The sequence below is a fragment of the Globicephala melas genome, chromosome 7 (assembly GCF_963455315.2).
Source record: "Globicephala melas chromosome 7, mGloMel1.2, whole genome shotgun sequence".
In the NCBI taxonomy this organism is placed as follows: Eukaryota; Metazoa; Chordata; class Mammalia; order Artiodactyla; family Delphinidae; genus Globicephala; species Globicephala melas.
The window spans coordinates 93093316-93202593 of NC_083320.1; the positions used below are offsets into that span (position 1 = coordinate 93093316).

The 109278-nt window shown below is 42.4% G+C and overlaps 2 protein-coding genes across 3 annotated transcripts; one reads left to right on the forward strand and one right to left on the reverse strand.

Annotated features, from left to right (window-relative positions):
- Positions 1–9081: 9081 nt before the first annotated feature.
- Positions 9082–63206, forward strand: LCT (lactase). The gene is made up of 17 exons (XM_030883056.2): positions 9082–9917; positions 18127–18206; positions 20892–20975; positions 22668–22770; positions 24193–24271; positions 27630–28356; positions 39365–40010; positions 42503–44053; positions 44700–44968; positions 47713–48003; positions 50158–50356; positions 51803–52005; positions 53855–53964; positions 56431–56565; positions 58089–58312; positions 59174–59398; positions 60030–63206. The coding sequence occupies exons 1-17, from the start codon at positions 9278–9280 to the stop codon at positions 60248–60250; spliced, it is 5787 nt and encodes a 1928-aa protein (XP_030738916.2). The 5' UTR covers positions 9082–9277; the 3' UTR covers positions 60251–63206.
- Positions 62005–96397, reverse strand: UBXN4 (UBX domain protein 4). 2 transcript variants are annotated; one of them, XM_060302489.2, is made up of 13 exons: positions 96092–96397; positions 88382–88484; positions 85824–85852; positions 85035–85153; positions 84215–84389; positions 79930–80023; positions 76790–76844; positions 75865–76029; positions 74701–74828; positions 70402–70501; positions 68059–68190; positions 66405–66607; positions 62005–64715 (listed from the first exon to the last, which is right to left on the reverse strand). In XM_060302489.2, the coding sequence occupies exons 1-13, from the start codon at positions 96171–96173 to the stop codon at positions 64577–64579; spliced, it is 1524 nt and encodes a 507-aa protein (XP_060158472.1). In that variant the 5' UTR covers positions 96174–96397; the 3' UTR covers positions 62005–64576. The 2 variants fall into 2 exon arrangements, with proteins under 2 accessions (XP_060158472.1, XP_030738918.1); XM_030883058.3 differs by having other exon boundaries at positions 62008–64715; positions 70402–70504; positions 96092–96371.
- Positions 96398–109278: the final 12881 nt, after the last annotated feature.

Sequence of the window (109278 nt, forward strand, 5' to 3'; positions counted from 1 at the left end):
ATTATACTTTTTGCATTACTCTTTAATAACTTTTTTAACTTATATATCCTAAGAGTAAGGTCTCAGAATTATTTTCTAACTGCTTTTTTAAGGGAAATACATTTTTTTTTAAGATTTTTTTTGATGTGGACGACTTTTAAAGTCTTTATTGAATTTGTTACAATATTGCTTCTGTTTTTTCCTTTGGTTTTTTGGCCACGAGGTATGTGGGGTCCTAGCTCCCCAACCAGGGATCAAACCCACACCCCCTGCATTGGAAGGTGAAGTCTTAACCACTGGGCCGCCAGGGGAGTCCCCAATATGTCATTTTCTATATTACAGACCACCCTTAAATTTTATGGCATTTTTCCAGGAAAAGAGTTATTGCTGTTTATGATATTAATAGTCCCTGAGGCTTAGCTTTGATCAGTATGTACATGATGTAGCATTTCCTTTTGCTGCAGCTTTTGACAACAGATGATTCTGGGGCCTGCGGGGCCAGTTGGGGAATGTTTATATGTGGCATTTGAGTTCACTAATACAAACCTCTCTCCACTGGTTTGCGTACAATAGGGTAAGGGAGACTAGAAATGGATAGAGAAGTTGCAGTTAGCAGCTGCAGGGTATAAGCTCCTGTGAAAACTATGTTCCTAATTAATGGAGGTAGGAGAGCCTGTTGGAATAAGGAAACTTCAGTGTACAGGATCTCAGACTTCCTGTTGAGACAGGAGAGTCTAGGATAAGGCATGGACCAAGGCAGGGACGTTCAGTAACAGGTGATAGGAAGAACAACGAGTAAAAACTCAGAAGACAGCAAGAAAGAGTTCCTTCCATGCACTGATTCCCAACTTGATAAAGAAAATGGGGTGAGGAGGTTCCGAAAAGAGAAACAGCCTGACAGAAATTTGAACTTCAATTTGATCAAATACTGAACCCCAAAGCAAAGTGTGAAGCCCAGGGAAGATGAGTTCCTTAATGGTGAATCTGTCTTCTCCTCCCCAATTCTGTCGTTAGTGAAAGTAGGGGCTCTAACGCAAAGTGAGGCCATTAATACAACTAAAATCAGTTTTTACCCATCTGAATAAGTGTGCTTACTTTTTCACACACCCCCTTTCTCTACATGTTACTTGTCAGGGAAACGAAGTGGCTAATGGATGATGGAGCATGTATAAGATCTTTATGAAGAAAATTAGATGAGTATTTAGTAAGCAGATGTAACTTCTTTCTGAATAGGACGTCTTAAATATTGTAAGTTGTCAACTGATCCATAAATTTAATGTATTTTCAACCAAATGCCGACAGATGTCCATCAATAAGCAAATGACTACATAAATTGTGATATAGCAATGCTCTGAGTTATGCAAACTAAAATGAGGGAAATGAAGATGTTTGAAATGGAAATATCTCTAGGACACATGGAAAAGAAAATGTGCAAATAAAGCTTTGTAGCACCTAAATATATAAAGCAAGTATTAACAGACATAGACAGCAAATATTAACAGGATAGACAGCAAAACAATAATAGCAGGGAACTTTAGTACCCCACTTTCATCAAAAGGATAGATCATCCAGTCAGATTATCAATAAGGAAGCACTGACCTTAAATAACATGTTTAGACCAGATGGATGTAACAGACATGCAGAACATTCCATCCAAAAGCAACAGAATATAGACTCTTTACAAGCACACATGGAAAATTCTTCAGGACAGATCATATGTTAGGACACAAAACAAGTCAATATGTTTAAGAAGACTGAAATCAATATCAGGCATCTTTTCTGACCATAATGGTATAAAACTAGAAATCAACTACAAGAAGCCTAAAAATTTCACAAATATGTGGAAATTAAGCAACCTACTGAACAACCAATGGGTCAAAGAAGAAATTTAAAAATAATGAGAAATGAAAATGGAAACAACATACCAAAACTTACGGGATACAGCAAAAACAGTCTAAGAGGGAAGTATATAGGGATAAAAGCCTACATCAAGAAACAAAGATCGCAACCTAACTTGCTATCTCGGGGGGAAAAAAATGAAGCCCAAAGTTAGTAGAAGAAAGGAAAGAGCAATGAAACTTAAGAGCTGGTTTTTTTCTTTTTAAGATAAAATTGATAAAACTTTAGCTAGACTCACAAAAAAAGCCCTCAAAATCAGAAAGGAAAGAGGAGGTGTTACAAGTTGTACCATGGAAATACAAAGAATCAGATGTTACTGTGAATGATTGTTGGCCAACAAATTGGATAGCCTAGAAGTGGACTGCTAGAAACATACCTACCAAGATTGAATCATGATGAAATGTGAAATGTGAGTAGTCTGGTTAGTAGTGAGGAGATTGAATCAATAATCAAAAACCTCCCAACAAAAGTCCAGGACCATATGGCTTCACTGATGACTTCTACCAAACATTTAAAGAATTAATACCAGTCCTTCTCAAACACTTCCAAAAAATCAAAGAGGAGGAACCACTTCCAAATTCATTTTATGAAACCAGCATTACCCTGATACCAAAGCCAGACAAGGACACCTAAAGAAAAGAAAATTATAGGCCAATATCCCTGATGTACAAAATAGATGCAAAAATCCTTAACAAAACTTCAACAGTATGTTAAAATGACCATACAACATGATCAAGTGGGATTATTCCAGGATGCAAGGATGATTCAACATCTGAAAATCAGTGTATTACACCAGTTTAACAAAAAAGGATAAAAATCATGGTCCTCTCCGTAGATGGGGAAAAAAAAGCATTTGGTAAAATTCAACATCCATTTATGATTTTAAAAAACTGTCAACAAATTGAATATAGAGAGAAAGTACCTCAACATAATAAAGGCCATAGAGACTTTCCTGGTGGTCCCCTGGTTAAGACTCTGTGCTCCCATTGCAGGGGGCCCGGGTTCGATCCCTGGTCGGGGAACTAGATCCTGCATGCCACAACTAAAAATGGATCCTGCACACGGCAACAAAGATTCCATGTGCCACAACTAAGACCCAGCATGGCCAAATATTAAAAATAAAGGCCATAAATGGCAAGCCCACAGCTAATCATACTCTTGGGGATGAGACAAGGGTGCCTGCTCTCACCTCTTATTCAATATAGTATTGGAATCCTAGCCAGAGCTAGGAAAGAAAGGCATCGAAATTAAGGAGAAGTAAAATTGTCACTATTTGCAGATGACATGATGTTGCATATAGAAAACCCTAAAGACTCCACCAAAAAACTTAGAATTGATCAATGAATTCAGCAAAATTGCAGCATACTAAATCAATATGCAAAAATCTGCATTTCTATACACTAATAAAAACTACCAGAAAAAGAAATTAAGGAAATAATCCCATTTACAGTTGCATAGTAAGAAAAAACATACCTAGGGATAAATTTAACCAAGGAGGTAAAAGACCTGTACACTGAAAACTATAAGCGTGGTGAAAGAAATTGAAGAAGACACAGATAAATGGAAAGATATTCCGTGCTTACAGATTGGAAGAATTAATATTGTTAAAATGCCCATACTATCCAGAGGAACCTACACATTCAGTGCAATCTCTATCAAAATTTCCATGGCATTTTTCACAGAAATAGAACAGACAATCCTAAGACTTGTATGGAACCACAAAAGACCCAGAATAGCCAAAGCAGTGTTGAGAAAGAATAAAGCTAGAGGTATCATGCTTCCTGATTTCAAGCTGTATTACAAAGGTATAGTAATTAAAACATTATGGTATTGACATTAAAACATACGTATAGATCAGTAGGACAGAATAGAGAACCTAGAAATAAACCCATGTATATATAGTCAGTTAATTTACAACAAAGGAACCAAAAATATACGATAGGGAAAGACGGTCTCTTAAATAAATGGTGTTGGGAAAACTAGATCACTACCTTACACCATACACAAAAGTTAATATGGATTAAAGAGTTGGAGATTAAACCTGAAATCATAAACTTCCTAGAAGAAAACACAGGTGGTAGGTTCCTTGATATCAATCTTGGCAATGATTTTTTGGATTTGACGCTAAAGCAAAGGCAACAAAAGCAAAAATAAATAAATAGGGCTACAACAAACTAAAAAGCTTCTGCACAGCAAAGAAAACCATCAGTCAAATGAAAAAGAATGGGAGAAGATATTTGCAAATACTGTATCTGATAAGGGCTTAATATCCAAAGTATGTAAAGAATTTATACAAGATAACCATCTAAAATGGGCAGACAATCTGAATAGGCATTTTTCCAAAGAAGATATTCAGATTGCCAACATACATGAAAAGGTGCTCAACATAACTAATCATCAGGGAAATGAAAGTCAAAACCACAATGAGCTATTACATTACACCCATGAGAAAGGCTATTATGAAAAAGGCAAAAAATAACAAGCGTTGGCAAGGATGTGGAGAAAAGAGAACTCTTGTATAATATTGGTGAGAGCCTCTATGGAAAACATAGAGGTTTCCCAAAAAACTAAAAATACAACTACCATATAAATCCAGTAATTCCACTTCTAGGTATTTATCTGAAGAAAATGAAAAAGCTAACTCAAAAAGATTGATGCACCCTCATGTTCATTGCCACATTATTTACAATAGCCAAGACATGGAAGCAACCTAAGTGTTCACTGATGGAAGAATGCATAAAATGTATATATATGTACAATCAAGTATTATTCAGCCCTAAAAAGAAGGAAATCTTGTCATTTGTGACAACATGGATGAAACTGGAGGGCATTATGCTAAATGAAATAAGACAGAAAGACAAATAGTGTATAATCTGTGTGGAATCTAAAACATTTTTAGAGTAACTTTAATTTATTCATTTTATTTTTTTGGCTATGTTGGGTCTTAGCTGCAGCATGCGGGATCTTTTCGTTGTGACACATGGGCTTCTCTAGTTGTAGTGCACAGGCTTCTCTCTAGTTGTGGTGTGCGGGTTTTCTCTGTCTAATTGTGGCGTGAAGGCTCCAGGGTGTATGGGCTGTGTAGTTTGCGGCATGCAGGCTCTCATGTTGAGGTGCGTGAGCTCAGTAGTTGTGGCATGTGGGCTTAGTTCCCCTGCAGCATGTGAGATCTTAGTTCCCCGACCAGGGATCAAACCCGTGTCCCTTCATTGGAAGGTGTATTCTTTACCACTGGACTACCAGGGAAGTCCCTAAAAAAATATTTTTAATAAAATAAAAAATGAACTCATAGGTACAAAGGCTAGATTGGTGGTTGCCAGAGGTGGAGGTGGTAGGTGGGTGAAATGGGTGAAAGTGGTCAAAAGGTACAAACTTACAGTTACAAAATAAATGTCATGGAGATGTAATGTACACCATGGTGACTATAGTTAATAACACTCTATTTGAAAGTTGCTAAGAGAGTAGATCTTAAACGTTCTCACCACACACAAGAAAAAAATTTGTATCTATGTGTGGTGATGGATATGTTAACTAGATTTATTGTGGTGATATGTGTGCAGTGTATACAATCATGTTGTACACCTGGAACAAATATAATGTTATATGTCAATTGTATCAATTTTTAAAAATTAATTTTAAAAAGGAAAAATACAAGCTTTTCTTACAACTTTGTAGAAGAGGCTTTTTAAAACTATGTATAAGCAGAGATGCCATAAGGAAAAAAATTAATAAATTTGACTACACCAAAGTTTAAAAATTAAAAACCAGAGCTACAGATTGGGAAAATGTTTTCTCAACCTATATACGAGAGAAAGGATTAATGTCCAGGAAAAATAAGCTGCAGATGAGAAGAATATACTATATATATGTTTCAATAGCTATATATTTTCTCAGTTTATAATGGGAAAAAGATTATTTCCCAAAATGGATACAGAGCTGATACAAATCAATTTTAAAAATCATTCAAAATTATAAACACACTAATAATTTGATAATATTGTAATAGCATTGGTGGGTTTGTCTGGAATTTGATGTTGTAATGCACTACTGGTAGGAGTATAAATCGGGACACTCCTTTTAGGGAAAAATTTGTCAGTACCATTAGAAGTTAAAATATAACTGACTACCCTATTACCCAGCAATTGTACTCTTCAATATTTTCCCTGAAGAAATAACCTATATATGTATAGAAAAAGGCATATACAATGACATTCATTGTGACATTGTGACACTGAAAATGGAAAATAACCTAAAACCTAATCAACAAATTAATGATTATGCAAGGTCACAAAGTGCAGCTTTCAAAAAGAATAAGATATATCAATATTTGCACAATGTGAAGATCTCCAAGTTGTGCTATATGGTAAAAATACCAGTTGTAGATCAATACTCACATTATAGTACCTCTTATTTTGTAAACTTGTTAGGTAAAAGTATATTCTTTATGTACATACACATGTAATAAATGGTGAATACTTTTTAGGAAGTAGCTGGGATTAGGTATAAGGCAAATGGAACTATTATCTAAATTTTGGGGATATTTATGAGAATGCATTTATTTAATATTTCTATAATTAATATAATATGCTTTTAGAGAGATAACAATGATTATAAACACAGGAATCTGAAAAATGATACATTTATATGAAGCTGTCAGGGCCACCTTGAAAATTCCACTAAGTGAAATAAAACTTTCTATTAAAATGAATATATATATACATTAACAAGACAATTCTAGGAAAAAGAATGATAGAAGAGGCCATGTCCTATCATAAAGTGAAAAGTACTACGCTACACAGGTATAAAAATTGAAATACTGTGGTACTGGCACAGGAATAGATAGACAAGGAGTAGAAAGTCTAGAAACACATATGTCTAGATAGATATTTCATTTCTGATAGTTGGCATTTCAAATAGTGGGGAGAGAATGGCCTATTCAATAACCCATTAGAAATTGATAAACCTACCACACAGCACAAACAAAGTTAAAATTCAAGATGGGCTAAAGATCTAAAGATTAGAAACAAGAATATTAAATAATACATTTCACACAAGCTTTCAAAAATATGGTACCAAGTAATGTACTTTGAAGGACACTATAAACCAAATTTTAAAACTAACACTAGAGAGAAATTTTTTTTCTATCACATTTTAATACATGATATCCAAACTCTATTAAGAGTTCTTATATCAATAATAAGTTAATAAAAATGTACAAAGGATATAAAGAAGAAAAACAAGTAGCCAATTAACCTGAAAAGCTACCCCTCTAAACAGAAACAAGTGTCCAAAATATGGAGTTTTATAACAGGTGTGAGCAAACCAGAGAGATTTAGACACACTTCTAACTGTAGGTAGGATTTAAATTTGAAGAAGCCTGTTTTAGAAGACTTTGGATTACAATAAAAATTCCAAATGGGCATGCCATTGAGTCAGCAACTTAATTTCTAAGAATCTATCTTAAAGAAAAGAAATGTGGACAAAGATGTATAACTAAAGATACAGATATTAATTTGCAACATATTAAAATTAAGAACCAACCAGTGTTCAATACGCAAGAGGTTAAACTATGGTACAACCTTACTGTGGAATGCTATGCATCTGTTAAAAAGAAGTGGGTCTACATATTCTGGTATAAACAGAGCTCCAAGCACTATTAAGTGAAGGAAAATAAAAAACAACTGAGGAATGCTACATAAGACATAATTCCATATATGTTAAATTATATATTTTAAATGTTATACACATGTATGTTTGCATTATATATATGTAATAATAGCTATCATTCAGTTGCATTGTTCTTAATATGCTAATGAATGACCTCATTTAAATCTCACAACCTATCTGTCACCATTATACAGGTGAGGAAGCAGGCACAGAGAAATTTAGTAACTTTCGCCAGATGAGATTTAAACACTGGCATTCCAACTCCTGAACAGCCATTAATACGTACAGAGAAAGGAAACTGGAAGGAAGCACAGTGTTGAAAGTGATTACCCTATGAAGGGAAGGGAAGAGGGGAATTAGTAAGTTTTCATATATATTTCTGTATTGTTTGAATCTTTTACAAAATGTGTTCATCATTTACTTACATATTTTTATTTTATTTTGTTTATTTTTAAGATTTTTTATTTATTTATTTTTGGCTGCGTGGGGTCTTAGTTGCGGCACTTGGGATCTTCACTGAGGCATGCAGGATCTTCTGTTGTGGCACGTGGTGTCTTCATTGCGGCTCCCAGGCTTCTCTCTAGTTGTGGCATGCAGGTTTTTTCTCTTCTCTAGTTGTGGTGCACAGGCTCCACGGCACGTGGGCTCTGTAGTTTGTGGCACACGGGCTCTAGACGGGGCGCAAGAGCTCAGTAGTTGTGGCGTGCAGGCTTAGTTGCCCTGTGGCATGTGGGATCATAGTTCCCTGACAAGGGATCAAACCCGTGTCCCCTGCCTTGTAAAGTGGATTCTTTACCACTGAACCACCAGGAAGTCCCTACTTTTTTTTTTTTTTTTTATTGGCTGCGTTGGGTCTTTGTTGCTGTGCGCAGGCTTTCTCTACTTGCAGCGAGTGGGGGCTACTGTTCATTGTGGTGTGCAGGCTTCTTATTGTGGTGGCTTCTCTTTTGCGGAGCAAGGGCTCCAGGCGCGGACTCCAGTAGTTGTGTCACGCAGGCTCAGTAGTTGTGGCTCACGGGCTCTAGAGCACAGGCTCAGTAGTTGTGGCGCACGGGCTCAGTTGCTCCACTGTGTGTGGGATCTTCCCGGACCAGGGCTCGCACCCATGTCCCCTGCATTGGCAGGCGGATTCTTAACCACTGCGCCACCAGGGAAGTCCCTCTACATGTTTTTTTTTGTGTGTTTTTTTTTCGGTATGTGGGCCTCTCACTGTTGTGGCCTCTCCCGTTGCAGAGCAGAGATTCCAGATGCGCAGGCTCAGCGGCCATGGCGCATGGGCCCAGCCGCTCCGCGGCATGTGGGATCTTCCCGGACCAGGGCACGAACCCGTGTCCCCTGTATTGGCAGGCGGACTCTCAACCACTGCGCCACCAGGGAAGCCCCCCCGCTACATGTTTTTAAAGGAGAAAAAAAGTTTGGCGAGGAACTCACTTTTGTTCTGCTATGTAAATAAGTTTTAAAATAATTTGTAAGTAAGAAAAAATGTGGAGAACTTTTTTTCTGCAGACACTTCCCAGGTTCCTTGGCATAAATTGTGTGAGAAGTTTGAGGTTTTTGTGTTATCTCTTATAGTTTTAAATTTTTTTGATGTTACATAGGTGAATCACATACTGATTTTATTATCGTAGATAACCCAGTTACATAGTAAGTGTTTACAGTCACTTAATATTTTACAACCTCAACTGTAGTTATAAAGTAAGTATTCCACATACCTCCTAACAGTTCCTTGAAGATGGAGCTAGTCTGGCATTTAGTCCTTATTGTCCTCCTAAGTTTTTCTTGTTGGGGGTTAGACTGGGAATCTGATAGAAACTTCATTTCAGCTGCTGGTCCTCTAACCAGCGACTTGCTACACAACCTGAGGGGTCCACTGGGAAACCAGGATGCTCCCTTTGTAACAGGAGACAAAGAAATTTATGTTTGTCACCAGCCACTGCCCTCTTTCCTGCCAGAGTACTTTAGCAGTGTTCGTGCCATTATGATCACTCATTACAAAGTATTTCTGCCGTGGGCACAGCTACTCCCAGAAGGAACCTCCAAGAACCCAGACAAGGAAACAGTGCAGTGCTACCGGCAACTCCTTGAGGCCCTCAAGAGTGCTCAGCTTCAGCCCCTGGTGGTCCTGCACCACCAGACCCTTCCTGCCAGCACCGTCCAGAGAACTGAGGCCTTTGCTGATCTCTTTGCTGACTATGCCTCCTTCATCTTCCACTCCTTTGGGGACCTAGTTGAGATCTGGTTCACTTTTAGTGACTTGGAGGAAGTGATAATGGAGCTTCCCCACCAGGAATCAAGATCTTCACGTCTCCAGATCCTCACTGATGCCCACAGAAAAGCCTATGAGATTTTCCATGAAAAATATGCTTCTCAAGGTGAGTACACATGACCCAGGTGGCTGACCCACCGGCAGCCTTCATTACCCACCTTCCTCCACCCTCCTTAAAGCAGGACTCAGCATTTCTTTCCACTTACCTCCAATAGTCCCTTTGGGACTTCCCTGGCAGTCCAGTGGTTAAGACTCCGAGCTTCCACCGCAGGGGGTATGGGTTCAAGCATCCCTGGTCGGGGAAGTAAGATTCCGCATGCCACAAAGCACAGCCTAAAAAAAGTCCCCCATATCTATTTATTAGTGAGAAATTAATACCGTACTGAAGATTTCCCGGTGGAGGTAGGTAGGGGTGGTTTACATTGTACAGTGCCCAGCATTCCCTTTGAAAAATATCTTTTGAGCCCCCTTGCCCAATCTTTTTTTTTTTTTTAATAAATTTATTTATTTATTTTTGGCTGTGTTGGGTCTTTGTTGCTGTGCACAAGCTTTCTTTAGTTGTGGTGAGTGGGGGCTGCTCTTCGTTGTGGTGCGCGGGCTTCTCATTGTCGTGGCTTCTCGTTGTGGAGCACGGGCTCTAGGCGCGCAGGCTTCAGTAGTTGTGGCACGCGGGCTCAGTAGTTGTGGCTTGTGGGCTCTAGAGCGCAGGCTCAGTAGTTGTAGCGCATGGGCTGAGTTGCTCTGCGGCATGTGGGATCTTCCCAGGCCAGGGCTCGAACCCATGTCCCTTGCATTGGCAGGCAGATTCTTAACCACTGCGCCGCCAGGGAAGTCCCCTTGCTCAATCTTGAGTCTGCACTATCACCGATTATCTTTCTGTCCTCCTTTCTCCAGTCCTGCATCCCTGACTCTTCCTACCATTTCAAGATTGCCCATCCTCTCATCCACCCCGTTTTCTTTTATTTATTTATTTATTTTTATTTTATGTGTGTGTGTGTGTGTGTGTGTGTGTGTGTTTCGGTCATGCCCCTCAGCTTGGGGGATCTCAGTTCCCCGACCAGGGATCAAACCCATGCCCCCTGCAGTGGAAGCCCAGAGTCCTAACCACTGGACCTCCAGGGAATTCCTGAGCCTCCCCTTTTTCTTATGCAAAGCGAGTTACATGTTCTAGTTGAAGCCTATATTCCAGCAGGGGAGACAAATACAAAGATAAAATAATAATATGCTGACAGATAGTGAGAAGAGCATGCTTACAATTGTCCGTATTCCTGCTTCATGGCTAGTTTAAGGTTCCAATTCAGTAGGCCCGGATGGAATCAGGACATTGATTTTAATAAATTCCGTAGGTGAATCTAGGCTAGGTACACCAAAAAATTGGTACACCAATTTTGAGAACCAATTTTGGATTATATATGCTTCCTGGTTTTTATTATATACTGTATGTATATTTTTATACATAGTATATAATACATCTGCATACTTGTATACTCTGCCTTTGAAACTTAACATATTTAATGAATATATTCTCATTTTATTAAAAGCTCTTTGAAAGCATGATTTTCAGTGTTGTTACAGGTTCCCATTATATTAATGGATCATAGAGTTTAAAATATTCTTTCATTTTTGTATATAAGTTTATTTAATTTTCACTATTAAAAATTATGTTGGGCTTCCCTGGTGGCGCAGTGGTTGAGAGTCCACCTGCCAATGCAGGGGACACGGGTTCGTGCCCTGCTCCGGGAAGATCCCGCATGCCGCCGAGCGGCTGGGCCCGTGAGCCATGGCCGCTTTTAACCAACATATGTTGGTTAAAAGCAAAATAACTTTTTGAAGGTGGGGATATTGAATAATATCCCCCAAACTGAAAAGGAACTTTGAGACCAAAAAGTGAAGCAGGCAACTTCATAAAATGCAATTATGGAGTTTATTGTGGGTAATTTACATATGGGTAAGATCGGGTGAACAGTGATCTGGAAGCATTTGCAGCTGCATTCCTTACTGCCAAAAGGGGCACAAGGGAATTTAAAGGGGCCAAAGCTAAAAATGCAGTCTGATTATTAAGGGAGAAGCACATCTGCACCAGTGGGACTGGAAGTTTTTCCATCCCCTTGGGGGTCTCATGACCATTATTCCTTGAGGACCATTAACCATCTGTGTCAGCTAAAGAGCATTCTTCCAGTTCTTGTATCTGATGAAGACAAGGGTAAAAGTTGATAGGAAACTTATCTGGCTTGGGTGCATTACTTGTGAGTAGGCTAAAGCTCAGTCACACAGGAAGGGAGGGGTTAGGACTGTGGGCCTAAGGTGGAGCTGACAAAATAGAGTCAGTGTGGTTCAGCCACACAATAACTAACACCCATGGAGTGACCACTCAGTCCAGCAATTAAAATATAACAATACTGTGGTGATTTTGTAACACGGAATTATTGAATCACTATGTTGTGCACATGGAACTAACATAGTGTTGTAGGTCAATTATGCTTCAATTTTTTAAAGAGTAAGAAAACAGCAAAAAATTATATATAATATATAATACATATATATAATATATATATTACACCACTTCACATCAATTAGGATGGCTGTAATAAAAAAGACAGACAGGGACTTCCCTGGTGGCGCAGTGGTTCAGAATCTGCCTGCCAATGCAGGGGACACAAGTTCCAGCCCTGGCCCAGGAAGATCTCACATGCTGGAGAGCAACTAAGCCTGTGTGCCACAACTACTGAGCCTGTGCTCTAGAGCTCAAGAGCCACAAGTACTGAGCCTACGTGCCACAACTACTGAAACCCATGCACCTAGAGCCCGTGCTCCACACCAAGAGAAGCCACCACAATGAGAAGCCTGTGCACCGCAACGAAGAGTAGCCCCCACTTGCTGCAACCAGAGAAAGCCCGTGCACAGCAATGAAGACCCAATGCAGCCAAAAATAAATAAGTAAATAAATTTATTTTTTAAAAAAAAGACACAATAACAAGTGTTGGCAATGATGCTGAGAAATTGGAACACTCATACTTTGCTGGTGGGAATGAATTATGGTGCAGCCACTTTGGAAATCAGTTTGGCAGTTCCTCAAGTTAAATTTTAGAGTTACCATATGACTCAACAATTCCTCTCCTAGGTATATATCCAAGAGAAATAAAAGCAAATGTCCAGACAAAAACGCATCACAAATGTTCATAGCAGTATTATTCGTAATAACCAAAAGTGGAAACAACCCTAATGTCCATCAATTGATGGATAAACAAAAAGTGGCATATCAGTACAATGGAGTATTACTCAGCCCTTGAAAGGAATGATGTACTGATTCGTACTACAACATGATAATCCTTGAAGACATTATGCTAAGTGAAAGCAGCCAGTCTCAGACCACATATTATATGATTTCATTTATATTAAATATCCAGAGTAGACAAATCTATAGAGACACTAAAGTAGAGTAGCTATATCTGGGGCTAGAAGAGAGAATGGGAAGTGACTGCTAATGGTTATATAATTTCTTCCTGGGTTACTAAAATGTTCTGGAATTAGTGGAGATGGTTGCACAGCTTTGTAAATGTACTAAAGACCACTGAATTGTATACTTTAAAGCGATGAATTTTATGGTATATGAATTATATCTCAGTTTTTTAATGTTAAAAAATTAATTGGAAGGTTGAGGGTTTACAAAACAAAACAAACCATACCACAACTTATGTCTACTTGTATATTCTTCCCTATCTCATCTCCCATTCTCCCCCACCCCATCCCAGGTTACCACTGTGCTAAATATTCCATCCATTTTTATTAGTCTATGGCTTTCCCCTCTTCCCCATTTGGTGTCCGTAATGGAGGTACAAGGTCAAACGTTTTGAATAAAAATATTTAATTACAGAAAAATTGGGATTTTACTAAATATATTGTAGCCCCCCAAAATTCACCATGTTTTAAAAATATGTTTAAAAATTAAATTCCCGAGCTTCCCTGGTGGCGCAGTGGTTGAGAGTCCGCCTGCTGATGCAGGGGACACAGGTTCGTGCCCCGGTCCGGGAGGATCCCACATGCCGCGGAGCGGCTGGGCCCGTGAGCCATGGACGCTGGGCCTGTTTGTCCGGAGCCTGTGCTCCGCGATGGGAGAGGCCACAGCAGTGAGAGGCCCACGTACCACAAAAAAAAAAAAAAAAAAAAAAAAATTAAACTCCCATTTACTGCTGATTAGAAAATAAACAAGGTGAAATGCAGTTCTGATTTTTTCCTAAGAATTTTTTTATCAGGGTATGATTTACACACAGTGAAGTGCATAGATCTTAATTTTACACTTTGATTAGTTTTGACAAACCCATACATCCATGTAACCCATACCTTTATCAAGATATAAGACATTAACCAACACCTCCAAAAATCCCATTCCTGATCAATTTTATCCCTTCCTAATCAATCTCTACCCAAGGAACAACCACTGATCTGACTTCTATCAGCATAGTTACGAATGGAATCATAAGTATGTACTTTTTTGTTTGTCTTTTTTCATTTGGCATGTTTGTGAGATTATTTTGTTGCTGTATTAGTAATTTGCTCCTTGTTTCTTCTAAGTGGTGTTCTATCATGGATGTATCACAATTGAGGGGCATTGGTGCAATTTCCAGTTTTTATCTCCTATAAATAAGTTGCTATGAACGTTCTTGTACAAGTTTTTGCATGGACATATGTTTTCATTTCTCTTGGATAAATACCTAGGAGTGGAATTGCTGGATTTCAGGGGAGAGATGTATTTGACTTTCTAAGAAACTGCCAGTTTCCCAAAGCAATTGTTCCATTTTATACTCCCACTAGCCGTGTGTGAGAATATCAGTGGCCTCACATCCTCACCAACGTTTGGCATTTTCATCCTTTCTGTTTTAGCCATTCTGATGGTATCTCATTGAGATTCCATTACTTTTTAAAAAATATAGTTTCTATCCCAACTGCATGTGTGCTTAAACAATATAGTTTTCAATTTTGATTGGTTTGGTTTTGAGCATCATGAAAGAGTATTATACTTTTTGTAGTCCTCTAGGACTTCTTTTTTCTCCAACAAAACTGTTTCAAAAACTTATTCATATTGTTGAATATAGCTATAATATCTTCTTTTCACTGCTATCTGATATTCCATTGTGGGACTAAGCCACATTTTATTGATTAATTCTCCTGCTTATGTGCATCAGCCACCAGAATGGCTACTATTTTTAAAAAGCAGAAGATCCCAAGTGTTGGTGAGGATAGAGAGAAATTATAACCCTGTGCATTGCTGGCCAGTATGTAAACGGTGTAGCCACTATGGAAAACTCTGTGGCAGTTCCTCAAGAAATTAAACATAAAATTACCATATGATCTAGCACTTGTGGGTATATACCCAAAAGAATTGAAAGCAGGGACTTGAACAGATATTTGCACACCCATTTTCATAGCAGCATTATTCACAATAGCCAAAAGATGGAAATAATCCAAATGCCGAGACAAGGATGAATGGATAAAGAAAATATGCTAGATACATACAATTGAATATTATTCAGCGTTAAAAAGAAATGAAATTCTGACACATGCTACAGCATGGATGAACCTTGAAGACATTATGCTAAGTGAAATAAGCCAGACACAAAAGGACAAATATTGTATGGTTCCACCTATGTGAGGGACCTAGAATGATCAAATTCACAGAGACAGAAAGTAGAATAATGATTACCAGAGGCTGGGAGGAGGGGGAAATGGGGGAGATACTGATCATGGACACAGAGTTTCAGCTTGAGATGATGGAAAAGTTTGGGAGGTAGATGGTGGTGACAGTTGCACAGCAATGTGTATGTATTTAAAGCCACTTAAAAAAATTTTAATGGTAAATTTTATGTTATGTATTTTTACCACAATTCTGAAAAGTTCTTTTCTAATCTTTCTATATGTGTTATTATAAACCTCCTATTGATGTTTTTAATGTGCACCATGGGAAGGATACAAAAGAAGGTTCTTAGCAGAGAGTCAGAGGGAGAGCAGGAGAGTGAACATCCCTCTCACATAAGAGTAGAGTTGCACATAGCACCCACCTCTTGTACAACACTGGGACACAATCTACAGCAACACTTGAGTCCCTACCCACCTCTTGAAGCATTGATACTGGCAGTTCAATACTGTCCGTATTACTTTTATTGAAGCATTTAGGGCAAAAGAGAAAGGAGCAAACGGAAAGGGACTATTTTTTAATGGACAACGGCAATGGTTTTTGGAGGAAGAACTTCCCTTTGTGGTGGAAACAGAATTGAGCTTATCCTTAGTGAAATCTACTAATGCCTGTGAGGGACATGAACTTACACAGTGCTGTGCAGTGATTTTTCTACATGGCCTTGAAACAGTTAATTCTCAACCCACAGCAAATACTGACTTTGAGTTCTGTAGACAAGAATACCGACTTTTAACCATCTCCAGCAAAAATTACAAGATAAATTATCTTAAGCCAGAGCAATTACCCCCCATTTCATTCCCAAGAAAACATGAAACTGCAAGCTTAGAATGAGAATCTAGTTTTGAGTAATCTGCATTTTACATTATTTTAAGAAGTATAGTTTGTGCTTGCACTGGGAACAGGTTGGGAACCATATCGGGAAGTTTATTTTGTATGATATGAGAATTTCTGGGACTTCAGGTACATTAGTTCACTCTGATTCTAAAAACAGCTTGTAAAGTCAAATAGAAGTGATTTGTGGGTCAATTGTGCTTAGGGATTAACTGTACTCTTGTGTCATGTCATTGATCCAGAGATAATACTAAATTGTACATTTTAAAGTGTTCAGCACAGTCTGAGAACATGTGTTCTATGTGAGCTGATGTGATGATAGACTGAAGCATGGAAATCTGTGGAATATGAAATGGCTCCATCGGGCACAATCACTGAATAACTGGCAAATATCTTTATCTTATCAGAATGAGGACTAAATGTCTCTGAGTGATATTCCCTTCTCAGGGGATTTCAAAGTTCCATTATGTTTATCAAAATAAGAACTTTGATAGTTGGCAGCGGTTGTTAATAGTGGTTTCATTGACTGGGGAGATCTTTCTCCTGTACAGAATTTGGATGCAGGAGAGAAGTCAGACATATAGTCTTATAGTTTAAGTCTCAAACTCTGGTTTCATTCAATTTTTGTTTACTGTTTCCAAAGCACAGGTCTGAGCACCTGCCTATGCACCCAGTCCTAAGCTTGCTGTTTGGAGGGCCTAGAGAAATGTTTAAGTTTGCCCCTCAAGGAGCACACAATCCAGCAGGAGATAAAGACTTATGCACATCAAAGAGTTAGATGGCACTGCTAACAACTGAGGAATCCCAAGTCCACAGCAGCGTGTTTCGAGTTGTGGTCTGAGCATCACTGCCTCAGAAGCACCCAGGAAGCTTGTTAAAAGGCACTTGCTCCTGGGCCCACCCCAGTGGGCTGACGAGAAGGACAGGTGATTCTGATGCACATAAGCTTAAGCACCACTGTTAGGTGATCAAATGTCAAAGCAAGTGGGTACAAGCTGCACAGATTTATATTTCCTTCATGCGCAGTAAGTGTCGAATGGACATTTGCACAGCAAAAAAGGACAGGTAACAGCAGTCCCCTGAGAACGCCCTGCCTTTCAAAAGTCCCTCCCCACTTGGAACTCTTAGCTGTTTGGAACCAATGGTTCCCAAGCTTTACTGTGTATCAGAATCACCTGGAGAGCTTGTAAAGCACGCAGAGACCAAGGTTTATTAGGAACTTAGGACGCAGTTCTCTCCTTTCCGCCTTTTACATTGCTCAGGGTTGGGGGAAGGAACTGCTTTTATTCTTACAAAAGACTTTACGAGTGTCCTGCACTTCACCATCCTGATTTACATGAAACACTCTTTTAAAGGACATTTTTAATTTTTTTTTTAAATTTATTTTATTTATTGTTTTTGCGTTACGCGGGCCTCTCACTGTTGTGGCCTCTCCCGTTGCGGAGCACAGGCTCCAGACGCGCAGGCTCAGCGGCCATGGCCCACGGGCCCAGCCGCTCCGCGGCATGTGGGATCCTCCCGGACCGGGGCGTGAACCCGTGTCCCCTGCATCGGCAGGCGGACTCTCAACCACTGCGCCACCAGGGAAGCCCAGGACATTTTTTAAAAAGCTACCTTGTTTTCTAAAATCTTTCAGCTAGGGTAAAATCATGTGAGTGATTTCTTAAGAAATCCTTTTTAAAGTCAGTGAACATGGAATAGAAAGGTCAAGAGGAAATGAGTTCGCCAGGGGCTTCTGGGTTCACAGGCTCCTTCCTCTCTCACCTTCAGCCCTTCCTCTGGTTGGTTTCAGGCCAAAAGCTCTCTGTCGTCCTGCGAGCCCAGGTGGTCTCCGAGCTCCTGCTAGAACCGTCTACGTCTGCACTTGCCAAGGTAATGACAGCCCAAAGAAATAGTATCTGTAACTTCTCAGGAAAGTTGCTATTTTAATTTTAAAAAACCAAGAGAAATTTTTGTCTGTTGGCTTGACATTCTTTTTTTTAATCTATTTTATTGAAGTATAGTTGACTTACAATGTTGTGTTAATTTCTGCTGTACAGCAAAGTGATTCAGTTATACATATATATATATGTATTCTTTTTCATATTCTTTTCCATTATGGTTTATCACAGGGTATTGAATATAGTTCCCTGTGCTATACAGTAGGACCTTGTTGTTTATCCATCCTCTGTATAATAGTTTGCTTGACATTCTTACAAATGCCTCTTATGAGTGTTATGCATTCTCTAGATTCATAATTACTTTAAAACAAAATCCTATTTGTTGTAGCCCCAGCTCTCACTTGGTCAAGTGTCAGATTTTGCCTGCACAAAGAAGTCAAATGCCTCTGCTCTTGCTCTGACTTTTTATTAAAAGAGCTTCTTAGAAGAGCGGTCAGTGTTTTTAGCAAAACAGATACTAGGGTAAAGGTTTTTTTTTTTTTAAAGTAATGTCCCCCTAGAGTGCCCATCCTGGTTTTGACCTCGTCTAAATACACCTTTTAAATATAATTTTAATAAGAAAAGTTAAAACATCTGAGAATTTAACAGCTTTGGCCCTTGTAATGTTGGCTGCTGGGCGGTATGGAACGCCTTCAGAGAAAACAACTGATTTCTGTAGTTGTGCAGCACTGGTGTCTGTGTTATGATGGAGGCCCCATATGCCAAGGTCCAATTTCAGATTTACCAGCTCAGGGATTTAAAAACCAGACATGATAAGGTTCTGAAATGGCCAGGTCCAAGACTGATTGTATGGCCATATTACCATCTAAATTCTTTTACGAGGGGCGATAATTGCTATCAGTTATGAGCTCAGGAGACCAAAGTGCTGATTGAAAAGTGTTTGTCAAGCAGCAGTCTTTGAACTGGTCTCTCTGCCCCCACTCCTGCCACGCATCTGGGCCACCTTCCGAAAGCACAGTTTTGTTCATTTCCCTACTGAGAAGCTACACTCCCCTGAATTGGTGAAATTCCTCAGGGCCTTCCAGAATATGGCTCACTCAGGCCTTCTTGCTCTCTGGCCTCACCTTTTTGTCCCAGCGTGTATGCTATTTTTCCTGCCGACTCTCCTGCATTCCCTACCTCAAGTCCTATCCTCCTGGCCTTCCTCAAATCTCTTCCAACAAAATTCTATCTATTTTTAACATCTGTGTGGATGTGCCCTCCATCAGGAGGCCTCTGTTAATAATACTCCCTCACTCAACCTGATGTGATCTCTCCCAGCTTGGAACCCTTAGCCACTTGTTTAGATCAGCGGTTCCCAAGCTTTGGTATGTACCAGAATCACCTGGAGAGCTAGTAAAGAACACAGAGGCCAAGGCTTAATGTGGAGGGTTGCCGTGGGCCTTCATAGGCTTCCCAAGTTCCCAGGTGAGTCTAATCCCCACCAAGATTTGAGGACCACTGATGTGGATTTTTCATATAGCACTTAGAACTTTCTGCCTGTTCTTCATATAGTCAGTGCATCTGTTAACACTCTGTATCAAGTTGGAAGCTTCTGTGGATCTCACTCATCTTTAAACCCAGCACAGTGACTTGCAAGGGTATGAACTCAATGATCATGTGCTGTATGGAATTGACAAACAAAGCAAGCGCTGATAGGGCAGAGGGGAAGGTTCGAGTGGAGCTCACCAGCGGGGAGCAAGCCTGTGGAATGTTGAGTAAACACCAGTGATAACTTGACTGGGAAAGCCATAGGGAGCCAGAGGAGAGTCAGTTATCAAATGTCACAGTGCACTGGGTTGTCAGCAGATACCATTATTGACGGTCTTTGTCCCAAGGGAAGAGAAGGGGAGAAGACAGGCAATGATCTGGTCATGGCCAGGATAGAAATGGCTCGCTGAAAAGGGTAGGGAGGGGATCACCGTGGTATCTGCGTATGTTTAGACTCTGAATCTGTAGTTCTTAAAGTATATGTAGGCCAGAGACAGGGCAGAGGGGTATGTCCTTAACTGGAGCACAGACGGGGGTGTCCATGGACCATGAGAGTTCTGTTCTCCAATAATAATGTGGACCAGGCTAAGGCCAGCTGGGATGGACTTTAAACTGTGTCCTGAATGTAGCCAGTGACTATAGCCTACAATTAAAACAAAACCCCAAACCCCAGTAGGGTCTGCCGAAATTACTAAGGGGCCTGTGAGTGGGTGAGGGCTGCACTGCCTCCGTCCTGCAAAGTGGAAGGCCATGAGGAGGGTGCTGCTCAGGGCAGCTCTGGCCTCTGACTCCCTTCCTTCGTGCTCATCCACTTGGTGGAAACCCACCCTTTCTGGCATATGGTGCTTCTTTCATTCACTCACTCATTCAATTGTGCGCATTTATTGAGAGCTTCCTGTGTGCCAGGCACTTTGCTGAGTGCACACGTGATGTATTCCCCACAGCACGTAGGCACACCCCACACACATTCTCAGGACACAGGAAAAGCTGTGTCCCCAGCTTTTCCTCATGCTGCTTTTCCCTTGGAAAATCCCACTTTGGAGTATTCCATTTAGTAATAAGGGGAGAAACAAAAAAAGAATACTTCTGAGCAGTTCTTTGTCTTGAAATTCCTTGTGCTCTGATGATCCTATTTACTTATTTCCAGGACGCAGTTGACTTCCTCTCTCTAGATTTATCTTATGGATGCCAAAGCGAGGCAGGTTTCCGGCAGAAGCTGAGTCAATTGCAGGTAATTTGAGCTGTTTTCCATATTGATGATGAATGGCAAAGTTTCCTGAGAGCATATTAGACATTTAATGCTTCAGCTGATGTGTAAACTGAACTTCCTCCAAGAGTCCATATACTTGCAGGGAATTCCCCAGCGGTCCAGTGGTTGGGACTCTGTGCTTTCATCACTGCCAAGGGCCCGAGTTCAATCCCTGGTCAGGGAACTAAGATCCCACAAGCTTCTCAGTGCAGCCAAAAATAAGTAAACAAAAGAGTCCACATACTTGCAGAGTTGCATCTGGAGAGATTCCTATAGAGAACATCTGGAGGTTAGATAGTCTTCCCTGGAAAGGATAATGAGGGTTGGCTTGTTAAGGTAAATATTTACATGGATCCTCTGCTCTCTTGTGTAGAAAACTACTGAGAATCCAAATTCCAGTGTTCATTCTGAGATTAAAACAGACATTTCATGGATGTGGTCATGTAGATATTTATCCTGACAAGCCAACCCTCACTATCCCTCCACTCTCCTCAGAGCACCTGCACCCCCTCTCTGAGCCTCAGCTGCTGCTCCCCACTGGCACACAGGTGTCTTAGGGCCTGAGGACCCACAGGTTCTGAATTCTTCAGGAGGTACATGTAGGAGTCCCACGTTCCCTTCTCAGAAGAGGCTTTGCTCACCAGAGGCTTCCCCACTCAGCAGAGGGCTCCTGCAGCTCTCCAGTCCTGTGATACCACAGGCTGCCTCACTGCATATGGATCTTCCAGGGAGGGGAAAACCCTCGGTTCCCTTAGGAGTTTGGCTTTGCGCACTGACCTGGCCCAGGGAAAGAACAAGACTACGTGGGTCACAGCTCCACTCACTGGTTCTGAGCGACTTACTTGGTTTCTCGGAGATTAAGGCTTGAGGCTCATTGTTACTGGCTTCTCTGAGAAAATAAAGAACCCGCCTGGCTTCTTTTTAAGTAGTTGCTATTGGTATTTCTCAGTGGCTGTTAACGACTAGAGGAGGAAAACTCAGTGTGGGAAAAATGACAAAACCCAACCTCCCCCAAAAAAGGTAACCTAAAGTGAGGTCAAACAACATGTCAGCCTAAAGATGTTTCTTTTGACACTGAAATGGCTAGAAATGGGAGAGAAATTATACCTGCTCCAATTCTAATGAAGATAGCTTCTTTTAAATTTCTTTATGGAGTATGTCAGATATATCCAAAGGTAGAAGGAAAAGTAAACTGAAGCCATCCCCAGCTTCAAAAGCTATCAACTTGTGGCTGATCTTGTTTCATCTATACCCTACCTTCCCCCTCTCAAACCAGATTGTTTTGAAGCAAACCCTAGACATCCATAAACATCTTGACAGTGGCACCTGATTGAGCTTCTTGTAGCAGCACAGGCCCCTGACATGAGCAGACTGCCTTGTTCCTGGTCCTAACACAGTGACTGGTTCTAGGAGGTACCTTGTAGCCTGAGGTGATGGCAGAAATTAGCCTGTCTCTTTGGTGGGGGTCAGTGTAGAGAATGGTCTGTGTTATTGAAAAGTGTAGATTTTTCTCCCTCAAGTCTAGAGTCGGCTCTCTTTATTGACTGAGATGGCTAGCGGTCATTTCCAAAACCAAATTGAGTGTCGTGACTTCTCATCTTTAAAATCTGTCCCTGTTAACAAAAAACTTACTCTAGGCAGCTTCAGTTCACTTGCTGGCCTATATCATTTCAGACTATTGAGCCAAAAGTGGAAGTTTTCATCTTCAATCTGAAACTCCAGGACTGCCTCTCCATGAGGAAGAACCCAGCTGATCAGTTCTTCAGCCTTCTCACAGGTGAGTGGACCATCACTGGAGAGGTTTGGAGTGATATTTGGTGCACTGGCTTGTGGGGTAGGTATTTTAAAAGTCTGGGGTTCCAATGGGAGGAGCGACCAGAGGAGGGGTGGTCTGAGAGCCCATCCCAGATGAGTTTAGTGTCCCTTGTCTTCTTGTTGTTGGTCTTGATCCCTTAGCTCCCACTGACCCAAGAAAGGAGAGAGGTTCTGTACGAGGATGGTAAGGATGCCTTGGTCTCATGGAAATAAAGACCATCAGGCCTCAGATGTCAGGTGAAAGCATGGCAACTGCCCTGTGTCCATCTGTCCACTTCCATTACCCCTCCCTCTAAGGTCTCTCATCTCTGCCCCCCTTGGCAGGGCTGCCTCTCTCCCCTCAGCCACCTTACTTTTGTTCATTTCCCCATTACCTAATCAAAATCTTCAGGTATAGGACCCACAGCTCATGGAGCATCTCCTTGGTGTCTCTTAGTTCAAATTCTTGAGTGTGAATCTGATGGGTGGGCCATGTAATCAGAAGATTGCTCCTGGGACTTCCCTGGTGGTCAAGTGGTTAAGTCTCTGTGCTACCACTGCAGGGGGCACGGGTTCCATCCCTGGTTGGGGAACTAAGATCCCACATGCCACATGGTGTGGCTATTAAAAGAAGGAGAAGAAGAAGGTTGCTCCTGGTCCAATCCGGCCAAGGGAAAGTAGGAGGTCCACTAAGGCCTCAGGGGCTGAGGACCACTAGACACTCTGCAGGAAGGGCCAAGGGGCACGCTCCTGCATGCCTGGATATCCAGTTCAGTCTCCCTGTAAGGTCAGAATATGGGAGAAGTTGGTAGTGCCCTTTCTACTACCTGTAACCAGTGCTGAGCTGGCTTCACAGACCTCTTGAACTGCATCCATGGATACCACTTAATAACTCTTGCCCTAACTCATCTTTGATGGTATAATGATTTCCGTTCTTAAATCCCATCACTTTCTAAATGGTTAAAATGGTCAATTTTATGTTTATGTATAGTTTCTTACAAAAAAAATAAAATTCCGCCCCTTTCTGATATTTGAGTTTTGAGTCAGTTGTTCTCCTTGTTTGGTCTCCAGACAAGCAGCATTAGCATCACTTGGGAACTTGTTAGACATTCACATTCTAGAGCCCACCTCAGATCAGAAACTGTGATCAGAAACTTTGGAGTGGGCCCAGCAATCTGTGTTGAACAAGCTCTGCAGGTGATGCTGATGCACATGGAAGTTTGAGAACCACTGTTCTATCACTTTTGAGTTCTATAAATCTTTAGCCTGTGGAATTTTCCAGAGGGGTTTGGAGCCATTGCTTGGGGTTTGGGTGTGGTGTATAAGTGAGGAAAACTGTTGATAGTAGTCATGCATATTGTTGGTTGGGCTTCAGGTGGAGTGAATTAAATGTCTTCTCTTACAGCCATAAGGGAAGAACAAGTGCTCACCATTGGGTTTGATCTTAGTACATTCCTGAGCTGTTCATCAAGTTCCAAGAAAAGGTAATGTTAGATTTCCTGTGGGACTACCAATAACTGATATTTGCAGAATACTCTGTTGTTCTTTCACATGTGTAAACACAGGGGACTGTTGTCATCTGCCTCTTGGACCAGTGAGTCCTTCATGGCCATTCTAGAGACAAGAGATGAAGGCTCAGAGGGGAAAGCAGGGAGCAGTGTCTCTGGCCACCACATGGTTCTCCTCTAGTTCACCCAAGTGCACACAGCTAGCAGAGCTGGTGTTTAAACCCCTGCCTTCTAGTTTAGATCTTGTTGGAGGCATTGTGAGGTTGTGGACGAGCAGGCTGGGTTAATGATAGATCTGCCCATCCCTGAAGTTATGTGATCTGAGTAAGTAAGGTGAGTTCTCTGCACCATTTCCTCACACAAAATGTGAAACATCTTACCCGTGAGGAGATGGCATAGATAGGAAAGCCAGCTGTGCAGCAGGGCAGAAGCCTAAATCAGCAGTTTCTCAGGACAAAGGTTTTAAATTATTGTGGGATTGCAAATAATTTCTTTGCACATGACTAAAGTACCAAAATTTGTAAGTGACATACTGAAAAAAATTAGAGTAGATTTGAGGTTATCTCCATAATTATATCATTCTCATGCACTTATATTCCAATGCGCTTCTCGAGAAAAGTTTGGTGTGGAAGCCAGTGCAGGGAACTTCTCAGAACCGTGGGGGTATGTTACACACCTGAGCATCATATACCGTGTGTCAAGGAAGGACCAAGGCCCGGAGGCAATCATTGGCTTCCCAGACCTTCAGCTAGAGCTCACCTCAGACATTTCTAGCACAGCTCTGTCCAAGATCATAAACTTCAGTTGCCACCACCTCTTTGCACTTTTTCTCTTGCAGCATTTGGCTGTCCTCAGCTGTGTCTCCTTCCATTGTTCAGTCCTCTCAACTCACTTCAAATCAGCAGTTCAGATCACCAGACCCTAAGCAGCTGCACATGTCAGGCTTTGTGCCGGGAGTATGAACAGTATGATGAGCAAGTAGATCAGAACTGCTCTCTGTTCACACGTGGAGTCAGCTGAGGAGTGCTGGGCTATCTTTTCAGAAAATAAAACTCAAGAGGTCATAATAAACGTGGTACCCTGGGGACTTCCCTGGCGGACCAGTGGTTAGGACTCTATGCTTCCACTGCAGGGGCCACGGGTTCCATCTCGGCTTGGGGAACTAAGATCCCACATGTCACGCATGACATGGCAAAAGAAAAAGAAAGGGGGCACCCTGAGATCACAATGATTGCAAAACCACAAGATGACATGAGACACCGGCTCCAGGATTCTCTAACACCTTGATCTCTCAGTACCTTGCATGCAGGGAAGATCCAACATTGGCTAACGTTAAACCGAGAGTGGGGGCGGGGGGTTCTCACTCAGGTGGATGTTGATGGAGAACCTGCAGGGGCAGGTGGCAGCACGTCCTGAGAGGACGGGCATCATTTTCTTGTCGGAGTGTTTTAGGCCTCAGAAGTGAGACAGAGAGGCCCGCCAGTGATTCTAGCACAGAGTATGGCAGGAGATACAGACTGCTCCCCAGAGGAGGGAAAAAGAGCATTACCTGGGATGCTCTGAGGTGGCTTAGAGTGCGGGGTGAGGGGTGGCTGAAGGAGGACACTTGGAGGGCTGGGCATAGAGACTTTCTGTGCTAAATCTCTTCCCAAGTTAGGCAAACCCAGGACTCCCAGCTCCAAGGCCTGTATGGCAAGTTCTGTGTTATCCAGGGGCAGTTTGTTTCTTTAAGACCTCTTCTCACCCAAGCCAGAAGGACGGTCATAGTCAGAAGGGTTGGGTCAGAACAGCTGAGTGGGCACCCCTCCATGCCCCTGGTGTGCTCCAGAGTCATGCATCTGTTTTGGGTAATCCACAACTATAGGCTATCATTTCCCCTCACCACTTTTCTACCAAATGCGGATGAGTTGATGCTTAATAAAATAGGAGGAGCTTAAGTTTGGAAGGTCCAGGCTCCACTCCACGGGAGGGAGGTCTTTTCTGCAGTGTCTCCGTCACTTCTACCGGTTCTGTGCTCTGGGCCAACCTTGTATAAGTGTCAGCCCCTCGATGGCCCAAGGACAGGGAGATGCTCTTGTACTCCATTTCCTCTCTTCATGTGTGTTCTCTTCTCCAGGCCAAACACACCCACCTCCACCAATCCTTCCTCAAGTTTGCCCTCTGCTGGTGTAACTGCTGCATGTTATCACGCACTGCTTTCCAGCCTGCAGGACAGGACTCAGATAGAGAAAACAATAAAGAAAGAAGGGACGGAGGGAAGGAGGAAGGAAGGAGAGAGAAGGAAAACAGATTAGAAGTAAATAGAATATATCAGACTTCATTGTGTATGAGAATAGCATTTTTATGTTATGCTTTATTTCAGCTATGTTTATTTCTGATGTTTATTTCAGATACATTTATTTCTGAAATAAAACATAACATGCACATAAATGTCTACACGTCTACACACATACATAGTGATATGTGGTTAAAAGCACAGATTCTGTGCTGTACCATTTGCAAGCTGTGTAATCTAGGAGGAGTTCTCATTTTTTAAAAAAAACAAGATGTAAGTTTATTGATATAAATAAAGCCTGAAGATGGACAGTCTAGAGTGGGTAAAAATCATCAGGAATCCAGGCTCCTATCTTGTTGCTTTGTTATTCTTAACAAAACTTCTACCTCATGGTGCAGGATGGATGCTTGAGCTCCTGCCATTATGACCATAATCCAGGCAGCATGAAGAAGAAAGGAGGTTATAGTCAGGGTTGACATTTGAGTGGTACACATCAGTAGAGATGTACCAGTCATTCAATTATTGAAATATTTCTGTACCAGCTGGTAAGTAGCTGCTGACCCCCTGATGCCCGAAGTTACTCATTTCTTTAAGTCTCAGTTTCCTCCTCTGTAGGAAGAAGATAAATAATGTAGTACTTATCTTGTACACTTATTTTGAAAATTAAATGAGATAATGTACATACATTTTTATCATAGTGGTCACCATAGAATCAAAAGTCTCAGTAAATTGAAGTCATTATTATTAGCTATGTTTTATAAATATACACTATAAGAAGAAAAACTTTCATCAGAACTGAAGACTGTATTCAAGGGTGATCTAATATAGCAAACAGTAGCATTGGTACAGTATTTTCACTCATGCAGGAGCAATGATAACTCACCAAGAAGAGACAATAATAATAATTTTCCCATCTACTTGCTGCCCACGACTTTGGGTCGGTGTTTCCGGAATCTTTACTGATTACACACATTGTCACTGTTCATCGGTCTGGGGGCATTTGTAACTTACAGAGTCATTACTTATACTATGTCCCTTTATGTCACTTCACTCCTACAGCTGGTCTTGTTCTCTGACTGACAACCTGACCCTCCAGACTCTCCTGCAGCTGGACCCGGAGACAGCAGTAGACTCCTCTCTGCCCCACTCAGCCTATCAGAGAGTCTGGGAAATGTTTGCCAACCAGTCCAGGGCAGAAAGGGATGCTTTCCTGCAGGATGTTTTTCCTGAGGGTTTCCTCTGGGGCGTCTCCACAGGGGCTTTTAATGTGGAAGGAGGCTGGGCCGAGGACGGAAGAGGGGCGAGCATCTGGGACAGAGTTGGGCACCAGAACACCGGCAAGGGCCAAGCAACGCCAGAGGTGGCCAGTGACAGTTACCACAAGGTGGACACTGATGTCGCCCTGCTTCGTGGCCTCCGGGCCCAGGTCTACAAGTTCTCCATCTCCTGGTCCCGCATCTTCCCCACTGGGCAGGGGCAGAGCCCCAACCTCCGGGGCGTCGCCTACTACAACATGCTGATCGACAGGCTGCTGGACTCGCATATCGAGCCCATGGCCACGCTGTCCCACTGGGACCTGCCTCAGGCCCTGCAGGATCGCGGCGGGTGGCAGAATGAGAGCATGGTGGATATCTTCCTGGACTATGCGGCCTTCTGCTTCTCCACGTTTGGGGACCGTGTGAAGCTGTGGGTGACCTTCCACGAGCCGTGGGTGATGAGCTACGCGGGCTACGGCACCGGCCAACACGCACCAGGCATCTCCAACCCAGGGATGGCCTCTTTTAAGGTACTTCCCATCCTTGCAATGCCTACTTGTTAGAAGAGAAAGGACATTGGGTTGGAAAAATGTTTATTTTACCTTCCCATCAGCAAGTCTTTCCTTTCTTGTTCCTTTAAAGGAAATCAGAGGGAGGGAGGGAAGGAACCATAAATTCTTAATCACCTTATTTGTCCAAACACTATTCTGGCACTTTAAAAATTGTTGCCACCTCCTCAGAACGGCTCTGATGGATGAGGGAATCGGGGCTTAGGAGGAGAAGCAATTGGTTGTGATGACATTGCTAGTGGGTTAGCAGTGTGAAGCCAACATTTGAGCCCAAGTCCCTTGACTCCAAAGCAAGTTTTCCATGTCAGCCAGGACTCTTAATTGCAAGTGACAGAAAACCCAACCCAAACTGACTTAAACAAGGAGGGAATTTCTGAGTTCTGGAAACTGAAGAGTCTTAGTTTTAGCTGATCAGAGTGGAGCTTGATTAGACCACAGATGATGTTACCAGGACTCGATTTTTCTTCTTCTCTTGCTCCCCTCACTGGCTTTATTCTTGGGCTGGCTGGTAGCCAGATGGCCACAATCCTTCTCTCATATTTCAAGATCAGCAGAAAACAGAAAAGACAGCTTGCCTCTGTTCTGGCGTTCCCAGGAAAGTTCTCCCCGTGCTCATTGTCTCTGCATGGGTCGCGTGCCCATCCCTGAACCAGTCACTGGGTCTAGGCTAGGGGACTGTGTGGCATTGATTGGTTTTGACCCAGGTCCCAGCTCTACCCCTCAACACACTGGCTGAGAGACAGGGAAGTGGCGGTGGGGAGGGTGGTCTTTCCAGAGGGCAATCAGGGTATCATTTCAACAAGAAGGTGATGTGTATCCTTGAGACAAAATTTAAAATGGCTTAACATGGGTCCCATCCATCATTTCCCTTTTTCTTCAAAAGCTCCCAGGAAACCTACCAGCTTCCCTGGCTGCATTCTTCAGGACAATTAGTCTAGCTTTCCCCCAGCACCTTTTGGGTTCTCTTCTCTTCTGAAAGAGGAGCATTCACTGGGCCCCAGGCTAGATGTTAAGTGCCATCAAGACACTTAACTGTCAATTAGAGAACAATTCAAAATACCCACAACGAGAGTGAGCTGGAATACTGTGAATAAATGCCAAAATATAGCACTTAAGTCAAGGCTTCCATTCTGCTCTTGTTCAGCAAGTGACCGTACCCACGGAGACAGAGAACACTTCTGAAAGGGGAAAGCTTGAACCTTTCTGTTTGTCTTTGTTGTAAAACTCATCCCAGCCTTTACACCTTAGGCTTCTTATCCCTACAGCCGTGGCTCCTGAGACTTTTCTACAGAGACTTTTATGAGAAAGTCCACCTCACTTTTTTTTTTTTTTTTTTTTGTGGCTGCGTTGAGTCTTCGTTGCTGCGTGCGGGCTTTCTCTACTTGCAGCGAGTGAGGGCTACTCCTCGTTGTGCGTGAGCTTCTCATTGCGGTGGCTTCTCTTATTGCGGAGCACGAGCTCTAGGCGCGCAGGCTTCAGTAGTTGTGGCACGCAGGCTCAGTAGTTGTGGCTCGCAGGCTCTAGAGCACAGGCTCAGTAGTTGTGACACACGGGCTTCGTTGCTCCGCGGCATGAGGGATCTTCCCGGGCCAGGGCACTAACCCGTGTCCCCTGCATTGGCAGGCGGATTCTTAACCACTGCACCACCAGGGAAGCCCCACCTCACTTTTCTCTTTCAATTCTTCCTTTTATTTATAAAACATTATGACACCATTAAGGAAAAATTTCCAAGAAATTTTTCATAGTTCTACTAGTATTTCCTTCCAGTCATGGCTTCCTTACATTCATAGTGTAGTCACAGTGTGCACTCAGCTTAGTGCCCTTGTTTTCTTTTTGTTGTTGTTGTTTTTATTGAAGTATAGTTGATTTACAACGTTGTATCAATCTCTGCTGTACAGCAAAGTGACTCACTTATACACATATAGACTTTTTTTTTAGGTATTTAGTCTTTATTCTGAATCTGATAGACAACAGTTATTTTTTTAATTTTTAAATTTCATTTAATTAATTTTTTTATACAGCAGGTTCTTATTAGTCATCAATTTTATACACATCAGTGTATACATGTCAATCCCAATCTCCCAATTCATCACACCACCACCACCCCCGCCACTGCTTTCCCCCCTTGGTGTCCATACGTTTGTTCTCTACCTCTGTTTCTCATTTTCTGCCCTGCAAACCAGTTCATCTGTACCATTTTTCTAGGTTCCACATATATGCATTAATATACGATATTTGTTTTTCCCTTTCTGACTTCACTCTGTGTGACTGTCTCTAGATCCATCCACGTCTCAACAAATGACCCAATTTTATTCCTTTTTATGAAAAGGAATTGTATTCCATTTTATATATATATACCACATATTCTTTATCCATTCATCTGTCGATGGACATTTAGGTTGCTTCCATGACCTGGCTATTGTAAATAGTGCTGCAATGAACATTGGGGTACATGTGTCTTTTTGAATTATAGTTTTCTCTGGGTATTTGCCCAGTAGTGGGATTGCTGGATCATATGGTATTTCTAATTTTAGTTTTGTGTGTGTGTGTGTGTGTGTGTGTGTGTGGTACCCGGGCCTCTCACTGTTGTGGCCTCTCCCGTTGCAGAGCGCAGGCTCAGTGGCCATGGCTCACGGGCCCAGCCGCTCCGCGGCATGTGGGATCTTCCCGGACCGGGGCACGAACCCGTGTCCCCTGCATCGGCAGGCGGACTCTCAACAACTGTGCCACCAGGGAAGCCCTATTTTTAGTTTTTATAAGGAACCTCCATACTGTTCTCCATAGTGGCTGTATCAATTTACATTCCCACCAACAGTGCAAGAGGATTCCCTTATCTCCACACCCTCTCCAGCATTTGTTGTCTGTAGACTTTCTGATGATGCCCATTCTAACTGGTGTGAGGTGATACCTCATTGTAGTTTTGATTTGCATTTCTCTAATAATTAGTGATGTTGAGCAGCTTTTCATGTGCTTCTTGGCCATCTGTATGTCTTCTTTGGAGAAATGTCTATTTAGGTCTTCTGCCCATTTTTGGATTGGGTTGTTTGTATTTTTAATATTGAGCTGCATGAGCTGTTTATATATTTTGGAGAATAATTCTTTGTCCGTTGATTCGTTTGCAAATATTTTCTCCCATTCTGAGGGTTGTCTTTTCGTCTTGTTTATGGTTTCCTTTGCTGTGCAAAAGCTTTGAAGTTTCATTAGGTCCCATTTGTTTATTTTTGTTTTTATTAACATTACTCTAGGAGGTGGATCAAAAAAGACCTTCCTGTGATTTATGTCAAAGAATTTTCTTCCTATGTTTTCCTCTAACAGTTTTATAGTGTCTGGTCTTACATTTATGTCTCTAATCCATTTTGAGTTTATTTTTGTGTATGGTGTTAGGGAGTGTTCTAATTTCATTCTTTTACATATAGCGGTCCAGTTTTCCCAGCACCACTTATTGAAGAGACTGTCTTTTCTCCATTGTATATCCTTGCCTCCTTTGTCATAGATTAGTTGACCATAGGTGCGTGGGTTTATCTCTGGGCTTTCTATCTTGTTCCATGGATCTATATTTCTGTTTTTGTGCCAGTACCTTATAGTCTTGATGACTGTAGCTTTGTAATATAGTCTGAAGTCAGGGAGTCTGATTCCTCCAGCTCCGTTTTTTTCCCTCAAGACTGCTTTGGCTATTTGGGGTCTTTTGTGTCTCCATACAAATTTTAAGATTTTTTGTTCTAGTTCCGTAAAAAATGCCATTGGTAATTTGATAGGGATTGCACTGAATCTGTAGATTGCTTTGGGTAGTATAGTCATTTTCACAATATTGATTCTTCTAATCCAGGAACATGATATATCTCTCCATCTGTTGGTATCATCTTTAATTTCTTTCATCAGTGTCTTATAATTTTCTGCATACAGGTCTTTTGTCCCCCTAGGTAGGTTTATTCCTAGGTATTTTATTCTTTTTGTTGCAGTGGCAAATGGGAGTGTTTCCTTAATTTCTCTTTCAGATTTTTCATCATTAGTGTATAAGAATGCAAGAGATTTCTGTGCATTAATTTTGTATCCTGCAACTTTACAAAATTCATTGATCAGCTCTAGTAGTTTTCTGGTGGCATCTTTAGGATTCCCTATGTATAGCATCATGTCATCTGCAAACAGTGACAGTTTTACTTCTTGTTTTCCAATTTGTATCCCTTTTATTTTTTTTCTTCTCTGATTGCCGTGCCAGGACTTCCAAAACTATGTTGAATAATAGTGCTGAGAGTGGACATCCTTGTCTTGTTCCTGATCTTAGAGGAAATGCTTTCAGTTTTCCACCATTGAGAATAATGTTTGCTGTGGGTTTGTCATATATGGCCTTTATTATGTTGAGGTAGTTTCCCTCTATGCCCACTTTCTGGAGAGTTTTTATCATAAATGGGTGTTGAATTTTGTCAAAAGCTCTTTCTGCATCTATTGAGATGATCATATGGTTTTTACTTTCAATTTGATAATATGGTGTATCACATTGATTGGTTTGCATATATTGAAGAATCCTTGCATTCCTAGGGTAAACTCCACTTGATTATGGTGTATCATCCTTTTAATGTGTTGTTGGATTCTGTTTGCTAGTATTTTGTTGAGGATTTTTGCATCTATATTCATCAGTGATATTGGTCTGTAATTTTCTTTTTTTGTAGTATCTTTGTCTGGTTTTGGTATCAGGGTGATGGTGGACTCATAGAATGAGCTTGGGAGTGTTCCTTCCTCTGCAATTTTTTGGAAGAGTTTGAGAAGGATGGGTGTTAGCTCTTCTCTGTTTGATAGAATTCACCTGTGAAGCCATCTGGTCCTGGACTTTTTTTTTTTTTTTTTGGCGGTACACAGGCCTCTCACTGTTGTAGCCTCTCCTGTTGTGGATCACAGGCTTCGGACGCACAGGCTTAGCGGCCATGGCTCACGGGCCCAGCCGCTCCACGGCATGTGGGATCTTCCCAGACCAGGGCACGAACCCGCGTTCCCTGCATCGGCAGGCGGGCTCTCAAGCACTGCGCCACCAGGGAAGCCCGGTTGGAAGATTTTTAATCACAGTTTGAATTTCATTACTTGTGATTGGTCTGTTCATATTTTATATTTCCTCCTGGTTCAGTCTTGGAAGGTTATAGTTTTCTAAGAATTTGTCCATTTCTTCCAGGTTGTCCCTTTTATTGGCATAGAGTTCCTTGTAGTAGTCTCTTAGAATGCTTTGTATTTCTGTGGTGTCTGTTGTAACTTCTCCCTTTTCATTTCTAATTTTATTAATTTGAGTCCTCTCCCTCTTTTTTTTTTTTTTTTTTTGCGGTACGCCGGCCTCTCACTGTTGTGGCCTCTCCCGTTGCGGAGCCCAGGCTCCAGGCACACAGGCTCAGCGGCCATGGCTCACGGGCCCAGCCGCTCCGCGGCATGTGGGATCTTCCCGGACTGGGGCACGAACCTGTGTCCGCTGCATCGGCAGGTGGACTCTCAACCACCGCACCACGAGGGAAGCCCTCTCTCTTTTTCTTGATGAGTCTGGCAAATGGTTTATCAATTTTGTTTATCTTCTCAAAGAAGCAGCTTTTAGTTTTATTGATCTTTGCTATTGTTTTCTTTGTTTCTATTTCATTTATTTCTGCTCTGATCTTTATGATTTCTTTCCTTTTGCTAACTTTGGGTTTTGTTTGTTCTTCTTTCTCTGGTTCCTTTAGGTGTAAGGTTAGATTGTTTATTTGCGATTTTGTTTGTTTCTTGAGATAGGCTTGTATAGCTATAAACTTCCCTCTTAGAAGTGCTTTTGCTACATCCCATAGGTTTTGGATCATCGTGTTTTCATTGTCATTTGTCTCTAGGTATTATTTGATCTCCTCTTTGATTTCTTTAGTGATCTCTTGGTTATTTAGTAATGTATTGTTTAGCCTCCATGTGTTTGTGTTTTTTATGTTTTTTTCCCTGTAATTCATTTTTTTTAATTGATTTTTTTTTAATATTTATTTATTTATTGATTGATTGATTGATGGCTGTGTTGGGTCTTCATTTCTGTGCGAGGACTTTCTCTAGTTGCGGCAAGTGGGGGCCACTCTTCATCGCGGTGCACGGGCCTCTCACTATCGTGGCCTCTCTTGTTGTGGAGCACAGGCTCCAGACGCGCAGGCTCAGTAATTGTGGCTCACGGGCCCAGTTGCTCTGCAGCATGTGGGATCTTCCCAGACCAGGGCTTGAACCCGTGTCCCCTGCACTGGCAGGCAGGCTCTCAACCACTGCGCCACCAGGGAAGCCCTCCCTGTAATTCATTTTTAATCTCATAGCATTGTGGTCAGAAAAGATGCTTGATATGATTTCAGTTTTCTTAAATTTACTGAGGCTTGATTTGTGACCCAGGATCCTGGAGAATGTTCCATGCGCACTTGAGAAGAAAGTGTAATCTGCTGTTTTTGGATGGAATGTCCTATAAATATCAATTAAATCTATCTGGTCTATTGTGTCATTTAAAGCTTCTGTTCCCTTATTTTCATTTTGGATGATCTGTCCATTGGTGTAAGTGAGGTGTTAAAGTCCCCCACTATTATTGTGTTACTGTCGATTTCCTCTTTTATAGCTGTTAGCAGTTGCCTTATGTATTGAGGTGCTCCTATGTTTGGTGCATATATATTTATAATTCTTATTGTTATATCTTCTTCTTGGATTCATCCCTTGATCATTGTGTAGTGTCCTTCCTTGTCTCTTGTAACAGTCTTTATTTTAAAGTCTATTTTATCTGGTATGAGTATTGCTACTCCAGCTTTCTATTGATTTCCATTTGCACGGAATAACTTTTTCCATCCCCTCACTTTCAGTCTGTATGTGTCCCTAGGTCTGAAGTGGGTCTCTTGTAGACAGCATATATATGGGTCTTGTTTTTGTATCCATTCAGCAAGGCTGTTTCTTTTGGTTGGAGCATTTAATCCATTTACATTTAAGGTAATTATCGATATGTATGTTCCTATGACCATTTTCTTAATTGTTTCGGGTTTGTTTATGTAGGTCCTTTTCTTCTCTTGTGCTTTCCACTTAGAGAAGTTCCTTTAGCATTTGTTGTAGAGCTGGTTTGGCGGTGCTGAATTCTCTTAGCTTTTGCTTGTCTGTAAAGCTCTTGATTTCTTCATCGAATCTGAATGAGATCCTTGCCGGGTAGAGTAATCTTGGTTGTAGGTTCTTCCCTTTCATCACTTTAAGTATATCATGCCACTCCCTTCTGGCTTGTAGAATTTCTGCTGAGAAATCAGCTGTTAACCTTATGGGAGTTCCCTTGTATGTTATTTGTCGTTTTTCCCTTGCTGCTTTCAATAATTTTTCTTTGTCTTTAATTTTTGCCAATTTGATTACTATGTGTCTCGACATGTTTCTCCTTGGGTTTATCCTGTATGGGACTCTCTGCGCTTCCTGGCCTTGGGTGACTATTTCCGTTCCCATGGTAGGGATGTTTTCTACTATAATCAAATATTTTCTCTGATCCTTTCTCTCTCTCTTCTCCTTCTGGGATCCCTATAATGTGAATGTTGTTGTGTTTAATGTTGTCCCAGAGGTCTCTTAGGCTATCTTCATTTCTTTTCATTATTTTTTTCCTTATTCTGTTCCACAGCAGTGAATTCCACCATTCTGTCTTCCAGGTAACTTATACGTTCTTCTGCCTCAGTTATTCTGCTATTGATTCCTTCTAGTGTAGTTTTCATTTCAGTTATTGTATTGTTCATCTCTGATTGTTTGTTCTTTAATTCTTCTAGGTCTTTGTTAAACATTTCTTGCATCTTCTCGATCTTTGCCTCCATTCTTTTTCTGAGGTCCTGGATCATCTTCACTATCATTATTCTGAATTCTTTTTCTGGAAGGTTGCCTATCTCCACTTCATTTAGTTGTTTTTCTGGGGTTTTATCTTGTTCCTTCATCTGGTACATAGCCCTCTGCCTTTTCATCTTGTCTTTCTGTGAAAGTGGTTTTTGTTCCACAGGCTGCAGGATTGTAGTTCTTGCTTCTGCTGTCTGCCCTCTGGTGGATGAGGCTATCTAAGAGGCTTGTGCAAGTTTCCTGATGGGAGGGACTGGTGGTGGGTAGAGCTGGGTGTTGCTCTGGTGGGCAGAGCTCAGTAAAACTGTAATCTGCTTGACTGCTGATGGATGGGGCTGGGTTCCCTCCCTGTTGGTTGTTTGGCCTGAGGCAACCCAACACTGAAGCCTACCTGGGCTCTTCGGTGGGGCTAATGGCAGACTCTGGGAGGGCTCATGCCAAGGAGTCCTTCCCAGAACTTCTGTTGCCAGTGTCCTTGTCCCCATGGTGAGCCACAGCCCCCCCACCCCCGCCTCTGCAGGAGACCCTCCAACACTAGCAGGTAGGTCTGGTTCAGTCTCCTATGGGGTCACTGTTCCTTCCCCTGGGTCCCGATGTGCACACTACTTTGTGTGTACCCTCCAAGAGTGGAGTCTCTGTTTCCCCCAGCCCTGTCGAAGTCCTGCAATCAAATCCCACTAGCCTTCAAAGTCTGATTCTCTATGAATTCCTCCTCCCGTTGCCGGACCCCCAGGTTGGGAAGCCTGATGTGGGGCTCAGAACCTTCACTCCAGTGGGTGGACTTCTGTGGTATAAGTGTTCTACAGTTTGTGAGTCACCCACCCAGCAGTTATGGGATTTGATTTTATTGTGATAGCACTCCTTCTACCATCTCATTGTGGCTTCTCCTTTGTCTTTGCATGTACGGTATCTTGGTGAGTTCTAGTGTCTTCCTGTTGATGACTGTCCAGCAGCTAGTTGTGATTCTGGTGTTCTCACAAGAGGGAGTGAGAGCACGTCCTTCTACTCCGCCATCTTGGTTCAGGCTCCCTAGACATTCTTTTTTAAGTATTCTTTTTTCATTATGATTTATCCCAAGAGATTGGATATAGTTCCCTGTGCTCTACAGTAGGACCTTGTTGTTTATCCATTCTAAATGTAATAGTTTGCATCTACCAACCCCAAACTCCCTGTCCATTCCTCTCCCTCCCCACCTCCCCCTTGGCAACCGCAAGTCTGATCTCGATGTCTGTGGGTCTGTTTCTGTTTTGTAGATAGGTTCTTTTGAGCATATTTTAGATTCCACATATAATATTATATGGTATTTGTCTTTCTCTTTCTGACTTATTTCACTTAGTATGATAATCTCTAGTTGCATCCATGCTGCTGCAAATGGCATTATTTTGTTCTTTTTTATGGCTGAGTAGTATTCCATTGTATATATGTACCACATCTTCATTATCTGTTCGTCTGTTGATGGGCATTTAGGTTGCTTCCATATCTTGGCTATTGTGAATAGTGCTGCTGTGAACATAGGGGTGCATGTGTCTTTTTATTTTTTAGAGTAGTTTCAGGTTCACAGCAAAACTGAGTGGAAGACACAGAGACTTCCCATTTACTCCCTGCCCCCACACATGTATAGCGTCCCCCGTTATCGACATCCCCCACCTGCACGGCAGATTTGTTACAATCAAAGACATATACAATGATCTATACACCGACACATTATCATTCTAGTGCCCATTTTTTACTTGAAATGTCATTAAACCTTTTCCATGTCATTACATGATCACAGTGATTGTTTCTGATGGTTGCCTAGTATTCCACTGAGCACCCTGCCCCAATACCAGCAAGCTTAGAAGGGAAGCCTTCCTGCCTTTTAGAAAGGAGCACACTTTGCTGTTGGAGATTAGGACCCACCCAGTTAAGAACTAACATTTGGGACATTAGAAGCAGTCAGGAGCTTCTCTTCCTAGAGCACGTTTTGGGTGTAAAATTCTTCAAACATAGGTGTCATCATCTTCACATGATAAAAAGGAAAAGAAAAAGGTGCTAAGCTGTAGCAAACCTCCTCCTGCACTCCAGGTTTCTGCTCTGTGCTGTATGTACACAGTTGCATTGAATCCTCCTGGATGGATCCATAATTACCCACTTCCTGCAGACAAGGAAGCTGAAGTCGAGGGAGAAGATGGTTTGAGTTTACTGAGCATGTTAGTGATAGAGTCAATATTCAGATGTAGGCTTGTTATACTCCAGGTACCCCACCTTTAACGTTTCTCCTGGTGCTCCACCAAGGAAAGATGTTGACATTTGTAAGACCATGAGTTAAGTCTACAGCAGATCCTGGTTGTGGTTTCTCTTCCTAGACTTCATTAAGTAGAAAGGAGAACAGGAAGGCTAGAAATAATTTCCCCCTCTTTTGTGTGTTAACTAAAGTGATTGCCCCTGCCAATTAGTTGTGGACTAGTCAATAAGCCCTTCCTGGGACTTCCCTGGTGGCGCAGTGGTTAAGAGTCCGCCTGCCAATGCAGGGGACACGGGTTCGAGCCCTGGTCCGGGAAGATCCCACATGCCGCGGAGCAACTAAGCCCGCGTGCCACAACTACTGAAGCCCGCATGCCTAGAACCCGTACTCTGAAACAAGAGAAGCCACCGCAATGAGAAGCCCACGCACCGCAACAAAGAGTAGCTCCCGCTCAACACAACTAGAGAAAATCCACACACAGTAACGAAGACCCAATGCAACCAAAGATTTAAAAAATTAAAAAAAAAAAAAAAAAGCACTTACTGAGGACAGAGGCAGAGGAACTGGGTGATGATCCAGGCCTGGGGTCAGACTGCCTGTGCTCTCCCCTTCTCTGGATCCTGTGTTCCTCACCTGTATCATAGTAATAGTATTTGTACTTGCCACATAAGTGAGGATCACACAAGATAAGCCATTGACACCTGTTATTGTTAATGTGGTTGTGGTGCTGTCGCTATCGACCTGGTGATGGTGGTGATGGTGGTATTGACTTGTTGACACAGTTGTGGATGTTGCTGACATTGTTGCTGTTGACTTTATTAACTTGCTACCGTTACTGTCTTTGGTGTCAACTTGCTGACGTTGTTGTTGACTTGTTATTGGCTTGTGGGTGCTGTTGTTGTCACTAAGACCTGTATTTCCTTCTTTCTTCCTCACAAGGTGGCTCACGTGGTGCTCAAGGCTCATGCCAGGGCTTGGCACCACTACAACAGCCAACATCGCCCACAGCAGCAGGGGCGAGTAGGCATTGTACTGAACTCAGACTGGGCAGAGCCCCTGTCCCCAGGGAGGCCTGAGGACCGGAGAGCCTCTGAACGCTTCCTGCACTTCATGCTGGGCTGGTTTGCACACCCCATCTTTGTGGATGGAGACTACCCGGCTGCCCTGAGAGCCCAAATCCAACAGACAAACAAACAGTGCCCCAGTCCTGTGGCCCAGCTCCCTAAGTTCACCGAAGCAGAGAAGCAGCTCCTGAAGGGCTCCGCTGACTTTCTGGGTCTGTCCCATTACACTTCCCGCCTCATCAGCAAGGCCCAAGGAGATACCTGCGTCCCCAGCTATGATACCATTGGAGGCTTCTCCCAACACGTGGACCCTGCGTGGCCCCAGACCGAATCCCCTTGGATCCGTGTGGTACCCTGGGGTATAAGGAGGCTGTTGCAGTTTGTATCCTTGGAATACACAAGAGGCAAAGTTCCAATCTACCTGGCTGGGAATGGCATGCCCATAGGGGAAAGTGAAGATCTCATCAATGATTCCTTGAGAATTGACTACTTCAATCAATATATCAATGAGGTGCTCAAGGGTAAGAATGTGGATATGCTGGTGATTGGAACGTGGGTGGTACTTCATCAAGTCTTCAGAGTTTTGTTTTGAGGGACAAAGACAGTCTCCCAAGAAAATGAAGCCAAAAAGTAGTATTTGTAGTAATAGTGTGAGTCCTTCATATCAGCCTCCTAACTCTCTCCCTCAAAGGCCTCAAGCCTTTACTTTTATATTGCTAGTGCCTACAGCGCTCCCTTCTACACTCTGCCTATCTGAGTCCTATCTATCCATCAAACCTCATCATCTTTTAACACATTTAGTTAACAAATATTTATTGAGTGCCCATTACATGCCAGACATTGTGTAAGACAGTAGGGGTACCATATTGAACCAACACCTTCTTTTCCCAGAGGGGACTCAGAGTCTACAGAGGGACGCAGACAGAAAAGTGCAATATATGGTGATGATGGCATTACAGGGTGACATGAGGACACTCAGGGTGGGACTCCAGCCCATTAAATCTTCCCCCATCGCTCCAGCCTGGCCTGATCTTCATTTCCTTCGACGGGGTATAAAATCTACATTCCACATCATTCACTTTGGTCCACTTAACCTATATCTACAGTCTCATTTTTACCTTATATGTCTTTTTATTTCAAGTAAAAAGGAGAGGCAAATAGGTTTCATCTCAGTACGTCAGTCCTAATCAACTGATAGTGGCTAGCTGTCTGCCTAGAGGGCTGTGTTGAGAAGATTTCGAGGCCTTGTCTAGAATCAAAGAGAAAGAGTTTAGAAGTGACCCCTGCCCTGGGCACTGCAGTAAGGAATGGAGACCTACATCCCACTGTTAGTGAGGTCAGACTTCACCTGTACTCTCCTCAGTATCAAGGAATCCCTTTAAGACATTATCTCAAGTGATCCTTGAAACAGCCTTGTTCAGTAAATAGGGGCAGATATTATCTTCATGGGACAACTATGAAAACCGATGCTCTGAGAGATTAAATGATATGCCCAGACATCCAGTGAGTGGAGCCATAGGCCCTTCTGTTTCTGGCTCAGCAATTCCTTCTGCCCACTAACCTATGAGGCTTTTATTCATCTTTATGTTCCCAGAGCCTAGCACAGCGTGGGATAAAGTAGGTGCCTACTAAATTATTTATTGAGTGAATGAGCACGTTACCTACCTCTTACACAGTCATCCACAGCTATTGCTCTGACTCCTGGTTGACTCACTAGAACATTTTTAATTCTTTCACAGTTCTGGAGGCCAGAAGTCCAAAATCAAGACGTCACTAGGAACACTTTCCATCCAAAGCCTCTGAGGGAGAATCCTTCCTTGCCTCTTCCAGCTTCTGGGGGATCTAGGCCTTCCTTGGCTGTGGCTGCATGACTCCAATCTCTGCCTTCACCTTCACATGGCCTTCTCCCCTATGTCACTTATGATGATGCTTGTCACTGAATTTAGGACCCACCTTGATTAATCCAGGATGGTCTCATTTTGAGATCCTTAACTTAGTGAATTATATTTGCAAAACCCCTTTTGCCAAATAAGGTTACATCAGTAGTACCAGGGGTCAGCACTTGGATATACCTTTTTGGGGACCACAATTCAAGCCACTGAATCAGAGAATACATTTTTTTAGGCTTTATTTCTCCTTTTAAAAACGGAATGCGTGATTATTTCATGTCAATATTACTAAACATAAAGAAGAAAAAACAAAAGCATATTTTTTAAAGATTAAATGATTTATGTATTCTGTATTAAACCAAGGAGTCCTGACACTAGCAGATGGGGCACTTTTTCTTTTTCTTTTTTTTTTTTTTTTTTTGCAGTACGCGGGCCTCTCACTGCTGTGGCCTCTCCCGTTGCGGAGCACAGGCTCCGGACGCGCAGGGTCAGCGGCCATGGCTCACGGGCCCAGCCGCTCCGCGGCATGTGGGATCTTCCCGGACCGGGGCACGAACCCGTGTCCCCTGCATCGGCAGGCGGACTCTCAACCACTGCGCCACCAGGGAAGCCCGGGGCACTTTTTCTTTATTACTCATTTTAAGGTAGGGACACACCTTTCGATTGAGACTTATGGCCACAGATGTGGCCTGTTTTGTGTGGGTCTTACGGATTTTCCTTTTACTTGTTATGAGGAGGAAAAAGGGTTAATATCTTGGGGGTAACCCAAGTCACCTCCCGAACTTTCATGTTAAAAGGAAAACCTTTTAAAAGTAACATCAGCCCTTTGCAACTCTGTCATCATTTCAGACCCCAACCAATCCTTGCTTAACACACACCCTTACTTCTTGCCAGCTCCAATCCTAATTCTCGACAAACAATTTATGTAACCTTGCAGTTTTTGCCTTTGTAAGCGTCCCCCATTTTATAGTGGAACACAATTCAAGTGCTTCCTGACTCTGTGTCTCCCGGGCTGCAGTGCTAACAAACCCCAAAATAGACACCTCTATTTTAAAAATAATAAAAATAAAAGGCAACATCAGTAACAGACTTTAAAACAATCCCAATTTTGGTTTTCTCCACAGCTGTCAAGGAGGACTCAGTGGATGTTCAATCTTACATTGCTCGTTCCCTCATCGACGGCTTCGAAGGCCCCTCTGGGTACAGCCAGAGGTTTGGGCTGTACCATGTCAACTTCAACGACAGCAGCAGGCCAAGGACTCCCAGGAAATCTGCCTACTTTTTCACCAGCATGATTGAAAAGAATGGTTTCCTCACCAAGGTAGTAAAAAGACTGCCACCATCCAGTAAAGCAAACGTCCCCAGGAAAATCAGAGCCTTCACGTTTCCATCCGAGGTACCCTCCAAGGCTAAAGTAGTCTGGGAAAAGTTCTCCAACCAACCCAAGTTTGAAAGAGATTTGTTCTACCACGGCACGTTCCGGGATGACTTCCTGTGGGGCGTGTCCTCGTCAGCCTATCAGATTGAAGGAGCTTGGGATGCTGACGGCAAAGGCCCCAGCATCTGGGATAATTTTACCCACACACCAGGGAGCAACGTGAAAAACAGTGCTACTGGAGACATAGCCTGTGACAGCTATAACCATCTGGATGCTGATCTGAACATGCTTCGAGCTCTGAAGGTGAAGGCCTATCGCTTCTCCATCTCCTGGTCTCGGATTTTCCCGACTGGAAGAAACACTTCTGTCAACATACGTGGTGTTGATTATTACAACAGGCTGATTGATGGCTTGGTGGCAAGCAGCATCTCTCCCATGGTGACACTGTTCCACTGGGACCTGCCCCAGGCCCTCCAGGATATTGGAGGCTGGGAGAATCCTTCCTTGATTGAGTTGTTTAACAGCTATGCAGACTTTTGTTTCCAGACCTTTGGTGACAGAGTCAAGTTCTGGATGACTTTTAACGACCCCACATCCCAGGCATGGTTGGGGTATGGCTCAGGGAAATTTCCCCCAAATGTGAACGACCCAGGCTGGGGACCTTACAGAATTGGCCATGCAATCATCAAAGCTCATGCCAGAGTCTATCACACTTACGATGAGAAGTACAGGCAAGAGCAGAAGGGGGTCATCTCTTTGAGCCTCGGTGCACACTGGGCAGAGCCCCAGTCGCCGGGGGTCCCCAGGGATGTGGAGGCAGCTGACCGAATGCTGCAGTTCTCACTGGGCTGGTTCGCCCACCCCATCTTCCGAAACGGAGACTATCCCGATGCCATGAAGTGGAAAGTGGGGAACAGGAGTGAACTACAGCACTTAGCCACCTCCCGCCTGCCCAGCTTCACTGAGGAAGAGAAGAGGTACATCTCAGCTACGGCCGACGTGTTCTGCCTCAACACCTACTCCTCCAGAATCGTGCGGCATGCAACACCCAGGTTAAACCCGCCCTCCTATGAAGATGATCGGGAGCTGACCGAGAGGGAAGACTCTTCCTGGCCCTCCACGGCAGTGAACAGAGCTGCATCCTGGGGGATGCGAAGACTGCTCAACTGGATCAAGGAAGAGTATGGGGACGTCCCCATTTACATCACTGAAAACGGAGCAGGGCTGACAGATCCGAAAGTGGAAGATACCAATAGGATATTTTACCACAAAACCTATATCAATGAAGCTTTGAAAGGTACGTGAGTGTTCATGTCCCCCTTACAAAATCTCCCAACGTCCACATGTCATGTGCCTGAAATGGTTTGGCAGAGTGGATTACACACCATCAACAGGTCTCCCTTTTATACCCTAATTCCATAATTCTTTCCCGGTCTGGGGTTACATATCCCTTTGGGAATCTGAAAAAAGCAATGGCCATCTCCCCAAATGTACACACAGGGTCCCACAGGAGTATTCTCATGGGTCCATTCATTCATTATTGAGCAACTACTATGTGACAAGTTCTATTCTAAGTGCTGGGGACACAGCAGTGAACAAAATAAACAACTTTCTGCTGACACGGAGCTTATATTCTGGTGGGTTCCATGCACCCTAGAGCAATAAACTCTTCTCTAATTCACATTTCTGTATTTAACTTCTAAAGTAGGCTGAGACTCTTGAATTTCAGACATGTCCCTTTACCCCAACAAAAGAATTTGATTTTGCAAAGATCAGTCATTAATACTTGCTATGGGGGCATCAGTGTTGACAAAAAGAAAGAGACAAGATGATCTATCAGGGCACACATTACTTGTGTGCACAAGTTGGTGGTTTAGGACTACCTGCAGTGAGGAGTCCTCCTGGTGTAAAGCTCTCCTCTGCTGTCTGTGGAACGTTCCCAGCCTACAGGCTCGACGGTGTCGACCTTCGAGGATATGCTGCATGGTCCCTGATGGACAGTTTTGAGTGGCTAAATGGCTACACGGTCAAGTTCGGACTGTACCATGTTGATTTCAATAACGTGAACAGGCCTCGCACAGCAAGAGCCTCTGCCAGGTACTACACGGAGGTCATCATCAGTAACGGCATGCCGCTGCCCAAGGAAGACGAGTTTCTCTATGGACAGTTTCCCAAGGGCTTCAGCTGGAGTGTGGCTACCGCTTCATATCAGGTGAGGAGTTCAGGACAATTCACCATCTACAGCAAACCTACTATGTGCCAGGCTCTGGGGTCAGGGCTGGAGAGGGCAGGTGGGAGCAGTGGATTTTTATAGACCTGTGGGAGGGAAGTACGGCTACCTTGCGGGGGGAGTCTGGGAAGCCCTTTTCCCAGACAGCTTGGCTTCTTCACATCCCCAAATTCAGATGGGCCATCACAGTTACAAGGGCTGTGCTGAGATGGGTGTTAGCAGGCCAGATGGAGCAGGTGGAGCCTGGAAGAAATACTTAGGCAAAGACATGCAAATATGAAGATTCTCAGCTGGATGCCTTTATTTCTCACCTAGTCTCTTCCCAGCAGACAGTTCGATCAAAATGGCTATCACATGGGCCTGGGCGTTTTCTGATGTCCTAATAACATCATACCTCTACTTTATTCATGCTAAATGAAGCTCACTAATACAGAAAATATGAGGATTTACTTTTCCTCAGAAAAAAAAGAAAGATAAAAAACGAAGAGTGACTTGCCCAGGCAGTTAGGGGTGTGACCCTGCCTTACATCTTCTTCCTCCATTTATTTTCTTTGATACAGGAGTAGGGGTTTGTATTCTCAGTGTGGAACCTGGGTGGGGTCAGTGGTCTGAGCTGACTTGACTCTGGGTTGCTCAGCCCTTGGATTTTTTCTAGGTGACCATAGCTGCTGAAAATGTTTCTGAGGAAGGTGAGGGTAGCTACCCCCAGACGACCAGACTACCAAGGTATAATGAAGTCTCAGACCAAATTCTGCCATATCCAGACATATGTTAACTAAGCACACTAACACAGGAACTATTCATGTATCCTATTCCATGGCCTGGAGAAAACCTCAGCTCTTGGTCCTCTTCGGTGCTCTGGTCAACACTGTGCATGAAAGGTGCACTTGAGGAAATGCCAAGATTTCAGAGACAGGATCCTGTTGCTCCAGGGAGACAGAATCTTCTGTAGCAGGGTTTCTCCAGCTGGGTCTGATTGACATTTGGGGCTGGATAGTTCTTTGTTGTGGGCCCGTCCTGTGCACATGTAGGATGTTTAGCAGCAAACCTGGCCTTTACCCACTAGATGCCAGTAGACTCCTCCCCCAGCTGTAACAACTAAAAAAATGTCTGCAGACATTGCTAAGTGTCTCCTCAGAGACAAAATAGTCCCTGGGTGAGAACCACTGCCCCACAGGTTTATAGCTGGACTTACTTATTCTAGGGCTAGGGTTAGGGACTTATTCTAGGGCACAGGTTGCAGGCCTGAATCATTTATTACTATGAGAGTTGACAAATGGTGATTTTCTGAGTTCATCATTGCTTTTATATTTATTAGGTGGCATTCAAAAGAAAGGTCAAGCTTTGTCTTTTCTCCTACTTATTTACATTTTACTTATATGTAAATATATATTGATATATATCATCAGTATGGCCTTGTGAAGTCCTATTTTTTTTCCAATGGGTTATACTTTTGCTATTATTATGTATGCAGATGCTTAAATCGTCCACCTTTTGCCTGGTGGATTGTCCTTTAGCTGGATCCTGTGTCCTTTTGACATGGCCCATCATTCTTTGAGCACTCTGTTAATTCTTTCTGGTGCAACAAGATGTTCCAGGCTCATCTTGTATCTTTTCTGCTCCGGCCCTGTAATCAGCCATTTCTCTAATGAGCCCTGGTTCCTTTTATTGGATAAGGGCATTTAGAAACCAAGACCTGGGTGCTAGGTGTGCTCACTGCTACTGGGGTGTCATTACTTCTAGGCCCGCTCAGTGGACAGAGCTAGGAAATGCATGTGTGTGTACACACCACACATACACACACACACACACATACACGTGCGTATATATCTAGTTCTACATCCACCCAAATCTTTATGTTAAAAAACACAGATACCTCCATTGCAATCCAACTCTACAGGGTTAATGCTGGCCTTCCCACTTTTCATATTTGTATCTCTTTTCTCCAATGATGAGAAATCTAGTTCCTAATATCTTCAACATAGTCACTTATTTTCTTAGTCCCCCTGCATTAACTAGTCTCCCAACCACCAAGCCATCTCCTGCACCCAGATGGGCCACACGGGGTGCACTCCCGCTGACCTAGGGCCTGCCACTCTCAGAGGGGCTGTGCAGGCCAAGCCTGGACATGTCTTCTTGCTGAGAATGCCAGCACTACCTTAGCTGCAGCCAATCACACAGTATCACACTATATATGCTTAAGTGTTTTAAAGTAAATTATGGAAATTACACCTCTCAGACTACCTAAGCCCATAGGTAGGCATTTGCCCAGTGGCTTGTGGTCAGTTTATAGGTTAGGTGGGAGGAGGAAAAGGAGGCACAGAAACAGTGATACACATCCTGATTAGAAACTCTGCCTCTACATCTGGCATCATTGGGATTTGTTTGGCTGTGATTGGGGTTGAGGCATGTGGAATTGTTCATTCAAACTTTTAGTGAGCACCCACCATACTCCAGACACTGCTGCATTGACTGCTGGGCCACCAAGATGAAAGACGCAATGCCTAGACCTCAGTCTTGTAGGAAGAAAGCCAGTCAGCAAGCGGATAATTGTGCCGTGCAGCATGACAGTGCTGTGATGTTCAGAAAGTATGTACAGGAAGCTGTAGGAGTTCAGAAATCGAGGGGTGGCAGAGAAGGTGATGCTGACTTATGTCAGGACTCACCCACTGACTGGGAAGGGCTTGACTACATGACTTGCTTAGACCATGTCTTGTCATCTTGAGATCGAAGGTGCGTGGAGAGCAGATGGCAAAGGGCTCAGTATTTGGGACACGTTTTCTCACACACCACTGAAAGTTGGCAATGATGACACTGGAGACGTGGCCTGTGACAGTTATCACAAGATTGCCGAGGATGTGGTCGCCCTGCAGAACCTGGGTGTGACCCACTATCGCTTTTCCATCTCTTGGACTCGCATCCTCCCTGACGGAACTACCAAATACATCAATGAAGCGGGCCTGAACTACTACATGCGGCTCATCGACGCGCTGCAGGCTGCCAGCATCCAGCCCCAGGTGAGATGGGGCCCTGACCTGGCCTGGCCAAGTCCCCTGGGAGCCAGTTGGGCTGGAGAGAACATTTCTTTTGTGAAAAAAATGCTGTTTTCAAATTTAATTTTTGAATGATCAGTAAAGATTTTCCTTCTGCCCCTGACCTCTAGCCATGTTTCCCTCATAGGTGACCAAGTTTGCTGGGTTCTCATGTCCTTTTGTGTATGTGACCAGTAGGCATGTGTATATGTGTATGTATATGCCTTTTCCCCTCTTTTTTCCTAATGGTATGATACATACAGTTTGATACTTGCTTTTTAAAAAATTTTTTATTTATTATTTATTTGGTTGTGCCAGGTCTTAGTTGTGGCAGGCGGGCTCCTTAGTTGTGGTGTGTGGGCTTCTTAGTTGCAGCTCACAGGCTATTTAGTTGTGGCACGTGGGCTCCTTAGTTGTGGCTGGCGGGCTCTTACAGATATTTCCATATCCATACATAGTTTCCTCATTTGTTGCTTTTTTGCTTTGTTTTAGTTATGTGGTAATCGTTTGTACCTTACTTCTCTAATCACTTCCCTATTAATGGACACTCTTCCCTGTGATGTTTCCACTCTTGCCATTATAACCAGCACTACAATGAGTAACCATAGATGCATAATTACACTAGGGTGGAAGTTTATCTGTAGGATATGGTTCTAGGAGCAGAACTGCTGAGGCAAAAGTGCACGTGTTTTTAAGCCATGAGTTATTATGAATAATAATACAGAAGCTCACTTGTGGGCTTCTTTACTGTCACCAAATCTTTTACATTTTACTTGGGAGCATAAGAATACTTCTCCTTTTCCCCTGGGCCATTTATGATAAACAGCTGGAGGGCACTAGTTCTATGATACTGTGTGTTTCCTCTGCTGTATTGATTGGAGATTATGCACTGCAGCCAGAGCATAATCTCCGCATTAACCCCTCCCCCCCACCCCCACCCCAAAAGCAGAGATTTTTACAAATAAAAGTGCTACCTGGACTTCTCACACTGCTAACACTGCAGGAACAAATCATCCATGCGGCGTTTATTACAGTGTGTGTGACCACTAGCTGTGATGGAGAGGGGATGGCCAGTGGCTGCCCTGCAGGAGCCCAAGATCTGGGGGGAAACGAGCTCCATTACACATAACAATTCACAACATCAGAAAGAACAGAACTCAGGGCTTAATGATTTTGTAGTTCTTATTTTTTTAAATAGATTTTAAAATATTTATTTATTTTTGGCTGTGCCACGTGTCATGCAGGATCTTAGTTTCCCGACCAGGGATCGAACCCAGGGTCTTGGCAGCGAGAGCATGGAGTCCTAACCACTGGACCTCCAGGGAATTCCCTGTAGTTCTTAAGGGCATTGAGACACCGCAGAAAAGAAAAGTGCTGTGGCCGGAAAAAGCTTCAAGGAGGTGTGGGTCTTGAAGAAAGAGGACAGTCTGGGTGGGTGGGTGGGCAGGGGAAGGGCATTTCAGGCAAAGGGAGAGACTGGGCCTGAGCTGAAGATGGTTGGCAGCCCAGTGGAGACTGCGGACAGTGGAGACCCCCGGCGTGGCCAAGAGGGGGTGTGTCAGGAGCATCAAGGGAAGACCCGGAGAGAGGAAAGGCTACCACACGGACATGGCCATAGGGGCCCCTCTCCAGCAAAGGGTTCCCAGGTCCTCAGAAAGAACCTCCAGACAGATGTCCATGGGGATGCCCCTTTACAAGCAAAATGCCTCAGAGCCTCAGACTCTCAGTGCAGTCTATCCCGGCGGTTCTGAAGCTCTAGCATTTCTGATCCTTGACTACAACCATAGCTAACATTTGCTGAAGAGATGGCAGGATGTCAGCCACTTTTTGTGTCCTCTGCCATGTGATTTCGGCCTCACAACGATTCCGGGACATGGAGGTCTCAGGGCCTGAGCCTGGGGTCAGATGGCTGGTAGGTGGCAGAGCTGAGACTCAAACCCAGGCTTCTCTGAGCCAGAGGTATGAATTTCTCACACTTCAACACTGCTGTCCTACCCTTCCGGCCAGAGAACCCTGAGGCTTATTTGTCACATCATTCATCCTCAGCTTTAGCAGTAGACATTTACGCTGGTGCATACAGCATCGCTGGCTTCCCATGAAAAGGAGGTTGATGGAAATGCTGATCTTGCTTTTTCACAGGTGACCATTTACCACTGGGACCTGCCGCAGGCACTCCAGGACATCGGAGGCTGGGAGAATGAGACGGTTGTACAGCGGTTTAAGGAGTATGCAGATGTGCTCTTCCAGAGGCTGGGGGACAAGGTGAAGTTCTGGATCACACTGAACGAGCCCTTTGTCATTGCTAACCAGGGCTATGGCTATGGGACAGCAGCTCCAGGTAAAGGTCCCAGACCCCCCCTTGTCAGCTCTTTGGAGTGTGGCATTCTCAGCACCACAAAGACATGAAATCCAGGTGGCCCTGGAGGAGGAGGCTACGAAAGCCCGAAGGCAGTGCTTCATAATCCCTGCCTTCTGCTCAGGGCTGCCTGGCAGGCAGCAGAGCTTCCCCCTTCTGACACCACTTTTGCTGAACATGAACTTCACGTCTCAATACATCCAAATGGCTTCATTGCTCTCTCTCTACCTCTGATCTGCCTCAGATAGGAAGCTGCCTGAGATCAAGGGTGTGGACTAATCAATATAGGAAAGGACAATACATCAGACTGTACAGATCCACAGTGGTTTTTGCAACTCCAAAAATGCAAAAGTTTCCAATATATGATTTGGCTGACCTGGGCTTAACCTGACTTGAACCAATGTGAGGTGACATCCCACTTAGAGTGAACATTCAGAAGTTCTGCACGAGCAGTGCTCGTTTCGGCAGCACATATGCTAAAATTGGAAAAGTTCAGCAGCAGACGTATTAATGTCCTTAATCGTGGAGAGCTGTCCTGGGCCCTGCTGGGGTCATATGTAACTATGTTATATGCAACTTATTACTTTTCCAAGACACAGAAACCTTTTAATCCCAAAATACATCAAACCCTGGGTTTTTTGTTTTTTTTTAATTGAAGTATATAGTTGATTTACAGTGCTGTGTTCCTAAGAGTTTTTAATAAGGAATTGTGGACCTCTCCTTGTCCCTTGAGAACCCTCCAATTTTCCTTTTCTTGAGTTCTGAGCCTTAGAGAGTAAATTCGTGTTCATTTATGTGATTCCTTGGGATTACATGTAAAAGCTGGAAAGAGCCACGGGGAGATCTGCTTTGACCCATTACCAGATGTATCTCCCATTGGTCCTTGGTTGACACTTTGGTTTATCATTCCTTCAACATATGAGAGGCAGCCTCTCTCATAACATTTGCTCTCAAGGAATCTCTGTGTCAGATGCTTCCATCAGCTATACTCTCCAACTCTTACTTTCACTGTGGGTCCCCGCAGAGTGCCAGGATGTCACCTCCTGAGGCACACACTCTTCTGGGTACTTTGCCTGTTACATATGAGCCACTCTTTGGGCGAGGGGTACAGAAACCAACACCTGTCAATCAAGTGCCTTCTCTTTGCCAGACACAGTACTTCTGGGTGCTTTGCACACACACTGTTTCATTTCCTTCTCATAAGAACTCTCTATTGCTCATTTTGCAGAGGAAGGAACTGAAAGACTGAATTACTCAACCCAAAGTTACCTGGCCAGCTTTAAAAAGTGGAGACAGGATTTGAATTCCATTCTTCCTCAAGCCAAAATCTTCAGCCTTTCTCCCAAACACGAAGAGGCCATCTATAGGCAGAAAGTGATATTCTTGGCCACATTTATTCTTCACTGACATCTCTGTGTATATTTCCAGGAATCTCCTCCAGGCCTGGCACTGGTCCCTACATTGCTGGCCACAACCTAATAAAGGCTCACGCTGAGGCCTGGCATCTGTACAACGATGTGTACCGCGCCCGTCAAGGTGGCATGATTTCCATCACCATCAGCAGCGACTGGGCTGAGCCTAGAGACCCCTCCAACCAGGAAGACGTGGAGGCCGCCAGGAGATACGTTCAGGTCTGTTCTTCCTCTGGGCATTGTTCTTACTCTTGCTCTTTTCCCCTCCTGTCACGATCTAATGGAAACAGAATTAGACTGCGAAACAAAGATTTAGGAACTAGGCCCTGCGTTGCTATTACCTTATTCTGTGCCCTTGGGAAAATCATCTAAACTTTTTGTACTGTAGTCTTCTCATCTTTGAAATGGAGGTGACCTAACTACCTCATAGGTTTGCTGTGATGAAAGTTCTTTGGGGTTGTTTTCTTTCAAGTCTTAAAAAAATAATTTATACACATAGCTCTTACTGGATGCAACACTGGCTTGAAGATAAATAACAAAGAAATTCTGCCTTTTCAATCTGGTTTGACTATAGGAGCTAATAGAACTGGGCTGCAATGTCACATTTCGCCTCTAGGTGTCACCATCTGATTTTACTTACTCTGCCTAAGAATTACCTTAAGTTGGGGGCTTTAGGTTATGTGAAACTCATTAGCGCCCCGAATTTTCCATGAGCTTCACATAAGGATATGCATCTTTTGGTCATGGAATTTTGCTCCTGGGAAGTGGAAGCACAAGTAAGCAGGTCCCAACAACACGGCCCACCCTTATTTCAGCCTGGGCCCCTGCAAGACGAGAGAGAGAACGGTGCTCTTCATGCCATAGCTTTTCCCTGGCTCCTGCTACTGTCTCTGAAGAGGTCTGAAGGCACCCTCTCCCATGTTTCAGCATCAGGAAAAAAAAGCAAGCTTCTCTCTCTCTCCAGATTGCTCCCCACTTTTAAAGGCTCTGAGGAGGAGTCCGGAAACTGTGGCATTTCTGAAAGGACACCAATGGCCTTGGTTTGCCAAATTCTTCACAAACGAACTTGACAAAGGTGGTCAAATTAAAAAGTGCAAACAAGAACTTAATGTCCCATTTGCTAGCCAGCTAGGGGGAAGGCCTTGGAACAAAATTAATTCATTACCTCATTTCAGACTCACAGAACTGGTGAGTTAGAGCAATAATTTGTTTTCTGAAATCAAAACAAACCTCAGGAAATGTTAGGCTGTAGTCTCATTATCACAGCTCGTCCATGAACTGTGATCCTGCAGCTCAGGACTATGATATGTATGTCCCCTAATAAAATCAGCTTCCACAGAAACAATTTCTCACCTCAGAGTGAACTGAAGCTTCTTTTACCAGAGTGAGTATGTTCCAAGCCTCATCTCTGACTGGGAATGGAAGGCTGTCCTCAACCCACATTTCAGGGAGTAGCCAGCAGGTGAGGGGAGGATGTCGAGACAGAAGAAGCCTCTCAGGACCCACAGCGTCATAGCACTTGGTTGCCACATACACCCCCTAAGGGTAAGGATGGCCTGGACCTCATTCAAGAAAACAGACTGAAAAGTTCCTCACTTTGCGAGTCCAAAACCCATGAAGAATCATCCTTTGCCTGGGCAACCAGCCTTGCACCTGGTTCCTCCCAGAGGTTCTGGTGGGTCCTTAGGCGTGAGGACGGGGAAGGACCTGCTCTGTGGTAAGAGAGGAAATCAGGGCCTGGAGGCTTGGGGTCTCTCCCCCTCTTCTGCAGGACCCTCCTAAGGGCAGCCAGCCGCATTTGTCAAGTCCAGGGCCAAATCGGTTCACATCCCTCAAGCTACAGTGGGTGAGAACATTGCCCTTCCCACAGTGAGCTCCCAGCGGGGTGACAAGACCTGTGGGCATTTGAGCTGCAATATGGGAACAGCCGCAGAAGAGAGGCACGCTTCATACTGGGTTGGGGAGAAGGGGCCCTGGGGTCAGCGACGCCTGAGCCGGGAGCTCCGGTCTCCTGTGGGCCCGCCTGTTAATGCCGGTACTGACTGTTCCCCCTTAACCCCACCCGCAGTTCATGGGAGGCTGGTTCGCACATCCGATTTTCAAGAATGGGGATTACCCCGAGGTGATGAAGACACGGGTCCGTGACAGGAGCTTGGCGGCAGGCCTCAACAAGTCTCGGTAGGTCCTGGCGCTGCCACGCACTCAGCCATGAGAGCTGGGAGGATGTCTGCTCTGTGGTGCCCAACTGAGGCTCCTGGGTGTACGGCACAGTGACGAGAGCATGGCTGTTGGGGTCAGAGAGGCGTGTCTTAGGCGTGTCTGAGCTTCCTTGCTTGCCGGGAAGATTACACGCGAATGTGTATGTGAATTGCTTAGCCCAGGACCTGGCATGGCTGTGACAGGCAGTTAAGACAAAAGGCAGTTGCCCTTATTATTATTCTTCAGAATAGCCAGGAAATCCGTCCCCAGGGCACCTACTTCTTAGCGACCCACCATCTCACTCCGAGGACAAATTCCCCAGCTCATCTTATCCTATTTCATCACCTTAGGAGTGAATGTGGGTAGCAATGGGTGACTCTTAGCCGAGTGCTTTTTGTCCTTTGGCCAGTGGGTGGCAATGGTTTGCACCGAGGCAGTCCTACTTCCGTTAAGGAAGTAACAGCAACGTCAGCAACAGCTAACATTGATCCATCTTCTGTGGGCACTTTCACTCCTATTTAAAGATGAGTAAGCTGAAGCACAGAGATTATGGCAAGACTGCCCAGCTGTTCAGTGATGGAGCTGGGATTTGAAAGCAGGCTGACTGCAGGGCCCGTGCTCGGTTTAAGAGTCGTCCGGCTGGGGATTTAGAGGTGTGGCGTGGGGAAGGGGACGCAGTGCCCTGGCCTTCTGGGAACATACCCACAAGCTCTAAGGTAGCTCATGTGACCATAAGAAGGGGAGGCTAGGGTAAAACTTCAAAAGGCAAGCATTCCTAACACAGCCTTTGAGTCTTATACCTGTGAGGATGAAATAATCCATCCTGGCCCTTAAAACGCACGTGTGTGCTGGCCTGGTTAGGGTTAAGTCCTGCTGAGCCAAAAGGTCTGATCTGTCAACCCTGGTCTCCAACAAGCAAGTGAGTGCTCCAGTCCATTAACACAACCTTGCTGAGCACCTACTGTGTACCCAGGCCAGGGCCAGGCCCGGCAAGGTCCACACAAAGAGGGGGTTCCAAATATGGTTCCTCAAGTGCTGACACACTGGCTGGGAAGACAGTGACCTTCATCACTCCAAGGAATTCTATTCCCCAATTTCTTCATGCAAGGAAAACTCAGAGGAGATCAGGGCAGGCTGGGTAGACCCAGGAGACTTCACGGACAAGACAGGACATCAGCTGAGCCTGGGCCTTGAGAAGGAACAGCATTTGCGAGAGCAGAGGCCCTTCCATCCAATGGGGAGGCGTGTGAGCACCAGCCTAGAGGTCGGAATGAGTGGGACACCTGCAGCTGGAATTCGGGAGACTTGGCCCAGTAGCGGTGGGAGGGCCAAGGCCACATGGTGCCGGGCCTGGAGGCCGAGCACAGGGGCTCAGCCTTGACGCCACGGGACCTGAGGAACCCCTGCTGGCTCCTGAGCGGGGAAATAAAGGCGTGGGCACGGGGGCTTAGTTTTGCCCCAGTATTTCAGAAACCCCAGGGAGGGAAGGTTCTTCCCCAGGTTAATGGTAGCAGAAAGGTCAAGGTGAGGTGTCAGGCACCTAAGCAGGGCATTCTCTAGGCAACCCTAAACCTGCAGCATGTAGTCAGGATTTGGCTGAGATGAACCTCTAAGTGTTGCACACAAGTGCATGTTGATTGAATTGTATAGAAAAGTCTCACTAAGAATACATGGAAAGAATGTCTACATGTGTATAACTGAGTCACTTTGCAGTACGGCAGAAATTGGCACTACACTGTACATCAACTATACTTCAATTAAAAAAAAAAAGAATACAAGGAAAATGTTCCACCAGATGTTTAAAAAGAAAGTGCAGGGCTTCCCTGGTGGTGCAGTTGTTAAGAATCCGCCTGCCAATGCAGGGGACACGGGTTCGAGCCCTGGTCCGGAAAGATCCCACATGCCGCGGAGCAACTAGGCCCGTGTGCCACAACTACTGAGCCCGCGAACCACAACTACTGAAGCCTGTGCGCCCAGAGCCCGTGCTCCGCAACAAGAGAAGCCACCGCAATGAGAAGCCCGCACACCGCAACCAGAGAAAGCCCGCTTGCATTAACGAAGACCCAACACAGTCAAAAATAAGTTAACTAATTTTTTAAAAAGTGCAGTGAAATCATGTGAGCAGAAAAGTCCAAATCTCAAAAGTTCAGTCAATTCAATTTGTAAAAGTATTTCCCCTACTAATGAGGATGACTTTGGAGAAAAATAGCACGCCTAAACAAACCACAGTAAAAACTTGCAACAGGAAGAGAGAGAGGGAGGCGAGGTCTGTGGTCTGGTAGAAGGAGGCTCAGGTGCCTTCAGCAGCAGCTGGGAGGGCCTCTCCTTGCTCCCGGCCAGAGGCCCATAGTCACCTCCAGGTACCTGAGTTTAGAGCCCTCCACCAACACCCCACAGCACGTTCTCTTCCCAAACCCCACGTCCTTAATGGCCCTTTCCTTCCAGGCTCCCTGAGTTCACAGAGAGTGAGAAGAGGAGGATCAACGGCACCTATGACTTTTTTGGGTTCAATCACTACACCACTGTCCTGGCCTACGATCTCAACTATGCCTCTTGGATCTCTTCCTTCGATGCAGACAGGTAAGGAAGGGTGCCTGGAACAATTTTTGGAAAAGACAGCAAAGTGCTCCTCTTCTCTCACTTAGAGGCCTGTACAGCCTCTGAAACTGCCTCCTCATGCTGTGTATCCTGGGGTTTTTGCAAGATGAGCCCCATCTCCTGAGATACCTAAAAGAACCTCTATCAGTCAGATAGTAATTCAGGCTAGGGTTTCCAAGATGCTTTCCATTTAAAAAGCAGACAGGCTTAAGAGTTTTTAAAAACACGAAAAAAAGGTTTTTTTTTCTTTCGGTTTTCTTTTTTCATCAGATTTGTTTCACTTACCAGATGTTATTTCAGTCAAAATAACAAGCTTCTTTTTTCCTTTTGAGGGTAAAGGTTAAACTATTATTTCTGTATTACAAATAATATATGTTCACAGTAGAAACACTGGAAAGCAAGAACAGGAAATTCTTGTGTCATTTCAGAAGTATGTGTGTGTGTGTATGGGTGTACTACCTCTCTATATATTTATATTATATACAGTTTATATAGTATATAGTTATACAGAAATGTTTATTACAAAAAATCAGGATTATTATGTGTGCACACTGTTTTGTCCCTCTTCTGACAAAGCATCTTTCCCCATCAGTAGCTGTGACTCTGTCCGGGTTCTTTCTTTGGAAACAAGCGCTGACATCCCCACTGCATCCTGCAACCACCAGAGTCAGGCTTGCTGAGCAGGGCTGAGAGGCCTCCCTGCTGGTCCCCGTTCACGCACCCACTCGACTCTTGCTGCCTCATGGGTCCTGGGACTGTCTCCCCAGGCACCTGTGCTCAAGCTTATGAAACGCCCCACATGCAGTTCAGGTGAACAATAAATCCAGCTCCTGATAAAACGCAACGGTTTTTTTTCCTGAAGGATTTGGACGTTAAGAAATATCTAAATGGCTGTTCCTCCTAATGAAATGCATGAGCTTCTGTGCACCCCCGCAGAGCTCCCTCTGGCACAACCTGATGCCCTCTCCTTGCCCATCGCTGGAGAGAGAGGAAGGGTCTTGGGCACTTGAGGCAGGTCCCAGCATATCTACCCCATCATCACATGAATGGAGGCCCTAATACTGGTGCCTGTGGCTGTGCCTGTGGCCTGCGGGTGGCGTCGACCAGACGTAGGTGACTCAAGGGCGCCTCTTCTCTGAAGACAGCACTCGCATCCCATGGGAGATTACGGTAAGGGAAGCTCAGAGCCCTTTCACATCTAGTGTGAGGTGTGGCCTGTTAACAGAGCCGTGGAGGGTTAGATCCATGAGTAAGACCATTCCTCTGTACAGGTAGAAAGCAGAACAGAGAGCTTAGGTGGCCTGTCCAAAGTTACACCAGCACTGACTGATGCCACTACAACTAGTGAAAAGAGAATCCGAGGCCTTTTGACCCTTCTAGGTGTAGCTACGACTCTCGAGTCTAGGCAAAAATCTAGGTTTTCTTCCAGTGTAAATCCTGTTTTGTGCAGAGGGCCTCTTGGGATTTACAAATCGAGACCTAAACCTTAGCGTTTTAACTCGTAGGGGAGTTGCCTCCGTCACAGATCGCTCTTGGCCAGACTCTGGCTCCTTCTGGCTGAAGATGACACCTTTCGGCTTCAGGAGGATCCTGAACTGGTTAAAGGAGGAGTACAACAACCCCCCGATCTACGTAACAGAAAATGGAGTGTCCCAGCGGGAAGAATCAGACCTCAACGACACTGCTAGGATCTACTACCTCCGCAGTTACATCAACGAGGCGCTCAAAGGTATGCCAGGCCCCCGCCCTTCCTCCAAGTGCACCTTTCACTGCTGGAAACATATGCTAACGTCTGCAGTCAGGGCAGTACTACATCCACAAGCCCGAGATGAGAAAGATGAGGTTTCTAGCTCGTTTTGGGTGTAAGCCTTTGGGGCTGCACACTAAGAGTCTTCCTTCCTAGATATAAGCTCAGCAAGCAAACCCTGTTGCCTGATACAGCTAAGACCCGAGTTCTTGGCCTGTCATTTGCTCTGCTTGATCCTCTGGTGTCAATGCCCCTGAACAGCAGTGCCCTCCTGAGGACAGTCTGGGTGGGGGCCACATGGAATGGGCTGGAGGGGTTGTCTGTATGATCTTTTGTTCCCCAAGCAAAAGTTTGAGGCCCTTAGCTCAGCAGAACAACGTGGGATGGGACTATGACACAGAAACGGTAAGTAATGCTGAGTAAAAGAAAATGAGCAATGCAGCAGCAAAAAGAAACGATTAGAAAATCTTATTCCAGACAAAATATTTTTCTATAGGGAAGAGCATTAACACTCTAAGGCTCTGTCCAAGACCAATAACCCATGATGTGAAGACAAGGGGGATTACACATGACCCAGGAGGATTAATTTAGTCTCTACCCATGTTCCTGACTCCCATTCAGGGCTGAGCCTTTCTAGAAAATGCAGGAGCACCCATGGAGGACCAGCTAACGATTCCTGCATGCAAAGGGTGGGCAGCTCTCTTAAAGAGCTGAAAAAAGCTCACCTTGACCTGCATGCAGGGACCGTAGGAAAGCTGTGGGCAGGCACGGCCTCAGTAGGCCTGGTGGAAAGGTGTCTTGGGAAGACCAGGGAAGCTCAAGCTGGGGCCTGTCTTTGGGCAGCTGTGCAGGATAAGGTGGACCTTCGAGGATACACGGTTTGGACTCTGATGGACAACTTTGAGTGGGCCACAGGCTTCGCAGAGAAGTTCGGTGTGCATTTCGTGAACTATACTGACACTTCTCTGCCAAGGATCCCCAAAGCGTCGGCCAAGTTCTACGCCTCCATAGTCCGGTGCAACGGCTTCCCTGACCCCGCTGCAGGGCCACACCCTTGTCTGCAGCAAGGTGAGACGTGGCTCTGGGAGGGACAAAAGCCAGAGGGTGAGGGGCGAGGGGGCCTGTTTCTATTTTCTTCTAGTTTACTACCCTCCTCTCTGCCTCTCCATCCCCTTCATTCATTCAACCAACATTTCTGTTCTTTGAATGCTCCAGACATTCTTAGGATGGAACAAAGGAATTAGGGTTAAAGTTACATTGAGAAACTAGGCCCTGGTCTGGGAACAGCAGGTCTAGATTCTTGTCCCAGCCCTACCACTAACTTGCTGTGCAGCCTTAGGCAAGAAACTAGGCGAACGCTGGGCCGATGCAAGGATCAAACACCGTGCCTGGCACAATGTAAGGTGGCCAATGTTTGCTGAGTGACTGAAAAAGTATAAAGTACTATACAAATTAAGAGACAATTATCCAGTATAGATTATATTCTAATCACTCAGAGGGATGCTTCAAAACTAAAATGACGTGACTTCCTTCAGAGGCTCATAACTCAGTGTGAAGGATTCGTATCGTCACCTCCGCAACATGCTCACCCTGTAGCTTCTCTACCGCAAGGATCTGGCTCGGGCTTAATCTAGGTTAACATACATCTGATAACTCCGTCTGTACCAATGCACACACTGCCTCTGTTGTCCTCTCCTAGATGCTGAGCCCACCGCCAGCCCCATGAGAGAAGAGGACGTTCAGTTCCTGGGGCTCAGGCTGGGTACAACAGAGGCCCAGACAGCACTGTATGTACTCTTTGCTCTAATGCTTCTTGGAGTCTCTGGTGTGGCATTTCTGTCCTACAAGTACTGTAAGCACTCCAAGCAAAAGCAAACACAACCAGGTGAACAGGAATTGAGCCATAGTTCTTCACTCTGACCTCAAGTTACCACCTCCTCCAGTTCTGCAAAATAGGCCTAGTTTCTTTGAAGCCTTTGCCACCTCCAGGACCACTGAGGATCTTATAATTTACCCATAACAGAGTTTGTAAAAGTCTCTGCACTATTAGATACTAATTAAACTTGAAGGATTTCAAGTCTCTGATTAAAATGGAAATATCTCCACCTTGCTCCAGTATCAGGAATTCACGTGCGCATTAGATGACCCTGCGAGTGGCTCTTGTGGAAATAAGTAGATACTGAATGCGTCTACTGGTTCTGTGAGCCACTGAACTGGGCTGTTTTAATTTTCAGAGATTTTAAAGGCAAAAACATTAGTAAGAACCATATCAATCCTTTTCATAAAAATTCAACTGCAATGTCACCTCCTGCCCTCTCTTCAGGCTCTCTCCCAGACGCTTACCTTGTGTTCCTCAGAAACTAAAAAAGGTGCTATTAACTGTGTCCTGTCTATCTTCTATGGGTGCTTCTCCTTGAGAAGGCAGGTTCCACAGAAGTTATGACTGTCCGCTTGTATAGCTTCACCACAGTAATCCTCTGCTGTTAGCTTTTGGAGGCCAGAGGGCCACGTCTCAGTGTCCCTGGCAGGCACATTTTGGAGACAGGGCAGAGGAAACACACCCGCTGCATTTGTGTGCTCATTCACAAAACATATGCTGAGTAGCAGCGAGTCTTTATCAATGCCCCTTGGAGGTGCTAATCAGACAGTCACAGTATGGAACACTCAAACTTGTTTAGTCTATATATTCTTCCTAGATATCTGGGAGAAAGTTTTTTTTTAAAATAGAGCAGTTTTCAATTGGTTTTAAAAGGCCAATCACACTCGAAATTTTGCTTCTTATAAGTGTTCCTTACCTGAATTGTATCTATAGAAAATTCCTATCAAAATGTTCCACTGCCGTGGGCCCCAACCTGACAGTCAGAATTGCAGGGCACAAGCATTTTTCTCCTACCAATAGACAGAAAAAGTTTATCAGATGGGGTGAAGATGGTTCTAAAAGTGATATCAGAGACATTCGTATAAGCTTTCAATTATACCTAAAGTCAATATAACTTTTTTTTTGGTGGGGGGGCCAGGACATGAAAAAGAATAATATAAAGTTTCACATGAAACAAACTTGAGAAAAGATCCAGGATAAATCTGGGGGGAAAAAGAATATAAAATATATTATAAAACTAGTTATAAAAAGTAGTTTTGAAACAGAGAGAATAGAAAGATCAACAAAGGAAAAGAGAGCCGAGACAAACCAGCCATGCGTGGGAACAGGGTGCATGACAGAGGCGGCCTGCCAAATCAGGGGCGGGGGGCAGGTGGATGATGGACCACTCCATACATGGAGGTGGCTCACAGGTTAGCTCTTGAGGATGTTAGCCACAGGCAGGGAAAGGGAGCCACATCCCTTACTCGGATACAAGATGTAAATGTAAAAAAATGAAACCACGAGAATGCTAGAATAGATGGGTAAATTTTTTTTAAATTACTTTCTGAAATGGGAAAAGTATTTTATAATCAAGACTTAAGACCCAGAGGCCATAAAGAAAAACGCTGATACAGGACCACATAAAAATTCTGGCAAGAAATTACCATCAACATACTCATCAAAAGATGAACATGGAGAAGATATGTATAGCATATGCTAGACAAAGGGCTAACTTTCTTAATATACGTGAAATTGTTATAAATCAGTAAGAAAAAGATGATAAACACAAAATGAAAACACAGGCAGTTCTCAGAAAATAAATCAAAATAACCAATAATATTAAAAGATGCTCACCTTCATTCAAAATCAACACAATGCATATAAAATGCATACAGTTTTTCATTTATCATGTTGACAAAGATGCAAAAGTATAATACAGTGCTGCCAAGGATGTGGGGAAATCAACAACATCCTCCTGTTAGCTGCTGTAAATTCACAGAGCCTTTACAGGAGGCAATTCCCCAGCATTTTTTATAATCCAAACTGCAAACACCCTTTGACTCAGTGACGTTCAAGTATACTTCCACAGCTAAGAAGACACCTTCCCAAAGATGTTCACTGTAGCAATGTTTGTAATAGAAAAACAAACACAAGCACAAAAACTGTAATAACCAATGAACGCAACCAGAGAATGGGTAAGTTTATCAAGTGAAATGCTTTGCAGCCATTAATGAGAATGAGGTAGCTATGTGTTGATGGGGAAAGATCTTCAAGACTGTGTACGTAAAAAAGCAAGATGCAGAGTAGTATATATATAATATGATCCCATTTATTTAAAAAATAAAGATTACATATTTGCTTATGTATGCATAAAATTTTTCTGAAAACTACAAAAGAAACTGTTAATAGAGGTTACTTCTGGGGACTAGAACTGGGGATAGGATACAAAGAGGAAGATGTCATTTTATAGCCTTCCATACGGTTTTGAATTTACCATGCACACTTTTTAAAATATAAAATTGATGAAGGATCCTCTTACTCAAAGACTGAATCATTCTTTTATGTACGTTTCTCTAAGAATCTCTATTTGATTTTTTTCAAGGCAAACTTGGTTTTTTATTCACATATTGCTATGTTTTTAAAGACGACAAACCTTTACTGAAATGGGATGCTTGCTGGAGATGTTTCTTTTTCAAGCTTACTTTTTAAATTATGGAAGTAATTTCATTACAGAAAATTGAGAAACATATAAGGATGCAAAAAAGAACTAAAATTATATATAATCACTCTTACCACCATTAACGTTTGGTGCGTTTTCTTTACATTATGTTAATACATAGTACTACCTCTATATAAAATGTGTTTATAAAGCTGAGATCATACTGTACCTACAGCTCTGTATCCTGCTTTTTTCCCGGAATGCATAACAGGTACTCAATAAATACGTTAAACTGAATTGTTCAATTAGTATTGTGCCATTTCTCCTCAGCAAAAGTTAATTCTGCAGAAGGCATTTAGCTGGTTTCTAATTCTGAAGTAAAATAAATAAAACTTAACATGTTTATACCTAACTTTTGCCTGCATTTATGGTCATTCCTTCAAAAAACGTATTAGATCAAAGAGCATGAAATATTTAAGGTTTCTGACAATGTTTTTCAGAAAGATTATCCCAGTTTTCATTCCTACTAACAACGTACCTGGTCTCAGTTTCCTTGCCAACACTATTACCATTTTTTAAAGTCACTGTTACTTCACTGGTGAAAAACGAAGTTTGCTCTGGGAAAATTTCTTCCTCCCATTACAAAATAAAGTCAGAGTCCTTCTATCCCAATCTAAACACAAAAGATTAGAAGAGGAACAGTCAAACTTACTCCCTCTTTCAAGCATTCTTAGTGTCTCCACCACCATAAACATATAGTAGCACATTAGTCAGATTAAGAACCTAAAATTCTTAAGAATAACCAAATGAGCAAGAGGCAGATCTTAATTCCCTACTTCTTGTCCTACAATACAGGTACTTCAATTCTTTGAAGAGTGATTATCATTATTGAGAGCAAAACTTCAGTATAAAGGTGACAGAGAACTAGTTGTAGACCAGCAGTTGTTTTGTCCGATGAGAACAAAGACCATAACATTATGCAAACAAAGCGATGCCTCCCTGAATTAGGAGAGACAGTAACATAGCATCGGTGGTGTCAGAAAATTTCTTCCTGCAGTGATGTTTAAGATAAGGTGGTCACCTCCTTTCCTGGGATAGTTCCAGGGCAGTACAGTGGGGCAGGGGGGTATCAGAGACACATGACCTCCACACAGCCCTGTGCAACAAAAAGATGCTAGGATAACAAAACTTAAAGGAAAGATAAGATCATTCTGATTTTTGGAAAAGATTTTTTTATTCAGTGTTTAAGATTAAAAACTACAAGATTTTGCTTGCAGCTGATGAGCAAGAAGAGAAAAGTTAAACCCAAATTATCATCTGATTGGCTAGTTAAAACGCTCTGACTCAAAATCAAATTATTCAGTTACTTTGTGTGGGCTGAGGAGTTCTGGAGCAAAACAGCCCTAAACAAAACATATCATCTGAGAGCACAGGGCTAATGGGCATATGAAATACTAAACAAGAAAGCTGATAAAGGGAGGCTGTCGCAGACCTTTTGTTATTTTAGGCTTCTAGCAGTTGGTTACCATATACAAGGACCTAGCAGCCAGTTATTTTATCTCTTGACTTGTCTGAGGTTAAACAACTTTAACCCACTAAGCAGGAATAAAGAGACATTTTGTAGATGAGTTGGAAAACATAAAGCAGTCCCACTTCTCCAGCAGAATTTTAGTTGAATTAAATCGTAAGAGAAACAATGATTACTGCACATATTGTACTTGTCACACTACATCTGTTGAGTAGAATTTCCATTCCAAGTGTTGTTTTCATCTTCACCATCATCTTGAGTCCTCAATCTGTATATCTTGCCCTCCTTTTTAAAGTCTTCCCCCCGTTTCTCCAGCACTCTTTTTCTGACTGGTTCCCTGAAATAACAAAAGAGGGAGGAAAGAAGAAGATGATATAAAATGAAAACAGCAGTAACACAAAGCCATTTCTTTTAAACTGCCATTAGTATAGTTTAAGAAAAGTCCACAGAGATCATTATATCTACTAATGCAGTACTAGACTTTATACATTTTTGGTGGTGTAACTTCATCTGTTCTCTAAGCCAAACTAGTCACATCATGTTGTCCATGTATTTCTTGGTGACTCACTAAGTTTTAGAAGACTGGGACCACTTGCCAACTAAATCTTTCCTTTATTATTTATGCAAGCTGATGTATCTACTAAAATATTTATTTATAACTTACACAACCCCTAGAGGCTATCCCAAACTCCAATCATAGCTTAATATACAGAAATGGTCAGTTAGCAATTTTCAATCCTGTCAGAATCTTTTAAGAGTGATTTATTTCTGCATGGACAATTTAGAACAAACAGTTCTTCATCTGAAAATGGAAAGGAAACAGGTGAAATTTACACTAATACATTCTCCAACACTGGAGGGGAAGAGAGAGAGAAAAACAAAAACCAGTGGTGGAACACGAAGCTTCACCTGCTCGGATATACATTCATCCCATCCTTTGCCCCAACCCAAGACCTTTTCCCTTACCTGAAATAAATTTTTGAAACCCACACAGCAAGCTCTTCTATATGACAGTAATTCAGGATGAAATGTTTCCATTCATTGCTCAGTAAGAGCTCTGAAATTCAGACCTAACAAGACCTAGTTTGAATGCTGTTCTAAAACTAGATAGAGAACAATTTCTCTGTCCCCACTTGAGTAATGTACTTGTCTTCCTGCTTAATAGTTAAGAAAGAAATAAAGGCTGCATCAGCCCAGTCACAATGTTAATACAAATTGTCATCTAGAGAGTCAACAGCACACAAGATGAGGGATCTCCTTACAGCAGACAAAGGCAAGGATTTTCATTACTTACCACATATGATTGGTGTGAGGATTTGCTATTAATGGCCCAATAAAGTATTGAACAATACTAGGTATATATTGTAATAAACTGTGCTATTAATTATTAGAAGGGGGTATAATCTCGAATTCTAAGAAAATAATTCCTGTAAACCTCTTTCAAATATGTAGAATTTTAACAGAGGTATGAGCTAAGATCATTAGTGTTGTCTATCAGTATTACCATTCAAACCTTGGCCATCTCCAACAAAAGTAAGGCCTCTTGGTTAAGGAACTAGTCCAAAATAACTCTCTGAAGAGTTACTTCATTTTCAAGTGAACATCCAGTTTGGTCCTTCTCTGAATGACCCAGAGGAGGCAGTTAAATTATCTACAGCACAATGATCCCTCTAAAGTAATCATACAAGATGACTGTAAGAAATTAATGAAGTATCTTGTCAGACAAAACATGGGTAACAAGAAAAGATATTACTGTTTAGACCTGAAAAAAATATGCCTTTTGTTATGGGATAAAGAGAATTCAATAAATGAAATAATAAAATCAGTAGCAGTGAAAGTTGCTTTCCATGGAATAGGTTTTAGAAAGATGGCTGAGAAAACTCAGGTATTGAGCTTCCCAGAACATGTTGGGTTTTCCCCCTTATACAGAGAAAAGGCAAAGTATCCATAACAAAATTTTTCATTTTGAATAAGGCATTGGGCATTACTAACATATTTTGCAAATGGGGAAAATACAAACAAATACCTTTTTTCTGAGTTGCCAGACGATGCAAGGTTTGAGGATTCCAATGACGCTGCTCTCACCGAGGTCTGTGCAGGAGGAGGATTACTGAATAAGAAGTTGCTAATCAATCTCCAGATGGCAAGGAATGGGTAAAGTACTGTCCCCAAGAATGTCCAAAAGTCGCCACTGGAAGAATGTACCATGGATGTAGTTGGTCTTCCTGCCTAAAAATTAAGAAAGAACCTAGATAAAGACAACATCGGCCCAACCACATCACACTCAAGGTTCCAGATAAACTTTTTTACCTGGAAAAGTCCTGTGGATTTTAGTTTACTGCAAGAAGGTAAAATTGCCATCTTTTGCTGTTTTTCAAGTGTGTAAACTTCTAGGAACTCCTGGAGCTCTTTTTCTTTAAAGGAGTAATTACAACACAGAAACTGGAAAGTAGTTTCTCAGTGAAATGAACCAATTATTTTGAAGAGAACTAAACTTTTGTAATGAAATTAACAAGTTTGATTTTAAAAGTCTTTCTTAATGATTTTTAAAAAGGGAAAGGTTTCAGATCTCAATGAATACAACTAATCCTGATTACTGGAGGACTGTTTTAGGTGTGGGGCTAAAGCTCAGATCTGGGTAAGCTACAGTAGTCCCCCTGCTTACCTGCAGGGGATACTTTCCAAGACCCCCAGTGGATGCCTGAAACCATGGATAGTACCAAACACTAAAGATACTATGTTTTTCCCTATACATACATACCTGTGATAAAGTTTAATTTATAAATTAGGCACAATAAGGGACTAGCAAAATTGCCAGCATCATCAGTCTTGAGCTTTGGAGCCATTATTAAATAAAATTAGGGTTCCTTGAACACAAGCACTGCAATATTTCGACAGTCTATCCAATAACCAAGAGGGCCAGAAAGCGACTAATGAGCAGGTAACATACAGAGCATGGATACGCTGAACAAAGGGATGATTCATGTTCCAGATGGGACAACACACCATTTCATCACACTACTCACAACGGCCCGCAATTTAAAGCTTATGAATTGTTTATTTCTGGAATTTTCCATGTAATGTTTTCAAAGTGCGGTTGGCCACGAGTAACTGAAAGCACGGAAGGAGAAACTGCAGGTTAGGGGGCACTACCATATACTAACCAAGATATGGAAGACCCAAGCTCTCATCCCAGCTCTGGCACTTAAGGTGGCACCTTGGCAAAATTATTTAAGGTTCTGAGCCTTTTTTTTAATCAGAGATTAAAATATTGTTAGGATCAGATGGGATTAATATGTTTAAAAATGAATGTTATTTTTAGATTAAAATGTTTTTTTAAAAATTGGTAAACAGTACTCATATACTCATACATAAATAAATGACACCAAGTCAGTAGATTAGGCAGATATTCTACATTTCTTTTCCTCTCCTACTGGTCGTTTTTTGTACATGAAAATAGGTGAGGGAAAAAGCTGAAAATTTATATTGTGTCTCACTAGCAATACAAATATAAAGCCCAGGATAATGGAACAATAAACTGATCTAACATTTTTTGATAATTTGGACTTTAATTACCCACAGTACACTTTTCACCTTCCCTTCCTCTAATTGTAAGAAAAGATCAAGAGCAGAACAAACAGGACTATAAGAATAGAAAAAATATATATGCATATACATACTGGCAACAGTACCACTGAAGCACTTGGGGCAAGTTCCAAATCCAGTAATTTCTTTTTATAATCTTCTTTGGTAAATTCCCTCCTGGGAAACATTGTTGCTAATGAAAAATTACCGTAAGTGTTGCCAACAGTCTGTAACATAACAATAAGTTTTAAAACCTTACAGTGGAGCCTTTTTAAAGTAAGATATTACAAACGCATATGCATCCAAAATGACTGCTTTAATTTTAAAAGTTCACTTAAATGTAAAATCAAAAAACATTTATAAAAACTTTGTGCTTCAAAAAATAGCTGAAGGCTATCAAATCCAAAGAGTACCTAAAAGCTTTTAAAACTCAAAAATGACCATGAGTGTTTCCCTGGTGGCACAGTGGTTGAGAGTCCGCCTGCCGATGCAGGGGACGTGGGTTCGTGCCCCGGTCCGGGAAGATCCCACATGCCGCGGAGTGGCTGGGCCCGTGAGCCATGGCCACTGAGCCTGCGCGTCCAGAGCCTGTGCTCCGCAACGGGAGAGGCCACAACAGTGAGAAGCCCGTGTACTGCAAAAAAAAAAAAAAAAAAAAAGACCACGAAATAGCAAGAATATGTTTCCCAAGACTATATAAATATACTAAATAAAAATGAACAATTAGATATCTTAAGTATGACTGCAGTTTGCAATTAGAGTTTTCACTGTCCTTTGGCAAACTTACATTAATATCTCACAAATACCCATTTGGATTTTAGGTATTTTGTATTAAAAATCTGGAATAGACCAGAATTTCCCTCATATTATACATACGACAGGAGTTTTTGCCTCCTCCTTGTCTCAGTAAATGGTCCATAATCAACCCATATCACACACATAATCCCAGGTCCAGGAATTTACAGTGGGCAAGCATCACAGTCACTTTCACAATGTTAAATCACCTATACTTATAAAATCTTCCAAAGGAAGAGTCTAATTTCTGTTTTTTGTAATTTTTTTAAATTTTTATTTATTTATTTATGGCTGTGTTGTGTCTTCGTTTCTGTGCGAGGGCTTTCTCTAGTTGCGGCGAGCGGGGTCCACTCTTCATCACAGTGCGTGGGCCTCTCACTATCACGGCCTCTCTTGTTGCGGAGCATAGGCTCCAGATGCGCAGGCTCAGCAGTTGTGGCTCACAGGCCTAGTTGCTCTGCGGCATGTGGGATATTCCCAGACCAGGGCTCGAACCCGTGTCCCCTGCATTGGCAGGCAGACTCTCAACCACTGCGCCACCAGGGAAGCCCTGTTTTTTGTAATTTTTTACTCTAGGTCATACTACCTCTCTCACTGTTCTCACTCAACATAAGGTCACAAAATTAGGTCACTGTACTGAGATGAAGTTCTAATAGGACTGATGCAATTAAAGATCTTTCTTTTTTACACATGTGATTCCCTCTTCACTTACCTGTGGCAGAAGCACCCCATTTGGGGAGGCCCTAAGTGGGGCTCCAAGACAAAAGAAGGATGAAAGAGGCTATCTGGAGTTGATTCTACTATAAAGCTTGGGGAAAGGGGTTATTAAAATAACTTTTTATACTGTCCAGCCAAGCTCACCAGTGGAAGAAGGCATATAACTTTTTAGGCATCCTTTTCTTGGGACCTATAAGTGAGATGGCAGACTAAATGCAGAAGAGGTCTAGCAGAAAGTCTGAATCCCAATTTTAATCTTGAAGTGATATGTAAAACAAATACCGGTGCGTGTAATAAGCCTAGATCCTAAAGGACATCTGATGCCTCATTTTGAAAAAGTAATCAATCAGAGAATAAAAACTAACTGGAAAGTACTCATATCTTCTCTTCTAAGATGTCAGTTTCACCACCATTCAGATCTTGAACAAGGCCATGTTCTGGAAGTAAATTCCTGAAGAAGATACTTGTTGCCAAATAAAGATTATTGATCTTTAGGTTTGATCAACTGGCAGATGGTGGGAAAACTGCCAGCCCTAAAGCATTCTAAGCAACTTGCAGAAAATTCAGAGAGAGGACTAAGAAAAAATGCATCTTTTACAGAGGACAACTCCTTCAGATTAGACTTCTGGAAAATCACTCGCTTTTCATTCCTCCAACTGAATGTACTAAGCACTGAGAAAAGTTTCCAGAGTCTATTTTACAATAGCAGCAAATTCATCTTTTTACAGAACAAGCAGATATGCTGTTCCCATATGGCACTCATACATGACGGAAGCTCCACAACATCCCAGAGGCATCTTGTGCCTCGCTCCTGGGGATAAGTCATAACTTATTCATACTCTTCAAATCCTGCCTGGAAAACTTCCCCTCCTACATTCTAATAACCCATTCACCTACCTTCATTACAACTCAAGACATAAATTTACCTGTGCAGCAAACTGCCTTGCTTCTTCTAGAGGAGCATCAGAAGGGAACTGATTTGTAAAGGAAGAACCATCAGGAAGACGGAATTGAATTCTCGCAACACTGCTATGAGAAAATGAAAATTTAAGTCAGCATCTTTACTTATACACATTCTCAAACGACATCATTAAAACTAAGAGAAAATGGAAGTGGTAATGTGTAATGAAAACAGGTTTTTACGGAGAGTTGGGGAGGGAGGATTGGAGGAAGGTGGTCAAAAGGTATAAAATTCTAATTTAAGGTAAATAAGTACTAGGGATGTAACGTACAAGACGACTATAGCTAACACTGCTGTTATGATATATAGGAAAGCTGTTGAGAGTAAATCCTAAGAATTTTCATCGTAAGAAAAGAGGTTTTTTAACTGTATCTCTATTTAGCCCATGAACAACAGGGGTCTGAGCTGCACGGGTCCACGTAGAGGTGGATTTTTTGCAATAAACACATACTACAGCACTGCACTATCCACGGCTGACTGAATCCATGGATGCAGAACCGTGGACACGGAGTCATACATGGAATTTTGACTACGCGGGGGTGGCACGCCAACTGCAACCCCGCACTGTCCAAGGGCCAAATGTGTATGAGAAGATGGATGTTAGCTGAACGCGCCGTGGTAATCATTTCAAAATATATGTAAATCAAACCATCAGGCTGTATTCCTTAAACTTATAGAGAAATGTATGTCAAATATTTCTCCAATTAGAGAAAATAAAAAGAAAATTGGCTTTTTTCACAGTCAAATCTCATTTATTATTTTTAACAACAGTTTTGAGATAAAATTCACCTTTAAAATGTACAATTCAGTGGTTTTTAATACAGTCAGAGCTGTGCAACCATCACTACTATCTAATTCCAGAACATTCTCATCACCCCAAAAAGAAACCAAGCGCTTTAGCAGTCAGTCCCCATCCCTCCCTCTCCCTTTTCCTGGCAACCACTCATCTACTTTCTGTCTTTGTGAATTTGTCTGTTTCTGGCACTTCCTATAACGGAATCATAAGATGTGTGACTTGTTGGTAACTGGCTTTTTTCATGTAGCATTATATGTTCCAGGTTCATCCAAGTTGTAGCAAGGGTCAGTACTTCCTTCCTTTTTATTGCTGAAAAATATTCCATCGTATGCTATATACTATATTTTGTTTATCCCCTCTTCAGTTGATGGACATTTTGGTTATTAGCACATTTTGGCTATTATGAAGAACACTGCTATGAATATTCATGTACAGGTTTCTGTGTGGACATTGTTTTCAACTCTCTTGGATATATACATAAGAGTAGAATTGCTTAGCATTTTGAGGAACTGCCAAGTTGTTTTTCCAAAGCGGTTGTACCATTTTATAACCCCATCAGCAATGTAGGAAGGTTCCAAATTCTCCACATCCTTGCCAAGACCTGGCGGTTACTTACTTACATTACTTACTTACTTATTTTTTTTCGGCCATGAGGCATTCAGGGTCTTAGTTCCCTGACCAGGGATCGAACCTGTGCCCCCTACATTGGGAGCATGGACTCCCAATCACTGAACCGCCAGGGAAGTCCTGGTGGTCACTTTAAATTTAGCCTTCCTAGAAGGTGTGGTTTTGATTTGATTTTCCTAATGACTAATAATGTGGAGCATCTTTTCATGTGCTTATTAATCACTTGTATATCTTCTCTGAAAAAATATCTATTCAAATTCTTTCCCCATATTTAAATTGGCTTGTTTGCTTCCTTGTTGTTGACTTTTTATATTCCAGTTACAAGTCCGTTATCAGATATATGGTTTGCAAATATTTTCTCCAATTTTTTTTTTTTGGCCGCACTGTGTGGCATGCAGGATCTTAGTTCCCTGACCAGGGATCAAACCCATGCCCCCTGCAGTGGAAGCGCGGAGTCTTAACCACTGGACCGCCAGGGAAGTCCCTCCAATTTTGTGGGTTGTCTTTTCACTATCCTGATGATATATGATATCCTTTGAAGCATAAAAGTTTTTAATTTCGATGAAGTCCAACTTATCTGTTGCTTTCTTTTGTCACTTGTGCTTTTGGTGTCATGTCTAAGAATCCACTGCCTATTCCAAGATCACAAGATTTCCTCATTTCTTTTCCTCCCAAGAGTTTATACTTCTAGCTTTCACGCTTAGGTAGATGATCCATATGGTGTGAGATAATGGTCCAAATTTATTATTTTGCACATGGATATCCACTTGTCCAAGCAGCGTCTGTTGAAGACACCATTTTCTCCCCCATTGAATAGTCTCAGTAAACTTTTCAAAAATCAGTTGATCATAAACGCATAGGTTTATTTCTAGAGACTCAATTCCTACTACAGGCATACCTCAGAGATATTGTGGGTTTGGTTCCACACCACCACAATTATCACAGTAAAGCGAGTCACATGAAATTTTTGGTTTCCCAGTGCATGTAAGTTATGTTTATACTATACTCCAGTCTAATAAGTGTGCAGTAGCATATGTCTAGAAAAACCATGTACATGCCTTAATTAAAAAATATTTTATTGCTAAAAATGCTAACTATCAACTGACAACAGAGTTGCCACAAAACTTCAATCTGTAAAAAACTGCAATAAAGCATTAGCGCAATAAACGAGGTATGCCTATACATCAACCCATCTGTCCATCCTTATGCCAATACCACCCTGTCTTGGTTACCGTAGTTTCATAGTTAAGTTTTAAAATCAGAAAGTTTGAGTCCTCCAACTTTGTTCTTTTTCCAGATTGTTTTGACTATTCTGGGTCCCTTGCATTTCCATATAAATTTTAGAATCAGATTCCTGCATAAATTTTGGCAAAAAAAAACAGCTAGAATTTTGATAGGGATTATGTTGCATCTGTAAACCAGCTTGAGGATTACTGCCATCTTAACAATATAGACTTCTGATCTATGAAAACAAAATATCTTTCCATGTATTTAGTTAGGTCTTCTTTAATTATTTCGATAATGTTTTCTAGTTTTCAGTGTACAAATTTTACACTTCTGTTAAATATATTCTTAAGTATTTTATGACTTTCGGAAAATAGTTTTTATTTATTTTATTTATTTATTTTTGGCTGCACTGGGTCTTCATTGCTGCGCACGGGCTTTCTCTAGTTGCAGTGAGTGGGGGGCTACTCTTCATTGCAGTTCGCGTGCTTCTCATTGCACTGGCTTCTCTTGTTACAGAGCATGGGCTCTAGGTGCACAGGCTTCAGTAGTTGTGGTGCGCGGGCTCAGTAGTTGTGGCTTGCAGGCTCTAGAGCACAGGCTCAGTAGTTGTGGCACACAGGCTTAGCTGCTCCGCAGCATGTGGGATCTTCCCAGACCAGGGCTCGAACCCATGTCCCCTGTATTGGCAGGCGGATTCTTAACCACTGCGCCACCAGGGAAATCCCACTTGTTAATCTTCTAATATAGAAAATACAGAAAAGTACAAAGAACAAAACAAACATTAACCGTAATCCTACTAGCAGTATGTACTGGAAATCTGAATTTTTGTCTTTGCAACACATTTTTGTTTGGGGAACTGCCTTATCCTTCCAATTCATTCATTCATTCGGGTATGATTATCAGTAATATTTCCTTATCTCCTTCAGCACAGGGGTGGGCATGTCTACTACCCCAACCAGCTGGCCTATACAAGTGGACATAGTGATTGGTATTAAGATGGCCACATGACCCAAGCAGGGCCAATCAGAATTCTCAGTGAATGAGAAAAAGGATTAGTCTTTCCTCTCTAGGATCAGAAGCTCAAGATCCTGGAAGGTGCCAGGAGGCCCTAGGCTCTCCTGACACTATCTAAAGAGTTTCTCTGAGAATAAAGCGAAGACAGAAACCAAGAGATTAAAAGGAGACAGAAAAAATCCTAATAATATCCTTCAGATCCCTGGATCTGGTGATGCCTAACCAATTCTATCACTGTAACTCCCAGCTGCAGAGCCAACAGATTCCCTCTTTTGCTTAATCCTGTTTGACTTGATACTCTAACAAGTGAAGAATTCCAGTACACATGAGATAATCACTATAATCATTTTGATGTATGTGCTTTCTGTCTTTTGAAAAGAGATTTCTTCAGCCTTCTTTTAAACATCATGTATTTAGTACCATTACGTTGTACATTCACATTCAATGACAAATAGCACTGGCAGCTGCCAAACTGATCAATATGTTCTTGCAGAACGATTTATTAATCCACAGAACACATCAGTGTTAAAAAGCAGCCCACAACTGCTTTTCTCCTCAGCTGCCATGTACACACATACATTTTAGCAGGAAATAAAGTACCTTCTTTCTCTTGTGGAAGAGTCTCTCTTGACTTCCATTTCTGCCTGTTTGGCTAGCAGGGCAGCAGCTTTAGCAGCTTCTACTTCTTCCTTTGTCTTTGCAAAACGAGCAGCTCTCTCTGCACGGTCCTTTAAAACAGTTGTTAGATACTAATTATATTTCACTGCCAGAAAGATCTAGTTACACATTTCCAAACATAAGGAACATAAATATGCATGAAATTCCTTAAGGCCATACATGAACTTCATCACTCTGATTCTGGTATTTTTTAGTTTTATCAACTTTCAGGGACCAGAGTTATTAGTAAACAAACAAGGACTTGATTTTGGTCACTATTCTCTCTCTAAAGTCTGGAACAAGGTCTGGCAAATAACAGATAATCAATAAATATTTACTGAATGAATAAATAAACGAACAATATTAAGTAGGGTGTAATATGTATTACAAGTGCTTAATTCTAAAAGCAATTGTTGGGACTTCCCTGGTGGCGCAGTGGTTAAGAATCCGCCTGCCAATTCAGGGGACATGGGTTCGATCCCCAGTCCGGGAAGGTCCCACATGCCACGGAGCAACTGAGCCCGTGCGCACAACTACTAAAGCCTGTGCGCCTAGAGCCTGTGCTGCACAACAAGAGAAGTCGCTGCAATGAGAAGCATGCACGCTGCAACAAAGAGTAACTCCCACTCTCCACAACTAGAGAAAGCCTGCGCACAGCAACAAAGACCCAATGCAGCCAAAAATAAATTAATTTTTAAAAAATAAATAAATAAAAGCAATTGTTGCAAAACTATCCTAAAGCTTGATGTGTCTAAATCCTTTGAATGTCCTAAAAAAGATGCTTATGACTAGCGGAGCCTGTGACGTTGCAAATTCTTAGCTTCTTTCCTGGGGAATCTTTGAAAACTACCTTTTCACTACTGATAAAATTCATAATATAACACTGAGAAAAACTACTTACAAAAAATCATCTCAAGTTTAATCTTAACTGTATTTTAATTCAATACACAATTTCTAGGAAAAGAAAACAGAATTGGTATGCTCTGAGTCCCTAAAATCTACTATTTTCGTGTGCCCTGTCTGGTAGTAAGCCAAAACCATTGTGCATGAAAAAACAATTTCACTAATGTTCTAGAGTCAAGCATTAAAAATAAACTTAATACTCACCAGTGCAATCTGCTGTTTTATACGCTCTCGAGCTGCCCTATCTTCTGCCTTTTCTCTGTTTCTTTCCTCTAACATTCTTTTTGTTAATTCTTCTTCTTGCTTTCTTTTATAATCCAACATTTCTTTTCCAGTTTTCCTCCTCTCAATTTCCTTCTTAATCTCTCTCTGAATTAAAGAAAAAGTAAGTTTTATGAGTCAAAAACAAAATTTAATAATCTTCCCTTAATATTATTTTGTATGCAGGGAAAGCCAGTTGTAGGGTACAGCTAAAGGAACAGAACAACTTCACAAAATCTAGGGGTCTAGTAGAATATATTAACAGCATGGGTTAATGGTCAAATGTCTATCAATTTATAAGTCTTTGCCAGTGGTTCTGTTAAGATTATGATGTGGTCAGTGTCATTTGAAAAAAAAAAACATTACAGGTCTTTGGTTTCTGAGGTGCCCTCTAAGGACATGGTAGTCATTTATTTAGCTTGAAGACCTGATAACCTTCGTATATTAGAGCCCCAAAGAGATGACGGAGTTCAGGTGCACGAGGTGAGAAAAACGAATGGTGCACTAGAATGCAGCAACACCAAAGGAAAAATTCAGCAAAATATCTACGCATTTCTTTTTCACAAAAAGGAACTAAAACTCTGAACTGCATCAAACCAATTTTAGTTCAAGTCCCTTTATTCTTAGCATAAAGGATTTATTGCAGAGGAAGAAAAGATGGTCCAACCTATTCCTAGCAATTTATAAAATGAACACAAAAAAGTGTACACTATGACCTTACTACAGAAGACAGATAATTCCCCTCACTGTGCTGCAACACTGAACTATATAACCAGGAAGCCATTCCAGGTTTGCCAAACTGAATAGGGAATCAAATGCTCCCTCACTTAAGGGAAGAGGAAAACAATGCCAGGCACATGCACTTTACCTGTTCTTCCTCTTTCCTTTTCTCTTCTCTCCTTTCTTCAAGTTTTTTGGTTAGTCTGTATTTTAAAAGTTTAAAAAATACATTAACTGAGATACATCATATTAATATAAATTACATTTAGAAGATTTCTTTAGCTAAAAACTGGGGAAATGTGGAGACAGACAAAAAACCTCCTGAAGGCAAAGCAACAACTTACCTACCTGGTCCCTGCCCCTAGGGAAATCCATGAGGAGTCAGTGGGACCATCAGAAGCCTCACTCCAGCTCTAAGTGCCTTACCTCCTACTTAACATTAGTTCCCATTCCTCCCAATTTATCAGATCTTGATTTTTTTTGTTTTGGCTGCACCATGTGGCTTGTGGGATCTTAGTTCCCCGACCAGGGATTGAACCTGGGGCCTTGGCAGTGAGAGCTCAGAGTCCCAACCACTGGACTGCCAGGGAATTCCCTGAATATTTATTTGAAAATATGCATCTTCAAATACGTATGTATAAATCAATGACTTATAAATGCTTTACTTCTTACAAAGACGTAAACAGTATTATGGCACAAAACTGTTAAAAAATAAAAGCAAAAAGCTGAAGGCTAACATTTATACAAACCAGTAATTCCGAAATTGATTCTGAACTGTGAGAAACTCAGCAATTAAAAACTAATGATTCTGAAAGCAGACAGTGGTAATGGCTGCACAACCTTGTGAATATATAAAAACCCACTGAATTGCATACTTTGAATTTTATGGTATGTGAATTATATCTCAATTTTAAAAAACTAATGGCACTTTCTCTCAGAGGGATTTAGGTTACACAGGTATATGCATTTGTTAAAACTCAGTTGAACAACTTGTGCCAGAAATCAAGGGATGCTCAAAGAACGATGGTTTAGAACCCCAAAGAGATGATGAAGTTTAGGTGCACACAGTGAGAAAAATGAATGATGCGCTAGAACACAGCAACACCAGAGGAAAAATTTAGCAAAATGTCTACAGATTTCTTTTTTACAAAAAGGATGTCAAAAGGACATAAGGCCCAGGATGAAGAGGTTCCACTAACCAAATGTGAAGCAATCTGTGCATCAAAAAAAAATTGTAAGAGAAATTAATTGTAACACATTAGGGTTAAAAAAAGGACCCATGAAATATCTTACTGCTGACGGAAGTTATGAATTGGTATAACCACTCTGGAAAACTGTTCAGCCAGTATCTATGACCCAGAAATTCAGACTCCTGAAAATACACCCAAAAAATATGTTCACCAAGACATGTAATAAAAGAATGTTCATAGCAATTCTTTCTTAACTGACCCAAACTGAAAATAATTCAACAGTAGAATGGATAAATAAATTGTGGTACAGTCAATACACAGTCAATATAGCTATACAGTAACAAGCAACAATTTGAAGTGCTTACACAATTTTAATTATATGATCATATGACCCGGATTTTTGAAATGCTGTCTAAGCAGCTAATAGTTACTTCCCAATGAAAACTGTTTTGTTATTAAGAGCTTGTCAACATTTTATCTAATCTCAACATTAGTATCCCTTTTCAAAAGCTTAACAAATTTTGTGTATATGTATCTTCTAAGAGTGCTTTATAGTTTTTTTCAATTTAAGAAATCTCAAACAGCTGTAGACCCACTCTGTCCTGACAGGCTAACTATAAAAGTAATAATGCTCAATGAAGAAAACTTGGCAACCCCAGAACAAAGCAAAGAAAAAAATCTCGAATTCCCATTTCATAGATACCAGTATAAACACTTTGGTGCATATCTTAACATAACTTTTTTGGACTCATTATACTATATAACACATATACACCAATATGTGTACATATTTTTTAATTAAAAATGTCATATTATATTCTATTTACAGAACCGTCAGGCAGACACAAGCAGACACCCCTTTACGTAAGAATGGAAACTATTGGGGGGAATTCCCTGGCTGTCCAGTGGTTAGGACTCTGAGCTCTCATTGCCAAGGGCCCGGGTTCGATCCCTAGTTGGGGAACTAAGATCCCACAAGCCATGCAGCGTGGCCAAAAAAAAAAAAGGACTATTAAGTAATAACAGAAACTCCCCTTTCCCACAGGAATTAAATAGCACTTGATCTCACCCCACAATAAAGGGCTACCTGCCATGTTTCTTCACATCCCCCCCCACAACTCTCGAAATCTTTTCCTGATTTTTCATTTTCACTTCACCCCAGGATCCCAGGGTGATGCAAGTAAGGGTGCACAGTGGTGGGCTTGGTGTTAGCAAAGCAGAAAGAAACAGAAGAGGATGAGCCCCTGGGACTCTGGTTCCCTACTGCTTTTCTTCCAGACACACACCATTTCTCATTGCTGTGAGAGATCTACCTTGCTTTGCACCTCCAGATTCTGGCCCTGCCCCAACTCCCATAAAGAACAATCAGAATCTAGGTTTTGCTAAAATGAAGCACATTTTTACTGAATCATAAGCTAACCCAAATACCCAATGTCAGCAATCATTTTGAACTCTGGTTCCCCATAACATCTATGTGAACAAGAAAATATCAAGTCTAAGTAATTTTTCTTAACTTCCACATTACACTGAATGATTTTTAAGTCAAGATTTTAAAATATTCCTGCTTATCCATTCACCATTAACTCAGTTATCTTTTAAGAATCATAGTATAAGACTATGATTTGATAATCACTACAAAATTAAAAATACTAAACTAGAAACCACAAGAAGTCAGAAATTTGATTATGAGACCAACTAATAACACATGACACTTAATAGACACCCACTTATGCAGAACCCAGGCTCAGTACATAGTCATAAAATTAGCTGAAGTTCTTGCCCATCTGGAACTTATCCTATGACACAGAGAGATAAAAGCAGAAGTAACAGATGGAAACACATGTACCAAAATACTAGTGAAAAAGGGATTCTTAAAATTATCAGACCTGAAGCTGACTGACGACTTCAGAGATACAGAAGTTTTTACTTCTAGAATGTAGTTTTTATGGATACAAATAAGTTGGTCAGGTAATAAAAAAACTTCAACCTAGAATTCTGAAATTTCATTTGTGTAATTTTAGCTCTTATTCAAATCAATGAAATAACTGAAAACCACTGTCTTTCTAACAAAATACTATTTCCAAAAACAAAACCAAACCTTTCCACTCTGATGGTGAGCTCCTCTGTAGGTCTCTGATTTGAACATCCACCAGGCTCTTGAGACACAGTGGCCTGGCCTGAAATTTCTCCTCCTTAATTATTTAAAAAAAAAAAAAAAGAAAGAAAGAAAGAAAAGAAATAAGAAGAATATTGCATTCAATGCCAATTTTTAAAAAGGTATATATCTTTTGGGTTACAACGTCTGTTAACAATCTTGTTTCTTAAACAATACATTTTTTCCCTAAGAATGGAGTAGGAGATAAGAAATGAGCTATTACTAGTGATAATTCTTACGACTGGATCTGGATACAAAAGTATATAAATGGGAAATAAGGCAGCTACCCAGCTGAAAGCCACTGAGCTAAAACATGAAATATTAATCTGGCAGTGACAGATATAACAAAAGTAGACTAAGCATGCCTGGCCAGGGGTAGGCTCTACTCTAAAGAAGCATGGTGCAATATCTTTGGTATCCCATAGGATAGCCACTAGTCAGGGACAAGTGGCTACTCAGCACTAGTAATAAGGCCAGTGCAGGTGAGAGACTAAATTTTTAATTGTATTTAATTTTAATTTAATTTAATTTAATTTGTGGCTGCGGTTATGGTATCCAATAGTGAAGCTCTAGGGACTTCCCCGGCTGTCCAGTGGTTAGGACCCTGCACTTCCACTGCAGGCGGCACGGGTTTGATACCTGGTTGGCGAACTAAGATCCGGCATGCTGTGCATCACAGTCAAAAAAAAAAAAAAAAAGGTGGAGGGGGGAATTCTAGAGGCCAAGTTTGATACTGAGTATCACTCTAGACTTATGATGATCCAAGGGATCTGCTTCTGCACACCACAATGATTCCTTAGAAAAGCTTTTTACATCTACACTAGTATTCTTTTAAGGATCTCCTGAAGGACAGAATTTTGTCCTGGCCTGCTGTAGAGGATAGCTATGGTCTGGTACTCCCTTTCAGAACCTCTGCTATTTCCTTCCTTACCACTCACCATCAACTTAATTCTTCTTTACCTTTTTGATCCCTGGAAGAGCATGGACTGCGGAGCAACAGAGTCTGGGCTGAATCCTGTTCTGTCACTTTAGTAAGTTACTTACTCTCACTGTACCTCTTCCGTAAAATGGGGATAGTAACCTCATAGAAATGTCATGAGAAGTATGTGTTAATAGAAGTAAAACGCTGAGACTTCTACTAGGACTAGCACATAGTAAGTGCTTCAGTTATTACAGCAGTAGTAGAAATATTAGAATTATTAAGCAGAACCAAAGGTACACATCTCTTCTTACCTCTGCATTCAGTGCATCACCTATGTAACTTGAAATCAGCCACAGTAGGAATATTTACACTTTGGAAATTAGCAAACACTACAAATAAGGGCTTTTTATCTCCCCCCGAAAAATAACGTTTTGTTAAATATTTACCAGCATACCACTGAATGAAACCCTTGGATAAGAAGTGGTAACCTCTGGCAGCCAGTGTGTGTTCAGTAGGAAATTAATCACTTTTCTTTAGTAAATAAAATGAATGCCAAGGACATTTGTATCTTTTTTATTTTTTATTTTTTTGCGGTACGCAGGCCTCTCACTGCTGTGGCCTCTCCCGTTACAGAGCACAGGCTCCGGACGCGCAGGCTCAGCGGCCATGGCTCACGGGCCCAGCCGCTCCGCGGCATGTGGGATCCTCCCAGACCGGGGCACGAACCCGTGTCCCCTGCATCGGCAGGCAGACTCTCAACCACTGCGTCACCAGGGAAGCCCGACATTTATATCTTGATATCAGAAAAAAAATTTGAAAACTTCTGAAGATAATTTGTGGACAAGCTGAAAAGAAAAGTGCTGTGTGTAACTTAGGTGGATCTATGACTCATAAACAAAGAAAAATGGATGGCAATAAGCTAAAACAACTGATAAAAATCCAAACACAGGGACTTCCCTGGTGGCACAATGGTTAGGAATCTGCCTGCCAATGCAGGGGACACAGGTTCAATACCTGGTCCAAGAAGATCCCACATGCCACAGAGCAACTAAGCCCGTGCACCACAACTACTGAACCTGTGCTCTAGCGCCCGCGAGCCACAACTACTGAAAGCCCGCGTGCCTAGAGCCTGTGCTCTGCAACAAGAGGCGCCACCGAAATGCAATGAGAAGCCCGCGCACCACAACGAAGAGTAGCGCCCGCTCACCACAGCTAGAGAAAAGCCCGCACGCAGCAACAAAGACCCAATGCAGCCAAAAATAAATAAATAAATAAATGTATTTTTTTAAAAAAAATCCAAAAACAATAAAAATTTACTAGAGGAGGTTCTGTCTTTAGGTTTAAGAAGACAACTGGAGGGCTTTCCTGGTGGTGCAGTGGTTAAGAATCTGCCTGCCAATGCAGGGGATGGGGCTTCAAGCCCTGATCCAGGAAGATCCCACATGCCGTGGAGCAACTAAGTCCGTGCGACACAACTACTGAGCCTGTGCTCTAGACCCTGGGAGCCACACCTACTGAGCCTGCACGCCACAACTACTGAAGCCCACGTGCCTAGAGCACGTGCTCTACAACAAGAGAAGCCACCGCAATGAGAAGCCCGCGCACGGCAACAAAGAGTAGCCCCCGCTCACCGCAACTAGAGAAAGCCCACGCACAGCAACGAAGATCCAACACAGCCAAAATTAAAAAGATAAATTAATTTTAAAAAAATGATATATTGGACTCCAACTCAAACAAACTGAAAAACTTAGCGTAATATAAATATTGCCTAGATAATTAATGATAAAAAGGAATTACTGTTAAACTTTCTAGGTTTCATAAGGGATAATGGTATTGTGGTTATTTTTTTAAAGTGCTTATCTTTTAGATACCAACATTTTTTGTTTTGTTTTTGCTGTGCCATGTGGCTTATGGGATTTTTAGTTCCCTGACCAGGGACTGAACTCGGGCCCTAGGCAGTGACAGCGCGGACTCCTAACCACTGGACCACCAGGAAATTCCCAGTACCAACATTTTTAAAGATGAAATGATATAATGCCTAAGTGTGTTCTAAATAATAAATGGCAAGGAGATGAGGAAAGGGGGCATAGATGAAACAATATGGGCCATGAATCAAAAATAGTTGGGGGACTTGTCTGGCGGTCCAGTGGTTAAGACTCCGCACTTCCACTGTAATGGGTGCAGTTTGATCCCTGGTCAGGGAACTAAGATCCTACAAGGCACGGGGTGCAGCCAAAAAAAAAAAAAAAAAAAAAGTTGGAAGATAGGCAATGGGTTCACGGGATGGGATTTCTTATACTATTTTCTCTACTTCTGTATATGTTTGAAATTTTCCATAATGAAGCTAAAAAAAAAAAAAAAGCTACAAAGAACTAAGATTAGAGTTGTTACTCACCTCGGATAAGACAGAGTCTAACAGTTTGAGTCTAACCAAATTAACTGCCTACTAAAACAAAAACATCAACACTCTTTGTGGGAATATAACAGAATCCAGAGTGTTATGTGTAACTCTTTAAGTAGCACTAAATCACTCAAGTTAATGGGAAATTACAGAGCATCAAATTTCAGTTCAATAAAGGAAGAACTTTTCTAAAAACTAGGGCTTTGACAATAGAATAGGCTTCCTAGCAAGGTACTGAGCTTCCTGTCATTAAATGTATTCAAATAGAGGCTTGATGATTATCTATCCAGGATGCTGGAGCACGATCACCTTTTAGGATACTAATATTCTAACTTCTTAACTTATCTAACCCTACATTGCCTAATACAAAGCTATATTACACAGAACAACTCTGACTGTGCATGATCCCTAATATACAGTATAAAATTTCTCCTCTGCCTTTTCTATCAACCCCTCTGCAGTCACACCTCCTACTGCTACAAGCTCTATTTTACAATTAACTTTTAATTCTAATTTTAAAAGTGCAAATACTATTCTCTTAAAAGTAAATAGTATTTTATGTTATAAAAACAATTTCAAACACATCAGTTCACTTGGTCCTTTCAATATCCTCTGGCTGAGAAGAGATTTACAAAACTCATGAGTATCATAATGACAGTCCCTGAACCATAGCACAGTAGCAGAAATTACTACTATCAGCTGTTCTGGACTGTTGCCTATTTGGGTTTGAAGGACAGAGTCACTGACTTGATCCCCTTCTACCACTAAATGACAAACATTAAATTTAAAGTTAAATGAACGTGCAGAGGGAAAATACAGTATTCTTATTTTTAAGGATATTAATCCACGGCCTTTATAGTGAAGTGGAGTGTTTAGTGTAACCAAAAGGGTACATTAAAAATTACCTGTTGCAGAATCTGACTTTGTATCAGAAGTGGGTGGTGTCTCACAGAGCTCTACATTTCTGGACTGACAGTTTTCAGAAGTGTTGTTATGTTCAGATGAGGTGGATGAAGTAGAGACTGAACTTTCTGACTGGCCTCTATCTGCCACTGATATTTCACCTTTTAACGAGTGCATCTAGGGAGAAAAAACATTGGAATTTAATTACAGATAAGAATCTAAGTTTACCATGGTATATGAGACCAAAACATGAGCAAGTCAATTTGTACTCCACAGAAGGGAGAAGTACTAAACTTTCCAAGTAAATCAATCTAAAATGTATAATCCTAAATATGACATAATCACATTATAGAATTCAACTGCAAGGTGACAAGAGCACAAAAAGATATTTAAAGCACACTGTTGACTTTTCTTACAATTAGAATTCAAGGAAAAAAGTTACAAGCTATATTAGCCATCTGCCCAAAATGGATGCAAGTGAGAAATTGAGTAAGGTCCTTAAAACAAGTCAAGCAATATACTGTTAGGGATTTTAATGTGACAGCAACTCCCTTTTGCAACAAAATAATAGTGACTGCATTATGTGGCTGGCTGAGGGAGAGAAAGGGAAAGGAGAATAAGAAGTCACTCGTGTATTAGGTATAGGCACCTCGAACTGCATAATGTTATTTTCAAAACCAGTCCAGAAAGACAGTATTTACTACCTTTTAATAGCATGGTTAGTTCCTGAATATTCAGAGTGGCTCCAAAAATATTCCAATGTCAAGTTCCTGACAAACCATTTACCCATGTTTATACAAAGAACATTCTGTTTCTTCTCACCTGCCGGACTTTGTGGATTCTGGTAACAAGTTCATCTGCAGGAACACTTCCTGCTATTACTTCCAAGGGAATTCCACTGTCTCCAATAAAGAAACTGGATGGAACACACACTACAGGATCTGTAGTTTAATTAAGTCTAACAATTCATGGGAAACAAGAGAATAATTTTATGAAACACTATTGGTAACAAAGCAAAAGAAATCATCTTTGTGAATTTCACAATATAATCAGCTAACATGTTCACAAAATAATTTCAACTACCCTGTCACTATGCCTGTAGTGCAGGTGATATGTGAATTATGATTTATCTATATCACATATATAAGTGGAAAACATCCACTACATTCCCCTCTATCATAACTTTTACATCTATCTTACCTCTTGCTAGCTACTTCTAACATTCCAACCAAACTGCATCATATTGGTCTCCAGCTATTCACAATTTACAAAAACTCCCCAAGGGGACTTCCCTGGCGGTCCACTGGGTAAGACTCTGCACTCCCACTGCAGGAAGCAGGGGTTCCATCCCTGGTCGTGGAACTAGGATCCTGCATGCTGCACGGTGCAGCCAAAAAAAAAAAAAAAAAAACCAACAAACTCCCCACGATTCCATTTGCTACAAGGTACTTACTGTCTCAAAGGACACTTAGCAATATAAAGTTTCCATAAACAAGAATGCATGAGTTCCTAAATAAAAACGAATAATTTCTAATTGTCATGAATCAACCAAAAGAAAGGAAACTCCTCAAGCAAAATATATATAAAACCAATTCTTCATGGAAAGGATACAGATCTGTGAAAATTGTAGGCAGGCTTCACTGTAAAACAAAATCAAACAGAAAATCACTAGATGAATACAAGTATTTCCCAAATATTGAGTTGTTTTTATAAAAATTTACTGTAGCAATTACAAGTATTTTTCTTAAACTATTAGTTCCTTTCATAGCCAGCAACTGAAAGGGGAAAAACGTAATCCTTATCTCACAGACCTTTTTTGGTTTGTTTTATAATTTTCAGATTAAAGAGCACTTGTTCTTGCAGCCCACACACTGGTGGCCAGATCTGGCACCTAAAAATCAACTTAGCATCTGCCCCATGTGGCTTCCTCAGCAGCAAGTATTTCTGAATACAGTATCTTAACTTGTAATAAGAAGATATTAATACCTGTGACTTACTTGTGCAAGTGATAATACTTTTATAATAACAAAGGATTCAAAAAAACCTAAATATCCACCAATAAAAACTAATGAATCATGCAATTGCAAAAAGGATAAAAGTATAAAAAGGTATGTCAAACTACTACCATTTTTGTAAAAAAGGGGAGGAAAACAAATATATTTTCTTGATTTGGTTGCCTCCAGAGAAGAGAACTGGGTGGTCAGGGACAGGGATGGGAGAGAGACTTTACACTATAATACAAATAAAAGACACTGATCAATGTAGAGGAATAATACCAAGAATCAAATTAATGCTTCTAAGAACCAGAAATTTGCTTCATTTTCTCTGAATATAAGGCATGATTATCATAAAAACATCTAAAAATACAAAAGTATAAAGAAAAAAATTACCAAGAATCCTACCTTTTCAGAAATAACCACTGTAAACTTTTGATGCATTTCCAATCTATTTTCAATGCAGGACATAACATAAACTAACATGTTCCTAGAACATTAGGTAGCTTTGTTACTATTATATAATAAATAAAATTTACTTTTCATAATTTAAAAGACACACTAGATTCTATTAGTAGACTGTCCAAAATGAAACAACTATCAACCATCACTATACACAGGTATCCCTGCATCTGCTAATAGAAATTTGTTTTAAAAAATACTGGATATATCAGTCTGTATATAAATCTCAACAATTCTGAAATTCTCATTTCTTCCACATTCCCAATAAACCTCTACATTCCTCCTGCCATTACTGACTCTAAAAGGTGCTTCTGGAAGAAAATGAACAATATCAATGACACAGTAGACTCTTTTAAAAAACAATTACAGCTCAAATGTATAGTTCAGTAACTGCTGCTGTTGTGAGGCAGACTATACTATGATTTGCTTTGTGATGTTTTGTTAATAAAGAAAATTTTTAAATAAAAAGTTTACAAACTTATAGGTAAATTTCTGAATATTTTAATCTTGACAGTAATTTTCATTTTGATATTACCGATATCAAAAGGACAGAACTACCACTTTAAAACTGCTAATGAATTAATGTTTCCAGGCATTTATCATTGATGGCTGCTGCTAACATAAAGAGAAACAACAGAGCATTATGTACCCTCTAATGGGAGAATGGAAGACTTACCACCATCTATGAAGTAGTCAAGGGGGAAAAAAACCTAACCTGAATCCAACTGTCAATTTACAGAAAATAGAGGACAGAGTAATAAACTAAATGACACTAACAGAGCTGCAATACTGTAGTAGTACTGTAGGAAACTACATAACGAATGACCTGGTTTCCCAAGAAAATAAACTGCAAAGAAAAAGACAGAGAGACACAGAAGCAAAGCCTACAGAGTAAAAGAGACTTGAGAGAGATCAATGCATCACAATGCGTGGACCTTGATGGATCCTGAACCAAACTGTAATAAATTAAATAATAAAACCATGACTGATGAGAGAACTGAAAATTTGAACACTGAGTAGATATTTCAAGTTAAGAAATTAGATTCATTTTTGAAGTATTACAGTTATGTTAAAAAAATTAAGAATCCTTATCTTTCAGAGACATATAAAAATATTTATAGATGAAGTGATTTGATGACTGAGATTTATTTCAAAATTATATGGGATGAGTTGAAGTGGGTGAGGGAATAGATGAACAAGACTGACCATGAGCTGATAACTGTCAAAGTAGTTGACAGTACAAGGGGGTTCATTACACTACTCAAGCACTTTTGTGTGTGTCTGAAATTCTCTATCCCCCCACAAAAAAAAAAAAATTTAACGAGGGGCAGAGGGATGTATTAACAAAATAAAACAGACTTGTGGTTATCAGGTCCTACAATGGACCTGTAAATGTCCTTATTCTTATTGAATAAAATGGTTCCATTTTCAAAAATAGGATCCAAAAGAGTGGTCAACCTTTCAGAGATATTTCAGGACCACAGTTCCTTTGCATTACTGGTGCATGTCACATAGCTACTTGGTAGACCAAGAATTCATAAGTTTTTCAGTATGATATAATGATGAACTTGAAAAATGGCAATCAGAATTTAAGTCCCTAAAATGTCTTAGACAAAAATCAACATTCTTATAGTCTAAGACTATCACCATAAATCACAACCAAAGACAATGGTTAAAAAAATTTTTAATTACAAGATTAAAACATAAGCAAACCTTTTGGTATCGATTTTAATAGCAACAAAACTGTTTGAAGATGCTTCTGTCACTTTCTCATCTTCCCAACTTGCAGCCATCTGTGTAGACTGCTCATCATCACCTGTAAAACATTTCAAGCATTCTTAAAACATAAGGCCAGTATCTGCTGATTCTTTTCCCTGGAAATCTGGAACTGCAAATAAAATGTAATCTCACAAATAATATTTTCTACCAAATCTGAATTTTCCATAAATGAGAAGTGTGACTTATATGCATTGTTAACATTAATGAGGGCTTCCCTGGTGGCGCAGTGGTTGAGAGTCCGCCTGCTGATGCAGGGGACGCGGGTTCGTGCCCCGGTCCGGGAAGATCCTACATGCCACGGAGCGGCTGGGCCCATGCGCCATGGCTGCTGAGCCTGCACGTCCGGAGCCTGTGCTCCGTAATGGGAGAGGCCCCAACAGTGAGAGGCGCGCGTACCACAAAAAAAAAAAAAAAAGTAATGAAAAACAAAATACTGCTATTTAGATTATACAAAGTGTTTTCTAAATGAAGACATCCGAATTATGATGCAAATATTATCACAATAATTAGAAGTCATGGGCAGAAATGTGACTACTTTGGCTTTTCTACATATGATTTTAGAAAATAAATGTACAATACTTTTCCTTTATGCAGCACCTTTCTGTTGAGTTCAGTGTCCTCCACACACACCCCACTTATTTTCCAGAATTCCTCCAAGGTAGACAGAAGCAGGTGCAATCCTGTCTGCAGTTTTGGACCTGTCTTTTGTTATAGGCATACTAATTATAAAAGTTACACTGATCCAAAACTAATTATGCTGACAGAATTCAGCACGGTGGCTACTTTGGTAGAGCTACTATTGACCGGGAAGGAGGATGAAGGAGGCTCTGGGGTCTTGGAAATATTTATATCTTTTTTTAAAAATTTTTATTTTATATTAGAGCATAGTTGATTAACAATGTTGTGTTAGTTTCAGGTCTACAGCAAAGTGATTCAGTTATACATATACATGGATCTATTCTTTTTCAAATTCTTTCCTCATTTAGGTTATTACAGAATATTGAGCAGAGTTCCCTGCGCTATACCATAGGTCCTTGTTGATTATCCATTTTAAATACAGTAGTGTGTACATGTCAATCCCAAACTCCCAATCTATCCCTACCCCCCAGTTCCCCCTGGTAACCATAAATTCATTCTCTGTGAATCTGTTTCTATTTTGTAAATAAGTTCATTTGCATCATTTGTTTTCAGATTCCACATATAAGTAATATCATATGATAGGAAATGTTTATACCTTATCTGATAGTTACACAAGTGTATTCATCTACAAAAATTCATCTAGTTGTTCACTGAATATATTTCATTTAATATACTGTATGCCATACCTCAGGGACAAAATGTTTTAGAAGTTATACCTATCTAGAGATTATTTCCATTTTAGACTTGTAATATCCAGATTTTGGCATAACCACTTATTGGTGGGCAAAGGGAAACTTACCTGAGTTAAGTCACTGAAAAATATTTCTGAGGTTAGCAGAGCTAAGTGCTTTTTCAAAGGTGAGCAACCTTTGCCAATTTATGCTTAAAAAGGCTTCAGGTCACATTTTTTGCTTTACAAAAATGAGATCTTTCTATACCTACTCTTTTGTAGGCCACTTTCTTCCCATGTGTCTTCCCGCCTTCCCCAATTTAATCCACCCTTAGCCTTCCCCATTTCAGTTATCTGTTAATGGGTAACACCATCCTTTCAGTTCCCAGGCCAAAAAGTTTAGTTATTCTTGCCTTCAACTGACAGTATCTCCAAAATATATCCAGGGACTTCCCCGGCAGTCCAGTGGTTAAGACTCTGCACTTCCAGTGCAACGAGTGCGGGTTCGATCCCTGGTAGGGGAACTAATATCCCGCATGCTGTGTGGCACGGCCAAAAAATTTAATAATAATAATAATAATAAATATATATATATATATTTTTAAAGCACCTTTCTTTAAAAAGTCAGATCAGGGACTTCCCTGGCGGTCCAGTGGTTAGGACTCCACACTCTCACTGCCGAGGGCCAGGGTTCAATTTCAATCCCTGGTGGGGGAGCTGAGATCCCACCACAAACTGTACGGCACAGCCAAAAATAAAATAAAATAAAAAGTCAGATTACGTCAACCCTCTGATCAAAATTCTACAATAGCTCCCTATTTCCCTCAGAGTAAAAGCAAAAAGTCCTTACAAATGACCTCAGGCCTTCAGTTACCTCTCTGACCTCATTTCCTTTTATTTTTTTGCTGTCCCTTTCCTTCCTATCCCTTTCCTTTCTATTCCTCAAATATTAAAGACATTCTTTCCATAGGTCTGTGTACTAGCTGTTTCCTCAGCCTGCAATATTCTTCCCCCAGATACCTACATGGTTAACTCTCAACTCCCGTAAGTCCTTGCTCAAATATTATCTTCTCAATACAAACTTTCCCTAATCACTACTTTAAAATTAAACACTTCAGGGAGTTCCCTGGTGGTCCAGTGGTTAGGACTTGATGCTTTCACTGAGGGGACCCAGGTTCAATCCCTGGTGGGGGAACTACGATCCCACAAGTCGCACAGCATGGCAAAAAAATAAAATAAAATAAAATTACACACTTCAGATATTCCCAAAGCTCCCTCATTTCCCGCTTTTTTTTCTGTAATGCTTATCACCTTCTAATAGACTATGCGTTTTACTTATTATGTTTACTGTTTATTGTCTGTCTCCCTGCACTAGAATGCATGTTCCATGAGAGCAAGGATTGTTTTCCTTTTTATTTACTGATATAACTCAAATGCCTACAACAGAACCTGGCCTACAGTAAAATACCTGGAATATAGCAGGCTCTCAATAAGTATTTTGTGGAATGAATAGCTAAATTTCTGGTATAGTATCTTGGCATGCCTACAAAAACTTGACTAATGCTGCACAGTTAAAAACATTTTTTGTGAAATGAGATACAGGAATATTCAGTAATAAGGGGCTTGAGAAATCTGGCCACGGAAAAGTAGACAGGGACTAGAATGCACCCACAGACCAAGACCAAAAGAATGCCCATTAGCAGACCCCTAGATGTTGAAGCAGCAAACGGGAAAACTTTTATTTACAGTGAGATCATTCTGAGCACATCTTCAGACACTATGGGGTGAGGAGAGATGTAAAATTCCAAGTAAATGACAGGACTTTCAACCTAGAAAATAGCTATATAGGAACATTTTTACTAAACTTAGAGAAGGCTGTGAGGTGATAGGGATCTTTTTCCTTCAGTCTTTCTTTCATACGTTCACTATTTTATTCCACATTTACGTTGTGCTAGGCACTGAGCTACAAACTAAATATAAAACAAGTGAGATACTGTATGCCCTCAGTGGAGCTTAAAATCTAAAGATACAAAAAAAAGTATTTGTTTGGTCACCCTCTCTGAGGTGATATTTAAGGTAAGACCTAAAGGATGCAAGAGCTGAGCCATGCCACAAGCCAGAAGAGTTCACTACACAGAAGGAATTTCCATGTAGGGAAAGGTCTGTGTAATTATGAGTCTTGTGAACAACAGGGCGCAGGAGACAAGACGAGACTGAAGAGTTAAGGGTCCAGAGATGACGCCCACACTTAGGTTTCTCCAACTGGATGTAAGGTGGTGCCATTTACTTAGAACACTGGGGGAAAACAAAACAGGTTCAAGCAGTAATACTTTTAGTCTTGAGAATCCTGTGAGGCATCCAAGTGGGGATGTCAAGTTGGTGCCTGGAAGGATGGATCTGCCACTTCTCAGGCCGATGTCCTTCACTCCCTCACCCATGCTGTACGACGTAGATAGGGTCTCAAGTGTTCCAACCCCACTAGCAATATCTGTCCATGAGTCAGGCTACTGCAGCAGCAGCTGCTTGACCAAAAGTGATGGAAGACTGAATGGAATTACATTAACTCAGCAAGAGTTATCTTAACACTGCTGGGTGGGATTATTAATTGCCAACTTCAGTACCTTTAGTTTCTTATTTTTAATCAAATTATGAACTATGCTGTGGAGTTAGGTGGGCCAAAGATTTTAGGAGAAAACATTACATCCTTGGTGGTATGAGCAGTATCCAAAAGAAAAGCCACTTAAAAGAATAGCACAGGGCTTCCCTGGTGGCGCAGTGGTTGAGAGTCCACCTGCCGATGCAGGGGACAAGGGTTCATGCCCCGGTCCGGGAAGATCCCACATGCCGCGGAGCGGCTGGGCCCGTGAGCCATGGCCGCTGAGCCTGCGTGTCCAGAGCCTGTGCTCTGCAACAGGAGAGGCCACAGCAGTGAGAGGCCCGCGTACTGCAAAAAAAAAAAAAAAAAAAAGAATAGTACAAACTCTGAAGCAAAGAGCTGCAGACCCGACAATCAGTAACTCCAACCTAGAAAAACTCAACTGGTCAAAACCTAAAGGGTTTTTTAGTCTATTTTAACCAAAAAATGAGGCATGAAATAGTGTCTGTCAGTCACGGAGATTTTAGCCAACTAGCAACACTAGTCAGTGAACCCACACCTCTACTTCAGAATCCTTATCAGATTATTCTGTCTTCCCAAGAATAGAATCAAAATCTTCAGTTTGATTTCTTTCAACTTACACAGCTATAATACTTTGAAAATCCTTGTTAACTCGTTGACTTAACTAGTAGTAATCTCTCTAATCTCTTAACATCAATCCTACATATTCTTTAATTCATCCATGAAAATTTCAGTAAAATATAAACAATCTACCTAAAATGCTTCCCACTTGAGTGGTTATATGAAGCAAAGATTACCCTTAAGACCACTCCTTCCAACTATAAACACTCCTTCCAACTATTATATCTTTTTAATTTTCAGTGAGTTGGTACATTACTATCGAGGTCTCAGACCTAAGAAAATCATGAGTTCTGGATGTATTCTTCAAAGTCAAGAACAGAGGTCTAAGCAATCTATAAGTGTTGCAGTTTCATGACTCCACTGTCTACATACTCCTGGAGGGACACTAATCCTACCTAATCTTGGAGATTAACTTCCTAAAACTCTAGAAAAACCAACAGTATTTTCAATGAGTCAAAGGACTGACTCCTTCGGCAGATTGCTAACAGTCCTCCTGCAAACACTCAACAGTCACTGATACCCTAAAAGCATACGACAGGGCTTCCCTGGTGGCGCAGTGGTTAAGAATCCGCCTGCCAATGCAGGGGACACGGGTTCAAGCCGTGGTCGGGGAAGATGCCACATGCCGCGGAGCAACTAAGCCCGTGCGCCACAACTACTCAGCCTGCACTCTAGAGCCCTCAAGCCACAACTACTGAAGCTCCTGTGCCTAGAGCCCGTGCTCCACAACAAGAGAAGCCACCACAATGAGAAGCCCGTGCACTGCAACGAAGAGTAGTCCCAGCTCACCACAACTAGAGAAGGCCTGAGCACAGCAACGAAGACCCAATGCAGCCAAAGATAAATAAAATAAATAAATGTATAAAAGAAAAAAATAAATAAAAGCATAAGATACATGCTCATCAGTAAAAAGTTAATTGAAGAATGTATGTATTATATATACACACAAAGCCCCAAAAATCTATAACTTTATTTTTCTATTGTAATAATTAGCACTACTGTTTCCAAATGGGTTTCCAAATATGTGTTAATTAAATCTAGCATTTCTTCTTTCAAATTAACTGGTTAGACCAGGAGTGCCTTCTAGGAACCTTTGGACACCATCAAATGTGTTTTCTGTTTACAAATATGACTACCATAATCCTAGATTTCCTGATTTCTACACCAATTTCAATAACTACCTAAATTCTACAACTGTTCAGCTTTTTTCTTGAGAAATAAAGAAGACACTCTTTTTTTTGGAAGCTGCTAAAAAAAAATCTGTCAAGACAAGATATAAATCCTTTTTGTGACACTGGTGTATGTCATTTAACCACCGTGGATGTAAGTTCCCTCGTCTATAAAATGGGCATAATAAGCCCTGTTCTACCAACTGCCAGGATCAATTGAGATTATATATGAAAAACACAACTTAAAATGTCATTAAAACTATTACTGTACTCTTAATAAGCATACTAAGTATCATTAATTTTCCTTTCCCTTTTTTTTTAAATAAATCAGGACTACTTTTTTTAAATAAATGTATTTATTTATTTTTGGCTGCGCTGCATCTTCATTGCTGCGCGCGGGCTTTCTCCAGTTACAAAGAGCGGGGACTACTCTTCTTTGCGGTGCAAGGGCTTCTCATTGCGGTGGCTTCTCGTTGCATACCATAGGCCCTAGGCGTGTGGGCTTCAGTAGTTGTGGCACATGGGCTCAGTAGTTGTGGCTTGCGGGCTCTAGAGCACAGGCTCAGTAGTTGTGGCACACGGACTTAGCTGCTCCGCGGCATGTGACATCTTCCCAGACTAGGGATGGAGCCTGTGTCCCCTGCACTGGCAGGCAGATTCCTAACGACTGTGCCACCAGGGAAGCCCTCCTTTCCCTTTTAATCCACTTATTTCCTTACAGGTTTACCGCAGTTACTTATTTATGTGACATATAACTCTAAAAAAGCATAAGAGAATGTAAACTACTCCAGCTCTTCTAATTAACAACACTGGGCTTACATCTTACATTTTAGCATAATTTAAAACAATTCAAAATTCCAAATTTAATGTTAAATGAAACTCATATTCCAGCAACTTGCTCTTCACCGCAATGCATAAAGTTATAGGGCTATTATTACCTAGCCTTCCAAGTCATGAGTTAATGATGAATAAACCGTTACTAAACACAAATAGTTGAAATAATACACCTCAAATTAACGTAGTCACAAACACTGATTTGGTTCATGTAATGAAGACCAACAAAACCTCACAGAAGCAAAAGTTTACGGTAAATCTAGAAGATTTCAGTAATAAAATACGGAGCAAAATAACCCAGAGCAACACGGCATAAATGAGTTAGTACACCTTCTGAAACTGTAGCTATGAGACTAGGAAGACAACAAAAAGAACCAAGGCTGGTGTGTCTACTTCTTCTAAACAAATGGTTTTTTAAAAAAAATCAACTTGCAAGAAAGTAATTATTCCACATTAGATTCACCACTCCCATATCACTGTAAAAAAAAAAAAATCAAACCTATATAGACCTCAAAAGTTTGCGTTTCAGGAACATACGAAAGCCAGTAACCGTAAACATCAGGTGCTTTCTCTTTGTTGATTACCGATGACACAGCTTTCTTCCTGACAGCCCACAACTAATTACAAGTAAAACTGCCTGCCTAATGGCCCGGCTCTCTTCCCACCTACACACTAACTACACGGGCGTTAAAGCCTCCCCAAGTGGATCCTCGGGGACAGAGCGCCCTACCAGGGGAGCCCGGGAGGCGGCGGTGGCGTCAGTGTACGCGCGGGGTCAGGCTCGGCGGGGCGCTGCGGGCTGAGCGGCGAGGGCCTGCTCCACCCGTCCCCTCGCCCCGCGCAGTGAGATGACCGTGGGGCTCGGCGCGCTTTGGCAGCGAGGCCGGGGCCGTGCCTCCCGCCGGGGGCCGGGAGAAGCGGGCGGTGAGGGGCCAGGCCCGGTGCGCTCCAAACGGACGGGGGAGGAGCTGAGACGCCAGGGAGACGGGCAGCCCGGGCCTCTCGGCGTCCGGAGGAAAGGCTGGGGGCCCCTGGGATTAGAAGTAGGCCGGAGGGGGTGTCCCGGCCACGTCTCGCGCCCTCGCCTCCTTCACCTGCCACGAACACCACGAAGACCGCGCCGCTCCTCTTGGCCGACGCGATGGCGGCCGGAATGGCGCCCTGGAACCACAGCATCGCTGCCCTCGGGCACAGGCGCTCGCTCGGTGTGTAGTCGCCTCGGTCCCGGAGCTGGCCCCGCCCTCTCCGTCGTTGGGCCCCGCGGCCCGCCTCCGGCTCCGCACCGGCGCGCAAGCCCGTCAGCGGCCCCCAGGACGCGCGCAAGCGCGCAGGCCGAGGCGCGCCCCGCGACACATGACGCCACGCGTCGCCGTCGGCACCGCGCCCCCGTGCCTTGTCTCGTTGGCAAGTCGGTGCGTGCGGGCGCCCGCGAGGCCGCAGGCCCTGCAGTCGCGGAAGTGGAAGGAGGCAGCGGAAAGGATGACTAATCGCTAAGTGGCGGCGGCGGCGGCGCCTTCCTGAGGCATGACGGGAATTGTAGTCTTCTTAGGCTTGGCTCCTTTAATGTGGGAAATGTCACTGTGGTTTCCCGGGCACGGCTAAGGGGGCAGCAGTGAGAACCACTTCACAATCTATAAAGAGGAGAAGTGGCGCTAGTCACCGGGAGATGCCATTCTCGGCATTACTGAGACCTTAAATGTGGAGGAAATCATCCCCGCCCCGGGTGGAACCCTGCGTAGTGGGACCATGTAATTGTGTATTATGATTAATGGTCATTGTGCGATAGGGTGGGTGTCTCTCGGTATAGAACTATACGGGCTTTGTAGGGATTTACTGCAAGGCTTTGATTTCTATTGGACTTAATTTATCAGCTCAACCTTGAAGAAAAGAACCACAGCAGTCACCTTCTGTAATACCGTACAGCCCGTGTACCTGAGGGGAGGTATTGGTTGAACGCAGACCTTGAGTAATTTCATTGTGGTTGGTTAGAGATCATTCCAAACCTCAAAACGCTTAGCTACGCTGTTGCCACAGCTGCTTTCAAAAGTCAAAAGCAGAGAATAGATAATGATGTATTTTCCAGCTACTTTTTAAGGTAATACAAAAGAGAAGAATAGATAATTTTGTTTACGATGACAGAGTACTGTGATCAAGATAGGGCACTTTGTGGTTGGTTGCCATTAAAATGAAAACTGTTCATACTTAATACTTTCTTGAAATTACATGGTCTCTATTAACTATTGGCTAAAGCCTTGTATGGTTTATTTAAAGTTGCATACGCTATTATATTAGACATCCTACATCATTTAAATTTCTCTTACAGCAGTACAGTCATTTAACAATCCTTGCAGGGTTAAGGAGGAGCTACATCTGAAAATATACCTTTCCTACAAATATTTAACCTAAAAATAGCTAACATTCTTTCCGATTTTTTTTTTTTTTTTTTTTTTTTTTTTTTGGCTGCATTGGGTCTTCGTTGCTCCGCACGGGCTTTCTCTAGTTGCGGTGAACGGGGGCTACTCTTCGTTGCGCTGCGCGGGCTTCTCACTGTAGTGGTTTCCTCGTTGCGGAGCACGAGCTCTAGGCACGCCGGGCTTCAGTAGTTGCAGCACACAGGTTCAGTAGTTGCAGCACTCGGGCTCTAGATGTGCAGGCTTCAGTAGTTGTGGCACGCAGGCTCAGTAGTTGTGGCGCATGGACTTAGTTGCTCCGCGGCCTGTGGGATCTTTCCGGATCAGGGATCGAACTCTTGTTCCCTGCATTGGCAGGCGGATTCTTAACCACTGCGCCACCAGGGAAGTCCCTCTTTCTGATTTTTATTTACACTTTTCCAACCAGGCCTCTCATACAGTGTTATTATAAACCGAAATATAATGCTGATTACAGACAGTTGCTGCTTACATAGGACACCATGCCTCAGGAAGAATTAGAGTTGATCTTCAACGTCAACTTTAAATGGATTCCTTGTGATTCCATCAACATATATATCCTTTTGGTAGAGCAATGTCTTTATTTCTAACGTTAGAATTAATATTAGAAGAATCATTCATAGCCTTTCACTCATTCATCAACTATTTATTGCTCATCTGCTATGAACTAGGCATTGTATCTGGCATTGATAAGAAGGTGAGGCAGTCAGACAAAGGCCCTGCCTTTGTGACTGCACAGTCTAAAGAGGAAGACAAGTGATGATGCATGCCACAAGAGGGGAAATTCTGAGTGCTTCAGAAATGTGATGATGTGACCCGACGTGGATAGCAGGGTTAGAAAAGACGTTTCTGAGGAGATGGCATGTGAGGGGAAATCTAGCTAGGTGAAGGAGAAGACCATTCGAGATAGAGGAAACAGCAGTGTGAAGGCTCCGAACGAAGCAAATGAGAAAGTACCCTTGAAGAACTGAAAAATGTCCAGTGTGACTAGAACATACAAAGAGTTGTATGGTGTAAATGAGGCTGGAAAGATAGCAAGGTTAGCTCATCCAGGGCCTTGGAAGTCATGTTAAGGATTGCAGACATTTTTCTAAGAATTGTAGAAAACCATTGAAGAATTTTAAACTGAGGAGTTACACATAAGATGTGTGTTTTTAATATGCAGCTATGCTGCAGTTTTAGTGGATTGTATTGGAAGTGGAAAGGGTGAAAGTGAAGAGACTGGTTAAGAACCCAGAAGTGGGTGCTTCTGAGAATTCTGGAAGTGGACCCAATAGGTTTTATTGATCAATTAGCTATGGAATTTGAGGAAGGAGGAGTCAAGAAGAGATCTTGGGTTTCTGTTTTGAGAAACTGTATAGAAGATGGTAGTGTGATAGGGACCACTGAAGGAAGAGCAGGTAGGTGGGGACGTGGGCATGAAGATGTGAGTTCAATATTATTAGCCATGTGTTTGGAGTGCTGGAGAGACAGCAGGAGGAGATGTTAAGTAGGCAGATAGATGTCAGGTTGGGAGCTCAGAAAACTGTTCTTACCTCGAGATAGGAATGTGAGATTTCTCTACATACAGGGGATAATTGAAGCTCTGGAGGATGTTCTCACTTACGGTGTGTGCAAAATGAGGTAAGACAAGAGTTATGACGGAGGTCTTAAGACCTCCGACATCTATAGCGTTGTGTAGGAAAGTACAAACCAGTAACAGAGACTTAGGAAAGGTATGGGGGTATGTTGAGGGGGGAGGGGGAGAATGGGAGCTTGTGATACCAAAGAAGCCAAGGGTAGAGAGATTTTTGAGAAGGGAGTGGGAAGCCGCTGTGTTGAATGCTGCTCTCAGGTCAAGTTAAATAAGATTTTTGAATGTCCATTGTTTCTAGCAATATGAAGGTGATTATCAACTTAGCAAGAGGGGTTTTGATGGGTTCTTCTGTGTGGAAGCCAGATGGCAATGGGTTGAAGAGTAAAGGGAGATAGGGAGGGCTTTTTTAAAGATTGGAGAAACTTGTACCCTATCAAGTATTGATGGAAAGGAGCTAGTCTTGGAGAGATTGAATACACAGGAAACAGGGAGGCCCCTAGGAAGATGAGAGGGAATATGTGATATATGGCAAATTCTGCTAATAGCCCACCCAACAATCATGCTTCTACCACGCCCCCCATTTTTCTTTGCTGGCAGAGTTTCCCCACTGAGAGGGAAACTGCTAGATACCTGTTTTTTTTTGTTTGTTTTTTTTGTGGTACGCAGTCCTGTCACTGTTGTGGCCTCTCCTGTTGTAGAGCACAGGCCCCGGACACGCAGGCTCAGCGGCCATGGCTCACGGGCCCAGCCACTCTGCGGCATGTGGGATCTTCCCGGACCGGGGCATGAACCCGTGTCCCCTGCATCGGCAGGCGGACTCTCAAGCACTGCGCCACCAGGGAAGCCCCTAGATACCTGTTTTTTTCAACCTCCTCTTAGAGCCAGTAGGACTTCGTGGGAAGTGGGGATTGGGGTGGAGGCAGTTCTAGGAGAAGTTTTCCTTAAAAAAGAGACACATGGAAGAAAGCACAACCCTTCTCCGTGTGCCTATGCTGCCTGGTACTGCTATGGCTAGAGGAACGACATTGCCAACTCTCTGAGAATGGTAGAATGGAATATGGAAAGCACCCGTGTCTGTGATGACTCAAGTCCTGTCTTGTGGGAGAACAACTGTCCTCATAAGTTAGGCTATTCTGTAAGTTGGATATTGCTTCTTGTAATCACCACCATTCTAAACAAACTGGGATGGGATCCAGAACACAGGCAGACAGAAGAGATACCCTTTCCATATTAACAGGAAGAAGAGTGGAAAAATAACTTTGGACATAAAGAAGCTTATAAGTTTCAGGACAGTAAGTTGAGGAAGTTTTCATCCGAATGCTGGACCCTATGAAGGAGAGGTCATTTGCTGAGAGTGATGGGGAAGGTAAGGAAATTGGCGCCTTGAAGTTCGGAGCAACGTCTGAAATAATATTGAGGAGTGTTGAAAGGCAAGGGCCGAGGGAGACAGTGTGCCAAGCAGTGCTGAGGGCCTGGTGAGATTGGTGGCCCCGCCTTTTCCCAGTTGTGTGATTTTCTTCAGTGATCACTCAGTTCCTGGGGTACAAGTGCTGATGATGTGGAGACTTGGATTTACATAGGGCCTAGACAGCACGAGAAAGGACAAAGGAACAAGGGAATTGAGGAGATTAGCAAGAGTGAGTGATGTGATGGACCAGGGAATCTAAGCTTAGTGGGAAGGCAAGTGAGTGCAGAAAGGAGACCATGGATACCAAAAATAAATCAGGTTGGGGGCAGGCAATGGCCTGGAGGGCAAGGAGTAGGCAAGGGACTCGTCAGCAATATGGGATTTTATTTTAATTCTATTCATTTATTTTTTGGCCACGCCGTGCGGCTTGCGGGATCTTAGATCCCTGACCAGTGCTCCCAGCAGTGGAAGCGCGGAGTCCTAACCACTGGACCGCCAGGGAAGTCCCCAGCAATGTGGGATTTTAAAATGGTCAATCTTCTGGGTGCGGGGGAAAAACAAACCTAGTCAGGAATTATAGAAATTCCTGATTTCTTTGCCATTCTTGAGCTTAGAAGTCCAATATTGTCGAATTCAATGAGAAGTATCCCTTACTGAATCAACATGCCCTTCTTTCTTCCGTCACAGAGAGTGAAACTAGAGTCTCCTCCCTTTACTCTGTGTGCAACCAGCCACAGCTATCTGTCAGTTCCTTTATGTTATCTGAAATCCTTTCCATTTCAATGTAGTGAAAAAACAAAACAAAACAAAACAAAACAAAAAATGGGCTTCCCTGGTGGCTGACAGTCCGCCTGCCTATGCAGGGGACACGGGTTCGTGCCCCGGTCCGGGAGGATCCCACATGCCGCGGAGCGGCTGGGCCCGTGAGCCATGGCCGCTGAGCCTGCGCGTCTGGAGCCTGTGCTCCGCAACGGGAGAGGCCACAACAGTGAGAGGCCCGCGTACCGCAAAAAACAAACAAACAAACAAACAAACAAATCAATGTAGTGGATGCTATGCTGCCCCGCCCAAAGCCCCACTTCACAGCCATGGTGCTCGCTCCGCCAGCTGCTGGGACGTCGGCTGCTGAAGGCTCTAAACCGGGTCCTTCTCCGAGAGTTGCGCTCAGCTGAGGGCACAAAGGCCCGGGACGCTTGCCTCATTAGGCTTCTGGAGAGCCTCCAGTCTCCAGCCGTCCCCCTGGGATTACCCTAAGCCTCTGTTACCTCTGCATTTTACCAGGGTTGTTACGGATGTAATTTACTCGCTGATAAACTCCCCGCAAGCAGATCTTCTCTCAGTCACGGAAGCCAAATGAGGCAGAACCCCAGTCGCCTGAAAGACTCATTCAGCTTTCCTCACTGCTCTTTCTGCTTTCTTTCCAGGGCATCCCACAAAATGATGTCACAGCCAACTTCCCTGCCCTCCCCGCCCCCATATTATTTTCAGCATTTTTGTACAGCTTAAAAATCCTTACTAGCTCTGTAGTACCTCTAAAAATAAAGTACAAATTCTGTAGCTCAGCGTTCAAAATCCTCTACAACTTGGCTCCAACACTGCTTTTCCAACATTCGTTCTTCTACTTCCCCACCTGACCTCTCTGGGCCAACCAGACTATTCTATCCGCTGTCTATCCAGGCCATGTTCCTTGCCATCTCTGCTTTTGTTCATTGGTTCCTCTTGCATGGAACTCTCTCCTTTCTTTCAGTCAACACATATTTGAGTGCCCACAGGGGACAGGCTGTAGGCCAGGAGCTTGGAAGAGAAATATTGGTTGACTGAAAGATATTATCTTTGCCCTCAAAAAGCTTACAGTCTAGCCACTGGGAGAAACCGATCCGTAAATAGGTGACCATAATACGTCGGTTTGGGTAAAATGAAAGAACCATGTATAGGGTATTAGAGAGAGGAAGGGAGGGACAGGGATGGCCTTTTGGAGGAAGTGGCATCAGCCCTGTTTTTCAAATGGACCTGAATCACTGATGGAAATTATAGCTCAATTTTACAGTCAGACCTGCTGAGCAGAAGCTTGTTTATTGGTGTGCAGCTGGCAACCTATGAAATGAGTTATGTCCCGTTCTTTTCTCTTCTTTTCCAAGCCCACCACTCCACCTCGCTCTAGAGATAAAAGGCTTCCCATGAGCTGGGTTCCAAGGATTTATGGGCTTCTTCGGTGCAGAAAGATGGGCCTCACTGCCATGAGCTCTTCTCTGAGGGACGGTAGACACCGGGCCTGTTCCCAGGTCCGGAGGCAGTGAAGATGAAGACCAGGTTTCGGTTGGTGTGTCTCTGACCATTGGGAGAACCCCAGCCCAACAGCCTGACCCACCTGCTTGGCTCCAGTGTGAGTTCTCAAAGTCCAGCTTCTTGTCACCACAGACAGACAGGTGGTTCACAGTCGTTCTGGGCTGAGATGGGGAACCCTCCCAGTTGGCTGACCATGAATTCTCTGGCTTTCTACCTCTCCAATCTGTCAGTTCTCCTCTGTGACCCATTCCCATGTGCTGCTTCAGGTTTGCTGACGGAGTTCCTGCGGCCCTTTACCCAGCACGGGGGCAAACCACGGTGGCTGCTGTGTCACCAAGCTGCTCAGTGCCAGCTTCCGTCTAAGAGACTGGAAGACAGCTGGTCAGGGAAAGTGGCACATCTGGAGTACAGTTTCTCATGGCCATTCTATCCTGTGAATATTTTATTTTATATATATATTTAAATTCCTGGGTTTATGCTTTCTTTCCTCCAAAAGATGAAAAGCAGCAGCTCTACTTAGTTTTCTTTTCCCCACAATGCCTTGTGTCCTTTGCAGACTGAATGAGTTTTTAGGGTCATGAGGTTAAAGGTTCCCCACTACAAAGGTTTTAGTTCAATTTGCACAGATAAAAACCCATCACAAACTGAATTCTTAACTCTGGTCACTCAAATGTATTCCAATATTCATAGGAAGGTGGAAGGTTCAGTGCCAGACTTTACCATTGCTTGAAAAGGAAAGCAAACTGTATTTCTTACTGAAGCTTGACATGTAAATCCCACACCATGCTTTAAAAAAAAAAAAAAGACATTTTTTTGTTCCGTAGAAACTTGCACCTGTTTACCACCAGAGGAGGCTGTATGACTTACATATTGCAAAGCTACTTATATAAAAAACAGTCTACTTATATAAAAAACAGTCTACTTATATAAAAAAATAGTCTCTGTTCTTGCTTTTTCATGAGTGAAAAAGGGGAAGCGTAAAAAAAGTAAGTTGCTTATGGAAGGCATACTCACTCACCTATAGACCAAGAAGAAGATAATTTAGTTACTGTACGAGGCTTATAGATGCACATGAAATTTAAAAAGTAAAGAAGAGGGACTTCCCTGGTGGTCCAGTGGTTGAGAATCTGCCTTCCAATGCAGGGCACGCGGGTTTGATCCCTGGTCGGGGCACTAATATCCCACATGCCGTGGAGCAACTAAGCCCTCAACTAGAGAGCCCGTGTGCTGCACCCTACAGAACCCCACAACTAGAGAGAAGCCTGGGCGCCATAACGAAGAACCTGTGCGCTGCAGAGAAAGATCCCGTGATCCCGCGTGCTGCGACTAAGACCCGACGCAGCCAAAAATTAAAAAATAAATAAATATAAAAAAAAAGGGAAGAAGAAATATTTGAATATGTTGTAAGCTTCACTCACAACAATCAAATTTTCATAAGTAAAGACAGGGTGGCACTCCTCTCTCGCTTCTCCTATAGATCCAGGTGAATAAGACAAATAAAAAATGGCAGTCAAGGGACTTCCCTAGTGGTCCAGCACTTAAGACTCCAAGCTTCCACTGTGGTGGGGGAGTGGGTTCGATCCCTGGTCAGGGAACTAAGATCCCACATGCCACATGGTGCGGCCAAAAAAAAAAAAAAAAGGCAACACAGACATAGAGAGTAGACTTGTGGTTTCTAAAGGGGAGGGGGTGGGGGAGGGATGGACTGGGAGTTTGGGATCAGCAGATGCAAACTATTATATAGAGAATGGATAAGATGCAACAACATCTGGATAAGATGCAATGGATAAGATGCAACAAGGTCCTACTGTATAGCACAGGGAGCCATCCTGTGATAAACCATAATGGAAAAGAATATGAAAAAGAATATACATATATAGGTATAACTGAATCATTTTGCTGTACAGCAGAAATTAACACAACATTGTAAATCAACTATACTTCAATAAAATAATTTTTTTTTTAAAATGGCAGTCATTACTTTGGCAAGGCTTAAAGCAGTAACGTAAGCAGTTAAGCCCATGAACCCTGGAGTCAGCTGCCTGTTTCAGGTATACAGCCAACACTCACTAGCTGTGTGACCCTGGGCAAATTTCCTCACCTCTCTGATACTTCAGTTGCCTCGCTGTAAACTGAGACAATAATAGAATTTACCTTTCAGGGCTACTGTGATGATTAAATAGGAACCCTTGTAAGTGTTTAGCAAGTGCTTGGCACGTGATAATTAACTGCTTTACAAATGTTAGCTATTATTTCTCCCTGCCTGCCAAAACTGTGCTTGAGAAAAATATACGTGTGCCTTTCAGGATTCAAAGCTTTTGACTCAGCCAGATCATTTCTTCATTTAATCACGAGACAAATATTTACTGAGAAAGGCACTGGTGGGAGCTGGGGATGTATTAGTAAACAAAAGCCATAGATGTTTTTCCTGCCCTGAAGATTACATACTGATGGGTAGAAAAATATTAAGGAACTAACTGGCCAATTACTCATATAATTACCATTGTGATTAATGCTTTGAAGAGAAAGTACAGGATATTATTAGAGTTATTACTGGCAGAAGTGACTTAGTCTGGAGGACTGAATTGAGGAGCTCTGGAGGAAGAGCAGGCTATCTGAAGGAAGAAATACTTAAGGTGGGATGTGAAGTGTGAGTACAAATGAACAGAAATTGGAGGGTAGCGGGGGAAGAATAAATGTTCCAGGCAGAGGGTAAATTACACGTGGGAAAAAAACAATCCTCATATTTCAGTGGCTAAACCCAAGAAAGGTTTATTTCTCATTCACTTCACGTACGAATGTCAGTCAAAGGCGTAAGGGGGTGGTTGTGTGAGGGGTTTTGCCCCATCCAGTCGTTAAGAACTCTTGAATCCTCCCATTAGTGGCTCTTCCTTTTCCTGGCATCCCGGAGATCTCCCTGACATCCTATACGTGCAGCCAACAAGCAAATTTCAATGTCTACATATCACCTGGAGATCAGGTTAAAAACACAGATTCTGGGCTTCCCTGGTGGCGCAGTGGTTAAGGATCCGCCTGCCAATGCAGGAGACAGGGGTTTGAGCCCTGGTCCGGGAAGATCCCACGTGCCGTGGAGCAACTAAGCCCGTGCGCCACAACTACTGAGACTGCACCCTAGAGCCCACGAGCCACAACTACTGAGCCTGCACTCTAGAGCCCACGAGCCACAACTACTGAGCCTGCACTCTAGAGCCCGTGCGCCACAACTACTAAGCCTGTGCCCTAGAGCCTTTGAGCCACAGCTACTGAAGCCCGTGCGCCTAGAGCCCGTGCTCCACAACAACAGAAGCCACCGCAATGAGAACCTGCGCACAGCAACGAAGACCCAACGCAGCCATAAATAAATAAATAAATAAATTTTTAAAAAAACCCACCACCAACAACAAAAAAACACAGAGATTCTGATTCAAGTTGGTCTGGGGGTGGATATGAGATTCTGCATGTGTATCAAGCTGTCTGGTGATACTGACCACTGCCTGGTTTCTAGCCCCCCCACTCTGATTAGCAAGAGCAGGGAGAATCTCTTAGAAGGTGTTAGGGGCCAAGCACAGAGGGGCATGCATCATTTCTACTTAAATTTCACTGGCCAAAACTCAGACACATGGCGCATCTAGGTGCAGGGGCTGGAAAACCTAGTCTGACAACGTGCAAAGGAAGAGACACATCCACCTCCTACCACAGTTTGCTGAAACACTAACCAACCTCTGCCACAGATGGGGAGAATCCCAGTGTCTGGCAGAAGATCACCACTTTACAGAACCCAGAAACAAGACAGCATGGCATGTTCGAGGAACTTAGGGAAGTCCAGTGTGACTAGAACCTAGGCAGGGAGAAGGCAAGTGCCAAGTAAGCCTGGAGATGTAGGTAGGCAAGGGTCAGAGCATGCAAGACCCGGGAAGTGATAAAGATTTTGGACAGTGAAAAGTCATGTGGCTATTGAACATTTGAAATGTGGCTAGTGCAACCGAGGAACTGAATTGCTATTTTATTTAATTTTAATTAATAAATTTAATAAATTTACTAGCTACATGTGGCTTGTAGCTACCATTTTGGATAGCACAGCTTCAGGAATTGGAATAAAATGTTTACGTGGGAAGATAACCAACAACACTTCACTTGACAGTATAGGATCAAAACCAAATAAGTCACATAGTACAGTATACACTATGTTATACTGCAGGATAGAAGAGATTGCAGATGAAGACAGTTTATCCTGATATTAAGAGTCCCTGCATCCAGCCATACCCGAAGCATCTATCCCTCATCTTTTCAATTACAGTGAGCCAATAAATTCCCTTGGTTACTTGAACCCCTTTGAGTTGGGTTTTTATAACTTTAAGCACTATAAACAGTACAGTGTCTACATGTAAGTGTTCAAGAAGCATCAGATGTTATTTATTTATTTTTTTTGTGGTACGCGGGCCTCTCACTGCCGTGGCCTCTCCCGTTGCGGAGCACAGGCTCCGGACGCGCAGGCTCAGCGGCCATGGCTCACGGGCCCAGCCACTCCGCGGCATGTGGGATCTTCCCGGACTGGGGCACGAACCTGTGTCCCCTGCATTGGCAGGCGGACTCTCAACCACTGCGCCACCAGGGAAGCCCCCAGATGTTATTTTTATCTCAGTAGACTTGAGTGACCAGGTAAAATCCCAAATGGAGTCCTGACAGGTAGAAGATAATAGCGCAAACAGCAGAATCCACTCCAGCCAGTTTAAACAGAAAAGTAATTAATTCAAGGTTACCTGCTCACAGACCCTCAGGAAGATGAGACTGAGCAGTTTTGAAATCTCCTGGGATTGCACACAGAAACAATCCAACTATGGATACAACGAGGAATTCTGTGTAGAGCCTGCTTCCTCCCCTGTTCTCTTCCTAATCAGATTCTTCCGGATGTGAGGGTGGCTGGTGGAGCCCCAGATTGCACGTCCGGATCACAGCTTTTCTGAGCAAGTGAACTTGAGAATTGAGTCATCCCAGCTGCTCTTTTGGGGTAGAAAGACTTGTAATATGGGATTTGCCCAAATATAGGAAGGGTATTTAAAAGGTCTAAATTTGACAGATGACCACAAAGGATGATGATGTCTTGGTGAAAGTTTAATGTAGACAACAATTGAAGAGGAATAGCTCAAGGATATATTGTATTGATGTGACATTGCAGGGGCCCAAATTGAGTGTTTTGTTGGCTTTTGTCGAGTTATTTGAATAAGCTTTTTCCGTTTTTTCATGTGGGGTTAATAAAGCTAGTGATATGCCCCAGATGTATGTATGATTCCCAACTACTTGTGAGTTTTCTCATAACCAAGATTAATAATAACCTCCTTCTCCCAGGAGATCAATGCAAGTCCCAGCTCTAGCCATGTGGTTTGAGTTATTTATCTGAAAATACGAATGCCTTAGTGCTTTGCTACTTAAAGTGTGGTCAAAGTACCAGCAGCATCATCGACTTTTGCAATCTCAAGCCCCACCCCAGACCTACTGAATCAAGATCTGCACTTTAACCAGATTTCCCAGGGGACTCATATGCACATTTTATTCCACTTCCTCTTGTGACCAACCAGCCCATCTCTGAAGACCAGCCCCTACCTCGCCCCAGCCCCAGCCATTAAGGAACTAAGCTAAGTGCCAAGATACCCAGAGCAGGGCATGTGAATCATGTTTCTGTTCCAGTTCCCTCCCATCTCCTGACAGCACTTAGGGGAAGAGGTCCAGACCAGATTAATAACCAGGATTCTCCTGATTCTCTCTCTCAAACAGTCAACAAATATTTGTTGAACAACTAATGGGTACTTGGGAATACAGCCACAAGCAAGGTAAGATCTTTGATCTCATGGAATTTGTATTCTAGTAGTACAGACAAAATAAACAAACAAAAGATCTGATAGTGATGATAAGCAGAAAATTGAGATAAAGTGATTGTGTTTGGGTGGCTACATTAGACTGGGTGGCTCATAAAGGCTTTTCTGCTGAAGTGGCATTTATATGAAAGATAAAGGTGCTGGTCAAGAACAGAGCATTCCAAAAAAGAGGGAAAGAACAAGCACAAATGTCCTGGGGTGACATAAGATCAGAGATGTAGGCAGGGCTAGACTGAGTTTTGTAAACCAAGATATTTTAATAATAGGTCACTGAGGGATTTGGGGCATGGGAAATGACATAAGTTGATTATCTTTTAGATCATTCTGGTTCTGTGAAGATATGGGAACAAGAGTGGAAGCTGCGAGACCGGTTAGGAAGGCCATTTCAGTTCAACACAGGATGATGACAGCTTGGACCAGGGTGGTGGTAATGAAGATGAAGAAAATCCTCAGTATCCTGAGGGAAACTTCAGGATTTGGTTTGGAGGCAAAGTCAGTGGGGATTTTTTTTAACTTTTTTTGTTTTGTCTGCGCTGTGTGGCTTGCGGGATCTTAGTTCCCTGACCACGGATGGAACCCGTGCCCCATGCAGTGGAAGCATGAAACCTTAGCCTCTGGATGGCCAGGGAAGTCCCTCAATGAGGATTTTTATTGGGTATTTGTGCTTGTGGTAAATTGTTTCCAAAGATGACTGCAACCATTATCTTCC

Coding starts and splice junctions, on each gene's coding strand:
- LCT (XM_030883056.2), top strand. CDS start 9,278: ATGGAGCTAGTCTGGCATTTAGTCCTTATTGTCCTCCTAAGTTTTTCT. Junction 48,004..50,157: donor CTGCCAGCATCCAGCCCCAG/GTGAGATGGGGC, acceptor GCTTTTTCACAG/GTGACCATTTACCACTGGGA. Junction 58,313..59,173: donor CATCAACGAGGCGCTCAAAG/GTATGCCAGGCC, acceptor GTCTTTGGGCAG/CTGTGCAGGATAAGGTGGAC.
- UBXN4 (XM_030883058.3), bottom strand. CDS start 96,173: ATGCTGTGGTTCCAGGGCGCCATTCCGGCCGCCATCGCGTCGGCCAAG. Junction 84,390..85,034: donor GAATCCACAAAGTCCGGCAG/GTGAGAAGAAAC, acceptor TTTTCTCCCTAG/ATGCACTCGTTAAAAGGTGA. Junction 76,845..79,929: donor CTCACCATCAGAGTGGAAAG/GTTTGGTTTTGT, acceptor TTTAAAATACAG/ACTAACCAAAAAACTTGAAG.